The 144,179-nt window shown below is 37.0% G+C and overlaps 4 protein-coding genes across 8 annotated transcripts; 2 read left to right on the top strand and 2 right to left on the bottom strand.

Annotated features, from left to right (window-relative positions):
* Positions 1 to 15,892: 15,892 nt before the first annotated feature.
* Positions 15,893 to 17,463, bottom strand: LOC121997837 (CBL-interacting protein kinase 4-like). The gene has a single exon (XM_042552476.1). The coding sequence runs from the start codon at positions 17,387 to 17,389 to the stop codon at positions 16,067 to 16,069; it is 1,323 nt and encodes a 440-aa protein (XP_042408410.1). The 5' UTR covers positions 17,390 to 17,463; the 3' UTR covers positions 15,893 to 16,066.
* Positions 17,464 to 33,586: 16,123 nt separating this feature from the next.
* LOC121997836 (pentatricopeptide repeat-containing protein At3g13880-like) lies at positions 33,587 to 38,554 on the top strand. Of its 2 annotated transcripts, XM_042552474.1 has the most exons (4): positions 33,587 to 35,463; positions 36,189 to 37,409; positions 37,638 to 37,805; positions 37,915 to 38,554. In XM_042552474.1, the coding sequence occupies exons 1-2, from the start codon at positions 33,734 to 33,736 to the stop codon at positions 36,943 to 36,945; spliced, it is 2,487 nt and encodes an 828-aa protein (XP_042408408.1). In that variant the 5' UTR covers positions 33,587 to 33,733; the 3' UTR covers positions 36,946 to 37,409; positions 37,638 to 37,805; positions 37,915 to 38,554. The 2 variants fall into 2 exon arrangements, with proteins under 2 accessions (XP_042408408.1, XP_042408409.1); XM_042552475.1 differs by lacking the exon at positions 37,638 to 37,805.
* A 10,907-nt stretch (positions 38,555 to 49,461) lies between these two features.
* On the bottom strand, positions 49,462 to 81,940 carry LOC121995253 (protein MON2 homolog). The gene is made up of 32 exons (XM_042549037.1): positions 81,628 to 81,940; positions 80,945 to 81,130; positions 79,483 to 79,572; positions 76,750 to 76,823; positions 76,502 to 76,657; positions 76,233 to 76,350; positions 75,949 to 76,004; positions 73,915 to 73,969; positions 73,783 to 73,839; positions 73,602 to 73,703; positions 72,246 to 72,326; positions 72,096 to 72,148; positions 70,832 to 70,904; positions 69,566 to 69,629; positions 68,045 to 68,193; positions 67,840 to 67,967; positions 67,710 to 67,767; positions 67,407 to 67,504; positions 66,317 to 66,398; positions 66,137 to 66,202; positions 65,996 to 66,055; positions 64,212 to 64,298; positions 63,942 to 64,116; positions 62,967 to 63,010; positions 62,761 to 62,892; positions 62,554 to 62,682; positions 62,395 to 62,447; positions 62,276 to 62,324; positions 52,643 to 52,701; positions 51,180 to 51,289; positions 50,908 to 51,095; positions 49,462 to 49,506 (listed from the first exon to the last, which is right to left on the bottom strand). The coding sequence occupies exons 1-32, from the start codon at positions 81,730 to 81,732 to the stop codon at positions 49,462 to 49,464; spliced, it is 2,982 nt and encodes a 993-aa protein (XP_042404971.1). The 5' UTR covers positions 81,733 to 81,940.
* Positions 81,941 to 109,342: 27,402 nt separating this feature from the next.
* LOC121997835 lies at positions 109,343 to 120,573 on the top strand. 4 transcript variants are annotated; one of them, XR_006116379.1, is made up of 9 exons: positions 109,343 to 109,517; positions 111,586 to 111,835; positions 112,669 to 112,792; positions 113,138 to 113,484; positions 113,594 to 115,325; positions 116,917 to 117,173; positions 118,234 to 118,343; positions 119,274 to 119,365; positions 120,300 to 120,573. XR_006116379.1 is itself a non-coding variant. In XM_042552472.1 (8 exons), exons 1-7 carry the CDS (start codon positions 109,432 to 109,434, stop codon positions 119,343 to 119,345), a joined length of 2,868 nt encoding a protein of 955 aa, XP_042408406.1. In that variant the 5' UTR covers positions 109,344 to 109,431; the 3' UTR covers positions 119,346 to 119,365; positions 120,300 to 120,573. The 4 variants fall into 4 exon arrangements, 2 of the variants coding, with proteins under 2 accessions (XP_042408406.1, XP_042408407.1); XR_006116380.1 differs by having other exon boundaries at positions 120,290 to 120,573; XM_042552472.1 differs by lacking the exon at positions 118,234 to 118,343 and having other exon boundaries at positions 109,344 to 109,517.
* Positions 120,574 to 144,179: the final 23,606 nt, after the last annotated feature.

Here is a 144,179-nt window from a genome sequence, read left to right as displayed (position 1 = left end):
AGATAATTTTATTTTGTCATAAAGATTTATTGACAAGATAATTAATGGGTAAAACCTTCCTCTTACAAATGTTTAAATTTTGTATACGTCCACACTATCGTGGCATGTAAAATTCATGGTGTTTGAGGTGTTGGTGAATTTAAATAATATTGTTTGAGGAATCAATGTTATTTTAAATTCAAAAGTTTTGACCAAATATTTGATCAAAGACATATCAACTATTAATTTTATTCGTCATAAAGTAAAGTTGACGAGATAATAAAATTAATGGATAAAATCTCCTCTTTGATTTTGTATACGTCCACACTATCGTGGCATACAAAATTCATGGGAATTTTAAGGAGTTGATCTTGACCAAATATTTTTGTGACTCTTAGGATTTAAAATGTTTGTCAATCCCCTAGTTGTTATACTATAGAAAAGACTTAGTAGTCCCAATTGTAATGATTGAAAATAAGACTTGGACATTAAGGTAGACTGTCTTCTTAGAACTAAGAACAATATAGGTGTATTTAATTCATTAGTTGAAACATGTCTAGTGGTGTTATCTACCAGAACTTGGAGTGTAGATACAGATGTCATTAATCATGTCTGCAATTCATTGCAGGGTTCCAAGAAACCCGACAACTAAATGAAAATAAAAACACCGTCCACATGGGCACTATTACAAAAGTAGCAGCTGTTGCAGTGGGAGAGGTCTATTCTCTAATAGGAATAAAATATGGATTATTAGAAATTGTCTTTACATACTAAGTTTAGAAAGAACCTGATTTCAGTTTCTAAACTATTATAGAATAGATATTGTGTCTATTTTGATAACAAAGTTGTTATCAAGAAAAATAGGGAAGTTGTCTATTCTGGTATGTTGGTTGACAATTTATAATCCAATAACTCCCACGATGCAACAAATGAAAATTAGTAACACATCTTCTAACTTTAAGAGAAAGCAACCTTCAGAAATGAACCAATTATATCTTTGACATCTAAGGCTTGGTTATATTAACTTGAGTAGGATTCATTGGTAGCTGATGAACTTTTGGGTTCATTAGTAGTGGAAATCTTTCCAACCTGCGAGTCTTACTTGGAAGGAAAAATAACCAAGAAGCTTTTAAAGTCTAAGGGGTATGGAGTCAAAGATATGTTAGGATTGGTTCATTCTGATTTGTGTGATCCTATGACTATCCAGGCAAGAGGTAGTATCAAATATTTCGTCTATTTATAGACAACTATTCAAGATACAAATACATTTACTTAATGTGCCGCAAGACTAAGTACTTTGATTAGTTCAAAGAGTACAAGGCTGATGCGGAGAAACGTTAAAGTAAAAGTATCAAGTCACTATGGTAAGATCGTAGTGGCAAGTACCTCTTGGGACAATTTTGGAGTTACTTATCAAAAGTAGGGATTCGATCCCAACTAACTGCACCCGGTACACCCCAACAGAAAGGTGTAGTAGAAAGAAGATATAAGGCTCTTATGGAAATAATTAGATTGATAATGAGTTATTCAGAAAATTACCAAGTTCGTTTTAAGGATATACTCTGAAAAAGAAAGTGAACATAGTACCTTCCAAAGTCAGAACTCTCTACTCATATACAATTACTGAATAGGTGTAAGCCTATTTTGAAGTATATTCGGATTCGGGTAGTCCAACACATATGCTGAAGAGACAATGATAAGTTGGATAGGAATTCACTTGTTTATGGGTTATCCTAGAAAAATGAAAATAGGTTTATAGTCTTAAAAATCAGAAGGTCATTGCTAGCATCAATGACTGATTTTTAGAAGAGGACTATATAATGAACCACAAGCCCATAAGTAAATTTGTTCTTAATAAAAGACACGTCTAATCTAGTACCAACTGTACAAGATGAAATATCACAAGAGACTGCAACATGTATCACAATTGATACACAATTATAGACAGTGCATCATCGTAGTGGGAGGGTTGTCAAACAACCTAAAAGATTCATGTTTTGGAAAAATCTTTGGACTTGATCCTAAATGAATATGAGTCTGATCCCGGACATATGATGAAGCACTCCAAGACAAAGATACAGCATCTTGGCAAATAACAATGAATACAGAATTAGAATATATGTATTCTAATCAAATCTGGAAGCTTGTAGAACCACCAGATGGTGTAAAAGTCATTGGGTGAAAATAGGTCTACAATAGGAAAAGATGGATAGACAGGAAGGTGGAAACTTTCAAAGCAAGGCTTGATGAAAAAGGAAACTTTTTCACTGGTATCCATGCTTAAGTCTATCAGGATTCTTTTATCTATTTGGCAAGTGGATGTCAAGACAACATTACTTAATGAAAGTCTTGAAGAAAGCATTCATATAAAGCAACCAGAAGGGTTCATTGCAAAGGGCAAAGAGTATCTTGTGTGCAAGCTCAATCAGTCTATGGACTGAGGCAAAGCTTCAAGATCTTGGAGCATCCAGTTTATCAAAGGAATCCAGACCTATGGATTTATTTAGTAACCGGATAAGTCTTGTGTATACAAAAAGTGTGATGGAAACGTGGTGGTATTTCTTGTACTATACGTAGATAACATTTTTGATAGTTGGAAACAATATCAAAGTATTGTCAGAAGTAAGGGTATGGTTGTCCAAACAATTCGATATGAAGGACTTAGGAGAATGTATATATTCTTGAGATCAAAGTAATAAGGGATCACAAGAAAAGAATATTTTACTTATCCCAAGCTTCATATATCGAAAAAAAATCCTTGCTCGTTTTAAGCATGCAGAACTCCAAGAAAGGTTTCTTACCTTTTGGGCTTGGAGTAGCTTTATCTAAAGAGATGTCTCCAAAGACATCAAAGGAGATAGAGGAAATGAAGGCAGTTCTTTATGCTTCGGCTATCGGAAGCCTAATGTATGCTATGCACGAGATCAAAAATCTGTTTTGCCAAGGGTATAGTTAGTAGATATCAAAGTAACCCTGGACAAGGACATTGGACTGCAGTAAAGCATATATTGAAGTACCTTAGAGGCACTAGAGATTATATGCTAGCTTACAAAGCAGTTAATTTGGTCTCTGTGGGTTGCACGGATTTTGACTTCCAGTTGGATAGGGGCAATAGTAAGTCAACCTCGGGGTTTTGTGTTTACTTTAGGAGGTAAATTCATAACTATGGAAGAGTGATAAGCATAGGTGTTTTTCTGGACTCCACCATAGAAGCTGAGTATATGGCAAACCTCTGAGGTAATCATAAAAGCTGAATGACTTGATAACCTCAAGATAGACTTAGATATGATTTCTGGTTTGTCCAAAGATTATTACAATTGTAGTAATAGTGGTGCAGTAGCAAACTCGAAGAAACCATGAGTCTATAAGGTAAGTAAACACAATAGAGCGCAAGTACCACCCAATACGAGAAATCGTATAAACGAGGAGAAGTTGTTGTTGCCTAGATTGCATCAGATGATGACCTATAGATCTTTTCACTAAGGCCCTTAAGGCAAGAGCTTTTGATGGGCATGTTGAAGGGTTGGGAATCAGATGTATGGCAGCAGATATGACAGCTTAGTCTTTTAGTATAAGTGGGAGATTGTTAGGATGTATACTAAAAGCCTAGCTTTTGGTATAAACATTTATCTAGAAATAAGAATCACATTGGTCAAATGTCTACATTTATGATAGATGCAGTTGTTCAATTAATTTATATTGTAGATGACATGGTGTGTGGTGTCACACACAGAGGATCATGTTATCAGTACCTTATAAATTATAAACAGTAGCTCACGACCAAGATGGAAAGGAACAAACCATTGGAAGGTCGTAGTGTAATTGGGTATTAGTTTATCTTAACTATATAATTACACTAGTACACTTAGAGTGTATTGAGTAGGACCATTAGAGGTCGTTTCTTTTATACTGACTTTATAAAGGAACAAAGACCTCAGTTATTATGGAAGTGTGTGCTCTTAATCCTAATATAATAACAAGCACATATATTTGATATTTATTTCTTTAATTTATCAATGGGTGAGATTTAGTTCGATAAATCAATAAGCCCGATAAGTTGGAAAATGATATCACTTATAGTGTGTGTTGTTGATTATAGAAGGAAGCTGTGTCCTAGTAATCTAGGTTGATAATGTCCCCAAGAAGAGCTCATAAGGATTGTCATGTTAAACCCTGCAGATGGACTCAGTCCGACATGACGATAAGGTTGAGTGGTACTATTCTTGGATTAAGATATTAATTAAATGAGTTGTTAGTAACTCACTTAATTAGTGGACATTCGACATCTTAAACACAGGGAGACTAACACACTCATAATAAGAAGGAGCCCAAAAATGTAATTTGGGATTGGTGCGGTAGTTCAATAATAGTTCTCTAGTGGAATGAATTATTATTGATAAAATTAAGTTGTGTGTTCGGGGCGAACACGGGATGCTTAATTTTATCAGGAGACCAAAACTAATTCCTCCTCTCGGTCCCTATCGTAGCCTCTTATTTATAGAGTACTATACCCACCTTCATACCCATGATGTAGGGGCCGGCCAAGCTAGCTTGTGGATCAAGCTAGGGCCGACCAAGCCTTGGTTCATGGGTGGCCGGCCCTAGCTTGAACCCAAGCTTAGGTGGCCGGCCCCCATTAAATTAAAAAGAATTTTAATTTTAAAATTTTCTTATGTGAAAGATATAATTTATTGGAGAGATTAAAAATTAAAATATCTCTTTTAAAAGGATCTACAAAAGATTAAAAAAAGAGATTAGATCTCTTTCCTTATTTGTAGATTGGAAAAATATTTTATTTTTTTTCTTTGTAAATTATTCACATGTTGAAAAATTAAAATTATAAAAATTTCATTTTATCAACCATGAAGGGATTTTAAAGGGAAATTTATTTTTTAAAATTTCCGAAGACAAATAAGGAATTTTAATTGTTGATTGAAATTGCCTTGTTTGCTCTTAATGATGTGGCCGGCCATGACATGAAGGTTTAGGAAATTTTGTTTAATTTTTCTTAATTAATTCATGTCAAGGAAAGTTAAGGAAATTTTATTATAATTAAATTTCCTTATTTGCCAAAGCTAAGGATTATAAAAGAGGGGGTTTTGGGAGCCTTCAAGGTGAACAACTTATATTATCTTCTCCCTCTTTTTCTTCCTTCTTGTGGCCGGCCCTTCTCTTTTCTCTTCTCTCCATCCTTGTGGCCGAACCTCACATCTTCTTGGAGATCAAGTGGTGGCCGGATTCTAGCTTGGAGAAGAAGGAGAAAAAGCTTGTATCTCTTGGAGCATTGGTGGTGTTTTCTCTTCATCCTTGGAGAAGCTCTTGTTGTGGCCGAACCTTGCAAGGAGGAGAAGAAGGTGCTTTGGTGGTTTCTCATCTCGGAAGATCGTTGCCCACACAACGCCCGAGGTTAGAAGAGGAATACGGTAGAAGACCTAGAGGTTTTTGCTTGCAAAAGAAAAGGTATACTAGTATTTTATTTCCGCATCATACTAGTTTTATCTGTTAGGATCTCTTCGTACGGCTAGAGGGGGGGTGTGAATAGCCGACCCCAAATTTCTCGTTTCTTTCTACAAATCAAAGTTAGGGCAGCGGAAAATACAACAAAGAAACGAAAGAGAAGAAAACCAAACCTTAATACAAGGATGTAACAAGGTTCGGAGATTAGGGCTCCTACTCCTCGGCGTGTCCGTAAGGTGGACGAGTCCAGTCAATCCGTCGGTGGATGAGTCCCCGGAGAACCGGCTAATACAAACTCCTTCTGGGTGGAGAAACCTCGCCACAACACACTCTTGCAACAGCAAGTAAGGAGAGTACAGAAATACAAGGAAAGACAGCAAGAAATACAACAGTAAGAAAACTCTTGCTTGCCTTCTCTTCGACTGGAAGAAGCAGCAGCTCCAAGCGCCTACAACAGCAGGTGACCCAGCCAAAGGGAAGCTCACGCGAAGCTTCAACGCTTCAAGAACTCAGCAGAGCTCAGCAGCAGAAAGAAGAAGAAGGTTCGGAGAAGAAGTAGAAATCTGTAGAATCGTTCGAACCCTTATATAACCTGCGAACCTGCAAGCCAAAAAGCCAGAAACACATGAGCCAAAAATAGCCTAGCCGTTGTCTCTCAACGGCTAGGGCCAGACCGATCAGGCATCGTCCTGATCGGTCTGGACCTATCCTGATCGGTCCAAGGCCCCAGTCTGATCGGTCCCCGGACCGATCCCACCTTTCTTACAGAGAGGTGGCTGCGTCTCTGATCGGTCGTGGAGACCGATCAGGCTCCATGCTGATCTGTCTCCAGACCGATCCAGCTGTTCTACAGAAAAGCGCCCAACTTTCTGTGCGTACCCTGATCGGTCCCGGGGACCGATCAAGCTTCATGCTGATCGGTCCCCAGACCGATCAGTAAGCTCACAGAGGCACACTGATCGTTTTCTGATCGGTCTCCAGACCGATCAGATGACCTGGATCGATCCACTGATCGATTCAGCTCTTGGTTTTTGTCCAAACCAATTCCCACGCCTTCCACACCAATATCCGATCAACCTTGACCTATTGGTATCTCATGCTTAGCATCTGGTCACTCCCTTGACCTGCTAAGACTCCCTACCAAGTGTCCGGTCAATCCCTTTGACCCACTTGGTCTTTCCAACACCAGATGTCCGATCATCCTTGATCCATCTGGATTTTCCCTTGCCTGGCTTCACTCACTCGGACTTTCACCTGGCTTCACTCACCAGGATTTCCACACTGCCTAACATCCCAGTTAGGACTTTCTCACTGCCTGGCTTCACTCACCAGGACTTTCCAACTGCCTAACATCCCAGTTAGGACTTTCCCACTGCCTGGCTTTACTCACCAGGACTTTCCACACTGCCTAACATCCCAGTTAGGACTTTCCCACTGCCTGGCTCCACTTACCAGGACTTTCCAACTGCCTAACATCCCAGTTAGGACTTTCCCACTGCCTGGCTTCACTCACCAGGACTTTCCACACTGCCTAACATTCCAGTTAGGACTTTCCCACTGGTTTCACTCACCAGGACTTTCCACCTGCCTAACATCCCAGTTAGGACTTTCCCTCGTGCCAAGCTCCCTGCTTGGACTTCTCCGTGCCAAGTCTCCATACTTGGACTTTTCCAGTGCCAAGTCTCCATACTTGGACTCTTTCCCGAATCAGGTCAACCAGGTCAACCTTGACCTACGGTTGTACCAATAATCTCCCAAACATCTATTCTTGTCCCATATCAAGAATACAACTCTTCCACGAGTGTCAAACATCAAAATACAACTCAACTAGGTCAACCTTGACCTAAGGTTGCACCAACAATCTTCCTAAGTCAAACATCAAAATACAACTCGAGTCAAGTCAACTCGAGTCGGGTCAACCAGGTCAACCTTGACCTAAGGTTGCACCAACAATCTCCCCCTTTTTGATGTTTGACAAAACCATAATCAAGTTAGGTTAAACCGATAACCTAACTCAGGTTTTCCAATGTTCTTCCTTGAACATTCTTTCCAAACTCCAATATTCTCCCTTGAACGTTTCTCCCCCAAACTTAGGTTAACCCGATAACCTAACTTGGGTTCCCCAATAATTCTCCCCCTTTTTGACACACATCAAAAAGAGTGAATCAAGGTCAAGAGTTCCCTCCTAATGAAAGTCTCATACCTTTCATTGAAACTCTTAATTTTCCCCCTTGATACTAACTTCAACAATCAACTTAGTGATAATCCCATATCACTAATCCTCAAAAGTCTTAAGGAGTAAAAACTCTCCCTAAAAGTCAACTCCTCGTGACAATTAGGTAAAACTCTCCCTTGACCATTGCACCAACAATGTCTTTGAGAGTTCCAAGCTTTTAGAAATCCACAAAACCCAGCTTCTAGCTGAACTTTCAGACAACAGACTGAAATCAGCATTTGGCACGCCCTGATCGGTCACCAGACCGATCAGGGATTCCCTGGATCGGTCACAGTGACCGATCCAACATCCCCTGGACCGATCAGGCAACCTCCTGATCGGTCCACAAGTCTGATATCAGATTTCTGATTTCTTCTCCCGAAATTCAGAAACCTCTAGAAAATCACAGAAAATTTCAAAAATTATAAAATTTTGAGGATACATTCCTCATAACATACATTATCATGGAAAAATAGTTTTTTATGAAAATAGTTTCCATTTTTCAATCTTGATACAAAGTTCAAAAACTTTGAAGTAGTTCAAAGTTAAGTCAAATTTTGTATCACAATGTTCAATGATGAATGCTATCACTAGGAAAGCTTCATCAAGGTTTTTCAAATCAATTTTAAAATGATTTTAAACCTTTTAATTTAGGACCATAATCTTAGGGCTAAATGTACATGACTTGTACACAAGCTTTCCCTATGATCCCTAATTTCTTGAATTAGGCTCATCTAGGTACAAGAACTATGCACCTTGATCCTAACTCATGATCCTAATATCTCACACACATCTAAGGTGTATCAAACCACATTCAAGTCAATTTGATGTGAGATATGGGTTAAGGTCAACTTAGGCTAAGTTCTCATGCATTTTCTAAACACCAATTTGATCTCAATATCAAATTATATGTTTGTCCTCAAATCAATTTCATTGATTATAATGCAAGAGATGATGACATGGTATATAATGATATCATAAGTAAAAACATGTGTCAATGTCATGATGTCATGGCATAAAGTTTGAAAACTTAAATAAAGCATGACATATAAACTAGCCTAAGCATTATCATGACATTTCAAATGATAATAAAACTAAACATGATGTCATGACATGTGAGGGCAAACAATCATGGCAAGATTTAGCATAAATAAATATACCTAGATTACCTATCTAAGTATCCTTAACCACTTTGCTAACCTAAAATTTAACCCTTGATTGCCCTAAAATGCCAGAATCCTAATTTTGACACTTCTTGAACTCTAGATTAATTCATGCCACTTAAAGATCAAATTTATCCTCAAAACTTGGCATGTTTCATTTTTCCTCGAGAGTTCTCTAGATTTTCCCAAATTGTGCCAATTAAAATCATTCTTTTCCATAATGGCACATTTTACTCTTCCAAGGAGTAAATGATAATTCCATTTCATTTTCAAAGGTTCACAAAACCTTGAAAATGCTCCTTGAGTGTCAATTTCCTCAAAGTTGGGTTAACTATCCTTCTTATTGGAGTCGACACTCTCTAACCCATTTATGGGGTAGAGAAGATGCTCCTAGGAACCCAATACCTATTTGAGCTCATTGGGTTCACTAAATATTCACTAGGGATAACTTCCCTAGCAACCCTCCTAATGACCCTCTTAGGCTTTAAAGCCTTGGTCATTTGGGACTCATCAAGATCAACTCTAGGGGTGACTCCCCTTGTGACCTTGGTGGTGGTCTTCCTAGCCCTAGATTTTGTTCCATAATCGAATGGAACATTATGATAGGTGGGCTTGACCACTTGGGACTTAGGTTTGTGACCCAAACCTCTCTTGTCCTTTGACTTGGGTTTTTGACCCCTAGACCCTAGAATCAAATCCTTAAGAGCCTTTTCTAGAGAATCAAGTCTTGACCTCAAGACTTGGTTTTCTTTCTCTAATACCTCAAGTTTTGATTTATCATTTTTCTTTGAGGTATTCCTAGGCATGTGTCTAGATGATTTGGGATTTCTATCTAGATTTTCCTTAGCCTTAGATGAGTTAATTCTAGGGTTAGCATTTCTAGAATTGTTCTTATCTAGGCTAACATGCTTGGCTCCTAAGCACATGTATTGATTCCTAAGGTTATCATGCTTGTTATTATCGACAAGTGCAATAAAATTCCTAGCATGCATTTTATTAGAATTGCAAAAATGAACCTTAGAGGTTACCTTAGGGTTTGCCTTAGCTCCCCCTATCGATGTGCCCGGTCTCTTGCCCTTGTGAGGTTGCCTCCCCCTCGGACAATGGCTCCTATAGTGTCCCCTTTGCTTGCATTGGAAGCACACGATGTGCTCCTTGCCCTTGCGTTTCGGGACTCCGGCTTCCTTGACCTTTGGCGCCGGTGGAGTCTTTCTTACCCTCTTTGAACACTTACTCTTGTAATGTCCATGTTCCCTACACTCAAAGCACATAATGTGTAATTTAATTGAACTTAAATTGCTTGAGTTACCTAGGGTTGAGGGTGGATGCGAGCTCTCTTCTTCATCCCTTTCGGAGGTAGAAGCTTCTTCTTCTTGCTCCGAACTTGAAGAAGAACTCTCCTCCTCTTCGTCCTTAGATGTTGAGTAACCCTCAACTTCTAATTCCTCTCCTCCATGATGTGAGCTACTTGATGACTCACTTGTCTCCTCTTCATGATTTGAAGTGGAGCTCTCCTCATGGTACTTGGCCAAGTTATCCCATAATTCCTTGGCATTGTTGTAACCTATCTTACACAAGATGTTAGTAGGCAATGAAAATTCAATTATTCTCGTTACCTCTTCGTTGATTTCGGATTTGTGAATTTGTTCTCTGGTCCACTCCTTCTCAAGAGGTTTTCCTTCCTTATCCACCGGAGGAGTAAAACCTTCTTGTACACAAAACCAATTCATTATGTTAGTCATAAGAAAGTACTTCATCCTTACCTTCCAATATGTGAAGTCACCGCATTCGTAGAAGGGTGGAACGGTGACATCTTCTCCGAGTAGATCCATCCTCTAGCTCGTGCTCCCCAGGTGTTAATCCGATGAAGAGCAAACCTTTGCTCTGATACCACTTGTTAGGATCTCTTCGTACGGCTAGAGGGGGGGTGTGAATAGCCGACCCCAAATTTCTCGTTTCTTTCTACAAATCAAAGTTAGGGCAGCGGAAAATACAACAAAGAAACGAAAGAGAAGAAAACCAAACCTTAATACAAGGATGTAACGAGGTTCGGAGATTAGGGCTCCTACTCCTCGGCGTGTCCGTAAGGTGGACGAGTCCAGTCAATCCGTCGGTGGATGAGTCCCCGGAGAACCTGCTAATACAAACTCCTTCTGGGTGGAGAAACCTCGCCACAACACACTCTTGCAACAGCAAGTAAGGAGAGTACAGAAATACAAGGAAAGACAGCAAGAAATACAACAGTAAGAAAACTCTTGCTTGCCTTCTCTTCGACTGGAAGAAGCAGCAGCTCCAAGCGCCTACAACAGCAGGTGACCCAGCCAAAGGGAAGCTCACGCGAAGCTTCAACGCTTCAAGAACTCAGCAGAGCTCAGCAGCAGAAAGAAGAAGAAGGTTCGGAGAAGAAGTAGAAATCTGTAGAATCGTTCGAACCCTTATATAACCTGCGAACCTGCAAGCCAAAAAGCCAGAAACACATGAGCCAAAAATAGCCTAGCCGTTGTCTCTCAACGGCTAGGGCCAGACCGATCAGGCATCGTCCTGATCGGTCTGGAGCTATCCTGATCGGTCCGAGAGACCGATCAGGCCCCAGTCTGATCGGTCTCCGGACCGATCCCACCTCTCTTACAGAGAGGTTGCTGCGTCTCTGATCGGTCGTGGAGACCGATCAGGCTCCATGCTGATCGGTCTCCAGACCGATCCAGCTGTTCTACAGAAAAACGCCCAACTTTCAGTGCGTACCCTGATCGGTCCCGGGGACCGATCAGGCTTCATGCTGATCGGTCCCCAGACCGATCAGTAAGCTCACAGAGGCACACTGATCGCTTTCTGATCGGTCTCCAGACCGATCAGATGACCTGGATCGATCCACTGATCGATCCAGCTCTTGGTTTTTGTCCAAACCAATTCCCACACCTTCCACACCAATATCCGGTCAACCTTGACCTATTGGTATCTCATGCTTAGCATCTGGTCACTCCCTTGACCTGCTAAGACTCCCTACCAAGTGTCCGGTCAATCCCTTTGACCCACTTGGTCTTTCCAACACCAGATGTCCGATCATCCTTGATCCATCTGGATTTTCCCTTGCCTGGCTTCACTCACCCGGACTTTCACCTGGCTTCACTCACCAGGATTTCCACACTGCCTAACATCCCAGTTAGGACTTTCTCACTGCCTGGCTTCACTCACCAGGACTTTCCAACTGCCTAACATCCCAGTTAGGACTTTCCCACTGCCTGGCTTTACTCACCAGGACTTTCCACACTGCCTAACATCCCAGTTAGGACTTTCCCACTGCCTGGCTCCACTTACCAGGACTTTCCAACTGCCTAACATCCCAGTTAGGACTTTCCCACTGCCTGGCTTCACTCACCAGGACTTTCCACACTGCCTAACATTCCAGTTAGGACTTTCCCACTGCCTGGTTTCACTCACCAGGACTTTCCACCTGCCTAACATCCCAGTTAGGACTTTCCCTCGTGCCAAGCTCCCTGCTTGGACTTCTCCGTGCCAAGTCTCCATACTTGGACTTTTCCAGTGCCAAGTCTCCATACTTGGACTCTTTCCCGAATCAGGTCAACCAGGTCAACCTTGACCTACGGTTGTACCAATAATCTCCCAAACATCTATTCTTGTCCCATATCAAGAATACAACTCTTCCACGAGTGTCAAACATCAAAATACAACTCAACTAGGTCAACCTTGACCTAAGGTTGCACCAACAATCTTCCTAAGTCAAACATCAAAATACAACTCGAGTCAAGTCAACTCGAGTCGGGTCAACCAGGTCAACCTTGACCTAAGGTTGCACCAACATTATCTTCATGTAAAAATACCAAATACAAGAGGCATGCGATTCTAGTATTTCGAATTTATTTTCGATGTTGTGTTCTTTTATTTTTCTTTTCCTTGTGATTTGATTGTTCTTTTCGGTTGACCTAAAGTTATTTAAGGAAATTAAATATTAGCTTTCCTTAAAAGGCTTTGTCTAGGCGATGGTGGTTGTTCCCATATCCAAGAAGGTCATGTGTCTCGCTATGCAGTCCTGGAAGCCAATTTAGGAAATTAATATGTAATGGAATTAATAACCTAGGTGATTTGGATCGAACGTGTTAAGTTCCGCAGGAGATCCAAGTCTAAACCTAAAAGAACAAATAGATTAAACTTTGGATCAAACGTGTTAAGTTCTGCAGACGATCCAAGTTTAATTTAAAAGAACACATGGTAGCTAGGAAAAAGTTCAGATCTTTGTACAAAATTTTTGTACAGTGGAACCATTAGGTTTTCTGAGTAGCAACCAACAATTCTCAGTACAAATATGGTCGATCTAAGAGTCGATCGTGCTTAAGGGACTTAGTTCTCCATTTCTATTATCAGTCTCTCATCATACAATCAGTCGACTATTATGTCAGTTGGATTGCTTACAGAGGATAACATTGTCAAGGAATAGTAACAATCTATCAATGAATAACAACTACTTGTCAGAGAATATTCTGCTACTATAACATATACGTGCGATGGAACCTTCCTCGAATTTCCATCACCTGACATTCTGACGTCATATTCTCTTAAGTGTCTCATTGATGATAGAAGTTATAAGTGATTCATATACTAGTAATGGAAGATTTCTCGGAGGATGACTGCACATATTTTAGGTTATACATCTTTTATCACTAGACATATTCTGATACCAATTATTTCTTGTCGCCTTTTTATTGCGGAGGTTATGAAAGACAGCATAAAAGAAGTTTTTTTTAATTGGCTAGGTATGTAAAAAATATCCTCACGCTTTATATTACGTATACACTATTAGTGCAGCGGGCCAACAAGAGGGGAGAGGTGAATTGCCTGCAAATAAAAGAAAACCCTCCTCGTTCTTTCAACTCTAAAACAGTAACAATAATAAAATAAAATAACAGAAAAGAAGAGACAAGAAATTTAATTTGGTTACAACCTAGGCGGTTGTTAATCTAAGGCGGTTGAACAACTCCACTAGAAATGTCTTCTTCACTGTAGGCGGAGAAGTCTTTTACACACTAAGAAAGCTCTGAGAGTTGCTAGGAATTGAATACAGAGTTGATTGAATAATTCTTGGGTCCAGGGGCATTTATATAGCTCCTGGAAACTCTATCTTGAGTCTTGAGGGCGCCTCCAGCTAAGGCATTGGATAAAACTTTATCCAGATTTGAAACGGTCAAGTTGACCCAGTTGAAGGCACATCCAAGGGCATTGAGGGCGCCTCCAAGGTTGTTGAGGGCGCCCTCAATGCCATTGAGGGTGCCTTCATCGGCTTGATGTTGGAGGCGCCTCCAACGACAATTGAGGGTGCCTCCAGCTATCTTTCCAGCTTCTTTCTTCTTCTGTTTAGCTTTCAAAGTTCCGATTACTTGGGTGATTGCGGTCAACCGAAATAGGACTCACCCGAATCCAATTTTTGGCCTTCTCCTCAAGCAAGCTTCCATCTCAGCTTCTCGTCCCTCGAACGTCACGCACGTTCTTCTCGTTCACCGGAGTACTCTTCCATAGCTTTTTCGTCCTTCGGACGCATCGAGCCTGTCAGCTTCCTTCCCGTGTCGTACTTCTCGCTAGCTGCATCTTCCTCTCAACTTCCTGTGTTCCTAAGCTCCTGCATACTTAGACATAAGGATCAAAACTAAACAAGACCTAACCTAATTTGATTGACTACATCAAAATAATTACAGAATTTAATATATACATCTGCTATTTATTTTCTTCTATACTTTTTACTCAACCATTATACTGACTTAAATGTTAGAAGATTTATGCCAAAAACCTCCCCCTTAATTTTTACTGTAATATTCTCTTCACTCTTTGTCGTGTCTATAGAGAAAAACGAAGGAACTCTTTTTCTCTCTCAAATTTGAAGTTTTCTGCCAGTTAATAGTAAACTCACGTATCTAGCCCGTCATCTATGATGAGTCTCCTTAATTGTTTTTGTCTGCGTTCTTTTTAATATATAATTCACTGTTTTGTCAGCTAATTATTTGAAGCACCTGAGTGATAAGTTATTTTATTGTCCTCCGATGTCACTTCAAACACTGAAGATATGAAACGATTTTAGTTCTTGTCCCTTGGGTTAAAACAAGTAGTTCTAGATCAAGTTGGCAGTTTTTTAAGTTTATTGTCATTTGGACATCACTTTGGTTGTTTATTTCATTGTGTTTATTCTTGAGGAATTGATAAAAACATAAGAGGGTTGAAAGTAAAAAAAACCAAAGAAAGGAAAAGCTAAAAAAAATATATATACTAGTCTTGTTTACTTATCTTCTAATGAGTGAGAGGATTGTAAAAATAGTGTTTTTTTTGGTGAAGTTCCTCCTTGAATAAAAAAAAAAAAAAGTCAATAATTAGTTAAGTTAAAACCAATTATGGTCTCTTAATATTACTTAATATATTTTTACTTCATTTTTTTATTAATCAAGGTTAAGTGATCTTACTTAGATCGCCTTTGTTCCAACAAATTTTGGCCCATAATACGTCGACACATGTAAAATGATGATGCGAGAGAGGATTTTCAAGGATTTTTGAGGTCGACATCCACTATGTCTTGATGAATATTTTAGTAGTATTCTTATGATGAGCTATATAGTTTTTTGTCCTCTTTCTCTTATTATTTAGTTATTGATGCTCAATTGCTCATTAACTTTTGGAGTGGGCATATCTCCAATGAGAGATTAAGATATTAAACCAATGAAATTGTGTTAATTATTTAATGCATTTCACTTTCACCCAAATGTTCTTCAGATTGGATGGTGCGCATTAATCTCTATAGAACAACTTACATCGAAAGGTTAAATCTACTTTAGCCAGAAATCGACACAGAAGAATATGAGATGGGACAATTGATAAAGAACATAATATTCTTTAAATTTAATTCATAGATTATAATGATCTTTAATAACTATTTATATATTTGATTGGCAGTGAATTCATAAGCAATAATTTCATAAAAAAATTATTTATTTGACTCACCTTACATGATTTATTTGTCCTACAGATCTAATAAATCCAAACAACTCGGATCAATTTCAATAATCTGCGTGACTCGAATAGATTTTGAACAATTTTGATAGATTCGATCTACAATGCCACAAACATGAACACCAAGCACAACAAACAAGGTATGCTCGTTACACTAATCAATCTAAGTAAACATCAAATAAGGCAAGAAAATCTAGAACAGATCTTTGAAACACGATTTGCCACTATGATTTCTTCTCCAGGATTGCTAGAATACGATCTGCTCTGTTTCGTGCCAAGAGAAGACAATGTCTCCGAGCTCTGCTTTCGCGTGCTCCCAGCAGAATCCGGCATCGCCGCCGCTGCCGCCGTCGTGCTCTAGTCGCATCTCCACTAGCAGAAGCTGCGAAGCCACCTCCGACACCTCCACTGAGAGAGTAGGACCCCAGCCCCCTGCAAGCGCCGCCGCCGCCGCCTTCTTGGTCTCCACCACGAGGCCGAGTTTGCTTCCGGTGAGCTGGATCCTGTCCATGATCTTGTCGATGGAGTGCGTGGAGGTGAAGCGCCGCTCCTTCTTGGGCTTGGCGTCATCGAAGAGAGGCGAGAGGTCGAGGCCGGAGGAGAGGGAGATGATGTCGAAGGCGTTCATGGTGGGGGCGAGTTGGTGATCATGGGCGGCGGCGAGAGGGTGCATGTTCAGCTGGGAGTCCAAGCTGAGGGAGCGCTTGAGCCAAGGGTGGTCGATCAGGGCCGCCATGGTCATCCTGGTGTCGGGATTTGGGTCGAGGAGGCGGACGAGGAGGCGGCGCGCCGGGGTAGAGATCCCGGGAGGGATCTCGTAGTCGCGGCGGTGGATCCGACGGTACATGACGGCGAGGTTGGCGTCGTCGAAGGGGAGGGAGCCGGCGAGGAGGACGAAGAGGATGACGCCGCAGGACCAGGCGTCGGCGGCAGCTCCGTCGTAGCCCTTGCGGCGGACGACCTCGGGGGCTGTGTAGGCCGGGGTGCCGCACGCGGTGTGTAGTTGGCCGTCGCGGAGTCGATCGGGGAGGGCGGCGAGCCCGAAGTCGGAGACCTTGAGGTTGCCGTCGCGGTCGAGGAGCAGGTTCTGAGGCTTCACGTCGCGGTGGGTGACGCCGCGAGCGTGGCAGTAGTGTAGCGCGGAGACGAGCTGGTGGAAGTAGCGCCGGACGGCGTGCTCGGGGAGACGGCGGCGGGCGATTCGCGAGAGCAGGTCGCCGCCGGGCGCGTGCTCCATCACCAGGAAGATCTTCGACCGCGTCGCCAGCACCTCGTGGATCTTGAGGATGTTGGGGTGGGAGAGGCGGCGCATGGCGGCCACCTCGGTGAGCACGCTGCCGGCCATGCCCGTCGCCACCATCTCCGCCTTATCGAGGATCTTGACGGCCACTGTCGCGCCGTCGGAGACGGACCGAGCGAGGTAGACCTTGGCGAAGGTGCCGCGGCCGAGGAGGCATCCGAGCTCGTATTTACCAAGAAGGACTTCTTGGTGGCGCCGCTTGACTGCGGCGGCAGCGGCAGCGGCAGCGGCAGCGGCGGCGCAGTCAACGGAGCGTTTTTGGTGGTCCATCAAGTGAGTTGCTCTAATGCCTCCTCCCCCCACTTTAACTCGCCTCCATTGTGGTGGGTGAAGTGGGAGAGGCAGTTGCGGTGCGGTTTTATTTATGCACATCTCCCTTTGCTTCTTTGTTTAACTTTGTATTAAACTAATCATTATATTTTAATTAGCCGCCCAAAGTAGCTTAATCACTATTTTATTTGGTAATCATGCTCCATAAATATCACCTAAATCCACCGCATAGAGCACTCGTCCGCCAGATTTTCTATGTAAGCATCCTTTTCAACCGTCCGATCAAGCCGCAGTAGATCTAAGTCGTTGATCTTAATTGTATTAATAATATTATAAATTGTTTTTTGTATTATTTTGATATCTATTTGTTAATTACATGCTGAGAAGAATTCAGTCAATAATATGAATTTAAATTTTGTCCTTTAATTGAAGAAATTTAACGGTCCTTCTTAATTTGGACCTTTATTGTTGGGGTCAATATTTAATTATATCTAGAACTACCACCATTTGACAACGATAATTAAAAACATTAATAATGACTTGATTTGACAATTAATATAAATCATAGATGGACTTTGTAACTAACATCGTCGCTTAGGTTTCATTTGCTACCATAAAATGAAATGGCATAAAATAAAATGAACATAAAATTATGATTAGATTGATTGGAATAAAAAGGAAATAATTCGTTTTCCCATTACAACCCTTTCCTCAACGGTGGCATTGTTAATAAGAGAACAATAACAAACAATCAACTAGTTAATCGTTTTACTAGCTAGCAAGAAATTCTCTAATAATCATAATTTGCCTTGTGATATAAAAAACAAAGTTGAAAATTTGACAAGGCCGAAAGTGGAGGCCAAGATACGTCAAGAGGCACGTGAAAAAAAGTGAAGTTGATGGATTCACCATAAAGCTAAGTATCAAAACATGGCAAGGTCCAAGATTTATTCAATAATTCATGGCCCCCGATGAGTTTCCCCTTGTTCCTATTAATTTTAAAAAATGGAAAATTTGATAGTATCTATATTTTGGATCATAAATATGGGTAGATCAGATCTCATTTAAGCCACTAATATAAGAGAAACAGATTTACTCAATTAAGTGATGGTGATAATACAATAACAGAAAGCAGACGGAGCTGGGATTCAAAACTAACATGGGCTAACCGTCCATTATAATTAATACTATAAATTAATAAAAAAAAATATATGAATATTAATTTTCTAACCATATATATCATAAAAGTATTTAATATTTAATATATTCAAAGCATATAAAAAAATATCTTGAATTTGTACTCATTGATTTTTCTTAATTGATAATATTAAAATCAAACTCATTAATTATTATCTTATTATTAATATTTTTAACTAACTCTCTCGTTCCATAAAATTAAAAACTATTTAAATTTTAATAAATTTCATAGTTAAAAATATTCCTTCTTTTAGAAAGAGGAAGAGTTAAAATATGATATAGTTATTGATACAATGATGAAAAAGGGTCCCATAGAAGATGGGTCAAAGTAAGAGAGAGCAGCAGACGTGGAGGTCAAAGAAAAATAGTCAAAGCATAAGTCTCTCGGGCAAGTGTAGTGGGTCGAATAGGCTACATGGTCGGTCGGGCATGGTTGTTCAGACGGTCGGTCGCGGGGAACCTGTGACAGTGGCAAGAGACAAGGCATAAATCCCTCGGAACCTCGTCCCGGTTGAACTTCATGAGCGATTGAATGAAAGGCAGCCCTCCGACAATATAAACGCTGGATAAAGGAAGATAGCTTTGTTCAGTATAACTGAGTGGGGGCATCCTTGCCAAGCGGCCTAAGGTTGGCGGTCGAACGGCCTACAATGGGACCCACCGATGTATCTCATCATATCCTTTTGGAGGCTTATGCCACTGACAATAAAGTATGTCCAACAGTCAGACTGTCCTTTAGAAGCTTCTAGCCTATCACATCAAGAATTTGTATACTCGCTTAAGGAAATGTGTCAGAGATATTTTTGACTTATCTTTTCTAATAATTTTTTGGAAAATATGCATACGCTTTGAAATGCGTGTGAACACTACAGTGACACTATAAAAGGGGGAGTTCTCATCTACAGACGGAGTTATGCACAACTTTACTATTCAACACGTTATTTGCTACAGCATTCTTACTATTCTCCACTATATTGGAAACTAACTTAAGTGTCAGAAGATCAATGTAGGGAACTCCTTCCCAGTTCGGCACTAATGTCTTTTGTCTTGCAGGACCACTTGAAGTCTTCTTCCAGTCAACTACGAAGTCACATCCCCAACCAACTATCTTCTCGCTTTCGGACAAGATCAATTATAATTCTCAAAATTACAATCAATAGTTATTTTTTAAAAATTTACAACGATAATTTTTTAGGATAAAATTTTAAACTTAAAATTTATAAACATATCTCCAAAAATATCGCAATCAATAATTATTTTTTAAAAATTTATAACAATAATTTTTTAGGCTAAAAATCTAAATTTAAAATTTATAAACACGATCTGCAAATATTTTCATAACTCAAATGAACGCAACTAAATATTCGATATAATTTTAGGGTTGTTAAATTTTACCTAGAATTTAAGAATTTACAACAATAAATCAATCAATTAATAAACAATTGACCACATGAAAGAACTCAAACCAAGAATCTAGAATCAATTTGAAAACTTTTGAAAATGAAATAAAATTGATTCGGATTACCCGATGATTTTACTAAAATTGCTAACAAAAACTCAAAGAGAGGTGATGGTCATGATCAGATTTGATCAGGAATTTTCCTAAGTTTGAAACACACAATTCATGACCCAAATTTTAGAAAATCATAGACAAACTGATAGAAATTAAAAGAGAACAACTCGCATATGACTTACAAGAATTATAGTTCGCTTATCAACATTGTTTGCTAAATATTCTGATTCAAATTTTTTTCCCATAGTTTTTCAAGGTAATCTGTTGGAATTTGGAGGGGCAAGAGCTAACGGGAATAATTAATAAGTTAGTGGGATTGCGAGCAAAGTTTCAACACATGAATTATAAAAAAAGCATATTATTTAAATATTTTCATACATTTGTAAAGGGTAATTTCTAAAATACCTTTTAATATATTATTAATATAATTTAAAATAATAAAATAAGCATCTAGTATTCAAGAGATATTTTAATAATAAAATAGAAATATCAAAGGACATTCTGAAGCACTTAGAAGATATTTTTGTTAAACTTTGAAAGGTGATTTTGATAATTGCCTTTGTTTAATATATATTTGTTTTTTTTGGGGGGGGTTTTACCACAAAATGGGAGAGATTCTTATGGGTTTACATTATATAAAGGAACAATTGGAAAATGGCCAAAAAGTTGGTGAAGGACGAGAGATTAAAATTCGTATCAATCAATTGTCCATTGTGCATGAAAGTGATTATTTTCATACAATAACTAGTAGATATTTTTCTTGCCATTTAATTACATTTAAATAAATTTGTTAATGGTTGTTAATTTGTGGGTGTCCAAATCACTTTATTTGTTCCCTTCCTTAAACTATTTGTTTTGTTTTATACAAAATTTGTATGTTTGCTAGCTTACGCGAGGTTTCATGCGCTTCCCCAATTTTTTGTTTTAAAATACTAATTAGAAACCAATTTTCAAAGAATCATTGAAAAATAGTTTTTTTTTCTTCATTTATTTAGAGAATGATTTGATTGAGAAAAGTTGACAAAGACAGAGAGTGGAAATGTAGGGATTAAAAATAAAGGCACTCCAAAGGGAGCATCTAATTGCAATTTAGATAGTGACATAAATACAAAATGAGCTAGCTTTGGTTAGGGCATATTCTCTCATTAATATCTATCAAATTAGATTGGAGATCAAAAGATGGAAAATGACTAGATTTTATGGTGTTTTAGGCAACCAATGACTAGCTATTGCCTATTTTATCTTTTTGTGTATAAAGGTGGAAGTAGTGTTTTCGAAATTCAACTAGTCAAAGTCTAATCTAATCTAAACTATTAAGCCAAAGGACAACAGTCATTTGAGAGTGATTTACACCAAAATTTGACAATCCGGCCTAATCTAATCTAAACTATTAAGCCAAAGGACAACACTCATTTGAGAGTGATTTACACCAAAATTTGACAATCTTTCATCCCTTGTGCAATTTTGTAATCCAGGTCTGATTAATTAACTTGAGAATGACAATGGGAGAAATTCTATATCCTCCATCTTTATTTAGTATATTTATTTCCATTCTCATCCCATACATGTTTTAAAATACTAATTGGTATAGTTAGTATACTCTAAAAATAAAATAATATTTCTTTTTAATCTCTCTCCTTTCACTCAATCTTTTCAATCTCTCTCATTCCACTCAATCCATAAATATAATAATAAAAAATAAAAGAAAAAGAAAAAATAATAAAAAAATTAAGGATGATGAAAATTTTAGGATGGTTGATGTAGTGTATAGTAAAAAGTGATTGTCTAAATTTAATAAAGTGAGTCATTTATCTTAAATTTTAGATATAGTAATAAAGAAACTGATGTGGATGCTCTAATCCCAAATAATTCAAGTAAAAGTTAGTGCACAAATCGTTTAAGGTTATTTCTTTAATTTGCCTTCCTCTAATGAGTTTATAGTTTTCATGGTATGTTACCCACCAAATAAAAGGCTTGCTCAATAAGATTATCTAATTTTTCAAAAAGGATTAATTGAAACCCCCTAATTATTTCTGCAATACTGACATATTTTCCTAGAAAATCTAAAATTGGGTATTCATGTATGGATAATTTATCGAGGTTTTTGGGTCGGATATAGATAGATTTTATCAGACCGCTCCATAACCAAATTCAAAATTCTTGTACCTGATTATTTAATGAGGTTAAAAAAATCTCTCCATTCCCTCTCTGTTCAAGTCGAGTATTGGATATTCTCCATCGGATTTGGAGAAAATTATCATCCTGAATTGACGTGTCCTTTAGTGCAATGGTTAAAGGTAGGATGAGCTCCCATACAACAAGGGTTCGATTCTCACGCAAGGCATATCACATGCCCGCGGTGCTCAAACTATTTGTGATATTGGGTCATTCGTCAGGATCTATTTGTGCTTCTCAGATTTACCTTGATAACCCGTGGAAAACTTCCGATAGATCGAACCGGTCACCTCCAAAATTAATGGGTTCAAAAAATGAGATACTTGGATTAATAAAAAAAAAATCTTATTAATTAAGCACAAGCTATGGGTTAAAAGGTGATATCACTCATCTAAATCACGAAAGACATTTTACCATAGCACAACGACTCTTTGTATGAGAGAAATTAAACACCCAATGAAATATTTTATATCCGTTAGAAATTAACCTTAAAACTTATTAAAATAAATACTCATACAAGTATGTATCAACTCATGGAGATGTTAATTGTCCCAAGCGATAGCTTATGAGGTACAAATTGTACAAAAAAATAGTTTACGAAAGGGCGTAGTGAGATTTGTGAATTAACCAAAAGGGGCACTATGCTTTGATATTTATGGGCACACTCATTTTTCTACTTTTCCCATTCTACCCCTTCATCATTTCTTTCTTCTCTTTCCTCTTTTCCATGCATGTAATTTCTTTTCTTTTTTCTCTCTCATATCCACACAACCTCTTTTCTCTTCTCTCTCATCTCTTCTCTTTCCTCCCTCTCTCTAGGATGCATGCATACATACATGCAAGCATAACGCGGTTAGAGTTTAGCATATTTTTTTCAATATCATTTTAACACCTCTAGAGAAGTCAAAATATACAATGGACGACACCGTTGAACTCCTTGCAGCATCATGAATTCACAGGACCTGAAATGAATCCACTCTGAGTCTCTAGATTCATCAATGGGTTAGGTCAAAACCTAGTTTTAGACTTAGAGACCTCAAATTCGATCTATTTCAGGTCCTGTGGATTTCTCAGGCTACAAGAAGTTCAACAGTACTGTCTATTGCATATTTCAGTGTCTTCGAAGGTGTTGAAATATTATCAAAAAAATCATCTTAATCATAACTTCGTGAGCCTGATATGGAATCATATCAGGCCCACGTTGAACCTAATATGTGAGGCTGATATGGAATTATATCAGGCCCAACGTGAACTTGATACGAATGAGTTTATGTTTTAGCTGATTTTTCTGATAACATTTCAATACCTCCCTGTAGGTATCTCGAGGTAGTTTTGATATAGTTAACCGAATCAAGTTAGATCATGAGTGTATTTGATGCCTTGTGTCTGAATATACAGGAACTTAGGAGCACAAGAAGTCAATCGAAAGACGCAGCTAACAAGAAGGATAGCACGGGAGAGAGTCGACGGACTCGGTACATCCAAGGAATGAGATGCTGCGGAAGAGTACATTAGCAGACGAGAAGAAAGCAAGCGGTGTTTTCGAACGACGAGAAGTTGAAGCAGAAGGTTGCTCGAGAAGAAGGCTAAAAAATGAGCTCAAGTGAGCCCTATTTTAGATGACCGAAATCACCCAAGTGAACGGAGCCAAAAGAGAGGAGAAGCAAGCCACCAACAAGGTTGACTACTCTAGGCACCTGGAGCAATTCTAGGTGTCTGGAGGTGCTTTGGGCACCTAGACTCCGAGCGCCCTGAGGTGCTCTGGGAGCCCAGACCCCCTAGGACAGCCAAGGCACCTCCCTTGGCGAGCTTCGAACCAGCTGCGCCAACACGGTCCGAGCGCCCGGAGGTGCTCCGGGCATCCAGACCTGATAAGTTTTATCCTGATTGAGCCATTACGATGTGGATAAAGTTTTATCCATACACAGGAGCCCGAAGTCCTTCCAGGCGCCCAGAGCTACCACATCAACGAACGGTCAGATTCAACCAGTAGGTTATAAATAGAGCTCTAGTCTCAATAGTTCAAAAAATCACTTGTACACGAGTTCATTTTCTACTCTACTACTTTAAGTGTGAGTTGTCAACATTGTAAGAGGCAATTCCGCCTGAAGGAAAATTCTAAGTAAACTTTTCATAGTCTTGGATTAGCAATCTTCTGATTGTAAACTAAGGAAATTGCTATGCATCTTTCTTTTATTAATTAGTTTATTATTTTTTTATACAAGTGTTTTGTCTAAATTATTTCAAAAGATTGAGAAAAGTATATTTATTTTTTCAAGATAATTCACCCACTCTTACCAGCCAACTGAGGACCAATAATTGATATCAGAGCAAGACTCACTTCAAAAGGACTAGCCGTCATCCGAAGTAAAAGAAATGGCTGAATCTATCATCTAGCTAAAATTTAAGGGAGACTTCGCAACGTTAAAAAAGCGCATGGAGATATTCTTCAAAACCGACTTTAAAATCTTATGAATTATAAAATACTATTTTGTGGATCAATATGAAGCCGAGAAAGAAGAGTACACGTGGACGAAGAAGGAACAAACTGACTTCATGGCTAATGGATAAGCAAAGTTCCATCTGCTTAGTGTTCTTCCACCTAGGAGGTCAGCCGGATCGGAAGCTACAATTCCGCCAAATATCTCTAGGAAAAATTCCTGGAGCTTCACGAGGGTACTTCAGAAGCTAAACTAACAAAGCAGGACATCCTCTGAAGTCAATTGACAAACCTCCAGATGAACAAGGGAAAAAAGGTAACCCAACTCCATGCAAGGATCAAAGATTTGATCACCCAACTCAACTACCTTGAAGAAAAGGTAACAAATCATGACTCTTTAAGGTACGTATTTAACGTCTTTCCAAGAACTTAAGAGTGGTCAGCCTTAGTAGATGTTTACTATATCTCTAAGTACCTCGAGGCAAGTACTCTCGAAAGCTTATTTTCTACTTTTGAACTTCATGAGTCTCATTATGTAAATAATCAGGAAATAGAAAAATCAAATAATATTGCTCTAAAAACCAAGAAAGACGAATTAGACGCCAACACTTCTCTCAATGATGATGAATCAACATATATGGTAAGGAAATTTAAGAAATTTTTTAAATCTAATAAATTAAATCAAGTGTAGGTGAAGAAAAGAAGAGAAAGGAAGATAAGATGCTATAACTGCAATAATGAGGGGCACTTCAAGGAAGACTACCCAAAGATGAAAAAGAAGAACAACAAGAAAGGACCAAGCACAACAAAGCACAAGACCTTGAAGGCGACTTGGGACGAGTCATCATCAGAATTTGATTTGGAGGAGTAGGTTGGACTTGCACTGAAGGCAAGTCACCAGGAAGAGAGATAGACAATGGGGAAGGCTCCTCAAAAGAAAGCTACAGCAAGGAGGAAGAAACGAACTTCAGAGTGGATCTGGTAAGTGAGGTATGTTTATTACCTCCTGACCAATTATATACAGATATCAAATCTATGACTATATCACTATATAAACTTAAGTCAAAAAATAATAATTTGAAAAAGAAAATTTTAGAATTGAAAACAATCTTAACAAATACATGCCCTTTAGAAATATATGATAAATTAAAGGATGAAAATGAAAAATTGAAGGACTAAATTGAAAAATCAAAAAAATCTACATGTGTTAATCAAAATACCTAGAGAACTATAGAAGCCTAAATTGGTATCTTAAATATCATAAGAGCCAAATTAGAAAAATATTATAAAAATATATTCTAAAGAAATTTCTTATCAATTCTGTAGGTAAAAATTTTTTTTAATCTCAAAATCTTGATTAGTATAAATAATTGATTATGCATGTTTTATATTTAGAATATTAATTTTACATGCAAAGTTAAGTTTGTATGCTTACTATTAACATTTATTGCTGATTTTTTTTCCTATATTGCTTGTATGAAAATTCTCTTAGTATTAAAGTTTTTAGAATTCTTTTCTATTAAAAAAATTTCTTATGAATTTTTAATTGAAAAATTATAATATAAAATTTAAAATTCTTTGGATATGTATTTTGATTTTTTTAGAGAATTATCGTTATATTTTCAATAAGTGAAAAAAAAAACAACTTAATTTTTAGGTTAATAAAACTATTTTTAAAATATTTATTTTCGAAAAGAATTACGTCTGTTTAAAACATTTTGCGTATAATCTTTCTGTTTAAAATTTGAATCCAAATTTTTTATAGTAATAGAATAATTGAATATTTGTTTGTAAATTTTTAAAGATAATAAATTTTCTATGGATTATTTACTGAAAACCTTATTTTTAAAACTATAAAGTCTTGGAAACTTATTTTTGAAAAATTTATTTTTTCATTACTGCTACATTCTATTCTCAATACTTAAAAAAATTTGGGAGATTTATTTGAATAAAAATGAAATTTTAAGTTTTAAATTATAAAAATTATGTTATTGTGCAAAATAATTTATTTGTACTAAAATACTTATAAATTTTTCGTGAAATTTTATTTTTATATTCACATACTTCTGTTCAATTTTTTTTAAAAAAATCAAAATTTATCAAAATGTTAAACTTATTTTAAATAAAATTTGCAAATGTGATTATTAAATTGTGAAAATTCAGGATTTTAGGAAAAAAAAATTGTAAAAAAATTTCTACTTTGAATTTTGTTTCCTTAACCCTTAGAAAAAACTTTAAATTTTTTTCTAACTTTGTTTTTCCCTAACTTTATTTTTGCTGTAATCAAAGGGAGAGAATGAGAGATGAGACTCAATTTTGTAGTTTGTAAAATTCCAATTTTAAACTTCAGTTTTAATTGTCATTTTATTAATTCTATGTTTTTACCCTAACTCTAACTCGGGTTGATGCACATCAAAAAGGGAAAGATTGTAGATACCTCATGTAGGATCGGAAAGAACGCTAGAGAGGAGGGAGAGTGAATAGTGATCATCGAAAATTTTGAATTAAAACTAAGTTATGCAACGAAAAACGGAAGAAACAAACAACACTAACACAAGTTCATTTTACTTGGTTCGGAGTTTTCGACGACTCTTACTCCAAGACCCGCACTCGTCGAGTGCTTTCGTTAGGCATTCCACTAATAGTTCGCAAAAATGTATTACAAGATAAGTACAAGAACTTAAAAATAAGGTTATCGACAATAAGAAAAATATGAAAATTCGAGTCGTCGGTTGTCGGAGGAGCTTCACAGCGTCGCAGGAGCTTTTTCGGAGCACCGAGCAAGAAGGAAACTTGTCACAATTGTTGTTCTGAAACTCCGAGTCGAAGGCCTTTAAATAAGTCCATTATGGGCACCTGGAACCCCTCCGGGAGCCTGGACTATGTGGCTCAGGCTGCTTGGCTAATCCATGCACTCGACGTCAGCTTGTGGATGACTTTTTGGGTCTGGGCGCCCAGATTGCCTTGGCGCCTGCGGCCTGCCTGAGCCAGCCTACTCCAGCGTCCAGACCCTTTTCTTCAACATCTTCCACCTGCAAGAAAAGGTTAGCCTAGGTAATAAAAAAATATATTTTACCTTACATAACAGAGTTAGCACAACATGATAAAAATATGAGTATTAATTAGATCCTATCTCCACGAGACCATGACCTAGTCAGATCTCAACTTAGGTTTCCCAAATAAACCTAAGTTGGATCGACACCTATATATAGTTCCCTCAATGGGGAACGCGTCCTCACTAGATTTCTCTCCAGTTGCTTACCTTCACTTACCACTTGCAGTCACTTAACTTGCCTCTGACCCACCAGGTCTTCCCACCAGTTGTCAGGTCCGCAAATCTAACGGGACTTCGGTCGATTGTCAAGTCCTACGAACCCAACCGGACCCCCCACCAGATATCGGGTCCTGCGGACTTATCTTGACTTCGCATCAGCTATCGAGCCCCATGGATCTAGTTGAATTTCAGTATGGTGTCAGGTCCCTCAGACCAGTCAACTCCTGCACACTTGGTAAAGTAGTCAGACAAACAACACATCTAACTTTAACCTATTTGTCATACATCAAAATCAAATTATTAGTGCAACCTGTACCAACACCCTGAGCTAGTTTTGGTGTTGTCAACGGAGTTAAGCTAGGTCCTGTGTGTATTTGATGCCTTATGTCTAAGTGTGCAGGAACTTAGGAGCACAAGAAGTCGAGCGAAAGACGCAACTAGCGAAAAGGATGACACGGGAAAAAGTTGTGTACTTTGGTATCGGCAAACATCACTTGTAACAAGGTGGACAATAAAGTCGATCTCTGGGTATGCAATGAATTATGCGGAGGGATGTGAGTGATGTAGATGGGATCTATCTCTTCCATATGACGGAAGCGATATTTGTGGGCCCTTGATTAGTAGGACATAAAAAAGCATGACCATGCGCAAATGAGTCAATATGAAATATTGAGCTTATTTGATTAAGTGTGTCTACTTAGAGATCAAGAAACACAAAAGATTGATAAGAGGATGACACGGTCTATGCCTCATTGATCAATCTAGATATCAAGGATAGAGGGACCAAGTCATACTAGATAATAGCCACGGACAGGTTAGGTCGGATCTTGACTTTCTCATCACTTGAGTAGCAATGATGCCTTGCTAGATGTCACTCATTGCTTATGTATCTAAATATTGATTTGGATACATTGCCAAAGTTACGAGAACCTATTAGGTCACACATAAAAAATAAGTAGATTTGGAGATGGGTCCATATGATGAATCATTGGATTAAGTCTAATCCGAATTGGACTTATTAAGATAGACTCAATTGGATCTAATTATTAGATTGAGTCCAATTCAAACTAGACTCAAGGAGTCAATATGAATTAATGAAATAGTGATTCATTATATTTGAAATTGCATGAGATCAATTGAATAAGACTCGATTGAATTGGACTTGAGTTAGACTCAAGTGGATTAGACTTGAGTTAGACTTAAGTGGATTAGACTTGAGTTAGACTCAAGTGAATTCATTCACTATGAGGATTAATGGAGATTAATTTATTGAATTTCAAAATTCAATAAATCATTCAATTTTTGAAATTGAATTCAAAATGAAGAGGTTCAAATGTGGTCCTTAATGGAGTGTAAATATTCATTAATACTCATTAATTGAATTAGTGCTCATTAAGTATTTTCATTGGATGAAAATACTTAAGCATTTTTTCCTCTTATTTTGGTGTACTTCTTCATTTCTCCTTCCTCTTCTCTTCTCCTCTAGTCTGAGACCTCTTTGCAAGGTTGCTAGCACAACCTTAGGTGGTTGCCTTCTCCACTTTGCGAATTTATGAGACAAACGAACACTTGTTCGTATGGATACCATAGAGGTGCGAACGTGTGATCGTGCTGAGATCCAAGCTGTCTGGAGTTCGTGTGCACGCATCAAAGGTATACTATCATGATATAAACTTAGTATATATTGTAACATGTCTTTCCCTTCACATGGATCTTCTGAAGGAACTAGAAGTTTTCCGCTGCACTTAAGCATGTTTAATGCCTTAGTTCCTTACAGAGGCTACTCCGCCCAAAGGAGAATTCTAAGTAAACTTTTCATAGTCTTGGATTAGTAATCTTCTGATTGTCAATCAAGTAAATTTCTGTGTCTTTTTCTTTTATTAATTAGTTTATTATTTATTTTTATACAAGTGTTTTGTCTAAATTATTTTAAAAGATCGAGAAAGGTTTGTTTGCTTTTTCAGTGCAATTCACCCCGAGGACCAACACTCCCTAGATGTCGAAATATACAATGGACCGTTCCTTGTAATCTCATAAATCCATGGACCTGAAATGGATCCAATCTGAGGTCTCTAGGTCCATCAATGGATTTTGGTCAAAACTCACTGATGAACCTAGAGATCCCATATTGGATCTATTTCAGGTCCTATGGATTTCTGAGATTACAAGGAGTCTAATGGTACTATCCATTGCATGTTTCGGCATCTCCAAATGTGTAAAAATGTTATCGGAAAAACCAGCTAAAGCATAAACTAATTCATATTAAACCCATGTTAGACTTGATATGGAATCATATCAGGCCCAATGTGGGCTTGATATGAGTGATTTTATGTTTTAGCTAGTTGATATAAATGATGTTGAGAAAGTTCTTAAATGATTAGTGTGAGTTCCTAATATCAGGGATAAGACAGAAACCTTTCTCCCAATGAAAAATACTTAATCAATAAGGAAATCATTAAATTCATTTCTAGAAATGAAAGGGTAAGAATTGGAATTTCATGGAATCAGAAAACCCTCAGAAGCTGTCTGTTGAATCTGAATGTCTAGAATTGATTCCTGATTTCAGAACCAATTGCTCTTGATTCATATGTGTGCCAATTCGGATTATGTTCACAAGCTAGTGGAAGGCTTACTTGATAATGAAACAGGATGTTTGAATCTATTATAAAAGCATAGATTGGAGACATGATTCTGTAACTGAAAAACAAATTGTAGAGAATTGCAATACAGTAAGAAACTGGTCCTTATGCCAACTGTTAATGTTGTTCCTTATCAGAAACAGTTTGATTTTGACCTCTTGTTTATTAAGTACTAAATGCGATCTTTTAGTAAGCTGAGATCTCCATGATTCAAGCTGAAACTACCCTAAATTCCATATTTTGAAACTTAAGTATAAAAAAAACAAATGTTCAAAAATCAGTTTTATTTCTAAACCCCATGGCAGTTTCAACTCTTTGAGTTCTTTGTGAATTTGACTTCTGAATTTGCTTTTTAAATCTAGTTTCCAAGATGTTGAAGTGCAGGGATTAATTCCATCTCGGATGTTCCCTGGCTGATGTTGGCATCATAACTGAAATTGTGGGACTTAGTTCAATTGAGTTTTCAATTTTTAGATGTCATTTGGTGTTGTGTTCTTCTCAAGTCTTTAGTACTAAAAATCTGGAACTTTGGGGGATCATAATTCTAAAACTAATCCTTGGAATCTAGTTGCTGAGTGAGAGATTATGGATTGATAGAATTGAATTCCTAAATTGTTAGTGCTGCAGCTGTCAAGGGATTTATGGACAGTGAACTAATCTTGTTTGTCTTCCCATTTCATATACAAGAAATTGCTGGGTTTGAATCCTTAATTCCTGAATTGATGTTGCTCTATTTACAGAAATGATTTATGAAGCTCAGTCCAAGAAAGAGAAATCTATTGCTGTCGAAACTGAATTTCTAATACTTAAAAATTCAGAATTTAAGTTTCCAGATCCATGTGCCAATTATTTTTGAAGTTTCTCACCACCAACAACTTGAATTCGATCGCTTATCAATTCAGTGCTAGATGGAACCTTCTTCTAAACTAAATTCTGCAAGACTAGCTGAAAGTCCCTTGAAGTCAAAACGCTAGTCCATTGCATATTTCAACATATCTGGGGTATGAAAATATTATCCAAAAAATCAACTAAAATATAAAATCATTCATATCAAGTCCACGTTGGGTCTGATATGATTCCATATCAAGCCTAATATGGGTAGTCCACTGATGGACTTAGAGATCTTAAATTGGATTCATTTAAGGTCTTGTGGATTTCTAATTCTGACGTTGAAAGGAGTTTAAGGATGTTGTCTATTGTATATTTCGATTTTTCTGGAGGTGTTAAAATATTATTGAAAGAATCAGCATAATTATAAATGAATTAGTTTATGTTTTAGCTAATTTTTTCAATAACATCTCAACACATCTGGAGACGTCGAAATATGCAACAAACAACACTGTTGAACTCCTTGCAACTTTAGAAATCCACAGGAGTTGAAATGGATCCAATCTAAGGTTTCTAGGTCCATCAGTGGATTTTGGTCAAAATTCACCGGTGGACCTAGAGAACTCAGATTGGATCTATTTTCAGTCATGTGGATTTCTGAGGTTACAAGGAGTCCAATGATATTGTCCATTACATATTTCGACATTTAGGGAGGTATTGAAATATTATCGGAAAAATCAATTAAAACATAAACTCATTTATATCAAGTCTACATTGGGTCTAATATGAAATCATATCAGGTCCAACATGAACTTCATATGATTCCATATCATGTCAAAATCCACTGATAGATTTAAAGACTTCAGATTGGATCCATCCATTTCAGGTCTTATGAATTTCTAAGACTCAAGGAGTTCAATGGTATCGTCTATTGTATATTTTGACTTCTCCGAAGGTGTTCAAATGTTATCAAAAGAAATATACTAAACTCTAACCCTTTATGCTTGCATGCATATATGCATCTTCAAAAGAGAGGAGAGGAAAGAGAAGAGAGGTTGAGTGGATTTGACTTTTGAGAGAGGAAATAGAAAAAAAATTATATGCATGGGAGAGAGAAGAAAAAAAGAAAAATGATGAAGGGGTAAAATGTAAAAGTAGAAAAATAAGTGTATCTTTTAATAAATATTAAAGCATAGTGTATTTTTTTTTTTGGTCAATTCGTAAATATAAGTATGTCCTTTTCTTTGATAAATTGTCAAAAAAATATTGAGTTATCATATGATATCATGATAAAATAATAGTTACAAGAAGAGCAAATGAAAATGACTAATAAATTATGGTTATATTATGTCGTAAATGAAAAAAATATATTAATAATACTTTTTATTATTAAATTTATGTGACTATTATTTCTTACTACTTGGTCGCATTTGACTTAGTTGACTTGAAAGACTCAACAAACATGTATGATCCATTCAATGTGCTTAGCCAACTCCACCCAATTAAATTCTTAAACTTATAAGGACTGACTCGATTTCATCAATCCACTTTTGGCAGGATGATAATAAGCAAGATTCGAGTTAGATATTATATTCTTAAGATATTCATCGGGTATATAATATTTATGATATATTCCTATTTATTAAATGATTGAATATTTTTTATACTTATAATATTTTTTCCTATCTAATTATTATCAACCTATTAAAATTAACATATATATATATATATATATATATATATATATATATATATATATATATATATATTTATATACTTCCTAATATAACAAACATAATTAGTAGATTTTTATGAAAGAAAATTTTCTTTACTATATATATATAAAGTGATGTGTAAATAATATTTTATACATCTTTATCTTACATATTCATTCGGACGTCCAAATGCCTCATTTGGACATCTTGATTCACTTTTAAAAATCTAGATGTCCAGGTAAACATCCAAGCATCCGAATCTATGAGGATTCTCCAAAAATATACAAAGTAACTTTTTTCATATATATATATATATATATATATATATATATATATATATATAAAATTTAATCTCATATTCGGTTTACATATCGAGTATTTGTAGTCATTTCATATCCTTCTTATTTCTTATTTCAGGTCAGATATTAAATCCGACACCTAGCACGAAACTAACCTAGCTGAACCATTTAACTCATTCGACTGACTCGATCGACTAGAACTCTTCAGGCCTCTATCGTTCTTAACTCTTTGTTTTGAACATTTTCTCTGTTGTGGCTAAACGAATGCGTTGGGGGCCACCCGAGCGAGACTTGGGAGCCCGACGCCTCCCTCTGCCTGGCCAAACCCCGCGCCTCCGCGCGCCAAACCACTCTCCTCCCCGTCTCAGCCTCCCCTTGCGCCACCCGTCCGCCTACCGACACCTTCTCCAACTCGCCGCCGGAACCCAGTCTTTGATCCTCTGCAGGCTCCTCCACTCTCACATGGTCCGCGCCGGCTACAAGCCCGGCCTTTTCACGCACAACATCCTCCTCAATGCCTATTGCCGTTGCTGCGACATGGCAACCGCTCACCAGTTGTTCGACAGAATGCCCCTTAGGGACGCCGTATCCTGGAACATACTGTCTGCTGGATTTTCTCGAGCCGGGTACAGCGGCGCAGCTTTGGGTGTGTTTAGAGAAGCAAGAAGCGCGGTCGCTTTGCTTGATCGGTTCAGTTATGTAGGTGCTCTTAGTGCCTGTGCTGACCTTGGATATGTCAAGGTAGGGAGGGCTGTCCACGGCATGGTTGTTGTTAATGGATTGGCTCGTCGTGCTTTTATAACCAATTCTCTTATAGATTTCTACTCCAATTTCGGCGTGATCAACAAAGTGAGGCTGGTCTTTGATGGAGCGGAGGAACTGGACGAGGTTTCATGGAATTCCTTGCTCACGGCATACGTCCGCATTGGCTGGCCCGAGGTTGCTGCCAACATTCTTGTTTGGATGCACCGTTCTGGAGTAAAGCTCAATAGCTTTGCTCTCAGTGCTATTCTCAAAGCTTGTACCGATATGAAGGATTCACAGGATTCAGAAGATGTTCGAAGGATGCTGCATGGGTGTGTAACTAAGGTTGGATTGGACTTGGATCTCTTTGTTGGCAGTGCAATGCTTGATGTGTATGCGAAAAATGGTGGATTGGAAGAAGCAATCAAGGTCTTTGAATGCATACCGAATCCTAGTGTTGTAGTGTTCAATGCCATGATTGCTGGATTCTCCCGCTTGGGAACTGAATCCTGTGGCAAATACAGAGTTGAAGCTCTAAGGCTTTTCCGTAAAATGCTAAGGAGACATATAAAGCCCTCAAAGTTCACATTCAAGAGTGTACTCGAAGCTTGTATCTCACTTGGTGCATTGAAATGTGGGAGGCAAATCCATGCCCATGTCATTATGAATAATCTCCAAAATGATGATTTTATCGGGAGTGCACTGGTAACTCTGTACTCGACCTCACATTTGATGATAGAAAGCTTCAGATGCTTTGAAATGACTTCTAAGCAAGAAATTTTCACTTGGGACTGCATGATCTCAGCTTATACTTATAATGACCATTTTGAAAAAGCCCTGAGCTTATTTAAAGAATTGTTGTACCTCAGTAAAGAACCGCACCAGTTCACTCTTTCATGTGTGATAAATGCTTGTTCAAATTCAGGCATGCTACGGGTTGGTGAGCAAATTCATGGCTGTTCTATGAAATTGGGATATGATAAGTTCACTGTTTGTGGTAATTCAATTGTTGAGATGTATACCAAATTAGGAGAGCTAGATGCTTCAATTAAGACATTTCAAGATCTTGGAAGTCTTGATAGTTTTTCTTGGTCTGCAATGATTTCAAGCTATGGAATACACGGAAATGCAGGAGATGCTTTGATGCTATTTGAGAAGATGAAGGAATGCAGGGTGATGCCCAATGCTTCCTCTTTTCTTGCTGTTCTTACTGCTTGCTGCCATGGTGGCTTGCTGGATGAAGGTTTTAGGTGGGCTATTGAAGTTAAATGCTCACACTTTCAAGTATTTCCTATCATATTTGCATTGTCTAACTCCTTTTCATTTTAAAAAGTCAATGAAGCTAGATCCTTGATAAATGCTAATTATGAATATTGGAGAAGGTGGCTTCTTGGTTTAAGTTAATTTTTCAAGCAGCAATTGGACAAATGTTAGAGAAACTAATCAAGCTAAACATTTAGTATTTTCTTATTTTCCAAAGTAAGTTAACAAGCGCATTAAGTACAACATGTTGGTTTCTGGTTAGTTGATAACTAAACAGACATAAGAATTGCCTGTGTGCTACTGCATTTATTGTGACCCTTCTATATTTATTGGATTTACTTATGTTGTCTGCTTATTGATTGACTCTTCTAGGCTATAAGCTATAGACCCGTCGCTTAAGGTTCTTAGTTACACAGAGAAAAATCATTTTATGTTATGATCATAATATTGTAGACTAAGTAATGCTGCCAATGTCGGTGCCAAGCTAGGATGGAAGATGAAAGGTTTTTTGGTAGACAATTATCAGAAATGGAAGACGCATAATGTTTAAAATACTGAAAGATATCTCAGAATTTGGTTCAAAAAGTTTTAGTCATTGCTAAGTGTACTTACAAAATCCTAAAAGACATCCACACTTGGCAACATGTTAAATCTTAACCAGCTTTTCAGTAACCATACATCCATAAACATTCCTAATTGCTTTGTACTACAGGTACTATGAAAGCATGAGCATGGAATATGGATTATCTCCAAACTCAAGACATTGCGCTTGCCTAGTTGACCTTCTGGGTCGGGCTGGTAGAATAGTTGATGCAGAGGACTTCATTTCAAAATCTGGATACGCCACTGACCCATTACTTTGGCGTGTAATTATGCGGGCATGCTTGTTCTATGGTGAAACTGAACAGGGTATACGTGTAGGTGAAAGATTGATGATGATGGAACCTTTTTCTTCTTCATCATATATATTGCTGTATAATATGTATCTGGATGCGGGAAAAGTTTCACTGGCAATGAGAACTAGAGGTTTAATGAGAGAAAGAGGGGTGAACAAAGAAACTGGTATGAGTTGGATTGAAATTGGAGCATCCGTTTATTCTTTCATGTCTAACAATAGTCAGCAGCCACACATGGACATCATTTATGGAAAGCTAGAAGAGATAATGATTCATATAAGACAAAAGATGGGAGATGCTGGCCTCAAGATTTTAAAGTTAGAGTACCAAAGTGAGATGTGGAAGAAGAGTCTAGTTAACAGTCATGGTGAGTTGCTGGCCTTGGCATTTGGTTTGTGCAAACTGCCAAAATCAGTTCCAATACGAGTCATGAAGAACCAAAGAGTCTGTGGGGATTGTCATACTACAATGAAGTTATTTTCCGAGCTTGAAAGGCGGGATATTGTCGTTAGAGATCCAGTTCGATTTCATCATTTTAGTTGGGGTTCCTGTACTTGTGGGGACTATTGGTAAAGGAAACATATCTACCACCTTGTGTGCAATTTCATATGCATTTGGTATCCACTGGCGTTGCTTTGGTCATTTGGAGATAGAATATGACAGTTTTTCATCGTTCAAAGTTGAGAAATGAAGAAGCCTGTTGAAGCTGATGGCAGCAGCATGTTTAGGCAGCCAGAAGCAGGAGCTCTAGAAGCAGATTCTCATTCTTTCTTGAATAATCTCACATTATACATGGACCACAACATGTAAAGAGCAAGCTGATATTTGGGCAGATTCCTTTGTCCAACGAAGGTGTTTTTCGTTGGCTGACAAGGGCTTAACTGTTTTGGTCTTTCAATAATTACCATCAATCGATTGAATGGATTTAATCACTCAAACAAGTTGACACCAGCGCTCCTGCAATTGCCATGACACTGGAAGGACTATAGGGTGCATTATTCATCAACCAAGTATAAACATCTGAGTCATTCAATGAGGTTTCCCATCTTTTTTCTTATAATTTGATTTAATGAAGTATTCACTAGTAGATATCAGCATGATTTAATTATTTCCCTTTATCTAGATAAGTTATTATACATTCTCTTTAGTCTCTAGTATACACAACCAAACTAATTACCAATTGATGAAAAGTGTCACCTCCCTTTTATTTCCTTCCAGTCAAAGCCATTATGTTCTTTAACTGATCCAGATCCCTTTGATTTCAGGATGAAGAAAATGATGTTTCCTTCATGTTAAAACTAACAAGTCACAAAATACAAGATGAAATTATTATTTATTTTTCTTGATTCCTTGTATTCTGTTCATATTCATGAAGCATTGTGGAGAACTTATTTATAGGCTTCAAATCTCGAGAGCTAATTAATTTTTTCGAGGTTGGTTAGGTGTGTTTTGACTGTTTAAATAATAAAAAAAAGTTTGATTTTTTTGTTTGTTTGTTTGTTTGTTTGTTTCATTATCTGACAATTATTTGTGAATGGTCAGGCAATTCATGGATTTCCTCAGATCAAGGATGGTTACAATCCTGCTACACGGATTGCTTGAAGTGACTAGTCCTTTGATGGAAGATCGCCTTGGCATTCATTTTGCTGATTATTATCATAAATCTAAATTATTTCGGTACCAGTTGATGACCTGATAAACTGGGGATAAGAAATCCACATATTATTTGATTATTGTAATGGTTACTGGCACTTAATTTGCAAGGAAATAAGTAGACTGCCTTTGCAAACTTTAGTAGGTAACATTGAGACACTGCTTTGTCTTCTTTAATTGTTGCTTGGGATCTTCACACCAGCAAAGGAGGGATTCCTTCATTTATTCTGATATTGTCACTGAAGCTCCTAACAGTTGGTCTCCTTTCATTATTCTTTCGGTGGTATTTTTTTCAGACGCAATGATGAATTGGTAGAGAACTTGAGAAGACCGAGCAGTGAGTCTAAAGCGCCTAGCTTTGCCACCAAGTATTCTCAGCCATTTGTCAACATACAATCTTCCTTTTTTTTTTACTATACTGTGATCATTTCCTTGATGTTTGGAACTATCAGTTGTGGATTTCAAAGTCCACAAGATATTTCATTGTTATAGATTCTAACTTGGAGATTCTTATACTTAACATGTAAATCTATGCAGCTTCAATTTATAATTTGCGTGGGAGTGTTGTGCACATAATTCTGATGAAACTTCTCATACTTTCCCCGTTATATTTCTCGGAATTAATGTTTTTTTTTACCCTACAACTATTCTGCACTCTTGTTTTTAGGAATTACAAATGCTGGCATCTTCGTCAGCCCGCACAGACCATCATAAGGGAGTAGTCATAATTCCATCAATTGTAGAGGCATTTAAGATAATATTATCACATCTTTAGTCATTAAATAAGTATCTTAGTTAGACGAGGTGGAATAAATATGTACATTAATCAAGAAAGAGGGAAGAATAATAATAAAATAAAATTTATTTAAAAATAAATTCAGATATAGTAAAAAGACAAATCTAAGTTTAATTTTCAATTATTGTTTTATTATAATACATTTTGCTAATTATGTTTTGATACAAACAACATGGGGTTCTTGTTGGACTTTGTTAGACAATAATACGAGGCAATCTTTTGCTCGATTACTCTAAATGTGTAATAATTGAATCTTGTTATAAGAGCATCTCTAATGTGGTGTTAAATGAATATTAAACATGTAACAATTGAATCTTGGTATAAGAGCATCTGCAACGAGATGTTAATGTCGCGTTATAACGCGATTGTTCATTTAACGTCGCGTTGTAGATGTCAACGCGACGTTAAAGCGCTTGAACACGTTTAGGGATGTAAACGAGCCGAACCGAGCCGAACAATATCAGGCTCGAGCTCGGCTCGTTTAAGTTATATTCGGGCTCGAGCTCGGCTCGAGCTCGAATCGAGCTTTTATCACAAGGCTCGAGCTCGGCTCATTTTAGAATTATCAGGCTCGCGAACAGTTCGAGCTCGACTCGTTATTAGCTCGATTATCAAAGTTAACGAGCCTAACTCGTTAAGCGAGCTCGGACTCGTTTTCGGGCTCGTTTAGAGCTCGTTTTTGACTCATTTTAGAGCTCGTTTTTGGCTCATTTTAAGGCTCGTTTTAGAGCTCGTTTTTTTGGCTCATTTTAGAGCTCGTTTTTTTGGCTCGTTTAAGGCTCGTTTTAAGGCTCGATTTATGGCTCGTTTTTTTGGCTTGCGAGCCTATAAACGAACATGTTCGCGAGCTCACGAACCAAATATCCTTAAGCTCGAGCTCGGCTCGATAAAAATGTCGAGCTCGAAATCGAGCTCGAGCTCGGCTCGATAAGATAAACGAACGAACTCGAACGAGCTTTTTACCGAATCGAGCTCCGAATAGCTCGCGAACCGTTTGGTTCATTTACATCCCTAAACACGTTCAAGCATTCATGGGGTGGGCTAGGGCGGGCCCATTCCATGTGTAAACTTCCTTTTTTTTTTGTTTAATAACGGCTTTTTTTTTAAATAACGGCTAGTTATTTAAATAAATGCGTTCAAGCGTTCAGTGAAGCGTTCATGGCGTTTAAGCTTTTTTAAATGTAAATTTTTAAATTAAAAATTAAATAATGGCTAGTTATTTAATGGTTATTTTTTAACGGCTAGTTCGAAATTTTATCTATAAATAACCATCAATATGCAAAATTTTCATACCAACTAAATAATTGAAATTCCATCTTATTTTTTATCCGAAATGGATGAAAATAATAGGGCATTTTTTACAAATTTCTTGAATTCTACAAACAACTCGCAAGAATATTCATCTTCCCAAAATCCACAAATTCTACCAAATTATCAATACCCACATCAATTTCCTAATATGTCATTTCCTCCACAAAATCTTCAAAATTTTCAAGATTTTGGAAATTCTATTAATCATCTGAATTATGCCCCTTGAGGTCTATATCAACCGCTTCCAATTGGATATTAGCAAAAACATGAGACATCCGTATTTCACGCCGTCGGTTGTTCATGGATATGGTACCCCACACACAACTGGTATATCTTTCACTCCTTCGATGTCGAATGAACCTGCAACTCCGACTTTTATCCCGGAGACTCAACTTTCCGACCGTGAATCCCCAATTGAGGTGGTCAATTTAGAAAAGGTGGTTTCAAATGCTGAGGGTACAAGAAAGCGTTCAAGTTGGACAAAGGTTGAAGACGAGGTCTTAGCGAGAAGTTTTGTCACTATCAGTGATGATCCAATAATCGACAATGATCAAAAGGCGGATGTTTTTTGGGGATGGGTTGCAAGCTACTACAATGAGAATCTTCCCCTAGGTTCAAACACCAAAAGTGCAAATGTTATACGGTCACATTGGCACAATACAATCTAAAAGAAGGTATATCGATTCAACGCAAATTACAATAGTATTTATAGTTCATATCGAAGTGGTCACAGTGATGAAGATATATTGAGGTTTGCGTACGAAAAATATCTATCCGAAATAATGGTGTTGCATTCAATCTCAAATATGTGTGGAGAATTGTCAAAGATCGTCCAATGTTTACTCCACAATCTGCTGATCACTTTGTGGCCACAAAGAAGACGAGGACCTCAAAGTCGGGAGCAAGCAACACCTCCTCCAACCAAGATGTGAGTATAAACCTGGATTATGAAGATACTCACCCAATAGGGTGAAAGATCGCTAAAAGAAAGGGAAAAGACAAAGTAAAATCAACCATGGAGGATCTGACAGTAAACTACAACAATATTATCACAAAGTTCACTAAGTACACAAGCATGAAGAAGTCCGAAGTCGATTTGAAACAAAAACAATTCGAAGTAGAGGAGATTAAGGCAAAAGCTGCATTGTCCAAATCTGAAGCTAAGAATCGTCGCTTGAAGTTGAAGGAGTACGAAATATTGAACAAAGACACCTCGCAGATGACAAAGGAGCAACTTATCATACATGAATGCATATGCAAGGATATTAGGTCGAGATGGAATATCTAAATTGTTTACTTAACGTTCATTTTCTAGTATTATTATATTTTCGAGTGATTGTAATTTTTAATTATTGTATTTCTCATTTCAATTAATGTGATTTTTAATTATTATAATTTTGTAAAATAGTCATTATAAACAAGTCGTTGGAAACTAGCTGTTACAACTAGCTGTTGGAAACTAGCTGTTACATCTAGCCGTTGGAAACTAGTCGTTGCAAACTAGGCGTTACAAACTTACCGTTGCAAATTAGCCGTTGCAACGCGACGTTGCATACTAGTCATTGCAAACTAGCCGTTGCATGAGAAAAACAATATATATAGACCATCATACCATTTCTCAAACACAGACTAAAACGTGTTTCCTCCAAAAATGTCTCATTCTACAGGCAGCTCTAGCTCAAGTTCCAGCTCGACAAGCAAAGACGAAGTCCATGTTGAAATCGATGAGCAAGCTTATGATCCAGGTGAAGAAATGATGTTATTGGTTCTTCAACAACACCAACAACTTATGGAAGTATATCAGAGGAGCTAGGGGCACGCGCAGAAGAAGGTTCGTCCAAAGAAATCGTGAAGCCGGGCATGAGAGACTCATCAATGATTATTTATCTATAGCCCCAGTGTATCATGATGAAATATTTCGAAGATGATTTCGAATGCGAAGAGAGTTATTCCTCCGCATAGTGAATGCATTAGAGAATCATTCAGCATTTTTTCAACAAAGGGACGATGCTGTACGAAGAAAAAGGTTGTCACCCCACTACAAAAATGCACCGCTGCGATTCGTCAACTGGCTTACGGAATCCCCGCCGATCATCTTGACGAGTACCTACGTATGAGTGAATCAACTGCCATCAGGTGCCTTTTCAAGTTCTGCGAATACGTTGTTGAAATATTTGGTGATAGGTAAGACCAAATGTTGATGATGCTCAACGTCTTCTTCAAATGCATAATGAGAGACATGGCTTTCCTGGCATGTTAGGTAGCCTTGATTGTATGCACTGGAAATAGAAAAATTGTCCAGTTGCTTGGAAAGGTCAATTTACAAGGAGACATGGGTCACCAACAATCGTACTTGAAGCAGTCACGTCTCATGATGGCATGCATTTTTTTGGGTCGCCGGTTCACATAACGATATTAATGTGTTATATGAATCTCCCATATTCAACAACGTCTTGCAAGGAAATATGTCGGAGATTAATTTCACAGTGAACGACATTGCATATACGAAGGGCTATTATCTAACAGATGGAATATATCCCAAGTGGGCTACTTTGTTAAGGCTTTTCCTTGCCCGGAGGATCCCAAGAGGAAGTTGTTTAAGGAAAGACAGGAGTCTGCAAGAAAATATGTTGAACGGACATTTGGGGTGCTCCAATCTTGATGGGCGATTGTCAGAGGTCCAGCTCGGTATTGGTATAGGAAAAAGTTAAAACCAATCGTGTTAGCATGCATTATTTTGCATAATATGATTGTTGAGGATGAGAGAGGGCACGTGACAAATTGGTACAACGAAGAAGGCGACAAACCCGCACAACCTATCCATGGCTCAAACCGAGGATTTCAGGATTATCTTCGAACAAATTCTGAGCTACGTGACACTCAAGTTCATCACCAACTTCGCGCCGACTTAGTTGAGCATATCTGGGGCAATACAACAACAATCCGTGAATTAATATTTCATATATTATTTTTAATGACATAATAGTATGGTTTATTTAAGTTATTGTTGCATTTCAATTTCATAATTACATGGTAATTTAAAATAAATTTTGTTTTCCCAACTTTGTAATTTTAGCCGCTAAGTTGTAATTTCGTTTTCCCAACTTTATAATTTTAAGTGTTTAGTTGTAATTTTATTTTCCCAACTTTATAATTTTGTTTTCTTAACATTGTAATTTCGCTTTCTCACAAACATCTATTTTATTTAATAAATATATTTAAAAAATTAATATTATTTTTGAAAAATAATAAAATTATATTTTTAAACATAAGATTATTATTAAAAATAATAATAACAATTTAAATATTTTAAAACATATTTAAATATATTTATTTAATATGATATAATTTTAAGATGATTGAGTGGACGGTGGGGCCTATGAATAATGAGTATTAACGTTAAAAGAGATGTGGGTAAAAGAAGAATGTTGTTATAACTGAGTATGTGGCAGTGGGCCCCATGCTTTTTGATGAGATAGTGGGTGTTATAACATTAGAGCATTGTGGATGCTCTAAGAGCATCCCAATGGAGTGTTAAATGGGCATTATAATGCTCATTTAACACCCCCTCTCCATTGTGAGTGGGCACAAGAGAGAGGAGAGAAGGTGTTCAAAGGTTTGAACACCCTCTCTTTCAATTTTTTTTTATTTTCTTTTTTTTTAATTGTAAATTTTTTAATATTATTTAAAAAAATAGTAAAATTATTTTTTTACAAGTAAGATTATAATTAAAAATAACAATAATTTAAATATTTTAAAATATATTTAAAATATATTTATTTAATATGATATAATTTTAAGATAAGTGAGTGGACGATGGAACCCATAAATAATGAGTGTTAATGTTAAAATGGATATGAGTAATGAGATATGTTGTTATAATGAGTATGTGACAGTGAACCCCATACTTTTTACTGAGGTGGTGAGTATTATAATAACGATGCATATATCGTCAGGTTTTCTGGCATGGTACAGAAAGTTAAGAGCAACTATCCATCCATGCTCCTGGGCGACAATCAATGCTATAGTAAGAAGTGAGACGTAGTCTTTGGATAATAAAAGTTTAAATCTCATTCGAAATATAATACATTTTAAAAATTTTAAAAATTTATGACGTTGGACCATTCATCAAGATCGTGATTTACCTTGCTAAATAGTCATAATCTAGCCAACTAAAATACATTTATGCATGCATATACATGGGGATTTTAGTAATATCATATGTATATATTAATTATATGCATGTATATTATAATTGACAGATAAAAATTTTTAATTGATCAAATTCTAACCATCAAGATTTATTATTTATCTAATAGTCGAGGAGTAAATGCTCGCCTCATTAGGCACACAACCCATTGAATTTAAAAAGCAAACAGCCCTTCTGATATTTAGAAAAGCCAAAATAAAACCTTTACGTTCCAAAATGTCCAAAAAACTAATTTCTTGGACCATTAATTAGAATTGACACAAAAGTAGAAAGGCCTACAAATTTGATACGCAAATCAGACAAAAAAAAAATCATCAAAACAAATATTTTTAGATAAAAACAAATTCTAATATATTTCTCTAGCACCGATCACAAGCTCAGCGTGACTATTTTTTTTAAAACTTTATATATATATATATATATATATATATATATATATACCAAACTGTTTACGTCATAAAATAACCCAATGACTGACAGAAACCGATATCTCCCCTCTAGTTGTTGACAGGAAAGGTACAGTTTGGCCACGGCTTCATAGTAAAAGCTAAGTGCAGCAGGGCTTTTCAATAAAAAATTACCACGAGTAAAATAAAATTTCATCAACGTAATTATTAGATTAACATTTACCTCTCATAAATAAGGCAAAACTCTTTTATTCATTAAAATCGCTCACCAAATGCATAATAAAAATCACACCACCGGAAATAACTCTAACTCAATTGATTATCAACCTTAATGCTAAAACTGATCTCTCTTCGATGGTAATTAATTAAAATTAACTCTGGGATTTTGATTTTTAACTCGTGCGAAAAATACAAAATCCAGGACGACTCTGCGTACAACATTAATTAATTCATGAGCCAAGTTTCTGAAAAGTTTCACAGGAAACATTTCCAATTCACTGGCCACGTATCAAAACAGCGAGCATCCCTATGCCTTCATTTAATGTCCCAGTACTCCTCCAGCGTACTTGATTAATCCACTCAGAATAATTATTATTTCTTTCCCATTTTTAATTTACACGCGATCGATATTATAATAAATATTTGCATTGCATGAGATACGATCAAGTTAATTCAGCACTCCTGCAACGTGCCTCCCTATCATCTATATATGCATCACTGCAACCCTACGTAAATCCCTATCGATACTTAACACTGTAACACTGGCACCCTAACCCTAACCCTAAACCCTACGCTCCTACTTACTTACATCTTCTCTCCACTTTACGCTGCTCAACCACCTCCAGCTTCGGCTTTAATCCATGCATGTGTTTGGCTAAGTAATTGTATGCAGACAACACATGCATGGCATGCATGCATGATGCACCATCTCCTTTGGGCTCTATAAATTCTCACCTACGATATATGTTTGCATGGATATGTGTAGGGTTTCATCATCCCTTGCCCTCCCCTTTCCTCATCCTCTTCTTCCTATTCCATTCCCTTTGGCTTTGTATACGTGTGTCCGAGGGAAAGAGTGAAGCTGCCAGCATGATCTAGCTTTGAGTAACTGTAATCTCGAGTTTGCTTACATACTGTTGGTTGGTGGTTTGAGGAGGTTAATTATTGTTAGGTCATGCTGTGACAGCCTCACTTCTTCCTGTTCATGGACATAAGAACTTGACGACATGGGGGAAAACATGATCATGAAGAACGCTACAACAGTATTAAAGTAGCAGGACAGGTGAGTTGAGTTCGTCTGTGTGTGCATCATTTCATCTGTTTATGTATATATATTTCAGTCTTGCAGGAGTTGTGAACTTGTTCATCAATCATCACTGTCAGTCAGCTCAAACAGCTCGAGGCTTCGTGCACCGACACAGATTGATACTGCATGGTGTTTCTAGAGTTAATAGAAAGTGTTTTTTTTTTTGGTTATAATATTGATTTTAATATCTGACAAGTACGTTCAAAAGAGGATCGATTGATCTTTTAATTGCTAGACATCTTCCGAAGCCAGAGAGTCAATTCATGGGGAAGTGTGACAAACATGAGACACAGCTGCCTGCAGTATTGTCTTTATAGTCGATTATGATTACTCCTTCCTTATTCCTGCAAAATCACGTACCACAATTTTCGAAGATTATTTATTTTAATAAATTTCCACGTGGTTAATGCTATTAAAATTGAATTGCTTATGTTTGCAGTTCTATTTTTTCTATAACAAAAAAAATATAGATCCTGATAACATTATATATATATATAAAAATATCTAAAATTAAGTTACTGGAGTGATGAAGAAAACTACTGTGCATATTGCTATATATGATTTAGTTTAAGTTGATTCTTGAGCTCGAACATGCATTTGGAAAAAAAAAAAAAGTTGATGCATTTGTGCTTATAAAGTGAAAAAAGATGAAAAAACAAATCATTTAGAGAAAAAGATGTACATGTGGTTGTAGTGTGATAGCCACATAAACTATACGCATGACAACTATGTGATACCAATATATATATTCGCCTCTTGAGTTCAGATGCTTATTTCATGAAATTGTTTACAAATAAGAAACTTCTGCTATAGATAAGCACACCCTCCTCTCTGTTCCACTGTTTTAAGACGTTGAGGGTTTATTGATTCGTGAACTTTAAAGTATTTAATTTGAAAGACAAAAATTGTGTATCTATTGAAAAAAAAATCAAGTTAAACAATTCAAGATTCTTCCATGCATCCTTATCGTCGTATCATGCATGCAGGGAGGCCATACAAAGTAATATTTCATCTCACCCATCAAACGAGTATCCCAAACGACTTATATACTGTAAATTCATTGAATATTTATCAATGGAGAAAAGGTGGAAGAGGATGGATGGATTTTAATTTTATATTGGAAGTTTGTATATTAATTAGTTTATATTGATTCGCATGCATTAAGGATGTGAATAAATATATGAGAAGAGACTCTCTTTCACACGTGAGTACATAGATGGTGTAAATACAGGACTTGGATTGTACTGAATTATGTTGACTCGTGTGCGGATAGAATCAAAATGATCGAGTAATGGTGATTAATCGATCATTAACGTTGTCGTTGACCTGAGCTCTTATATATGCAATCTAGATCTACCAAACTTATAGCTCAATCGATCTGCCCGTTCAGCAATGCATACTTGCTACTTGGCCGATTAGCTCGCTCAATTACCAAGTCCGTTATTCGACATGTATCAGAAACTCTGCTGGCAGTATGAAATTATCTGTTCAGATTATTAAGTTGAATTTAATTCTAGTATTTAAATTTAGTTAAGTCCCTAAAAATTTTCGACAACAGATTATCTATTGTCTAATAATATCAATCGAGACTTAAAATATTCAATTTTTATTGATCGGGATTCAGTGGCGAAATCAGCCGGGATGATTTACTTGGGCTGTACTTCTTGAGCGCTGATGCCGATGTTGTTATTCTATACTCCTTTTTCAGTTGAAGCCAACGTCGTCATCCGAGTTAACCTTTTCCTTCTATCGATACTCCCTCCTCCCATGTAAATTTCTTTCTCATCCTTCTTGAGCCCCGCGCTACAATCTAGTAGCCAAAAACGTAGTTCCCTCGTTGACTAAAAGGCAAGGGAGTCACAACTAATTATGAAATTAGAAATTTTAAATTCTTGATTTCGATTTAGGCACAACCGAATTTAGATTTTTTTTTTTTGATTGAGATCAAACTAGAATTACAAAATAAATAAAAAGAATTATCACTCTCAGTTTAGTATAAATATATATATAGAGATTATTACTATTCGCTCATTGAGTTTTTCTCTTTGGTATCATCGCCACCGATTAAAGGATGTCGTCATCGCATTGCGGTAAAGACGATGATTCGAATATGATAGTAGAGATACTGAGATAGTGGAGATCAAGTTGTTAATGGAGATAGTAAGATTAGTGGAGATAGTAGATTGGTAGAGATCAAAACTTCACCCCTATAAATAATCATGTAAAAGTTACGGAAAATCTTGATCGGAAGAAAAGACATATCCCCTGCAGAATCATTTTAGTAAAGAAGGAGAAGTGTATTTCAAGAATCTCATCTTTCCCATCGACATATCTAACTTCTAAGGATTTCTATAAGTGGATTTATTATGCAAGTTATGAGTTTTGAAATTGATAATTTTATTTTCTAAAAATTATTTTGTTACACTACTATTATTATCAATTACTAAAAATTATTATTACTGTATTTTAGGACACTAAATTAATTATAAACTAAATGATAAAGATATATATTCTGAACGTTTTTGATTTCTGAACTACTTCCAATTTTCGACCTCTCCTCTAGGAGGGATAATTCTTGAGGGTTGATATTAACTTAAACCATGAGGAATATGATTTAATTTTAGTGTTTATATATGTATATTTTCGTTTTGAGTTAACTGTTATTTCTACTACTGAAAAATTGCTGCTTCTCAAGAACTGATGTATTTGTATTTTATCCCTCGTTTACTGAGTGACTCAAAGTCATTCAGCCCTTACAGCTCATTTCAGTTAGAGATAAAATTGGAATTGAAAATGAAATCGAGGATAAGGAACAAGTCGAGTACTCTGGGGATCAGGGGCGGATCCAGAATTTTAAATTTGGGGGGGCCGCATGATAAGTGACAAAAATAATTATCGTCAGAAATTTGTACACCCTTGAACAACCTCCGAATTCTCAATTTACGACTGAAATCGAAATCAAAATTTACCTAGAAATCACCGTCCTAGGTTACCGTGGTTGACAAGATAACAATAGCGAACAAGCTCAAATGTAGTTCTGACACGAAACAAGGGCCAACGACTCTTCTCAAGTTGCGATATTACTTCAAGATTTTGATATCAAACTACCAATAGAAAATTTAGATTGCGGACTTTCTAAATATGTAATCAATTTTGAATTCTGACGATCAACGATGCTACAATTGACAATGAAAGCAACAACAATGATTTTGGAGTGAATTGGAAAAGATCGAGATGTCTAGCCATAGGAGAGAAAATGCCTATATCATAAATTAGAAAAGATTTCTATAGCCATGTCTTATGTGATTTTAGTGAGTAGATTATTTATTTACCAAGTTTTTAGGGGATAAGTTATTCATGTCCAAGATTGCAAATCCCTCACCAAATTCCGTACACCAAATTATTGCTACTTTTCTTTGCCCTCTTTATCTAACCTATGTGCCTCCATCTCCTGCAGAAGATAACAACATCAATCAAAATTTCATCTTGTTGACCTTCACCACTGAGACAATCATCTACGAGGACTAGAGAGTCCTTTCTTGCCTCACATGGCACATGATAAAACAAGCATGTGTGTCTCCCTTTGGCATGACTCATGGTAACAACAATGGCCGGCCCATCATCTATGAGGCCCAGAAAGATTGGACATCAAATATACTACAACCCAAGCATGCTTAGAGATGTCAACAAGTTGTACCTTGCTGGGTCTAGCATGGGCCTGATGGACTCATTTATTTTCATGTTAAGCCTGACTTAATATAAGAAGCAATAGGGCATGCTAAACACTGCCTGTTAATCCATTTACCATTGCCCAACCTGAGTTTGGGTTTGTGCAACTCAAGCTCATGTCATTCCAAGCCCATAGTTATTGAAGGCGTGAGGTGCCCAAAAGTACATAGGTGCTATGGGGCCTGATGAGCATGACTCAAGGTGAGGCACACGCCTTACCGAAGTAAGGCGCTCTAGGTATAATTTTTACAATTCAAACATATATAAGGAATTTCTGTCAAAATATTTCACTAACAAATTGTAGTCCATAAAATATTAAATAATAATATAAATATAAAATTTACTAGCAAATAAATACGTTTTATAATTCAAATTGAAAAAAAAAAAAATCAAATATCATCATTATCATCATCGGATGTTTCAGATTGGTATAGCTGAAAGATGAATTTCTTCCTTCTGTCACAAGGCGCATGCTTAAGGCACATAGGCGCAAGAGGCTCGCCTAGCTGCGCATAGGCGCTGCCAAGCGAGCATCTTTAATAACGTCCAAGCCCATAGCTGCTTTAATTTAAAATAATAACAATATGCATCTTTAAATTTTCAAAAAAAAAAAGACAAAAAATCGAAAAAAAAAAAAATATTACTAAGAGGATTGGGCGAGTCTCGACCACCACCACAGACTATGTCAGGCCAAGCATGGCTTAGTTTGGACCCAGGCCTAAGGGTGGCTACCTCTGTGCCAGGCCTCTGGATCAGCAGGTATGCCTAGATGGGTGTGGCAAGGCCCAAGTCAACCTGGGCAGGGCCATGCTAAGTCGTGCCCTGAGCATGGTTGTGCCCAGAGCCACACTGCCCAATTTACACCTCTAAGCATGCCAAGAGAGAGCTACTAATGTTGTGTACATATTCACTAAAAGTAAACTGATATTTACTGTAAATGTATATCAAACTTCTTCATATAAACCATTTGCAGTTTACAGAAAGCTCAAATTTGATTAGTAGCACTGAACAACATGTATGGATTGTACTGGAAAGCGCACAGATCAACCAGTGAAGGTAGTCATTGTACAAACAAATAATCCAAAAAGTATAAGCAAACTCATTTGTAAGGAAAGCAATATACCTCAGGCCGCTCATCTGCTGCAAGATTCCGAAGAATGGTGAAAACTGAAAAGAGCAACATTTTATAATCAATCAACTTTTTCATATGAACTGGTTCATTAACTTCTGTAGTACGAATGTCTTGAACATCTTCACAAATTCCAGAAGAATAGTTCTGCTCCGCAATTGAATCAATATCAGAAATCTCTCCTGTCAGTTTTTCACTAAGTTAAGGCATTGTCATGTAAATGCAAGAGGAACTATAATCATGAGCTTCATGGACAAGATTCTGACCCAATCCTTTGGCAATGAAGTCTGTTGCAGTCCACAGCAGACCAATTGCTGTCAAACTTATATTTATCTCCTTGCTCTGAGCACTGTATGCGCCAGTGACTTCTATGCAGCTGGATTAATACAAGAAAATATATTGAATAAAGATGTATCTCAGATATAATATATAGGTAATAAAAAAAACCAGAATCTTCTTCTTTGGGAATTGAATATCTGACGGATCAGAAAAAACAAGCACATTGCTATGGAGCAAATACTGAAAATGGTAGCATTGACTCATCGATATGACTATCAAATGCTCCATATTTGTAAAAGACAGATATGAATAGCTGCACCTGATCAATTATAGGGGAAAAGAACATCAACAAGAGCAACCTGTGAGTCTCAATTAGTTGGGGTTAGATTAAGAAAATAAAAAAGTAACTTCCAATTTATGCCTTCTACAGATTGCAGGAAGAAAATCTGAAAATTTTAGAAGCTTTATTTCCTTTTTAGCTATGGTTAATGATGGCCACGTTGTGAACCATCATTAGGAATTTTGAACAGCACAGAGGGATTCATAGGCAGACAACCTAATTTTAGGTGGTACGAGCAAAAAAAAATCTATAATACTAAATGGACAAGTGCCAACAATTTTGACCAGGCTTCAAAAGCCGAGACACAACTTATCCAGTTTTTCTCTGGCTTTCTATGTTACGTTTGGATGTTTTTGAAGTGCACCCCACCTCCTGATTTCTCATTCAGTCAATAGTGAAAAAAATTTCAAGCTGAAAGTTTTCTTCACTCTCAAATTTTACAAATATCATCAATGCAAGGCTAGCTTTTATATCTCAGTCTTTGTCGTTCGAAGCTAGTGGTGCATGCCAATCAGATCACATGTCAAGACTAAAATGGTGAAGTCCTGGCTCCTAGACTAAGACGAGGGAAAAATGGAGAAGACTGCCTGACCAGTGATGCCGTTGGGGAGCAACAAGGTTCAGTGTGCAAGCTCATGGTACGAAGGGCAAGTGAGTAGTCTTCTTCAGTAAAGAACCTTAATTTATGAAGGCAATAAACAAGAATAGTTAGGCCTCATTCCTCATCCTCTTCATCTTCCTCCCCAATCTCACACTCGTTGTCAATCAGCACCATTCTGTACCAACACATGACTAGCCAACACTAGAATGATTTGTATCTAACATGGCACCGAGATTAGCACTAAACCAAGATTTTAAACCATTTCTGAAACAACTGAGTTCTCAAGTATTTTTGAAGGCATGCAATATATTATTGACTAACATAAAAGATGAATTTTAACATACAGAATTTTAAATATTTTCTATCCTGATCAACAGAAATAGAAGATCTACATTTTTTAACTACGGCAGCATATTTTGTATCATGGTATTTAACTCCATGCGAGTTTTTGGATGAATTTGCCTCATTTCCACATTGCAGGCATGACTGATGTTAGAGAAGTAACTTACTCATCAAGGCAGTGTGGAGGAATAGTTGAAAGTCCATCATTCATTATTATGCGCATGCTCTGCAAGAAGAAAAAGATGGTGGGAGTGGGTTATAAGTAGTTCAACCTTTAGAAAAAGCATGCTAGAACAAACATAAAAGTTTGACTTTCACTTGAAAAATTCTAAAACAAGATTGTAACCACATCACCAACCAATTACTTCACTCGCACAGACAAAAAAAAAAAAAAAAAGGGAAAGAAGGGGAAAAAAATCAGACATTAGCTACATTGCAATGTGGCATCACACCTAAAATGCAATGGGGCAAAGTAATGGTTGACCACAGTGTTTTTTGGTGTATAAAAATATAAATTCAAAAATAAGAGGCTAAGCATAGAAACTTGGGTACATAAGGAAAACAAACAGATTGGAAGTTTTAAAACAAACTACTATTAATTGCAGAAAAACAAGGTGTACAAGTATAAAAGGGTATTTAATCAGATAAAAAGTTCCAACAGAAGACCACTAGTTTAGATACATGATGGGACTGGACTGTTGTGGTGGACAGCTTACAGAAGCTATAAAAGGTAGTAAAATTGAGCTAATATCTACACAAACTACTCCTTTGCCGGTGGTAAATACAAATTGATAAAGGTTCTAGGCTTAGTATTTTGAATAATATTATGGAAAGGAAGATTAGTATAGCATGCACACATGAATTATCTAGGTCTGATATTGCAGAAATTGTAAAATATCAGTGTCATGATACATCTTATGCCTCCTAGACAATTATGTGGAAATTATAAGATAATCCATTAAAGTCCATCTTGTGGTTTAAGTTCAGGATGTCATCTCAATACATGATTTTAGTCAAACCATGACGTGCAAAAGAGGAAGATATGTGTATAATATACTATTTACGGGAAAACGTATACTTAAATTACTGATCGCTTTGTTGAAATGAAATATTTTAATCAATAGAAGATAAAGGAAATCTATCAGGATTAACGATCCTGTATGACAAGTCATAAATAGGTAGTATTACATCCAATGTAGCTTGGGGTTGAATATTCTGGGGACACGGAGAATCAAAAGAATTATTTGGGGTTAAATATTTTGAGCTAATCCTCTAGTGAAGTTATGTACAACTATGTTGCCAGTAATGTTAAAAAAAAGGCAGCCCGGTGCACGAAGCTCCCGCTATGCGGGGTCTCGGGGAAGGATCCATTGTACGCAGCCTTACCCTGCTTTTTGCAAGAGGTTGTTTCCAAGATTTGAACCCGTGACCTTTTGGCAAAGCAACAACTTTACCGTTGCGCCAAGGCTCCCCTTCAACCAAAAGGTCAAAATTTTAAATCACTTTATATTATAGTAAATGAATCTTTTGATCAACCGAAGGGGAGCCATGGCGCAACGGTAAAGTTGTTGCTTTGTGACTAAAAGGTCACGGGTTCGAATCCTGGAAACAGCCTCTTACAAAAAAAGTAGGGTAAGGTTGCATACAATGGATCCTTCCCCGGGATCTTGCATAGCGGAAGCTTTGTGCCCCGGGCTGCCCTTGTAATCTTTTGATCAACCATCACCCCTTACACCTTCAAATCTAAGTGATTCAACTTATCTAATATGAAATTTATTTGTAATCTCTGGACATGTGCATACCATCATAACATATTTTCTTGCTTTATCACCAATTGGGGTTACATCTAATTGCTCCTGTATAGTAGTTTCTTTTATCGTTTCTAGCAATCCAATAAATTCCGCCCATTCTTAATATCTAAATTAATACGGCACTAATCTTTGTACATATTAAGTAGTATCAACTGCCTAATACTCATCTAATAAATATGATTAAATCATACCACAGTCTTATAAGATTTTCGTTTAGGAATGTATACTTTCATCCACCATCATTCTTTTACCCCATTTAAACCTCACTTGTTATAATGCTTTAGCAATCTGGTAAATATCTTTCTCCTCGTGTTGTATTTCCGAGATTCTAATAAAAATTATCACATGCTTAAACTGCATATAGTTCACTTTTTTTAACTAGCAAATGTATACCTATTAAGCTTTCATTTCTACAATTCATCAAGGTTTAAAATACACCTTTAAACTAATTGATTTGTGTATTTTAGAACACCACTACTAACTCAAGAATTGACTTCATCGCATTCATATTCTTGTCTGTCGTAAACGTCCACACAACACCAATATTATCAATCTTGTCCATTCAAACTTCTTTCTTCATACTACAATTGACAGATAATACAGCATCATCTTTACAATTCCTATCAACAATATTTAGCATCATTAGTTAATGGTAAGCTACGTTTTCCAAAAAAATATGAATTAATCATTCAATCCACTCGAGGGACACAAGCACTTAAAATGATTAACATGCTGTTTCCTAAAACCAACTTTAATAGTATAAACATATTTAAGTTTGACAACAATATCCTCATATTCCTTATCCACTAAGATAGCTACTACATTTTCACGTGTAACTTTTGGTATACTAAATTTTAAAACTTGTATAACTTATTTCTCTCTACCATATCACATGGATGGAAACACCTAATAAACTAAAAATATAAAAAAGCAGCAGTGTTTGACATAAATAAAGTAACTGGAGTGAGGAAGCCAAAAAACCAACTATCATGAAAATGATAAGCCAATGCAGGCATCAATATAGGCTGTCAATTTCAAAAGAAAATTAATAGTAGTAGATAATTGATGATGAATACCACACATTTGCTATTATACACAATTTTGGTGTAAGGAGCAATACATTACACAATTCCTTAATACAAGGACAGGAGATGAACATAACAGTCAAAAGTGGTATAAATCATTGTACCATCAGTGACTCACCAATGAGCTATTCCTACTACAACCAAATTTTATCTCAGTAGGTGGGGTCGGTTATATGGATCCTTCTACGACATTGGACTCTTTCCTAATATATCAGTATTTACATTTAAATAAATTGTATCTTATTTTATTGTTACTAACCAAGTCTTTTTGGTCTTCCTATTCCTCGTTTGATATGGACATTTATCATAGTTTCACATCGTCTAACTAGAGCATTTATTGGTCGTTTAAGTGCATGTCTACATGTCTGTATTATCTTAAACGTGTTGCCTGGAGTTTTCCTTCAATAGGTGCAACCCCGACTTTCTCTCTAATATTTTTGACTTTCTAATATTTTCATTTCTTATCATGTCAATCCTTGTGTAATGTCCGCATATCCACCTTAACATCCTCATCTACTCTTATCTTCTGCTCATGTGCTAGAGTCCCAACATTCAACTCCATATAACATAGCAGGTATAACCGCCGTTTTATAAAAATTTTATTTTAAATCTTAGGGTGGTTGCAATGCTACCCAATAGCATTGTAGGTTTTGTAAACCTAAGAACCCAGCATCCAAAATTGGATGCTAGGTTCAAAATAGCGGCTGTCAGCCACTTTTTTTTTAATTTTTTTTCATTTTTTTGTTTTAAAAAATAAATAAATATTATAAATAAAGATACAACAACAACAACAACAACAACAACATCCAAGCCTTTTCCAACTAGGTGGGGTCGGCTGTATGAATCCTTTTACGCCATTGAGCTCTATCTCCTATTATATCATCATCTATATTTAAATAAATTTTATCTTGTTTTATTGTTGCTAACCAAGTCTTTTTTGGTCTTCCTCTTCCTCGTTTGATATGCATATTTATCATAGTTTCACATCGCCTAACTGGAGCATTTATTGGTCGTCTAAGTACATGTCCGTACCATCTTAAACGTGTCTCTCGGAGTTTTCCCTCAATAGATGCAACTCCGACTTTCTCTCTAATGCTCTCATTTCTCATATGTCCACACATCCACCTTAACATCCTCATCTCTGCAACTCTCATCTTCGCTCGTGTGCTCGAGTCATAGCCCAACATTCAACTCCATATAACATAGCAGTCTAATCACGGTTTTATAGAACTTACCTTTAAGTTTAAGAGGTACTTTACGGTCACATAAAACACTCGACGCTCTCCTTTATTTCACCCATCCCGCTTGTATTCTATGTAACATCTCTCAATCCCTCCATCATTTTGTAAACATGATCCTAAATACTTAAATCTCTCGGTTCCGTGCAACTCGTCCTCTCCTACTTAACAATTGTTTCATTACTTCTAATATTGCTAAACTTAAATTCCATATATTCTGTTTTTAATCTACTAAGCTTAAAACCTTTCCCTTCTAGTGTTTCCTACCAAGATTCTAGTTTAGCATTTACTCCTTCACGTGTCTCATCTACCAAAATAATATCTGCAAACAACATGCACCACGGATCTGTGTCTTGAATGTGTACAGTGAGTTCATCCATAATTAGTGTAAAAAGATAGGACTTAGAGCTGATCCTCGATGTAACCCTATCTTTATTGGAAATGCTTCAGTTACTCCGTCTGAAGTCTTTACTCTGATCATTACATCCTCGTACATATCCTTAATTAGTTCAATATACGTTACGCTAACACCTCTCTTTTCTAAAATTCGCCATATAATTTCTATCGGGACTATTTTATACGCTTTTTCATGATATATATCTTGTTTTTGCTCCCGATATTTTTCAATTAATTGTCTAAGAAGATGTATAGCTTTTATCGTCGACCTTCCAGGCATAAACCCAAATTGATTTTCGATCACCCTGTTCTCCTTCCTTAATCTTTTTCATATTACTCTTTCCCAAAGTTTCATAATATGACTCATTAGTTTAATACCCCTATAGTTTGCACAATTTTGTATGTCTCCCTTATTCTTATATAAGGGAACTAGAGTCTTTATCCTCATTGATCGGGCAAATTTTTTCGTTTTCAATATCATGTTAAATAATTTTGTAAGCCATTCAATACCTTGTTTCCCTAAGCACTTCCATACCTCTATCGGAATATCATCTGGTCCAACGGCTTTTCCATTGTGCATCTCATTTAAAGTTTATTTTACTTCTGAAGTTTGAATTCTACGATAAAAATTAAAATTTCGATGCTCATTTGACCTAATTAAATTACCCAATTTAAGTTGGTCTCCTAAACCTTCATTAAAAAGTTGATGAAAATACCTCTTCCACCGCTCTTTTATTTCTCCATTGTTTACTAATACCCTATTACATTCATCTTTAATACATTTTATTTGACTAAGATCTCTTGTTTTTTTTTCTCTCACTTTAGCTATTCTATAAATGTCTCTTTCCCCTTCTTTTGTATCCAATTTTTGATATAACCGTTCAAAAGTTTCATTTTTTGCTTCACTCACTACTTTCTTAGCTTCTTTCTTGGCTATTGTATATTTTTTTAAGTTTTCCTCGTTCTTACAAATATATAATTCCTTATAAGCTATTCGTTTTTCCTTCACTTTCTCTTGTACTTTCTCATTCCACCACCAAGATTCTTTACTTAGCGGTGCATGCCCCTTTGACTCACCGAGGACACTCTTAGCTACTATTTTTAACTTTGATACCATCTTATCCCATGTTGTATTAGAGTCATCATATATTTCACCTAATGCTTGTACTTCTACCTTCTCCTTAAATATATGTTGCTTCCCATCCTTTAACTTCCACCACTTAAATCTAGGAATTGTATATATTTTCTTTCTATCAATGTTTAAGAATATCCACCCTTACCCTATGTTGGGTAGTTAAGCTTTCTCCAGGGATGACTTTGCAATCTTTACAAATATTTCTATCCTTCTTCCTAACCATAAGAAAGTCAATTTGCGATTTATTATTCCCACTTTTGAATGTGACTAAGTGTTCTTCTCTTTTCTTAAAAAACGTATTAGCTAATATAAGGTCATATGCTATCGCAAAATCTAATATAGTTTTCCCTTCCTCATTCCTCGTTCCAAACCCATAGCTCCCATGTACTCTCTCATATTCCTCATTTTTCACTCCGACATGCCCATTTAGATCACCTCCTATTAAAATCCTTTCATTTGGTGAAATATTTTGTAGTATTTCATCTAAGTCCTCCCAAAACCTTAATTTGGTAGCTTCATCTAATCCTACTTGTGGTGCATATACGCTAATTATGTTCATAGTTTCTTTCGCCACTATTATCTTAAGGCTATAATTCTATCCCTTTTCTAACTATTCCTACAACTTTATCCTTTAACAAACTATCTACAATAATACCCACTCCATTTCTCGTTTTACTCTTTCCAGTATACCATAACTTAAAACCCGAGTTCTCTATCATCTTTGCCTTCTCACCTGTCCATTTTGTCTCTTGTACACATAAAATATTAATTTTTCTCCTAATCATCATATCTACTACCTCCATTGATTTACCAGTGAGAGTTCCTATGTTCCATGTTCCAAATCTTAGATTATTAGTTTTCCTATCATATTTGTTCTTATCTAACCTATGGTGTGAGAACTCTTGCCTATTTAACACTACACCCAAGTTCTCATGGAGATGTAGCGGTCCTTGCTGAGACGTTATAGTACACACGAGTTCTGGAGATGTAGCGGTCCTTGCCGAGACGTTACAGTCGGACCCTGCAACGCGTTCCTTCCGGGGAACAACCTAGCATTAGCACAATAGTTTAATGGATTCATTCATGAAATATTTGTCATAGTTTGACGCTGGCTGGCAACCTAACGCAACCCTCCTCCTTTATCCGGGCTTGGGACCGGCCATGACCGGTCATCATGGGCGGAGTTATTATAAATAAAGATAGTAAATAAAAAATATAAATAATGATGTGTGAATTAGTGGGACCCAATATAAAGTTATTTTTTGGGTTTATAACAGTAGGGAGAGGTTTATAAACGTTATGGGTTTTTTTACTTTTGATGTGGCGATAATGTGGTACGGTAGGTCCCATAATAAAGTTGAGTTTATATATTCAGGATTGCGATTACCAATAGAGATATTTTACAATCACAAAGAACACTTGACGCCCTCCTCCATTTCAATCATCTTGCTTGTATTCTATAATCCCTCCATCTCATATCTTAACAATTGTTTGATTATGTCTAATATTGCTAAACTTAAATTTCATATATTCTATATTTACTCTATTAAGCATAAAACATTTCACTTCTAGTGTTTTTCGCCAAAATTCAAGTTTAGTATTTACTCCTTCACGTGTCTCATCTATCAATGTATTATCATTTGCAAACAATATGCATTGTGATATTGTATCTTGGATGTATCCAATAAGTTCATCCATGATTAATGTAAAAGGATAAGAACTTGATTTGATTTTTGATGTAACATGATATTTACGGGACCGCTTCAATTAATCCATCACTCTTATCGTTACATCCACATACATATCCTTAATTAATTCAATATACGTTATGCTAACACCTCTCTTTTATGGAGTTCTCCATATAATTTCCCTTGGGACTCTCTATCATAAGCTTTTTCTAGCTAATATCATGTGTAAGTCTTGCTTCTGTCCCAATACTCTTCAATGAGTTGTCTGAAAAGATATATAGCTTCTATTGTCGACCTTCTAAGCATAAATCCAAATTGATTTTCCGTCACCATGGTCTCCTTCCTTAATCTTTTTTCTATTACTCTTTCCCAAAGTTTCATGCTATGACTCATTAGTTTAGTTTAATACCCCTATAGTTTTTTATTTTCAATATCAGTTTGAATAACTTTGTGAGTCATTAAATACTTTGTTTCCATAGGCACTTTCATACCTCTATCGAAATATCAACTAGTCCCATTGTTTTTTCATTTTGCATCCTATTTAAAGCTTGTTATGGTTTTGAAGTTTGAATTCTATGATAAAAATTTAAATTTCTATTCTCATTTGACCTACTTAAATTACCTAAATTAAGTTGGTCATCTAGACATTTGTTAAAAAGTAGATTAAAATACCTCTTCCATCCCTCTTTTAGTTCCTCATCATTTACTAGTACCATATTGTATTCATCTTTAATATATCTTATTTAGATAAAAATTCTTGTCTTACTCTCTCTTGCTTTAGTTATTCTGGAAATGTCTTTTTCTCCTACTTTTGTATCTATCAATATAAGCGTTTAACAGTTTCATTTTTAGCTTCATTCACTGCTTTCTTGCCTCTTTCTTGACTACTGTATATTTTTTTAAAGTTTTCCTCATTCTTACAAGTATATAACGGTTCGTTTTTCCTTCACTTTTTCCTATACTTTCTCATTCTACCACCAAGATTCTTTACTTGTGGTGCACGTCCCTTTGACTCATTGAGTACACTCTTGGCTACTATTTTTAATTTTGATATCATCTTATTTCATGTCATATTCGAATCGCCGTATATTTCTCCTAATACTTGAACTCCTATATTCTCCTTAAATATGTTTTATTTTCTATCCTTTAACTTCCACCATGCAATTCTAGGAGTTATTCATATTTTCTTTCTATTGATACTATGATTAAAGCGTATATCCAAGATTACTAACTTATGTTGGATAGTTATATTTTCTCCCGGAATCTTTACAAATCTTCTTATTATTCTTCATAATGATAAGAAAGTCAATTTACGATTTATTATTCTCACTTTTAAACATGACCAAGAATTCCCCTCTTTTGTTAAAAAAACGTATTAGCTAATATAAAGTCATATGCTGTCGCAAAATTTAATATAATTTTCCCTTCTTCATTTCTTGTTCCAAACTCATAACCTCTATATACCCTACCAAATTCCTCATTTTTCACTCTGCATGTTCATTTAGATTTCCTCCTATTAAAGTCATTTCAGTTGGCGGAATGTAATACCTCATCTAGATCGTCCCAAAATCTAGATTTGGTATGTTCATCTAATCCTACTTGAGATGTATATATGCTAATTACATTAATAGTTTCTTTCGTCGCTACTATTTTCAGAGTTGTAATCTTATTCCCCTTTCTCACTACTCATACTACTTTGTCCTTTAGCAAACTATCAACGTCAATACCTTTACTAAATTTCTTATTTTACTCCTCCCTCCTTTATCATAACTTAAAATCCGAATTCTCTATCATCTTTGTCTTCTCTCCTGCCCATTTTTCTCTTATATACATAAAATATTAATTCTTCTCCTAATCATCATATCTACTGCCTCTATTGTTTTTACCGGTGAGTGTTCTTATATTTCATGTTCCAAATCTTAACCCATTAATTTTCCTATAATATTTGTTCTTATACAACTTATGGTGTGAGAACTCTTGCATATTTAATACTACACTCAAGTTCTCATGGAAATATAGCGATCCTTGCTGATATATTCGTGTTGAACCCTGCAACACGAACTCTTGCATATTTAGCATTATTACCCGAGTTTTCATGAAGATGTAGCAATCTTTGCCGCAACGTTACAATCGAACCTCGCAACGTGTTCCTTCCAGAGAAAATCCTAGCATTAACACAATAGTTTTAACACAATAGTTTGATGGATTCATTCATTGAACATTTGCCTGAAAGTCCATGCTAGTTGGCAATCTAACGCGCAATGTTCATCCTTTTTCAACCGGGCTTGGGACTGGCTTTGGTGGGGTTACCAATGAGCTATTCTAGTTCTCAAAATTGATATTGGACTGATACTGGTTTAGATTACACTTAAACAAGTAGATTGACAAAGGAAGAAGGTACACTAAAGTTTATTAATGCAATTTCTCATGCAAAGACATTTCGTTACCTGGAAACCTAAAGGGACAAGATCCTTCTCTGATGCATCAGCCACAGCCCTAGTAGCACATTCATAGGTATTAGATAAAGAAGAATGTCTCTTATAAGACATCAGAAACAGAAACTAACCTCAACAATTTGAGAATGCAGGGCCAACTGTAATATAACTTCTCCCCATGCCTCTGAGAGTAATGAATGAAATGCATAAGCAGATGTAATTAAGAAAAAAAAACTGAACTAACAATCCAGCAAAAAAAGTCTCGTATCACTAACTTCTAACAGAAATACCTCTAAAACATGCAGTAAGATTTTCAGTGATGACACACGGACATCAAAGTTTTGATTGGACATATAAAGAAATGAAAGTGGAGATACAACAGTACATTCAAATGATCCCACTTCAGTCTCTTCTGCTCCCTAGAAATAAGACAACCAACCAATTAAATATGCTTAAATACAACTGGAAATATAAAAGACTAAAACAGCCATACTCACATGGGAATCAGACAACTGCTTTTGAGATTCTTTGGTTGCCAGAAACTGATCAGAGCCCAAAATGGTGCAAATTGACTGATCTAGTGCATCTAATGCCAAATTCCTTACTTTTTGGCTAGAACTATCAGCTAGCTGAAAGATCATGACCATGTCACTTTGAGATAGATGATGCCATCATGAAAACTAATATGAATACTCGAAATTACCTCAAGTATATGAGAAACAACTTGATCCCACAGGGGCTCAATCCCTGCAAGGTAGAAGATCAGCTTAAAAAATGGAATAGCATGGTGGAGAAGAAAAAAAGAATCATAAGTTGCAGCCTAAAGTAGGATTGTCAGTAAAAAAAAATTCAAAAAGCTCTTCATTATACTTAATATCACATGCTCTTATCAACTTCACACCCAATGATATTGAGCCATTCAAATACCTAGCCAAGTAACAGAGCTTTAATTTTATTGATAATAAAATTTTATTTGCAGATGTTGATTAAGGTCTTCTTAAAGGTCTCAACCATCTTGCATAAGCTTATGACAACAAACTTGCTTCTACATCCTCTAGGCTGGTTTTGACATAAAGTGCAATTATGTGCCTTCATCAAATCATAGTATACGGACCAAAATTTAATTTTGTCAAATCATCACAGAAACATATAAACACCAACTCTGCATATCTGTTTAACAAAGTAAATTTATGACATTGGCTAACACTGGTTCTAATTTGAAAGGTCTAAAAATCAAGTTAAACTGGATGCTTAAAACTTTATCTGATATCATTTGGCTCCAGATGACAATGACAACAGATAGTTGTTGGGTACAGATATTTAGCTATAAATGAGACTTCCTAAGTAATAAATTGAAGGGTATAGGATGTTTGTATTATTACTTGGAAGGCACCATGTCAATTGAAGATTTCATCTATCTTCCTTATCAAATATAAGCTATTTGGGGGTATTTGGTTAACAAAGAAGTTAGATGTATCCACAGCAATTATTGCCAATAGTCAGACAAATGGATGAGTCATATGACTTTTTCAAAAAAAAAATCAAAAAAAGCTTGCACTCATTTCATTGAGAATTTAATTGAGCTGTTTGGAGAATCTTCCTTTAAGCTACGAAAGAGAGCACCACAGAATTATCTTTTCTAAGAATAGAAAACTGAAAAAAAAAAATGATAACTTACTGTGGAGATTATTTAAAAGTATAGATATCATGTGCTCCACTGAGAATGCAACTCCACCAATTTGCTGACTTAGTGTTTGAGAATATCCAGAGCTACATTGACTTGACAACTGACGTAATGCAGAAAGAAGCGACTTTACTGCAGAAACATGCATAAGAGCTGAACTTTCGAACAGCTATGCGTCAGAGAAGAGTTGTTATCAGGCACTAGAGAGAGTACAGAGGGAATGAATGGAGCAATTTATTGAGAAAATGCAATATTTTTTCCAACCTGAGAATTCAAGGAAGAGAGAATGTGGAAATCACTGTACTGCCCAGACGCTTCTCTTGCAAGCCTTGACACAGAAGTTGAAACTTCCTGCACACAAACAAGGTAGTTGTGAGTGCCCAATGGAAGCACTCATACCACTTTATTTTGATTTTTTTTTTTGTGATAAACCCCAAGGATGCAACTAAAAACTGGGTATTTTCATTCAATCAAAATCAACTTGTAGATAAGTTTAGCAGTTATGGCAAAGTAAGTAATTTAGAAGGGAAAGTTTATATTCTTCAACCAAATTAACACTGACATAATACTCCAAGTGAGAATAATTTTGAAACATAATACTCTCAACACTTCCTTTTAATCTGGGACAGTGATGTTAATGGATGTATCTTATTACAAAAAACTAGGAAGCACTCACAAGAAAACTTAAATCAATAGACCACTCAAGAAGATGAAGATGAAATACTAGTGTAGAAGTTTAAAGATATGCTACTGCTGCTTTAGGTTAATGTTGGTGAAAATCTTTAAGGATCAACAAAATAATTAATATATTTTTTTAGTATAATTTTCTTACTTAACTACTAGCCGACCCCACCTAGTGGGATAAGGCTGGGTTGTTATTGTTTTCTTGCTTAACTACTCAAATTAGAGATACCACAAGATTTTGAAGTTTATTATGCAATGATAAACAGTTGACTGTCAAAAATAAAGAGACAAATTAGGGATTTAGTCAACATTTTAAATTCTGATAAGTAGTTGGTTTTAGTACCATGGTATTATCCCAAACAAAAAAAAACATCCGAGTGATGAGCCATGATGATATTCAGCACTCGGCAAGCTTGATTTACACATAGGTCAAGCTTGATTGTGCAACTGTACAAATTTGATTGGAGTTATAGTTAATTATAGAGGATTCTTTATAGCATAATCCACAATGCCAATGTTAGTGTTGTTCTATGCGTCATTCAAGGTAGAATTGCTAGGGATTGTGTGATATCACTTGTGAAGAAGCTAGTAAAGAACTACATTGTTTATCTCCATTATGTATTTTGTATCCAACAACTTGTGTATGAGTATGTGATTCACTCAAATATCTATAGAACAGAGCCAAGAAAGAGGATGAACAGCTGAACAGCATTAAGATGTTGCTAAACGAAAGAACAAAAATATCTTTCTAGGTGACAATTGTTGTTATTGAGGTTGATGGGTGAGAGATGAGGAGTTAAACCGTGGAGGTGAGGTGAGGTGAGGTCAGGTGAGCAAACATGAAGGTAGGTTGGGAGGAGGAAATCACATCTCATTAAACTCATCAACCTGAATGGATAGAAAAGAAAACCCTTACACTAATCTTGCTTATTCTAATACCAAGTTAACATAAAATTATATTGCACAAATAAAAAAAGAACCACTACACTTGCACAGATTACACTCTAACATGACACATGCTATAATACCCCATGTGGAGCTAGACCTATTAAACCCCACAGAAATAACTATTAACTCATGGTTGTTGGGTTTATCATTTCTCCCAATCATTCACAAGTTCAAGGAGTGAAGCAAACTGTCAACCAATATGCTTCCTGTTTCATATCAATGCAAAATAAAACAAGGACAAACCAAGTACTCGAATTGTTCGATTGACTTTTCAGATAGATCATATATATGAACAAGGAACTAAAATGATAAAACATATACATAGTGAAGTGTCTCAATTCAAGAATTTTAATTAAAGAGGACCTTTTATCAGTACATGTGCAAGCAAAAAATGGAATTTCAAATTCATAGTTCACCTGGGTAGAAGCGTGAGGGGAATGGATGGCTCGATCGAGAGATAACAGGGTCTCCAAGACCTAAAAAATGCAAGCAATATTTGATATTTAGTAATTACAAAAATTATTCTGATGTGAAAGGAAGACAGCACATGAACATACCAAAACCCAGGATGGACCCAAGACATTATGTAAGCGGTGTGCCACATTGAAAAGTGTTCTCAATGCCTGAGGTGGCAAAAAATAACAAGCATTAAACTCAAGAATATAATACTAGGAACTAACAGTGGAACAGAACTTGGTGGGACTTATTAAACATAAAAAGAGAATACAAATCACAACCTGCACATTCTTTGGAGTTAAAACAACACTATCTCGCAGATCAGGTGGAGGTTCTGACTTCTTTGGTCCAGGAGATAGAATGCTGGTAGAAATTATAAGATAAGATTACAATAGTGGAAAAAGAGATTACCAACATGACAACATGTAACTGCAACATAAACTGAAAATTAGGAATTCCTGTGTAGCAAGGAGCACATATATACGGAGCAAAACTATTTTACCTTCCATGAAGACTTTGTACATTTAGTACAAGTATATATTAGGTAAAGGATGTCTTCATGTACACTTCTGTTTGCAATTACAAAAGAATTTAAAAGGTTGAAATCCAGCATGAATAGCTGAAATTAACTTTTATACATAAAATAGTAAGTTGAACTGCCTTTTTTTCCTTCTTTTTTTTTTTTTGCAGGTACTCTTGTTTATGTGTTGCAAGCAAACTGGATTAGACTGGCTAGGACCTTTTCTAAAGGCAACAATTAATTCTCATGAACTCTACCCATGATTTGGCAAATTATACAAAACAAACATGCAAATTGACCTATCAAGTAGACACATTTCAATAAGAAAGAAAGATTGAATTATGATAGATAAAATACTGAGTGATCTAATGCACTTTTGATCATTTAAAACTAAAGGAAAATAAAGGTGAATTCACCAAAAAATACCCTAGGAGATGGCTTCATCTCATAAGAGACTTCTTCAATTTAGATACCGGACCAGCTCCATGTGTATCTCTTGATATCTAGCAACTAAAGTGCGATTAAGTTCAACGGAAGCAATTTTACCTCCAAGTAACTAAGTTTGATGGGAGGAATAAACAAATTTAGTTTAAAAGGAATAATGATCAGAATTCATCATTTAGTTTCTTCAAACCAAGCATATGATAGGCTATCAGGATTAATCAGGAATGGAGTAGCTAATCATGTGAGTCAATCATGTTGTAACTTTCTATAGTCCACTTTTTGTTGTGGTTCTTATGCAGCAAAGTAGCAAACCATAAGAACAATTCTATTGTAAGCCCCAGCTTGGAGTACCAATAAATACTACTCAAAAAATACAAGATGGAAGTGGATATAAGCAGGAAAACTACCTCTTCTTCTCTCCCTCATTTGGAATATTGATAGTAAATTTGCATAAGGATGCCAAGAAAGAATTTAAAGGTTCTACTGCCCGAAGAACACCACATGCCTGAAATTAAAATGAAGAATTGAAATTGCACTTTCTGTTGCAGATGAATGGTTGTATTTCTTTATTACTGAATAAACAGAAATAATAAGTATAAATAGTGTAGCTTCGAAAGTTAAATAGCTATCCAATCAGTAGTTGAAACTAAAGATATGCAATTATTTAAACAAAAATGTACTATGATAAATGCTCGTCATAGATGACGTACTTGTGTAAATGCTTGATATCCTTTTAGAATCTCCAATATAATTGCTTCACCTTGTGATCTAGATATAGTTCCATTATCTTTTATTAGAATACAAGAAAAATAACAAAGGATTTAACTACTAATTGTCTACCTCATTAAAATAAGAGATAAAGCATCAAGGATGGTCAGCCACGTGGAGTTGACCATAGAAATGCATAAAACAGCTGTTTTGCCAGTGTACTCTGTGAAGAGATCAGCATCACATCTAGGAGAATCAAGCTGGCAATATAGAAAAATAGGAAGTCAAAACTTATTCAGTACATTGACTACTATTTTCATGAGAATGTTAATCTCACTTCCCCCACTTCCACAGCTTCATCTGTCAAAGCAGCAACTGTATAAACAACGCCCAAAAGTCCTTCGATGGCCAAGGTGATAGAATGAGCCTCACTGGCAACCAGAACAGCAGCATTAGGTGCATCAATGTCCATGCTCCATTCTATTCCTGCTTATAGAAGATATATCATAAACAGAATACCTTCCTAAAATACACAAGCCAACAAGGTTGGTAAACAAGAAATAACTCAAGAAAACAAGACAAACAGAAAACAGAAAACTATTTCCTTGGTTTCAGACTCAAAACTATGCCAGCACAAGTCAGTGAGTGTCAACATGATTCGACATCAAAACACTATCATTTTGAGTTGATCGTGCTTAAATTAATACGCAAATGAAATTCTAAACCTTGTGCTTAAGCTTATCAGAAATCCCCAATTACATGGCGATATTGCATTGGCAATGCAATCAACAAAGTGACACAGGTACAATTATATGTCTGCAATACTCTGCATTGATATGATACATGAGTCAAGCCACATCTTGTCTATGATCATTTGGTTTGGCAGAAAAAAATTAAAGGTTTTACAAGAAATTAGTGTCCTGTTATTCTCAATCATTTCCCTTCTTTTCAATTGCAATCATCTCATATAGTGTCGTCTAACTTCCATACTAACTAGTCTCACGCATTGGATTTTACCTACTTTTACAGCCACTGGAACACTCTGGCTTTCTTTTAGTGCCATCTTTGCGATAGTCTAAGCAAAGAGTGTATTTGTAAGCATTTGCGTAATCACTCATAGCCATAGGATTTGATATTCTTACTGCCAAGTATGGGGTGAGAGCTTACCCTCACTACCTTTTTTATTTGATTGACAACTATAATTAATGTTCAATTGCAATCATCTCATGTTGAGTCATCTAACTTTCATACTGAACCAACCTTATGCCTTGGATCTTACCTATTTTGACAACCACTAGAACACTTTGGCTTTCTTTTAGTGGTATCAGTCTAAGCAAAGAGTGCATCATAAGCATCTGCTATGCTCGTTGCAGTAGGTCTTGATATTCTTACAACAAAGAAGGCCAATGTGCTTGATCTTACCTATTTGACAACCACTGGAACACTTTGGCTTTCTTTTAGTGGTATCTATGAGATAGTCAAAGCAAAGAGTGTATCATAAGCATCTGCTATGCTCATTGCAATAGGTCTTGAAATTCTTACAACAAAGGAGGCTAATGTGCTCGTGTAAGCAAAATTACTGTTCATTGGAAAGTTAATAGTAAGAGGCTGATAGCAAATGACAAACAATAACTAACTTCCTATATAAAAACAGCCACACATGTACTCCACGCAACTGCAATAGTGAAACAGTTGAACAAAAATATTATATATATTAGCCATAATATTAGCAACACTAGAGCATAATGGTTCTTCATACTGCAAGTATTAGTACACAACTCTATATTTCTATGTAGACAAACCAACAATTGTAAGTGATTTGACTGAACTCCGCAAATCTTTAATAGTTGAGTTGTACCTTTGGCTTTACTGCTAAACATTCCCGCAACAGCAGCAAGGCTATCTTCACTAGATTCTGGTACCTATTATAGAACAGTTGTCAAAAGAAAGTCAATTATACAAGCTATAATCTGCATGTGTCAAACTACCATCAAAATGGCAAAACACAAAGTGAATCACATAAACTACAACAACTTGCAGAAGACATTAGCTCAGTTTCAACAAGTAAACCAGTGTTGTACCATTACTAATGCACTTAACTAAAATTCCATTAAATTAACTATTTCCATGGCACAAAGAACGAACAGACTAGTAAATGTTGAAAATAATATGGATGTAGTTTATTGTATGATACCCAATGAGTAGTATACACTATGCCTTGACATGACATAAAGTAATAAATATTAAACTTAAGTCAATTAAACCAGGTACAAATTGCGAAGCATATACATTGGGTTATCTACAACAAGTATAGAAGTAGTGTGTTGTTACTTATGCCTCTATGATCCCATTAAGGAAGCATTTCCATAGCACATAGAGGGAACAAGATAAACAGTATATTTTGAAAATAATATCTATGTAAACCATATTATATGAGAGCCATTCACATGACTTTGCGAGATTTTAGGATTTTCTCAAATTCTTTCTATCCTAGTTTGCTTATTTAGTTGAAGCTATATATTCCTTTTGGCATTCATGTTTCACTTGTGCATTGTCCATATCAGAATTTGATAGTAGATAACTAGATATTTCTATGTTGTCTGAATTTTTATTTAACAGACTTTTTGGAGTATGATTTACAATTCATTTGTTTCATGGAAAATATTTTGTAGAAAAATATTGTGATAGAAAATATGGTCAATGGAAAATTGTCAAATGAATATTGCTCTTCACACTTCATAATTCTAAATCTTAAATTTAATTATTTTAATCAAATATAGCTTCTAGGTTATTATTGTATATTGCTCAAAAATGTATATTGCTCGAAAAAAAAATGCAAAATTACACACAACGAGAATCATGTCATGTTCAAATCTGAGTTCTTTAAAACTTTTTTAAATGTTAAATTGTAGTATGAAAATGAAATATAGTAATTAAGTTATCGATGCATGTTGCTCAGAAATTTATATGGCTAGGGAAAAAATGTAAAATTATATATGTCGGATACTATATCATGTTAAAACTTGATTCCTTATACAAAAGTCAAATTAGATTGACTAAAAAATGTGTAATAATTGGGAATAAAAACATTTAACAAAAGGAATAAAAGAAGTGAAATAAATACCATTTGGATTGTAGATACTACTCTGGCAAGAGACTTAACCATGTTCTCCACGACATTCGTGTTCTTTGGATTCCTGAGTAATTGAGGTCAGATAAAACTCTTAGGTAGCACAGAAGTGTCGAATTTAGTAAAAATAAAGATTGGACTTATAATAATGCATTTGTCTACTTAATTCTAATTTAAATTGACCACAAGAGAAGTCGCAACATAAGATAACAGAGTATAGACTGAAAATGCCACTTCAGAAAAAGCAATGCTATTTTTAATGTCTTAACAATCGTTGTGGAAAGTTCATCATGAGTAGGACAATTTTAAGTCAGAATTAGAACAAAAGATCTTGATTTTCAAAAAGAAATAAAATATTTTTTCTGCTCCCTTCATCAGCAGTTATTTTTTTTATCATGGAAATGAGAGGTGTCAAATGTGTCAAGAAACCAGAACACTGAATGAGAAATGGAAAGCAAGACCCATTTGTAAATATGTGATGCTAAACCAGTGCCAGACATGGCACTAGAAGGAGACCATAAATTTGACAAGTTATTGTGACATGGCCTAACTACATAACGTCCAAAGTTGTGTCATGCATGGCACAATGCAACATTGGATTCAAGTGTCCCCCTTTCTGAATTCAAATGGTGCCATATTAAACCTCTACACCTAAAATTGTTCAGGGATTCAAAAAATGGACAAACAGTTAAAAACTATGAAATCCTTTAATACAAACAATCTTCATTTCCCTAGAAATAACTCAATCCTACCCTAGAATCTTTGTGATTAGGTTTATGCATTCTATTAGATGGCTGCTATTACAGACAGCTGTGAAACTTTGTTTTCCTTCAAGCTATAGTGTGGCTTATGCACTGCATCTGTACGCTGTTAGTGAAGGCTGAACATAAATCTATTAGAAGTGTTACAATTAAGAAGGAAACTATTTCATCTAAAAAGCTAGATAGCCCCTCTTTATAGAGAGAGAGAGAGACAGTAAGTAGTCACAAATTCTAATAGCAAGATTTTAGTCTCATGCTCAGGTATGAGTATCCAACCTGAATGTGGGTCCAAGTGCCCTATTTCTAAAAAAAAAAATCCATGTGATAACAGGAGTTTTAGGTGTGACTTGAATTGGTAGACTACTGGTGTTTGAGTGCCAGCATCCGACACAGGGACAGAGGTGGTAGATAAAGAGCCAAAGAATATAAGACCAAATTAGCAAAAGAGTACACAAGACCAAACTAGCAATGATCAAATAAAAAGGAAGATAACTTACATGTCAAAATTCCAAAAAAGTAGACCCAATGTCCTTGCTTCTACACAAAAACCCTTAAAGAAGGAAAAAAATCACTAGCATTTAGTAACTCAGAAAGGAAAAGACAAGTCCCAGATAGTGCTTCGTTTTTGGGAAAAGTAGTCAGATTACCCTTAAAACTTCAAGCACAAGTATCCGATGCCATAGCGGCAAATCAAGATGTGTAACTTTCACTAACATATTTAGAAAAACCTGCAACAAGGGAATTCTAAGTGAATTCAAGAAAAATACAAATATAGCAACTTCTTAACAAAGAAATCAGGTGAAAAATTAGAGATACGATAACTGACAACATAATGGAAAATCATAATTGAAAAAGGGTGACATTGGGTTCACGAAAGTACAAGTTTCTGCAAACAAATTATAAGCATACAACAAGGAAACCAAAGTCAACCGCAAGCAATTAGTGCAATAGTATATAGGAGTATTTTTCAAATAGGTGGGACATCGAAAGATTGAATCAAGTGAAATTGTCAATAAACATTTTTGCATTTCCTCCACCAGATAATGTTTGAGTGAACTAACAATTTTCAAATAGTAAGAAACTAAGAAAAGGACCAGTAAGCAAACTCGATGAGTTAAACTACAAAGTAATATATATATTTTTTAACATAAACAACTATTACATACAACAGTAATAGATTTTCTCAAGTTGTTCTTCAAATGCTACCGACCCCACCTGGTGGGATAAGACTTGGTTGTCATTGTTGTTCCTCAAATGCTACAATTTGATGCAGGCAACATTAGGTCATACATGTGGGTAACTCCGACTAAGGGTAATCTGTGTAAGAACCACAAAATTTAGCAGCGTGTCAGGTAGGACGCATAGTTGTAAGGTGTTCATGGGTAGATTAAGCCAGGCTTATGTGGAAAACTTAACCAAAATTGAAATATTCAGGTAATGTGTTCCCCATACCTAACCCCAGCTACAAGCAAAGTTGTGGAACAGAAATACACCAACATGAATGGGTTAGCAGAATTTTTTAGTGAAATGTTTCCCACTAGGTCAGAGAGAAGAAACAGATCCTAACAGAGACCTAAATTTCAATATGAGAAAATGAGCTCAGCCTAAAGAGTTGAAAATTCAACAGAATCTGAAATATTCCAGTAACATTTTCCTCCAGGCCTAAACCCAGGTATAAAAAAAGTTGTGAAACAGAAATCCACCAATATGAATGGATCAGCAGGAGTTTTACTATAGTACCATGTTTTCTAGTAGGTCAGAGAGAAGAAACAGATCCTAACAGAGACCTAAATTTCAATTTGCTAGGAAAACGAGCTCAGCCTGAGAGTTGAAAAAAAAAAAGGATTTTCGAACTGGTTCAGTTTGATTTTTCCATCAGCATACGTTGATTAGCACTGCATAATTAGGTCTGCCTGACATACAAGATCCTATCTGAAAAGTCATAAATTTTTGCATATAACTAAGCATGGCACATTGTTAAAAAGAAGTAATAAAACATGTACCTCAGTTTCTGTTGTAAGCAAAGAAGAATACATCTTAATAACATTTGCAACTGCTCTTAAAACCAACCGGCGAAACATAGGCTCCCCGGCTTCACCTTCAAGCTTGGATTGAGTAATCATGTAAAATAAGTCAAAGATCAGATTGATGTCCACAATAGTTAGCTGAAGCCCAAGTACCTACCTCAACGTTTGTTCGTAGCGATGTCATAAGAAGTGAACATATTTGGTGGCGTAAGACCTGGTATGTCAAGTGCATATAAAGACTGGAAAACCAAAAAAGGCATAAAGATTGTAATTTCACACAGGATAGAACCTGTTCATAAGGTACCAAGTTTTGAAACATTGCTACATAGTTGGACAAAATGAACCTGAGATAGACAACACAAACCAGGAATAAGTAAAAAAGGATGTGACAGAAGAGAACATAGTTTATCATGTAAAAGAGTTCATCAAGTGATTAATACCACTTAACTCTCTATCTGACATATGAAGAAAACTCCCATGGAAATGAAAAAAAAAAAAATTAAGTGACATAAATGAATGAGCAGTTAAAAACAAACTTGAATAGAAACTTATTTTACCAGTTACAACCTCCCATGTGGCACACCAAGACCCAAGAACCTTTTTTCCTTCATACCAAGTAGATTCACTACATTCTGATGCTCACTATGCACCCAAATAGGTGATCTATCATACTTGGAACCTATCTTTCTCTGTTTATCATTTACCCTACTCTATTTCTAGCCAAGCATAAACTTGCATTAAAGTTTCCCGTCAAAAGAACACAACTTCTCCAATTGTCATTACCCTATATTTCAGCAGCATAACCAAAGACAAGAACCCTTCAGTAAGTAGTAATTCCACTTTCGTAGTATAGAGATTCTGAAATTCAATTGCTTATATGCTCATAAAAAAACACTTTTTCATTTGGCTTGCTCCCTCCTTTGCTTCCAATCTCTAACTAAAATTTTCAACTCTTGATCACAGGGTACCATAAAAAGATCAGAGGGATAACTATTTTCCGTGCTACACACTTTTTGCTGTTTAAAGAAACAGTTGAGACACAGAGGATGCTAAATTGAAAATTGGAAATAGCAAAAGGATTGGTCACCAAGCAGTATGCAAGTACTTAATCACAACTTTTCGTCAGAGATTACAAGGATCATTTTCTATGTTTCTTAGCAGTCTCTCCATGAGACCAGATTCAATAGCTTTTCTCAGTTTGAAGTCAATGCCCTGCTTCTATAGCAATGATTGGAAACAAAGAGACTTCGGTCACTCAAGATTCATTTAATACTAAGCTCTTCTATGGATTCTACTTCGAAACTCAGAAAGGTTCTTGGGAATTGGACAATCTTTCCATTAGAGATAACTGTGCCCATTATATATAATTACAATTCAATATACGAACTTCCCAATCTCCGTAGGATACCAAAAGGAATTATTCATGTTGTAAGAGTAAATTTGTAGGATGCCATTTATATATATTCTAATATCCACTGAAGTATCACCCAATGCCAGAATTTTGATCTCTAGCCAGAATTGTACATTTAGTACTAAATTATACCGACAATTAACTTTCTTTGGAATGCATTGGACCACTAGAAGGTAAATTTAGATGGTTTTGCTCCTTTAATACTCCTTCACTAGCTTATTCCTTTTAAAAATAAAATTATAGCAATTATATATCATTAAACTAAAAGAAGTATATACTATACAATACCAATGCTCAACACGCAACACGCAACACGCCTTAAAAGACTATCAAGATAAATTGAGATAGGTTTTACTCATTTAGTCCTTTTTCACTTAAATTTTCTACTTTATTAAATTGTTGGATTAAAAATATTTTTAAATTGTATGTGCTTCAAAGCTACCAATGTAAATTCATATTACTCCATAATCTTCTTTCACTTGTTCACTTTTACAAATAAAATTATAGCAATTAGATAATTAAATAAATTAAAATTTTGAAGAAATAAGCTTTTAAAAAAATACAAACATTACTTAACTCATCTAAATGAGTGTCAAAGCGTGCCAAACAATATCAAGTGTCAACACAACACAACACTCATTGGCATAATTGGGCACAGGAAAGATTACCCACTATTGAGTTTCAGTGAACAACAATATTGTGTATGGATGTGCCATCCAGCTCGGCACAAAATTTTAAAACCAAGGACTACACTATCTAGTTATAGCATCAAGTGAATATAAAAAAGGATATCCATGTTAGCAATCAGATATATATATATATATATATATATATATATGAGAGTGCTTCAGAAAGAGTATACATAAACATGTTTTCACAAAATAACTACAAAATAGTAGATAAAAGGATTACTCAAGTATATCGAGAGCAAATGTCCGTTGAAGTGAAAGAACTCGCAACCAGATTGCCTGAGAAAGAGATAAAGTGAATGCTACTCAGCAACATTAAATGATTATTTCTGTTTTGCCAAAGATTATGAAAAGCATAGATAAAACAACTCAAGGAAACAGCATAGAAAAAAGTAAAATGACCCGAGAGCAAAACAAAATATATTCAATCCTTGTGGAGCACATATGACAAAGTTATATAAAAAGACTGATAACATCAAATTGATTCATTAATAATTCAACACATACAGATCCACCTGCAGCAAGTGCTGTCAGGTCCTCTAGCAGACGAAGTCCAAGATTACCAACTTTACTGAGAACTTCTCGCTTCAATGAACCTCCAGAAACAAGATTGCCACAGAGTGACCTGTAAAAGTTCGAGTTGCAAATTTGCAAAAAAAACTCAAAGTATGTTAATATGAATTTCAGTGAAAGTGAATATAATATATTTAAAATTCATGTTATGCTATACACATGGTAAAACTAATATCAGAGGTCAAAAAGAGAGAATCATATACAGTGATGTACTGAAACTGCAGCTTATCTCATCTGTAATTGTTGTAGTTCGAGAAACATAAGAGCTGCAATCAATTCTTCCTGAAGGAAGTGACTCAACATAAGCAACACTATCAAAAACTAGAGCAACAGCCTGTCTGAAAGTTGCTGCAGCAGTACTGACCCACAACATAGGCAAACAAAAAAAAAAAGAGATAAAGTTAAAAAATGAAATCAAATCAGTTTCTCGGATATCTTCAAAAACATGTACCTGTGTACACTGTCAGTTGATCTACTATTCTCAAGGAGGCGTAGACATATACCAAGAGCTTGAGCCATGTTCTCCTACAATGAAAGTTCAGGTACCAAACTGATCATAATGGATGATATAAAATAAGATGTTTGAGGGGGGAAAAAGGAAAAACAAAAGATAGCATTATTTTTATAAAGAGCATATGCATATCCTATCCGCCTACTGAACTTCAAGGAAGAAAATATTGAAAAAAAAAACAATTGCAGATAATTTGTAAACTATACACGGAAACACATGAACAATTTTACCAATTCAACAGTCTTCTAAAGAATCCAGACAAGTCGATAGAGAACATAGTTCATGAACAGAAGCTTCTTAACCCAGCAAGTCCAGTTAGGATTCCTAATTCTCACCTTAACTTTAATCACTTCCTCCGAACAACAAAATTTTCCCTCTTGATATCCATGGTAGGAGAACAGAGTTTCTCTCAGGATACGGATTTGAAGTTTAAAGAAATTGTAGTACCATTATTAGATGGAGAAAATCCAATTCCGCTAACATTTTAAAATTTTAAATCATTTTGCTGAAAAGAATCAAAGACTGAAACCCACTATCACATTTTTTCACTTAAATTTCTTATTGATTAGAAGAAAGGCATTTTACAGTTGAAAAAGGAGAATAACAGAAAGTTAAGTGAGTCTTTCGAGTGATAATGATGCTAACCTAACAAATTATGTAAAAGAGAGAGCTCAGCGAGCAACGAGGAAGATAGCCAAATCTAGCAGCAACATAAGGTTTAGGTATGTGTAGCCACCTCTTCTTCATTTTCATATTCCTTTTTTCCACTTATTCTCCTCCCTCTATCATTTCCTCATCTTCTTTTTCCTCCTCTCCATCTCACTCTTCCTCCACTCCTCTAAATCAGTAAAAATTTGATCAATTAAATCACAGTTTCAAATGTTGTTTGGTGTCAGTCAGCACAAGCTAAGTTTTTTGCTATGCCCACCAACCATCACGTGAGAGCACTCAACATAACTTCAAGAAGCACTCCACCAACCTCTTTGAGGTACGCAACCAACTCCTCTTCCTCTGCATCATCTACCTCTTCTTCCACTTTGTTCGTGTCCTCCTACTCTTCCACCACCTCGTCCACCTCTTCGTCCTCTTCCCTTGTCACCTCTTCTACCTCATAAGCATCTTCCTTTGCCACCTCCTCCTCCTCCTTGGAGCGATTGGCACTTGACCAACACGAAACAATATTGCTCTGAAACATTATTGATTCTGTATCTGGCCAAACCCCAGAATCAGATCAAGACTTAAAGCTTTGAATTAAATAAATTTTCTTATCGTATTAACAGGAGGTTTATGTAGTCGCCTTTAGCTCTTGATTTCAACTTTAAACAATTTGACATTTCAACTATCTAAATATAGAATCTTTCCTACCCAGTACTTTGACAAATAAAGAATGGCGAGGTTGTACTAAAATATTATAACCTTTCTTCTTTTAGCTTAAGGAGCACATGATAATATCACAAGCTTCCACAAACTCCTCCTTATTTCAACCACTTACTATATTTCATATAAATAATGTATTCATCAATATCTAGATCCAAAATAACTAAACAATTTTAGGTATTTTGAGTCCAACCAAATTAACAATTCCTCCAATTCTTTTGCAGATATTGAAACTTCATTTCCTATTTACTTCTAGAGTTCTAGTTCTATTTAACTTAAACCTAATTAAAGCTTCAAGTTTAATCTAACTATCATCAATTAGCATGATATCATCTGCATATAACATACACTAAAATACACTAAAGTAGTTTATCTTGAATATGATTTAACAGTTTTATCCATGGTTAAATACCGTGTCATGCCGGTCGACATAGGTAGAATTTTCCATTCTAATCACCAACTAACACCGGCACAACCTTGCAAGGTCGTGAAGGCAGCTATAGCCTCACAACTTCCTTCATTTGCTTTTATTATTATTATATTTTTTTTATCTATTTTTCATTTCTATTTTTTATTTTTAAGACATTTAATTCAAATTCCTTTCTCTCTCTCTTAATCTTTTTCTTCTTTGTTTTCTCCTTCATCGTTAATTCTTTTTCCTCCTTCATGGTTAATTCTAAGTAACTCTAATACTAGTTAAAGCATTCAATTTAAACACTCGACAATTTACACTAATTAGGCAGGTCGTTGTGTGCCAAAAAATCACAAGTGTTAATGTGACATTGTATAAGGTATATAGACATGGGCATGTATACATCAACCAAATCAAAATGGGCCAGTGATGTTAAACCATAAGTTGCGGCATGTATATTCTACAAAATATTTTATATTTAAAGGGATCAAAGACACAATTTTGACCTTTCACAACATCCTTCAAACAAACGCCAAAAACATCATGCAAGTATCATCATATAATTAAAAAAATTATTGTTAAAAAAATTAAAAAGGTGTTTTGATCTTTACCCATCAGCAACATATCATCAGATATACTTGACAAGAAACAAGCCAAGTAACATATGATGTATCTTAAAACCTAGTTGCATGTTATTGTCTTGTCTTCGAACCATCCCAGAAAAGCCAAACCAAATAAGCAGCATAAAGATTGTTTCCAATCAAAAAGTAAGCCAATAGGCCTATGCTATTATCTAATATGCCAATTAAATATGTACATTCAAATTACATTCTTTTTTAATCTAAGAATGAAAAACTATGGATGCGTGAGATGTGTTTGTTTACCTCTTCTAAAGGATGTAAATGTGACTGGAATACAACTAGTATTGTCTGCAAGGTTTTGTGTTGAACACTCTCATCTGTCATTTCGGCATGCTGAAAAATATATTTAAAACACCAAAATAACATATTTGCCCATAACTTGAATAACAATAGTAGAAAATTATCTAGTAACCATGAGTTCATAATGCCAATAACAATATCAAGCACTCCTGGATAGCTATATTAAGGAAAAGAAAAAGAAAGTAGCAAGTTTCTTAAAACAGTATTAAATGATATCATCATAATTAAATAACAAATATTGATAGTAAAAGGCAGTCCGATGCACAAAGCTCCTGCACATACGGGTCTCGGGGAAGGGTCGGACCACATTGGATCTATTATAGGCAATCTTACCTTGCATTGCAAGAGCTTGCAAGGTTGTTTCTACGACTTAAACCCATGATCACAACTCACAAGGTCACATGGCAACAACTTAATTATAGTCAAACAAGTCAATAATAACTAAATTCTAGATTATCTATATTAAAATTTATTATATTAATAATTTGATTTAATTGTTCGATTAATTATATTACTATTCTGAAATGATATATGGAAAATTAATATGGGGTGGTGGGTAATTCATTTAATAATGATAACAATAATTTTCTAATTATTAAATATAGTTTGCTTCTGTAATTAATAAATAGCAAATAATTAACATCCATAATTTCATATATTGACACATATTATATAATATAATCGTTAACTAATAAGTATGTTGACAATAAATGATATTATAGTAACACTATTTATTGACTACATAGTTGTTAATTCTATTAATTAGAATTTTAATAATCTATTCCATACAGTTACTGTAAATATTTTAATAATAATTGATTGCAAACCAACTCCCTGTGATATTCACCATCTAAGCTTCAGGGTATCAGTCATCTCATTTTAACTTAACACTAACTATTTGTTATTTTCTAATATGGGGTATGGCTGCTCAGAATAATTTGACACTAAGTTGGTCAAAACAACATAATAGAGAACGCAAACAATCTTAGCATTGCCTCAATTCAACTATACATACAGATTAAAGTTATAACTTACTAAATTATTGTGTTTCCAAGTCAAACAAGCACTACCATCTGAGGAGAACCTCAAGTAAACATACAACACTAGACTAATCGGTGGCAATGCCTATTAACATGTATCATTTGTTAATAAAATACAATTCCAGCACCATATAAGTTGTACAAGCATTAGTACAAAATAAAAGATCAAAATTTTAAACCTTGTCATGAAAACATTTGCAAAATTGAGAGTTTTGGTCCCCAACTATCTTAAGCATGCAGCAATCCCGGGACTTGGAAAAAGGCATGCAAATAATACATGTTTTTTAACAAATCCATGTACTTCGTGGACGCTATATACATCTAATCAGATGAAGGTTAAATGCAAATTCTAGTGGAGCTTTTACCTCTTTCAAAGTCGAAAGTATATCTTTCACGGCTGATGGTGCAACAGCATTATGTGCTATGAGTTTTTGCAAACAAGAGAGTCCAATGACACTTAGTTTTGTTGACTTCACGTCACAAGCCATCAAAAATATGTGCAAGATGTCTTCGTTGTGAGCAATTTCAGTTGGACATGACAAAGAACGGAGCTGGAAACAAACCAAGACCATTTTGACATCAGAACTTAAATAAGTGTAGCAGCAGAAACAAAGATAAAAAAACAAGAACAAATTTTTCTAGGCTGATTGGAAATAATCTGGAGTTTCATAGTAAATGAGACATTGTTGAATGTGATTCCAAGCCGTATTATATGCCGCTATACCATTCCATGCATGGTTCCGGAATCAAAATATAATCCAAACTTCAGGACATTTAGTCCTAACTGTGCATCAGAATACACATAGAGAAACACAGATGTGTGTCTCGAAACATCAGAGCAGCTTGTTATTTCCACATCACAAGTAGAAGTCACGGAGTTTAAAAAACACTCAGTTTCCTTCACATCAACAAGATTGCAGCTGGAATATAATCGAAGAACGTTACTGAAAATGCAAACTAAGCTTTCACGGATCCAAGTGTGACGGAATCAGCCAGGTAAGTAAGAATTGCGGATCAAATTAAAGATCCCAACGAAATCAATGGGTACCTTCAAGATAGCGTGCTCTGCAGCGTCTTTCACTGCCGGATACCTTCGGCGGGCTTCGGCTGACAGAGCACGCAGATCGGATTCCAGAACTGCCATGAGTGCCATCTCTGAAATCCTCCGCTAGGGAGCTCGATCCACGAAATGTAATGGGATAGGGTTTGGGAAGTGAGGAGGGGAGGAGAGGAAGCTTACGAGACAAGAGAAGGACGACGCATTGCGAGACAGAAAGCGGCGGAGGAAGGTTCACCCAAAAGAAAGGGGCGGAGGAAGGAAAAATTATCAAGAGAAAGCACGGCTTCCTCCCTATTTGGATTCGGTTGCATTTCTTCGACGATGGATCGGATCACGGGTATTACATCAGACTTGGCCCGTCTGATTGTCGTGAGGGTGTTTTCTTCTTATCGGACGAGCACGAACCAGGCTTAAGTGCTTAACGGATAGGAGCGGAGGAGGATCCAACATATAGCGATCCAGCAACAACTAACTGCATTTATACTAATTGCAATTCTAGTATCTCCATGAATGTTTACAACTAATGCAAGTTCGCTGAGGAAGTGAGGATTCCATGAATACAACAAAAATAGTTTGTGTTCCAGCCAAAATGTCACGACAGCAAAAGACGGACTCAAAAATTGTAGGTGGACTGGACTGATCTTGATTGAGTCCACTAAGAACACTGTAAAAGAGGTCCGGGTTTATTTTGCAGGAGTACATTCTCATCTGACCTTTTCTTATATTTTATAGTATTTTAAAATTTTATTGAATAGATTTTTTTTATTATTTATGAAATTATTAAATTAATTTACTAGTAAATATCTAATTCTTAGAAGTTAAACATTTTGGGGCACTATAGTTGCTGACATCGATGTCGACGGTAGGTGGAGGTAGTCGGCAACGATAGGTGGAGGTAGTCGATCCATGAGTATGGCATGCCTCAATCCAAAGTTGCTCTCTTCTGGTATCGATGTAGGGGTACATCGTGCATAGGGACACGTCTATCCGATCGTGGCAATCGACGCTGAGAGTTGCTCTGTTGACAACTACACCGCTCCGAGAGCGAGAGTCTGGCCACGAAGAGAGTGGTAGTAGTTGTGAGCGGCGATAGGGACAAGGCATGAGATGAATAAGTGAGGCGAAAGATAGAGGTGAAATCGTTACGGATGACGGATAGAGGACGACGATCATGATTAATTAATTAATTAGAAAGGTCATCTAATTTATGATTTTTTTTATTCATGTGAAAAACTTAGTGTATAAATTTAGACCATTTAGACGAATATTTAAGGAATGGTTTAAAAGGGTATTTAGTGTTGAATGCTTAGTGTACAAATAATGTTATACACGGTGACAAAAAGTGATATACGCTCGTCCCCAGCGCCTCCTTCAACCCGTCCCAGGGCTAATACGGAGAAGGTAAATCACGGAGGGATACTAACCTTTGGAATAGTGATTACAAATAATGTTATACACGGTATTACAAATAATCTCCTTAAAATGTTACCAACTATACTTTAATAAATTTCTGGCTATATCAAGATCTATCTTATCTGAATCTCTAGAGCATCCAGATGCATCACTCACCTCGATCCTAATCAATTTCTTCTGACCCTGACCCTCTTCACACTCTCGCGGAAGAGAGGAAGGAGTGAGGGAAATGGCTCTAGATTGAACATAAGATCCCCGTTGGAGGCAGCTAATCGAGAAAATGTCAGTAATCAATTCTGACGATACCAAGGTGGACGAAATAAAGGAAAGAACGCACTCAATCTTCATCTCTTTCGAAGAGTTTAGAGTGATCATTATATAATCAAGAGAATCAATAGTAGCAAAATCAGTGCATTTATGTAAGTATGTCTCTCTTTATTGTCTTTTTGATAGTGTTTTTCCAACTCTCTCTTCTGCCCGAGTCTAAGATCGGTTCCACTGCCCGAGTCTAAGATCGATTCCACTTCCCTTATCTAACTTGCCAGTCTGAATGCTTCAAATCGTATGTGATTACCCTTCACACCCCTTGAACCCCTCCCTTACCTTGTACCCCAGATTCTCTCTCCTCACCTTCTAAATCACTTGTTCATATTGTTAGCTGTTATTAGCTTCCAAATCATTTGCTCATATTGTTAGTTATTATTAGCGAACACAATTTATTGTCGAAGATTTATGAGTATTAATTGAATTTAAATTCATCGAATTAAATTTACTTATCTATTTAAATAACCTAAGCTGATAATCTCAGACTGTTAGCAGAGGTTGATTTTTATCAAGTGCTGCCCACGATGTAGCTGAGCGAGCAAAGCGTCCACGCAGCAAAGTCCGAGCAGCCGAGTCCAAGCGTCCCAAACCGAGTGTCCGAATGTCGACCGGGCAAAGCAGTCGAGCAAGCTGAGCGACTGGACAATTAGGTTGACCGAGCAGTTAGGTCGGTCGGGTAGAGTAGCTGATCAAGTGATCGTCGGGGCGAGTAGACGAGCGAGCGAGTAAATGATCGGGTGATCGAGCAAGTGAACTAGCTGTCGAGCAAGCTAGAGGTTGTCCGGACAGAGAGGCCGAGTGAGCGAGCGAGCTGAAGGTCGTTTGGGCAGAGAGACCAAGCGAGCGAGCTAGCTGCCAAGTGAGCTAGAGGTCGTCCGGGCAAAAAGGCTGGACAAGCGAGCTAGAGGCCAAGCGAGTGAAGCGAGCGGCGGGGCGAGTGATGCGAGCGGTCGGGCGAGCAAAAAGACTGAGCAATCGAGTGAGTGACGCGAGCGACCAAGCGAGCAGAGAGACCGAGCGGTCGAGCGGGTGTCGCGATCGGGCGAGTGATACGTCATGTGAACCAAGGCCTGCAATACGCAGTTTCCTTGAAACAGATTCATCTCATCTCCGACTGTGTTTCGCAACTTTCTTGGGTCATCTATTTCTCAAGATACAACGGGCAACCATGATCCCCACTAAGCACTGGTGGTCACGATAAACTGAGAAGTACCGACTGCAACAGATGCTTGATAGAGAGAGGAACGTAGGTGGAGAGCTTCTGCTGCTTTTCTATATGTGCAACCTTTTTCCCTATGATCACAGCCTCCTTATATAGGAGCTCATATCAACGACAACGTTAATAATCATTACTCAATGAACTATGAAACGTTAATGTTTTGCTCGGTCATTTTGATTCTACATTAATCTTATTTTAATGCATCCGTTACACAAGCAATAAAAAGATTTACGTAGCAAAAAGTTGATTGTTCCACTTTGATAAATTTTGCCCCGACCGGTTCGACATTCAGCACGCGCAAGTTGTGCCCACACATGAGTCAATAGGGTTCAATGCCATCCAGGCCCAAGATTTGCACCTCCTTGCTCACTCACGCATGAGAAAGAGCCTCTCCTCATGTATTTGTTCACATTATCAATGCATGTGAATCAATATAAATCAAGCAGCATGCCATGAAACTCCCAATGTGAGACTAAAGTCTCATTCACAATGGAGTCTCTTTCCTCTTCCACCTCTTCTCCATTCACATCATTTATATCCAACACATTTAAGATTCTTTCATTTTTTTTCCTATTTTTTTTTTTTCATGTCACTGTCGAATGTCACTTTTGTCTTCTGATAACTTCATCATCAGTACTCGAAATTTAGATTTGAGAGTATATTTAGAAAAGTCTTCATAGGAGCTATCTAGTACTACCCATTTTGTAAAATTTTCTTTTGATCTGGTTCGAATCAGTCAACCTTTGCTCCTTCATATTTTCTATTGTTTGTGTATTTAGGGTTTAGAGTTTAAAATTTATAAGTCAAGAAAAAAAAAGTTTGAAGAAAAATATATTAAATTTTAAAAATAATAATATTTGAAGTTTGAATATTAAATTATTTTCTAGTTGAAAATAATCTTAAATTAGAATAAATAAAAAATCCTTAAATAATAAAAAGAAAAAACATAAATAATAATATTTTCCTAAAATTATTTTTAAAATAAATCAAACAATCATAGATAAAAATATTTAATAAATAAAATAATTTTATAATTTAATCATCGTGTGTACACATGTAATAAGCATGATCTAGAATGTGTCTTTGTTTTCTTATTTTATGTTATTTAATCGAGCAGCTACCGTATAAAGAAATGAATCATCGCCATTTCAATCTCCATGCATGAACCTTGATGAGTCCTTATATAGATCCCAAAGTCATCCAAAATGGTAAGTGATGATATACTTGTCACATAAGATCGTGAAATCAAACCGTAGAGCTGTCGGAGCGTAAATCCCTAAACCCTGTGTAACTCACTCCGCCACCACTTATCCTCTCGACTACCATGATTTACCTCTCTCGTGATGACCTAGGGTCGGGTGCGGCGGGGGGCGGTGGAGGTGAATGATTTCGCCTTTTGCCACATGATGAATCCTTACATAAATTCATCTCTGGTCATCGATCAACAAATGAGTTAATATGCGCGCCCTTTAGAGAACATCAGTGTAGGAAATGTAAGAACCTGGGATACACTCAAATGGAGGATTAAACTGACTGTGGGACAAATCTCAGGCCATTTAATGCTTAAATTAGAATTTTTCTTAAGATGATGCATAGAAAAATGAGGAAAAAGGAGATCGATAAAAATTGGTGGAGTTAGCGAAAAGATTGAATCCTTTATCTTTCCCTCCACGAGTCATATGATTATCTGAAAAGCATCTTCACATCGACTGAAAATATCATTATCGTAGGGACTAAAGAGAGGACCAGATCCAACGGGTGATGATTGTCTTCCCACTCATCTAGCAGCACATGTCAATAGGAGGGATATCCAGGAGATTGGGTCTAACAACCTTATAGCTGCCTCATCATTCTTGGGAGGTCACACGTCCTAGAATATTCACAGTTACTACTAGCGAGCCTGTATAAGAATATAGAAAATGACATCAATATTGAGTGGCTTTGAAGAAGACGTTGTTGGGATTCACTTTTGAAGGAGAATGTCGTCGACTACAATTGAGGCGAAAATATCAACCGGGATGGTGGGGAAGATTGAGATGGAGTCTAAGACTGAGATGAAATCTGAAAATAAGATAGAGTCCAAGACTGATATGGAGCATGCTTCTGAGATTAAGAGGGAGCCTGCCACTAAGATAGAGAGGAAATCTGAGACTTAGACTGAGTGGAAGTATGAGACAGAATCTGTTGGTGAGATTGAGAAGAAGTCTGAGATTGAGATTGAATATGAGATCGAGTGGAGTTTAATTTATTATTGAGACTGAGAGAAAGTCTAAAATCTAGATAAAGTTTGCTGTTGGGACGAAGTACGAGATTGAGATAACAAAAGTGAGGGCACAGAACATATTCGATCAAATATGAGTCCCACCTAAATGACCTTTGGATTAAGTTTGATTTGTTGCGACTTTGACTGATACATCAATAGGACTCTTGACCTTCCTCGCACGTAAGAGCTTAAGAAAAGTACCGCATCAGTTCCCTTTCTCTCTTTTTTTTAAATATTAAAAAAAATGACTTCAAAACAACAAGAATAAATGAAATCTAACAAAAACGTCAACATATTCAAACAACGCTTAGGAGTCTATTAAAACCAGCACTGGAAGTACTTTGTAATCCTTTTTTCACCCAAGCCAGCATTACCCTCTTGCGTCATTGCTACAAATTCTTTATAATCTATTCGGCCATCCAGCAAAATTAAGTTTAGGCTAATGAATGGAACCTTTTTCCACGACGATGATATGCGAGATTTGTTAATGATAGTTCTTGTAAAATCTAAGACGCATGAATTCTAAACAGTCGAAATAAAAATTTAAATAGGAAAAATAAAAACATATAAACATGAATCTTTATTTCATCAAGAACATAGCATAAAAAAATAAATACATAAATACTGTAATTACAAAGAATCTGAACGTAGTGGAATTATTATTGTTCTTCGTGTAGAGCCCATTGATCCGACAATCCTGCGAAAATGACAAGATCATCCTTTCAACATATTGAAAGAAATAACGAACCACTTGACCTAATCCACACTGATATGTGTGACCTAAAAGGTACGCCAACACGTGGTGGTAATAAATACTTCATCACTTTTGTAGATGGTAACACAAAATACTGTTATGTGTATCTTCTCAAAAGTAAGTATGAAGCTATAGAGAAATTTGCTCTCTATAAGACTGAGATTGAAAACCAACTTAATAGGACGGTTGATGAAGATGATGATGATGAGGAGGAACCTATGGAGGTTGAGCCTAGACGGAGCAAAAGAATTCAGGTAGAAAAATCTTATGGATAAGATTTTATCACTTTCGTGTTGGAGAGTGAGCCCCGAAGTTACTCAAAAGCTGTAGGCTCTTCTGATGAACCTCACTTGAGAGAGACAATTACATCTGGGATAAAATCTATCTTGCAAAATCACACTTGGGAACTTGTGGATCTTCCTCCGGGAAGTAAACCACAAGGTTGCAAGTGGATTTTCAAGAAGAAAATGAAGTCAGATGACACGATTGATAAGTATAAGGTCAGACAGGTAATTAAAGGATACCGACAATGAGAAGGTCTTGATTACTTTGATATGTATTCTCTGGTGTCGAGAATAACTTCCATTAGAGTATTGTTGGTTATTGCTGCTCTATAAAATCTAGAAATACATCAAATGGATGTAAAGATTATCTTTCTAAATGGAGATTTATAAGAGGAGATCTACATGGAGCAACCTGAGGGGTTTTCTATGCCAGGACATGAAAACAAGGTTTGTAGATTGGCGAAATCATTATATGGCTTGAAACAAGTATCAAAGCAGTGACATGAAAAATTTGATAATATCATGAAGGAATATGGATTCAAGATCAATGAATATGATAAATGTGTCTACGTGAAAGCCATAGAGAGTGACTATATCAGCTTGTGTCTCTATGTAAATGACATACTTATTATTGGAAGTAATGATAAGATAATAAAATCCACAAAAGGTACGTTGAGCTAAAGATTTGATATGAAAGATATAAGCTTAGCTGATGTGATTCTAGGAATCAAAATTCTTAAAACAACAGAAGAACTTGTCTTAATCAGTCTCGTTACGTGGACAAAATTCTTGAGAAATTCACCAAGGATGATACTACGTTGGCACGAACGCCGATAAATACGAGTCAACATCTATAAAAAATCGAGGTAAAAGTATCTCTCAGATGGAGTACTCTCGAGTAATTGGAAATCTGATGAACTTGATGAGTTGTATATGACCAGACTTGGCCTACGCAGTAAGCAAATTGAGTAGATACACAAGTAATCCTGGTATTGAGCACTGGAAAGGGATAACAAAAAGTACTGAGGTACTTGAGATATACTTGTGAATATGGACTGCACTATACAAGATATCCTGCTGTGATCGAAGGATACAACGATGCAAGTTGGATATCTGATATAAAAGACTCTGAGTCTATGAGTGAATATGTCTTCACTCTAGCAGGTGCAACCATTTCCTAGAAATCTCTAAAGCAAACCGTAATAACCAGATCCACAATGAAATCTGAGTTTGTAGCTCTTGACAAATGTGGTGAAAAGGCTAAATGACTACGACAATTCTTAGAAGATATTCCACGATGGCCGAAACTTGTGTCGGTGATTTGCATATATTACGATAGTCAATTAGTAATCGGTCGGGCATAGGGCTATCTATATAATGGTAAGTCTAAACATATACGTCATAGACATAATACCATTAGACAACTACTCTCAACGGGAGTTATCACTGTTGACTATGTAAAATCAAAGGATAACATAGCAGATCCACTAATCGAAGGGTTAAATCGAGAGTTAGTTGCAAGCTCCTCACGAGGAATGGGCTTGATGTCGTTGTCAGCGATCAGTGCAGAGGACACCCAACCTATGCTGACTGGAGATCTCAAGAACTAGGTTCAAAGGGACAACTAATCTGCACTGACTAGACATACTGTGGGGAATAACCCAATGAAATAGTGACTAAACAAGGGTAACCCGATGGACTTTTAATGATCAAGAAGAGTATATGACAACTCTTGAGGGATCACCTATGTGAGAAAGAAGTGGGGTCGCTTCGAAGAGAATTGGAGACACAATTCTTAGAGATTCTCATAGAACCAGACGTGTTCATAGCCAAAGACAAACACACTCATGAGAACTGAGTTGTATCAGGGATAGTCTTAGGTGAGATTTGTCACTGCTTACACAAATGACAGTATAGGTCAAGGACATCGTGTCTACTATCAGCCAGTAAGTAACCAGATCTTTACAAGGGAAGGTTCAAAGGGTAAAATTTACCTATCTTATACTTGACTCAACTGTTGAATGTTATCACATACCCTTTCTCTATTCATGTGGGGGATTGTTAAATAAAAGTGAATGGAGAAGAGGAAAGAGACTCTATTGTGAAGGGACTTTAGTCCTACATTAGGAGTTTCATGGCATGATGGTTGGTTTATATTGATTCACATGCATTGAGAATGTGAACAAATACATGGGGAGAGACTCTCACGCATGGGTGCGTAGGGTGGGGTACAAATCCAGGGTCTGGATTGCACCGAACCATGTTGACTCGTGTGCGGGTACGACCTGCGCTCGCCGAATGTCGGACCGGTCGGGACAAAATTTGCCTAAGGGGAGCAACCAACATTATCCTGGGAAACAGACAACCCGAGTAAACTACGTTAGTCGCAAGCCTCAGTCAGTTTTCCCGATTAGTCTACTTCACCTGGTCGGCTGCACTGAACCATGTTGACTCGTGTGCGGGCACGACCTGCACTCACTGAATGCCGGACCGGTCGGGGCAAAATTTGCCCAACGGGAACAACCAACATTATCCTGGGAAACCGACGACTCGAGTAAACTGTGTTAATCGCAAGCCTCAGTTAGTTTTCCCGATCAGTCTGTTCACTCGACCCGTCTACTTCACCTGGTCGGCTTGACTGCTTCGCTCGACCTGTCGCTACGCCCGGCCAGTCTACTTTGCCCGATAGACCAATCTGCGCTCGACTTGCCGCTACGCTCGGCTTGTCTGCTTCGCTCATTCGACCTGACAGCTTCGACCGACTTGACTGACGCCCGACCTATTTGCTTAGATCGGTCTGTCCGCGCTCAGCCTGACTGTTTCGCCCGACCGACTTGTTTGCCTGTCAGCTCACCCAACTTGCCTCTCTCTAGGCCTTTCTGCCCGCCCAACTGTACTGTTCGGTCACTCTGGTTGAACTGTTGATCTGTCCGATCGGCCTGCCTGTCTATTGACTGCTCAGATCGGAAATACAGACCTGCTGCTCAACAGATATGCTCGCTCGGCGACTGAGTCCGATCAGCCTCTCTTCAGCACGTAGCAGAAACTAGTCTCTGCTAGCAACCTGAGATTATCTGCTCAGGTCATCTCGATTGTAAGTTGAATTTAGATTCTGTAATTTTTAAATTCAGCTAAGTCTCCAAAAATCTCCGGCAACAGATTGTTTTGTCCAATATATTTCACCCTCTTCCACTTGCTGCTCAGTTATCATAATTTATCTTTTTCATATTTATCTTAGAACGAATTGACGAAGATACTGAGAATGAACATAATCACTTTTTATGATTATAACAGGAAACTATCTCGACAATGTTAAGTTGTCTCCTTCTGGAACTTTATCTCATATAAGAATGTTGTTGTCCCTTCAAGAATTTTATCTCACCAAAGGATGCTATTATTACATTGAATGATTTTAATATAATATGGATGGGGACAAAGAGACATTTTTCACCTTTCCGTCTATATATATTTGCTTTCCCTATACAAAATTCTCCGTTATATATCTCCTTTCAAAGTTAAAAGTCACTTTAGCTCGCTAAAGTGACAATTTTACTTTTATTATTAATAATTATTACTTTGTGAAAAAAACTTCTCCCCCTATATATATTGACACAATTAGTAATTATATAAAAAAAAATAATTAATCAATCTGGGTAACGTCGAGTCTGAGATGACTGATCCAATCCTACGAAAATTTCTGACCAGCCACCAGGGTAAATCGGGAAGCGCTCGCAGTGGACAGCCCATGAGTCCAACGTCCTTTAGTTGCGTGCCTCATTTGAAGGAAAAATTCCTATAAATTCGTCATAGCTGGGGCTCGAACCGCAGATACCTAAATGATAATCTAGATACCCTACAACAACACCATAGTCCCGGGGGCCAATTAGTAATTATATAGATGATTGCTTCAGGTGATATTGGGTCAATTAATTCCCAATGGAGGTAAAATGACTCACTGAATGTCTGACCTCCTGATATAAAGGATCATTATGCTAGGTCAAAATGTCCCCTATAATTTACTAGTATGTATCTAGCTAAGAGCCCAACGATACTAGATCGCCTGGGATGAGCTTTATTACCTTTTGCTCCCTTAGTTATTGCTCCGTAGGTTGATGGAGCTTGTACCTATATGAGTGTTTGTTTAAATATGATTTGAGGTCAATTTCGAGCGGATGTAAAATGTCACATTAGGTGTCTTACCTTCTCATGCAAAAAACCGCTGTACTTGGTAAAATGTCTTCCGTGATTTACTTGTTTGTATCTTACTATAAGACAAAGGATATTGAACCGTTTGGGATGAACAATATACTTTTGCTCCAATAATTATTACTATAAAGCCCTAGGATAATGGTGCAATAGCATAACTTCTTTTTAGTTTTCAGGAGTTATTTATAGATAAAATTCTCTTAATATATGGTTGACTTAAAAATAGCATTTCTTAATTTAATTTGATAGCTTATGGGAAACGAATTAATCAACTGCTTGATACAAATACCAACCAAAAATAATTATTACTATATATAAAACTTCCCGCTTGCATCCTTGAAACAATTTCAGATTTAGTAAGATTGGCACCGACTCTTTAATTTGTGATCTAACCTTAGTTCTTCAAAAGTTATTTATCCACTATTATCTGTGTCTAGCATCATTTTAAATATCTCCTTAGTCCAGCAATTTCGTCCTTAGAGTGGTTCGAAGCAATAACCTGAGTAATAAAAAGAAAGACAAGGGAAATTGCAGGGAGTACATTAGTAGAGATGTTTATTGGATACCTTACCTTTTCTATATAAAGGTTGTTATGTTATAGTAAAATATTTTTAATGATCTATCTATTAATATTGTTGTTTAATAATGAGGGTGCGTTTGGTTCAAGTTATCATGTATAACTTTGGTTATGTGATTACCAGGTAATCACATAACCAAGGTTATGAGGAATAAAACATAACCAAATGTTGTTTGGTTCAATTTAGGTAATGCAACAACAACATGTTTGTTTAAAAGTTTTAATGAATAACCTAATTTAGTATTTTACTAGATTACCCTTAGTTACAAAATCAACTATACATAATAATAAAAATAATAATAATATTACTATTATTATTATTATTATTATTATTATTATTATTATTTAAACTCTATTATATTTTACTATATTTTCATTTTTTATTTATATATATATATATTTTAATTTTATTTATTTTATGTTTTTTAATTTTTAATTTGTAAAGTTTTTTCTTATTTTTTTACTTTTTTATTTTTTAGGTTTTTTAAATTTTTAGGGTTTTTTACATTTTTCAATTTTCTAATTTTTTTAATGTTTTTAACATTTTTTATTATTTTTATTTTTTAAAATTTTTTACGTTTTTTCTATTTTTTTATATTTTTAATGGTTTTTCTATTTTTTTAATGTTTTTTTGTATTTTTTTAAATTTTTTTTTTATGATTTTCTATTTTTAATTTTTTTTTTACAGTTTTTTACCATTTTTTATTTTTCAAATTATTTTTAATGATTTTTTAAAATAATTTTTTTTATATTTTTCATTTTTTTCTTTACATTTTATTTTTTTTCAATTTTTCTTTTATCCGAGGGTATTTTGGGTAAAACAAATTCGATAACCCCGAAATCAAGAAAAACCTAAATTTTCCAAGGTTTTCCGATTCCTGATTGCATGCTTCTTTTGCTGACGTATCGGGCATAGAGCATTACTCGGGAATCATTGATTATCTAAACCAAATAGGAGTTTTGTTGATAACCTTGGATGGATAACCAAGGTTATCAAGGATAACCCCCAACCAAACGCACCCTGAGAGTTTGAGATGAACGACATTATCTTTTACTCTAACGCTAAAAATCAATAGTAAATATGCATTTAATGAGTGCGATGTTTGTAACAACAAACTCCTAATGACCATGTCTGCATTGATGTTGAAAGGTTTTCAGCCACTTCTAAGATTGCACATGCATTTTATTTGTTTCATTAAGCTACACAACGGAAGGATTGCAAATTTTCAGTCACTTTGTTTCCATGGGAAGTACTTGCATGTCTTCGAAATTACATCATGTATAAAAAGAAGCCTTGAACGTAAATTACAAATTTGTCATAGAACAAACTTAATATTTCAAATACTTCAGCCAAGATAAATTAAGCATTTATATCAACTTAATTCAAATATTTCTTTGATTTGCCTATTATTGAGATCAGTTCTTTATTTGACTTACCTATCTATCCTCGGATTGGACATAACTGTAGTGTCAAGAATTGTTTCTTTCCATTTGCATCAAATCTTATGAAAGATCAATGATTTATTGACAGAACGGCAACAATTTGTTTATCTATTTGAGAGTAAAACCTTTTACCATGCTGCCGATTAAAGAATTCTGAACATAATTTTTTATCTTAAATTTTATATTTTAAATAATTTTTTATCAGTTATTCTATAATAATAATTCTCTAAATTTAAAAATAAAATCTATTTTTAAAATATCATTTAATTTATAAGAGAAAAATATAAAGGACATTGATTGGGTATGAAGATTAGATATAATATAGGTAGAAAGAAAAAATAATTTAAAAGTGAAAAAAGAAAAAAATAATAAAAAAATAAAGATTATAGAAATTTTATGATAACTAATAAATATAATGTATAGTAAAAAATAATTATTTAAATTTAATAAAGTTAATGTTTATTTTAAATTTTAAAAATATTATAGAAAAATTGATATGTATATTTTTAATCCATGTAACTAACCCAAAATGATTGGAAGTTAAGAGATTTGATGATTTAAAATTGTACTTATTCACCCCGCCTAATTATGATAGGATGGTAAGAGGTTTGATATTTATCTTGAGTGACGAGGGTTGAATTCTTATGTAAAGTATAGCGATCAAATTTTCGATGATGTATGAGTGTCACGTCAAAAGTTATAGTGCTTATTGAATATTTTGATAAGCAAAATATGTGTAAATAGAGTTGATGTCGAACTGATTGGCCAACAAATTATATTGTAAAAAATTAATTACATTATAAATATATTTTCCATATTAATCTGTTTAAAGTTCGAGTATTCTTTGGATTAAAATTCTTGAAATTTTATGCATCAATTTCTCAAAATATGTCTACTGAAATTAAAAAAAAGAAGATAAAGTATCCAAAAATCATTTGTTCAAATAAAAAACAACTAATTTTTTCTACAGCACGTTATCGAATCTAAACTTACCTGTCAACCTAATAAATAGATTTTTATGTGTCTCGTGTCGAAGTTATGTAATTTTTAAAAATTTTAGAATTTATGAATAGTAATTACAAACTATAAAAAGTGAATGGTAATACTAAACAGTAAAAAAATAAATAATATAATAATTAAGAATAATAATGGGCAGAATGCCACGGCCAATGTATCAATATATAATGTAATTTAATAACACTCTTGTACCAGACCCAACCCTGGGTGATAAGTGAAGCTGATGCACGTGCCCCACCTCTAGTGTGGGGCCCGATTTGTTTTCGTAATTATTGTTTTTCCGTAATCGCTAACAAAATAATTCTTGTGTTGATTGAAAAAATAATTAAAAAGACTTAATTATCATTTCTAAAACATTATAATTTTTTTAAAGAGAAAAACGTATAGAGCAAATTTATCTTCCTCCTTTACTGGACTTTTCTATTTATATTTTCTTAAACTTTAATCTTTTGGAACTATTTTTTGCTCATCTTTAAATTTTTAGTCCGCATCGATAGTCTCACTCCTTAGTTTTCACATTAGGATATCCAACGCCATCAATGCCACATCATCACATTGCTACATCATCGCTTGTCCTATTTCTATAACATCAATTTTATTATTTTTATATAAATATAAAAGATCCATTTTTTTTTTTTACATTAGACCCTTCAAGGATCGACCCTGACTTGTACTGTAATATATAGCATTTAATTGTCTCCTATGAAATAGTATAGCAATATATAATTTTACAATTTCTCATGTATTTAAAAATTTAGTGTTTTGATGAATTAATGGATATATCAGTGATTGAACTAAGACGTCAGGATGATAAATTATTCACTGTGAGAATTTTTCAATTTATTTTAATGATCAATGAAAAATTTATAAGATTAAACTGATCACTCTCATAATTAATTGGTATAAATGGGATATAGGGTGTCAACTAAAAAAAAATATAAAAAAAACATCTAATAAATTTGTCTCACTAAAGATAAATTTTAATAATATTTAAAATTAATAATTTATCCCATGAAAATTGTTTAATCAACGTGCTGTCTCGATATCAATTTTCAACTCGACGCCGTGTATAATAAGAACTAGGAATGACCTTAACTTACAATTAGAGAAAGAAAGAAGTAATAAGAATGACCACGTTTTGTCCAACTTAATAGTCTTCAATTTTGTCCTTATGTAGACTCTTTCCTGAGATCTGTCCTTAGGGCGTGTATCTTGCTTGAGGCAAGCAATACGATATGCGAGAAAATCAAACACATTTAGGTAAATCAAGTTGTCCTTTAGTTCAGTGATTAAGATGACGTTCAAGCAACGAACTGTCGTGAAAGCAACAGGAGTGTAATTAATAATTGAGTAGATATTTATTGAATTTTAATTCAACTGCCAGCTCATCGTTGCCGCATTGGCGGTCGCGAGTTCTACCATTTTTAGTATAATTCCTTGCGTTGGCCAAGTATTGAAAGACACGCCTCAAAGTGAGAACAGTGAGATTTAATTGACCACGTGGAACTTGGAATTATCATCGCATTTACACGTGCCGATGGTAAAATTAATGATGCATATATTTATGTTACGCACAAGCAATAAAGTTTAAATTAGTCCGGGGCGATACAGCGACGTTATCTCAATTTCTTAAAATTAATCAGTTATCTAATGCCGACTTACGAAAATGAAATTAATTGGAAATTTGACGTGCATGCATGGCTCTATAAATACTGCACCTCTGCCCACCCCTTCATTGCATCCCTACGCATAGCCACGTCTTGTTTCTGCTAGTTAGTGATCGAGATGAAGTCATCCGTCGTGCTTATGCTCTTGGTCGCTGTCCTAGTGCTGCTCGCCGGAGCTCCGGCCGCAGTGGAGTCCGCGACATGCGACGTGTCGCAGTTGTCTTCCTGTGCCAGCGCGATCTTGATCTCGACGCCGCCCACCAGCGAGTGCTGCTCCGCGCTCAAGTCGCAGAGTTCTTGCTTCTGCCAGCTCATGCAGAACCCCAGCTTTGCAGGATTCATCAGCCGAGGGCGCGAGGTGGCCGCTACCTGCGGCGTCTCCATTCCCGCCTGCAATTAATTAGTACCGCAAAAAGAGTCGTCATTTAATTTATATATAGCTAGTTACTGAACACAAATAATAATGAATAAGAATGGCACTGCGCTGGTCATCAACGCGTGGCTGGCTAATCTGGAATGTGTTTGCTGGTTCAACTTATTATCAGAAATCTCTAGCTTGAACTAATTCATCTTCGTCAGGAAAATAAAGATTTATGGGCTTCGCTATAATTGATATTCCTTTTGTTATCGTTCTTGCGATTTCACGCACGTTCTTTAAATAAACTTAACCAGATCACGAAGGAAAGTCTTATTTTGTCCTGTGAAATTTACCTTTCTTAAAACGCTTCTGGAATTTTAAAATGATCAAAATAGATAGCTCCGAGAGTTTTGGGACAAATTTATTTGAGTCATAATTGGATGTAATATGTTGTCTTATCGAAGTACAAAACGATAACATCTGAGTAAAGAATTATGTTTCACTTAAATCACAAAATCTGATAACATCTCTTTATAACAGTTACGAAGTATTTAAATCGTAATGATAAATGACGTCACATGTCTGTTGCGTGATACTTTAAGTAGTTGGGGGTGGTCTTACTTTACTGAAATTTGAAAATTACTATCCGTTTGACCGTTTTGACAAATTAATAGACAAACGGAAAAAAGTAGAGATTATTGGGGTGGAATGAAATTTTCCAAAATGAAAGGCAAAAGCAGTAAAAGTAGAACGTGTGGTTGGCTGGTAGTGGTGGTTAGCGACTGTATGCTTTCGCTTACTTAGGGGGTGCTTGGTTGGATGGTATGAGAAATGGGGAATGGGAAAGGAATGAAATATTGGTGCTTGGTTTGGGTAATTAGTGGTGGGTCCCATGGATTCATTCCTCCAAACATGGGAATGAGCCATTACATAGCATTTTGGGGGGTATGAAAACCTTTTCATTCCCATTCTTGACTTCTATCGTACTCTTTCACATTCCCATTCCCCTCTCGGGACCAAGCACCCCCTTAGTTGCTCGCTCGCGGAGGAGAAATAAATGGGGGACCAAATCGAGATATTGATTGGCGTTGGAGCCTTCCCTGTCCCCCGCCTGCTGCTCCCCCGCGCATTTCGCTTCTCCGTGTCAATCCGAATCACTTTTGGGAAAACTCCGGCCTACCAGAGCTTGATCCGTGATGGAGCACGGGTTGCTCCGGTGGCCAAAGGCATTGATCTTGAGGTGGCCCCGGCAGGGTCATCTCAAAGTTTCATGAGACCCTAGGCCAAAAAATTATGTCTTTAATAATTTTTTTTTTAAAAAAATAATTTCCTCTCATCCTTTTTCATTCGGATTTGGGACCAATAATAATGGGTTTATTTTTTTAAAAAAAAAATAAATATTAATTTAAAAGTAAATTTTTATATAAAATTTAGTTTTCTAACTTTTTTTTTAGATACAAAATTATTAATTAAATTTTTATATTCAAATTTTGATAATAATTTTTTTCAATTAATAAAATTACTAGATTATTTAATCTTTCTTTAGACATTGTTGAACGTAAATAAACTTTTATTACTTTTAATTTTGAAAAACTTCTTCCTGCCAAACTACACTAACTTGTATAGTTAATAATATTCTATAAGCTATCCATGCATTAGGAAAAGAATTTAATTTTTTTATAAGGTTCAATACCTCAAGTGCTGTTTTTAATTCTGGATTTATTATTTCTTTTAAAACTTTTAATTCTAAAAATAAATCTAAACCATCAAAATCAGATAACATGTCATGTGTTAAAAAATTTTCAAGATTTAAACATTGTATTTTTAAAAAATTATCATCAAGCAATTTTAAATTTTCTATGTTATATAAAAAATTAAAATTATCTTCATATATTTTAAATTGTTCAAATCTACTTTGAAGTGAAGAAATAGCATGGTCAATAATATAATTAAAATAATTAATTTTAAAAGATTCTTCAGGTGAAAGCTTCACCTCATTAATTTTATTCTCATCAAATCGTTTATTTCTTCTAATTACACGTTTTTCACGAAATTTTGGTTCTATATTCATTTCATTTGCAATCTCTTTAGCAGAAATCACAGCAGATATGAATCCATTTTCTCTATAATCATTAAAAAAAAAAACAAGACCTTTTAACTGATCTAATGCAATAACAATATTCATATCTTTATACTGTAAAGATTTACTGACAGTATTAACTACAAATAATATATCATACCAAATAACCATATCTAACAAAAATTCAAAATTTTCAAACTCATATGTTGCTAAAGAATTTGCTTTACTTTTTGTTTTAGGACCATCACTAGTTTCTGCAAGTTTATATAAAGCTTCTCTTATCTGTGGAGCTTGATATTTTATTGCTTTAACACTTTCAAAATGACTTTCCCAACGTGTTTGTGATAATGGTTTAAGAGTTAAATTAGAAACATGGTATTGTAAAATTTTTTATCTTTTTGTAGAAGAAGAAAATAATGAGTAAATACGTTGTATCACACCAAAAAATGTTATCACACTAGGACAAGAATTAGTCATAACACATAGTACTAAATTAAGACTATGACAACCACATGGTGTATAAAAAGTCTAGAATTTATATCTAGCAATCTCTTTTGTACGCCTTGTTGTTTACCTTTCATATTAGCTCCATTATGATATCCTTGTCCTCTTATGTCATTTACATCTAGTTCAATTTTCTTTATTATATTAATAAGAGTATCAAAAAGACCTTTTCTGGTTCAGGTCAGGTAAATTCCTGATTTTTCCTCTCTATTAGACCTTAATTTTCATGCCTTCTCCTTCCGCGATTGCAATTGGTCAGAATATGTGTGTAAAATTGGGGATTTTTTATAAAAGTCGTGCTTATTCTTTCTTGTAGATATACCCATTGGGAAGATGCTTTTCTTTTGTCGATAGAGTTAGACAAGTTAGCCTTTATCCCTTCAAAGCCTGGATATTAGGTCCTACATTTGAGTAGGGCTTAATAGTCAGTTAAAATTATTGGGTCCTTTATTACTGATGCAAACTGAGTGCAAGCAGAATGATGGTATACTATTATTTTTGGCTAACTCGAAGCTAGAGTTAAACACTATCTCTTTAACAAGAATTTGTCCCGCACACGGTGCTCACGGAATACGACAATCGTCTCCAAGATACAACGACTTTTATCTTGCGATAGCAGCACTGTAAATCGCAAGACCTCCGAACCGATGAAGCTTCTTGAACTCTCCAATGCAAGAATGCAATGCTTGCTTTGCTTAGAAGGAAGTGAGTGAATGAATGAGTATGCGAGGGACTTTATTTATACATATGAAAGGGTATAAGAATCTCTTAGTTCAATTAGATCTCATCCATCCATTTCAAAATGGGTGATGTAGATTGCATCATTTCCCAAGAGGTATACTACCTCTTCATCACCCTTTATTCATCCAAAAGACATTTAAACCCTTTTGATTATTTTTCCATTTATAATTTCTAACAATCCCCCACATAAATAGAAAATAATGCATGCATGTTATCACCTAAGGTGAGTTTAATCGATAAGTCAATGCATCGGGAGAGGTAGCTTGTGGCTTTGAACCTTCAGTAGTGGAATGCTATCGAGTATACTAGGCTGCGCAGTGAACGTGATGTCTTGAACTGCTCAACTATTTGTGTATACTAAGACAATAACACCACACAAAGATTTATCTCACTTACTTTGGGTTCTCATAGTTGGTTTCATTTTGGCCATGGATACCATCTTGGATATGATGAGTGTTTCATTGAAACAGTCAGTTTTCGCACTCACATAGGTGACACTTCTATCAAGAGTATCCTACCATACTCCACCATATAAAGGTATAGAAGTCATTAAAAGCATAAGCTTGACCTCACTACATGTGGTAGGACAACACAAGTTCATCCTAAGATTGGGATAGAGATAATGATAATATATCTTGTGTGTTGTAACACAATTTCTGTAACTTCGTTGTCCCATTGAACCAAGATCTTGGGATCTCCAGTCAACAAGGTTGGGTTATCGCTATAGTCGTTTTTAGTTGTAGATTTTTAATCTCATTTTTCTCGATGAACAATATACTTGATCTCAACTTAGCCCCTTCGTAAGAGTAGGGCTGTAAACAAGCCGAGTCGAGCCGAGCTTTGGGGTGTTCAAGCTTGTTTGATAAGGTAACCGAGCCGAGCCGAGCCGAGCTTAAAATGAACCAAACTTTTGAAATGAGTGTTCAAGCTTGGCTTGGTTTATTTTTGATGAGCTTGAGCTTGGTTCGTTTAGATGTTATCGAGCTCTCAATTCAAGCTTGGCTTGAGCTTGGTTCGAGTTTGGTTTGTTTAGATGTTATCGAGCTCTCAATTCAAGCTTGTTTGATTGTTTAAAACTTTCAGTTGTTTGATTGGTTATTGAGCTTGATAATTTAAATTTATTTATTTTATTTTATTATTTATTTAGTATATTAAAAAGAATTTTATTACTGAATATGGTTCATGAACATTGTTCACGAACGTTGTTCACGAACGTAAACGAGCTGAACACATATGTGTTCAAGCTTGTTTGTTTAGCTTAACGAGCTGTTCAAGCTTGTTTGTTTAGTTAATCTTGTGCATATTGAACGAACATAAACAAGCTTTTACCAAGCCGAACACCAAGCTTGTTCACGAACGCTTGGTTCATTTACAGCCCTACGTAAGAGGATCTGTCAAATTATCTTTGGACTTGATATAGTTGATTGCAATCACTCCATTCGAGATCAACTGTCTAATGGTATTGTGTATACGACGTATATGTCGAGACTTACCATTATACATACTACTCTGTGCCCTTCCAATCGCCGATTGACTATCACAATGTATAAGTATGGCGAACACATGTTTCGTTCAGTCCGGAATATCTTCCAAGAAATTTCACAGCCTTTTAGCTTCTTCAGCTGCTTTGTCTAATGCTATAAACTCGGATTCCATAGTTGACCGAGCTATGCATGTCTGCTTTGTGGATTTTCAAGATACTGCTCCTCCACCGATTGTGAATACATACCTACTAGTGGATTTGGAATCTTTTGTATCTGATATCCAATTAGCATCACAATATCCCTCTAAGACAGCAGAATACTTTTCGTAATGTAATCCATAGTTCATAGTATATTTCAAATATCTAAGAACTCGCATCAATACTTTTCAATGAGTGTCGTTTGGATTACTCGTAAAACGACTCAGCTTGTTGACCGTACAGGCAATATCCAGACGTGTGCAGTTTGTGAGATACATCAAGCTGCCTATTATCCGAGAATATTCCAATTGCGATATGGGCTCACCATGGTTTTCCGCTAAGTGTTGACTTAGATTCATAGGTGTTTTCACTGTAGAGAGATTGTTCACATTGAATTTTTTCAATACTAACTCTACATAATGGGATTGTGTCAAAACTATCCCATCGGATGTCCTGAGAATTTTAATTCCCAATATAACATCTGCTAGATCCATGTCTTTCATATCGAAATTCTTGGTCAACATTTTATTTGTACTCATGATTACTGCCCATTATAAGCATGTCGTTTACGTATAGACAAATCATTACATGACCTTCAGGTGTGTTTTTGATATAAATGCATTTGTCACATTCATTTATTTTGAATTCGTTTGACAGCATTATTTTGTCAAATTTTTCGTGCCATTGTTTAGACGCTTGTTTAAGTCCGTACAATGAGTTGACAAGTCGACACATCTTTTTCTCTTTTCCTGGAGTTACGAATCCCTTGAGTTGCTCCATATAGATTTCTTCTTCCAACTCACCATTTAAGAACGCAGTCTTAACATCCATTTGGTGTATTTTAAGGTCATACAGTGTTGTGATGACTATCAGCACTCGTATGGATGTAATCCTTGTCACCGGTGAGTAGATATCAAAGTAGTCAAGACCTTCCTTTTGCTTGTACCCATTGGCTACAAGTATGACCTTATACTTGTCAATTGATCCATCAGCTTTATACTTGCGATTTAGTATCCACTTATAACCTAATGGCTTGGTACCAGAAGGAAGGTCTACTAGTTCCCAAGTATGGTTATTAATGATGGACTCGATTTCACTATTGACGACTTCTTTCCACATTGGGACGTCGAGACTAGAGAGAGCTTCGCTTAATGTTCTTGGGTTCATTTTCAACATAAAAGTTATGAAGTTTGGCCCGAACGATTTCTCAACTCTAGCTCGTTTGCTCCGACGTGACTCTTCGCTTTGATTGTCAATAGTCCTTTTACGACAACTAAGTTCAGAAACGTCATTTTCGTTAGAACTTCCATTGTTATCACTTTAAACGTTTCCCTTCTTATTTAGGAATATGTTTTCAAAGAATATCGCATTCCGAGATTCTATGGTTGTTCTCACATAAATATCAGGAATGTCGGACTTGTGAACTATGAATCGATATGCACTACTGTTATGGACATATCCGACAAATATCGCATCGAACATTTTAGGTATGATCTTTACTTACTTTGGCTTAGGTACTTCAACATTTGCTAAGCACCCCCATACCCTTAGGTATTTGTACAATGACTTGCGGCCTTTTCATAGTTCATATGGTGTTTTATCATTTTTCTTGTCAGAGATTTTGTTGAGAATGTGATTTGCTGATAGTATATCTTCCCCCCCACAAGTTCTGGGATAAGCCTGAATTTATCAACAAGACATTCATCATTTCTTTTAGTGTTTGATTTTTACGTTCGACAACACCATTTGATTGAGGAGAGTAAGGCGCCATTATTTGATGGATATATAATGACAGATTCTGAACAAAACTCATCAAACGGTGCACCATATTCTCCTCTATCGTTATGAATTGTTTTAATTCATTTATCAAGTTGATTTTCAACTTCTGCTTTCTAGGTTTTGAAAGCTTCTAAGACTTTATCTTTACTTTTTAAAAGAAAGACATAACAGAACCTCGTGCAATCATCGATCAAAGTAATAAAATAATTTTTACCTCCTCTAGTATGCACGAATTTTAAGTCACATAGATCACTATGTATTAACTCTAGAGGAGTCGTTGATCTTTCCACCGAATAAAAAGGTAATCTCGTCATTTTTTGCTTCCACGCACACTTCACATTTGTGTGTTTCGTCAACATTGACATTTGGTAATAAATTTAACTTGACGAGACATTTCGGAGTATTATTATTGACATGGCCAAGTCGATCATGCCACAAATTAAAACACTCAACAACATAGCTAGAAGTTTTTTATTTTATTACTATCAAATTCACGGTGTACAGTCATTACAACCATTTTGAACAGACTTTGTTCTAAGTACCCTTTACCTACGAATACACCATTTTTCCTAAGTACAAAGTTGTTTGACTGGAACACTAGCCTGAAATCGGCCTTAAGAAGTGCTGATCCAGAAACTAGGTTTTTCCTGATGTCGGGAACATAGAGCACATCAATAATCGTTAACTCTTTCCCAGACGTTATTTTCAGAACAACTTTTCCGAGTCCAACAATGGGGGATGTCATGGAATTGCCCATATAGAGCTTTCTTCCACTTATCGGAGTATACTTGGAGGACATCACTTTATCATAACAGATATGACGGGTTGCTCCAGTATCGATCCACCACTGCTTCGGGTATTCACCACCGTGTTGACTTCAAACATGACCGCAGTGAGATCCAATTTCATGTCGTCAGAAGTTACAACTTGGTTTGTAGTATCCTTCTGACTCTTGGTTGGTTTCTTCGGGCGTCTGCAATACTTGGACATGTGTCCTGGCTTTCCGTAATTGTAGCATGTGCCCTTGAATTTCTTGCCTTGAGCATTCTTTTTGGATTGCTTCGGCTTTTTAGCTTTTGGCTCAGTCAGGTTGGATATCTCGTCGATTGCCCACTTCGTTCCTCTGGAGTCGGATATCTTTCGATTATCTTCCTCTATTTGTAGCCTCAGGATTAAGTCTTCAAGTCTCATCTCTTTTTGCTTGTGCTTTAGGTAATTTTTGAAATCCTTCCACGACGGAGGGAGTTTCTTGATTACCGCGGCTACTTTAAATGACTCGTTTTGCTTCATGCCTTCGGCATACAGATCATGCATTATCAGTAGCATGTCTTGGACTTGAGATGTTACGGTCTTGGAATCCATCATTTTGAAATCTAGAAATCGATCGACGATGAATTTCTTCGACCTGACACTTTCAGTTTTGTATTTCTTTTCAAGTGACTCCCATGGAGATTTTGCAGTTTCTATTGAACAATACACGTTATACAATGCGTTGTCCAATGCATTGAGAACGTAGTTATGGCACAGGAAATCTCCGTGCGCCCATGCATCGCATGCAACCTTACTATCGGAATTACCTTCCGTAGTGGCTGGCGGGTCTTCATGCAAAAATCGTATGAGGTTTAATGTTGTCAAGTAGAACATCATCTTTTGTTGCCATCTTTTGAAGTCGACTTCGTTGAACTTTTCCGATTTCTCTCCGGTTGGAACGACGATTGAAACGTCGTTGATTCTAGCCATCAGTTTGCACGAAGAAAATTCGTCTTAAAAATGTTGGGTCCTTTATTGCTGATGCAATCTGAGTACAGGCAGAATGATGGTATACCACCATTTTCGGCTAAGTCGAGGCTAGAGTTAGACTCTATCTCTTTAAGACGAATTTGCCCCGTACACGGTGCTCACGGAATACGACAATCGTCTCCCAAGATACAACGACTTTTATCTTGCGATAGCAGCACTGTACATCGCAAGACCTCCGAACCGAGGAAGTTTCTTGAACTCTCCAATGCAAGAATGCAATGCTTGCTTTGCTCGAAAGGAAGTGAGTGAATGAATATGTGAGAGACTTTATTTATACATATGAAAGGGTATAAGAACCTCTTGGTTCAATTAGATCTCATCCATCCATTTCAAAATGGGTGATGTAGATAGCATTCTTTCCCAAGAGGCATACTACCTCTTCATTAGATGCACCCTTTAATCATCCAAAAGGTATTTAAACTTTTTTGATTATTTTTTCATTTATAATTTATAACAAAAACCAAACCAAATTAATTGAAACTGATAAATTGATTTTTTTCAAATTAACTCGATGAATTTTTCAATAAAAATTGAACAGATAAACTATTGATTAATTCAGTCGAAAATTTAATTAACCAAATCAATTAACTAAATTTTTTAACAGCAATAAGAGATCATAGGAGTGGGAAAAATAATAGTGATGTTGATTGTTAAAATCTAACAAATCATAGGAGTGAGAAAAATAATAGCGGTGTTGATTTTTAAAATTTAACATTGCTGTCATTATTGATGATTTTTTTACCAATTCATTTTTTTATTTTGATTTATTCAATTTAACGGAATGAAAGATTTTAAAATCAAACCCAAACCAAATTAATCAATATAACCTTTTTTTATAAAAAAATTGAAATTATAAAATAATCAAATCAAAATTTTAAATTTGATCGATTTAACTGAAGTTTTGCTTATCCCTAATTTGAAATATTGGTTACTGCATATTTGATCATAGTTGGTGGACCAAATCACCAAACTTCCATTTAGTGGTTGGTTAGCTAAGTAACAATTGGTATCATCATATTCTTTTTAAACCATAGAGTTTACAGAATTTGTTGTAGGACTTTTTTTTTTCTAAAATATATTGGTTGGTAAAGGTTTAGAGTACGTAGTAGATATTATTAGGGTTTCAGTATAATTGATGAATCTCTTGCTTTCTTATACACTTCAATTTCAGCGGGCATACAATTTCAGAGAGAACAAATTTACAACATGATTATTCCCATCCAAATTAGTTGAGTTTGCATTATTAGGAAGTGATTTAGAGTAACGTTATGTTATCATGAGAATGCATGAAAAATTAAGTCACATTGATCATTTCCTATTAGATAATTGCTGTGTAAATAGTTCCATTAGGTCCATATTAAATGATAGATGCTTCGTGTTGGCCTTGAGATGGGTTGGTCGGGACGCTGGGGGCGAACGTATTCGTCTTTTGTCATCATATTAAATGATGGGTGATTCAATCGTCGATGCATGCCGATAGACAACTAGATAATGACTTTTTTCTTAATGAAGGCGTACCATTTGTGAAGAGTTTCACATACAAGGAGATCAACAAGGCATTTGACCAATCGATAAGGTCTTTGTGTACTGAAAATTGCTCATCGTACTGGATTACATGCTGTATCTTTCTAATTAGGTTTCTTGTCTTTGACTATATGGAAAATGGAAGGCTGAAGGATTATCTCCATGCATGGTGAGATTATGTTTTGATTATCCTCATGGTAAATATGCTCTCTAGGCATTGCTTGTTATTTCTCTCATGATTTTTCTCACTTCTAACAGACCCACTGAAAACACCCTTGAATTGGAGAACCTGAATGATGCCTTCTTTGATGAAATGGCATGCTTTATAACCATATTTACGAGCGAAGATTTCAATCACTAGTTTACTTTCACTCTTAACAGAATTTTACCTTCTGCTAATTATGCAGGAGTACCTTCAGTATTTTTGTGAGCCACCTATATACAATGTGTCCATCAGCTCAAACAATATATTCTTGGATGAGAACTTTGTTGCCAAGGTAAAAAAACTTTTGCACATTTGATAATTTCTTATGTGAGTCAATGTTTTTTTTGGCTAAACATAATCATGTAGTAGCTACTATTGAACCTTTTCTTTAGTTATCTGATGCGGGCTTTGCCGATTGTGAATTAATCTGCAAAAGTGAATCAAACATCACTTCTTAAGGTCAAGCTCTTAGACTTATATCTTGGCTGCGCTTCCATGCAATTGCTAGTACTAATATAGGAATTGAAGTTTCTGACAGATACTTCTGAGCAAAGAAATAGGAGACTTGTTTTTCAGTTTGGGATGCTACTACTTGAGCTCATCACTGGGCAATCATTGCTTTATGAAGCCGAAATTGTCCATCAGATCCAAGAATCTGAATTTGCCTATTCAATCCACAAGATTGTGGACACTGACCCTGGTGACCATTATGATTCCAAAGAACTTGGAAGTTTACTTGTTATGGCAAGATTGTGCACCAAGGCTGAAAATGATACATCAATCTCCATTCGCCAAATTCTTCGGTTTCTGCAGGGACAAACAGAACATTCTGCATTGTAAGTGCGGTAAGACCAAGATAATTTGACTTACAATTTGTATGCCTCAAAGAAGCTAAAATTAGCTAATAAAGATGAGCAGTTTAGTGATTTTTTTGTTTGTTTGTTTAAATGTGTGTTTCTTTAAATTGGGCCAATTTGGTTTCTGTTACATCAATAGTTTGAAAAAGTTTAATATGGTAGTCCAACGAGAAGGGGAAGTTATTAGATTGTTGTTGCCCCCATAAACAATTCTAGTTATAGATGTGAGAAGATGGTTTATGCCATTAATTATTTTATGTTATATTATTGTAAAGGAAGTAATTGTGATTCCTAGACATTAGAGTACGGTGGGAATGGCTGGTGCTGCTTCAACAGTTGCATATTTTCATGGCAATTCAAAAAACATAGAAGTATTTCAATTTTAAGAAACAAGGACAATGTAAACTGAAAACATCTAAAACTAACAAACAGATAAATTAATTCAGCTTCGACAAAGAAAGAAAAAAATGAAAAATGGAAAGAAAGAAAATAAAAAAAAAGGAAGAGACGAAGAAGTAAACATAAACAAAAAAAATGAAAGGAATGAAGTCGACAAAATAAGAAGAAAAATAAAATGGAAGAAATAAAGTAATCAAAAAAAGGAAAATAAAAAGAATGAAATAAAGTAAACAACCAGAACAAAGAAGAAGGTAGAGATAAAGTAAACAAATAAGAGGAAAAGGTACATAAGGGGGAAAAAAGAAACAAAAAAGAATAAAAAAATGGTTCATGAAAATAATTCATGTGAAAAAAGATAACCGAGCGGATGGAAAATTAATCCGATGGGAATGTAAAAGGATGGACACTAGGAAGGAGGGAAAATCGAACGGGCAAACAAATTGAGCGGACGAAAAAAATGGGCCGACGGGAATTGATCGGATCCCATCTCGGCGCCCATCGCTTCGTTCATCCCTACCGTTCATCTATTCATCCGAAGGCGAGGAATAACCGTGGCTCCGTGATCCGATCCCATCTCGGTTTCGTTCGCTATATAAGGCCGCTTGAATGGAGCGAGCTGATGCGACTTTTTTATTTTATTTTCCGTTTTCTTTTTCTAACATAGAGAGAGAGAGAGAGAGAGAGAGAGAGAGGCGGGATGCGGGAGGAGGTGATTAGCTCTGGGACGGCGGACGTTGTTGCGCTCGCTAGGTCTTCTTCTCCACCTCCGACACCAGCCGCGAGGTGATCTCCTCCTCCCTCACCTTTCTCGTTCTCTCTCTTTATCTAGGGTTTCACAGATTGATCTTCGGTCTTGTCTTCTTTTTTTGTTTTCTTCTGCAATTACTCTCCGATTTGAACCACTAGGACGCTTCCCATGGCTGAAACCCCAAATTTTGGCTTCTTCTTCGAGCCAAAGCTCCAAATTGAAACTGATTAGGTCAATGTTGGCTCATTTAGATTGCTAATTTTCCTTCTACAATCAAAGAGAATGCATAGGTTTGTTGTTCTCTTTGCATTGCTTTGTTGTTCGTGCTGTTGAAGTTTAAGAATCCCAAATCAGTAATGTTGACGTATACTTTGCTAGGCGGTCATGTTGCAAAGTTTGACTAAAACAGCCGCTTGGTATACTGCTAATATATTTTGGTTTAAGGAGACAATGATTCTGTGGTATGGAAAATAGTAAGGGTGCAACTGCAAGTAAAAAATCAATAAGGTCTTTTAACTGGTAAAGTGCTATTTTCACTCTGTTGCTATTTAAGGAAGAAAAAATATCTAAATCAGAAAATAAAATGTCAACTCACATCACTTCTATAATTTCAGAAGAGGAGACCTCTGTAGATTTGTCAAACTATGCTAAGTTGAAGCTGATGACAAATTGAAATGCTATTTCCTAAGCATTCTTCTTATCAAGAGATGAATTTGTTCCTTAGTGGCTTTCATTCAAAGATGCAATTTGAAGTTCAAATCAACCATGAGATCTTAATGACACATGGATTCCACAAGGTTAACTTAGAGGCTTCTCCAGGGTGAAATGGCAAAGCAAAAAAGAAATGTTTATGTTTTAACATTTTTGATATGTTTCCACTCCTACGAAGTAGCCTTCAATCTCATTTCTAGTGAACTCTTGGGATTATCATTTCTCCAATTTTTAAAACATGAATTATGTTTTCATTAATGTACTAATAATTGTGAAATCATGTAAGATGCTGATCATTCTACACGGACGTAGTTTATTCAAACTCAATTGGTACTCATTTTGATATGTGTGCAGTCCATCAATTAGTTTGATTGATTATATCTTTTTGTATGAACATTGTGCTAATCAGTCCATTACTAATCTTGTGCAGTATACAAACTATCCCGAAAGTAATTGTAGATTCTTTGGACTTTCTGGAATTTAGCCGCACCATTTAATAGGACAAAACTGTTTATATATTATTTTTTCTGCCAAACCTTGAGGGATTGATTACCAGTAGCTAAGTTTGTATTCATTCTTTAGCAGTTTAGCTACTTGTTTAGTTTGGTCATTCTGCATCTTGTGCTGAGTTTGATTCTTGGATTCTTCCTTGTACAAATAATTTGTCTTAGGAATTTAGGCAATTTATGTTTTGTCAATCTTTACTGAGTTGAGATAAGGATTTCTCTTATATCAAGGTTGTGGAGACAACATTCACAAGTATTACAACAGCTATCATTAACAATTGCTGACAATAGATGTTCTGTACAAGAAGATGTCCTGTAGCAACATCACATGCTTTGTGGAAATAATTATATTTTTTATAGTTGTCATAAACTAGTGTTATATATGAAAGGGAAAGGGAATTTTGATAAACATAAAACATCCTCTGAAGAGCCTTGGCATATTCTAACTTATTCAAAACTTGCTTGTGGGAACAATTATGTCTTGGTTAGGAAGGAGTATGCAGATTATTTTGAGCTTGAAGAACCTGTTGCTTAGGTTTGGGAGAGATTCAAATGGTGCATTGCTCACCCAATGTGATTATAAGTTTAAAGACTATTCCTTGTTCCTTTAAAGTGGCCATTTGCAGAACCATTCTTAATTTATTTGTTGTGCCTTTAAAGCAGCCATTTGTAGGCTGACTCTCTGTTTTCATAGGATTGTTAATCCTATTTTTCTTTTCCCAGTATAAATCAGTTCTTCAAAATCGTCATTTCTATTTTAATCAATAATGTTGTTTGAATAGACTTAGTTTAACATGGATATTGAACAACTTTCAATTTATATCTCAAGCATTCCATAAGTGAAATGTAGCTATCTTCTTCTCAAGCATATTGCCACTTCTTATAGTTCTGTTGGGGCATCCTCTCCTGCTGCTCCAACAAATGCAACCAGCATTGATTGGCTTGGTAGCATTCAGGGTTCTAAGGTTGGATCTTTATCTTGTATTGGTCCTCAACCACCTCGGACTTCATTGAGCACAAATGCTTGTGGCTCTGCCTTGGGAACCTCAGAACCTTCATGCCGACCCTGGGAACGGGGAGATCTACTTCGTCGTCTTGCCACATTCAAGCCTTCAAATTGGTCTGCAAAACCAAAGGCTAGTAATCAAGTCTCTTTTATTCTTTTGTGTGGGGTTTTCTTCTAGTTGTTGAGTCTGTGCAAACTTCTTGTGTTAGTCTGTCTTTTTGTGTTCTTCCTTGCAACCTCAACATGGTTTCCTGCTTGGCATTTATTGCAGAAATTAGCTTCTTTCTTATTACATTCACATGTCAGTTGTTTATGTACCAAATAAATTAGCTTCTTTTGCTCATGTAAGTTATTTGGAACTCGATGCTTCAACAAATTAGCTAGCAGTTAAGTAAAATAAGCACGATTATGAGAAAATGCACTCCAAATGCTAGAAACAAACTGTTGAGTTCATGTGGACATGTCCATCCACATTCACCTGTCATATGCAAAAAAATAAATCTACTTTTAACTTGACCTGATTTTGAAATGGATAGTTGATTTCTTTCTCTTTAGTGCTAAATTATATGTTTACAACTGATATTAAATTTGAACTATTCAAATCAGTTTCATCTCTGTTAATTTCTTATCCTTTTATCTCTATCCCTGCAGTGAATTTTGTGATTTCTATTTAGGGTACTTAATATGATTGTCTATGCATATTGTAAGCATTCAATTTTCAAACATGTATAAAATATTTTTGTGAACTGCAGATGAAGGAATATGCATTACTTTCACGTGTCAGTTGTTTATATACAAAGAGTTTTTTGCAGTCTTTTTCTACCCTAAAATTCATCTAGTTCTCCTAGCAGGTTGCCTTGCTAAGATATTAATCATTATTATTATTATTTTATATTCTGATAGAAGAACAAACATTGATATTCTTTTACTCAGTATAAAGCATGTTTCATGCTAAATCTGTAGGGTGCAAGTTCACTATTCTGTGCACGTAGAGGATGGATTAATGTTGATGCAGACGTGATTGAATGTGAATCTTGTGGTGCTCAACTCACTTTTACTCTGTCAGCATCTTGGACTTCCTCAGAAGGTAATTATCAGAGAGATGTATTTATTAATTTTCATAATATCTACTCATATTGGCTGCTATTTCTTTTACCATCTTTTTACATTGCTAATTTGATTTGTCTTTTGTAATTACTGAATGATTTTCATTTAATTTGGTTTATTTCATTACAGAATGATTCACACTGGATTCGAGCATCTAGCTATATATTGCTGATATTAGCATTTTGGTTTTGACTTGTATTGATGTCTTTAACTATTGCTTAAAATGAACAGCAACATGTAGTTTCTATCAGTTTTCCAGGTTGAGCCTACATTTACTATATACTACATGATCCTTTCAACGTCATGTATCTTTTGTTTGTCCTAGTTGACCGGGCTGTGGAAGCATTTACTGAGCAACTGGATGCGGGTCACAAAGATTCTTGTTCTTGGAGAGGAAATTGCTGTGCTGACAGTTTAGTGCAATTCCCTCCCACCACTCCATCAGTGATTATTGGTGGTTATAAAGATCGTTGTGATGGCCTTTTGCAGTTTCCTTCTCTTCCAGTGGTAGCTTCATCTGCTATTGAGACTATGAGGCTTACAAGGAGCACACAGATTGATCAGTTTTTAGCTCAGCCAAGTGGTTTTTTTTCTGGGGAATTAGGTTGTAAAGCTGATAGCAATGCAGCGAGAAAAATATCTCGAGACTATCACACTTGTGGTCATTTGCATGTAAGTTGTTCAATGTTCAAACATTTCTTATTGCATAACTCAAACTTAATGTATTCTTATGCACTTTCTATCTCTATTTACTTTACTTTCTTCCTGTTAATTTTGATAGGCACAAAAACTTATAAGTCTCTGTGGATGGGAGCCTAGATGGATCCCAAATATTCAAGATTGTGAGGAAAACTCTGCTGAATCTGCTAAGAATGCACACTCAGTCCATCATGCTGAAGATGAATACAATCATTCTGATTTTCGTGTACTTAGCAAGAATGCATTCACTGCTTCCAAAAAGAAAGACAAAGGAAAGGGGAAAGCCTCTATCGAAGAACCAAAATACAACACAAGGTCCCCTTTACTTGATTGCAGCTTATGTGGTGCAACTGTCAGAATCTGGGATTTTTGTACAGTGCCTCGTCCTGCTCGATTTGGTGCCAATAATACTGATACTCCTGATGCTGGCAAAAAGTTAACATTGACACGAGGTACAAGTGCTGCTAGTGGTGTCAATGGATCGGCTACTGCAAATGTTATGGAAAAAGAGCATATTGAGGAACGTGATGAAGCTGCAATAGCAGATGATGGTAAATCACAGTCAGTTGGTGTAGATTTGAATCTTACTATGGCAGGAGGACTGCCATCCCATAATTCTGGATTGCCAATAATGCCTGAACGTTTTGATGACGGAACTATGGGAAGGGATTTGATGATTGGCCAGCCTACTGGAAGTGAAGTTGGAGATCGGGCTGCTTCTTATGAATCACGTGGTCCAAGTTCTAGGAAGCGTAGCTTGGAGGATGGTGGGAGCACTGTTGATAGGCCACAAGATAGAGTTATGCATGCCGACAGTATAGAAGGAACTGTTATTGACCGAGATGGAGATGAAGTTGATGATGACTCACAATACTCAGGGGGGCCTAACAAACGGGCTCGTGCATTTGATATTTTTGATGCATATCATCCTTTGTCCAGGATGGGTTCATCTGGTGCCGGTCCCAGTCGAAATTTATGCTTTGATATTGATGTTGATGCAAATAGAGTTGACGCCTTTAAAGAAGAGAGTGACATGGGTGCTGGACTCCCATCTCACAGAGATTCTGCTCGTGCTTCCTCTGTAATTGCTATGGACATGGTTTATAGTGGTGAAGAAGATTCCATGGAAAGTGTTGAAAATTACCCTGGAGATGTTGCAGATGTCCAATTTCCTTCTCCTAGCATGCATAGGCATCTCGATATGAATGATGCTTTGGATTCTAGTAATCAAATTCAGCAAAATGCATACATCCAACATGCTGCTGCAAGTGTTGCTAGGGAAGTTGGGGGTAGCAGTACTGTCGAAGGGGAAGAAATTGTAAATGCTGAAACTGTGACTGCTTATGCTCGGGATAGGATAAGCCTAGGAATTAGTGGTGGAAGTGTTGGTATGGGTGCAAGTCATGAGGCCGAAATTCATGGAAATGATATCTCTGTACATAGGGCAGATAGTATTGTAGGTGATCCTGAACCCATTGCTGAAGTCACTGAGAATTTGGGACAAACTGGTGAGTCTGTCCCAGGACCTGCATTAGTGGATGAGTCTCTTCCAGGACCAGTCATTAGAGAAGATCCTCATGGCGATAGCCAGGAGATGATGTCTCAATCAGTTGGAAGAGCTGATAGTGGCTCAAAGGTTTATGGTTCCCACACAATATGTCCTGAGAACAGTGCACATCCTTCACTTTCTTGCAATGCTATGATATACTCAGCTTATGAAGTATCCAAAGAAGAGGTAACACAGATGGGCAATGTGTCAATTACTGATGATTATGGACTCATGATATCTGACAATATTCCTGGAAATGGGATAGGTATCTTATGTTGGTTTTTTTTGCTCTCATTAATCTTTTTTCACCTTTTACCTTAGAGTTGTACTTGATATTTTTTTCAACCAGGATTAATAAAGCTGGTTGCAGTTGCATCTATACTTGCAGTGCTACAAATCTTGAAGTTTCTAAACTTAGTCTATCTGTACCTTACGTGCTTTATTTTACTTGTCTTTTAGCTTTTAAACTGTGTATCTTAAGAATTTTGTTGAGTCTTTGCCTCAGTAAACACAATATCAATTTTAGTTAAACCCCATTCCAATATTCAACTCACCTCAGAAAATTAATACTAGTCTTAGATTGAAACCCCTAATTATATAACATATGAAATTCAAACTACGAGTTTACATAACAATGTTCTTTCCTTCCATGTGAATCTTGTTTTAAAAAAATATCTACTGATGTCTATAACTTCCTTGCTAACTTTTGGCAGCTGATCTTTATAAGCTTGTGGTGTTTACAATCAAAATAAACAATAGAAGCTAAACTTACTGATACTTGATATGATGATGACACAAATTTTGAGGGAAAAACTCAACCTCCACAATTTGTAGTCTTATGCTCTCTTTATTTCAGAAGATGGATAGAGGAGGAAAAGTTCAGTAGTGGGAAGGGAAAGGCGAAGAGTGGAAAGGAAGGAGAATCTCGCCAAGCTGTGAGCTTGCAGCTTGGCTAGTCGCTGTAAGCTTGTGAGCTCATGGCCAGACCTGACAATCGCTAGGTTGCTGCCAGCTTGTGGCCAAGTCTGATCTCTATGAGACTGCCATGAGCTCGCTGCTAGCCCCAGTGGCTGCGAGCTTGTGACTAGGTCTAGCCTTTGTGAGGCCACAGCTAGCGGTTTCGCCTGGCCGCAATGAGATCACAGCTTGGTCTAGCCACCACAAGCCGATGATCTTGCCTGGACACTGCGAGTCAGACTGTTGGTTCACCAAAGGCGAGCTGACTTGTCTGAGTTTTTGGGTCTGGGAACATGGAAATGAAACTGGGACAGAAGCTGGGGTAGTTAGAATCGGCAAGAGGAAGGAAAGTTCATTTTTCCTTTTGCTTGATTTTGGGTGGATGAAAAATGAGATAAAATTTGATCTGTAGATGAATTTGGAATTTATCCTTTCTTTAGTTTTGCATTAAGTAAACGAGGGAAAGTGTCTTGACTCTCATGCAATCCCTCCTTTTCTTCATCCATTCTTCAGAATAAACAAGACATTAGTTACTTGATCTCATGTAGTCTCACTAATGATTATACTGATCCAAACTTCGATTTCACACCTACCTATTATTATTGGGAAATTTTAGATTTTTATAGGTGCCCTTCAGTTTTATTTCACTTATTAAAGAAATGTTTGGCTCGTGCTGAATTAGAGAGCTGTATTAAAAATATTGCTCAGTTTTTTCTAGCATTCATAAAAGATCGGGCAAGTACACTTAATTGTGAGTCTTTCAGGCAATCTCATAACCTCCACAATTTATTTGGAATATTATGCTTATGGTAACTTTTGGTGATCTGATGGCTGCATCACTTTTCATTGGGCTATCTTATTGCAGTGCATCAAGCTCTGTTGTATTTTTGTTGCTTCAGGAACAACAAATGGAGAAAATGGATATTATGTTGAAAATGGAGAGTTTGATCCTCTTAAGCATCACAACTGCCATTGCCCATGGGTTAATGGAAATGTAGCTGTAGCTGGTTGTAGCAGTGACATTGGATCCACTTTGAGCAATTCAGAAGTTGCCTGTGGTTGGGAATGGACATTGGATGCCCTAGATACTCTCCAGTCTCTTGGTCATCTACCAAACCAAATGATGCCATCTGAATCTGCTGCTTCTCTGTATAAGGTGAGTTCACCAATTTGGATAAATTGCTAGTTGTGCTTTCTAAACCCTTGTATTTCTTTTTCTTGTTACCCATCCCTTTCTTACAGTTTGTGCCCAGTTCTGTCCTTTTGAATACTCATGTAGCATGATGGATTTCTGACTATATACATCATCTCATGGTACCCCAAAACTTATAGAGTTGGGATGATAATATAGTGCTGCACAAATTTAGTGAGACAAAGTTTAGTATTTTGATTTTGAAGTGGGCTTCTGGTTGTGAAAAAAGATGGTTAAACATAACAATTAATCGTTTAGAGGGAGAGTTATTCTGTTCACAATATTGCATTTTGGATTCATAACATCACAGCTTGTCTATATGCGGAATAACCTTAGGAGATTTCCCTTTCCATTTGGCCTTAAGATATGAGCTCAAACTTTGTCAAAATGTCTAACACTTCATTCATAGTGACTTTTTGAAGAGTTTATATGTATGGATGTATAATAGGAGTCTCCACGTTATATATTCTTATGCAAGCTCTTAAAATATTGAAGAGATCTTAGATTCTCATGTAATAAATATACAAGTCATAGGTGCATACGTAGATACCTAGAACCTAGAAGAAGAATCTCTTAAAATCTGTTGTGGTAATTTATAAAATGCTCAAATCAGGAAAGATGATGTAAGCTTTTTAGTTCTACACGCTCAACTTTCATAGACAATAGCAACCAAAGCTTATTTTTATTGTTGTCACTTGATCGCACTTTCATGTATGGCCCTTGGACAAGCTAAGTTTCTTTCCCATAAATCTCTTCGAGGTAATTTCATTCTTGTTGCTCTATCACAACTTTACATAACTAAATAAAAGAAAATCAGAAGATAAATATTCTTTGATGATATGTAACTAGTTGTATCTATGAAGAAAAGCTACTAAACAATATATTCATGTCTCTTCCTATGAAATGTTTAAGCACATAAATACATAGTCTAAAGTTATCTTATTTTGAGCATCTTCAAATAAAAACCAACTACAAGTATCCTTCTTTGTCACTCCTCAAGCAATAACTTATGGAAATTATGCAGCTTATAAAGAAAAGTGGATGCTTTGGAACTTAGCCAATTGCCTAAGATTTTGCCAGATGTTAGCCATTTGTAAGCAGTTCAACAAATGAGCAGCTCACCATTTGGTGCAGGTGGTTGTCTGAGATAGTAGCTCCTGCTCTGTGTAGAAGGCTACTATATTCCAGCTATTTTGTGTTACCCTAAATTTGTTTTTCCTTCAGTGCGTTCACCATCAACTGCCTGGAGATAATTCACTACTATTATGTTGACTAGATTTATCATCTTACATATCATTTATGACATCTACATTAAACTATTCGGATTTTGAGAAATTTACCAAAATCTCATTGTTAGGTATCAACATCTTCAGGAAAATTATAGTTGCTCAAGTTAATGTTCAATCTCCATGCTATTGCTTGACTAATCGATGTTTGCTCATATTATTAGTTTAGAATAAATGGCACATCATATTTCCTTTTCCTCCCATTTCTCTGCCCTCTTATTCATTCCTTCACCATGCAAGAAGCTGCTATTGTCCATATGTGTGGCAATATAGTAACTGCATGTGTAATAAGCTGGAGTTATTTTGCTCTATTTCATTGGAGTTGCTGTTAGGATATTAGGTTAATTCTTGATAGTGTTATCCTGATGTAGTGCAGCATTCATTTACATTTGGCAGGTTTACACGCAATTGAACTGGTTTTCATTCAGACATAGTTTTTGTTTTCAGTATTGATTTTATTGTTACTTGCAAATTGCAATGAGGTTCCTTCTATTTTTGGTATATACCTTAGTGAAAGGGAAATATTACCTGTGAATAACATTCATCAACAAAATTCCTTCCATAGTAGTAGGCTATTCGGTCAAATGAATCTTGAAGCTCAGTGGTTGAGCTTGTAATTCAATTTTTGACATTAGCTCTTTTGAAATTGTTTATGGGTATTCTTCTGTGTCATTGCCTACTTGGTCTTTTCATTTTGTTGTTTAAATTGGCTTTTAAGATGCTAGTCAAAATGTGCCCGTATAGTGCCAAGTTCTCATATTCTTTATACTCTTCATAGGCTGATCATGTTACTCCTAGTCAGAAACTTTTGGTACACCGCTCTGTAAATAAAAGGCAAGGAAAACGTTGATCATTCATCCCCCTGGACTGGTATGCTAATGTTTTTCAAATATCTTTTCACGCTATCTGTATATGAATGTTTGATTTAATTGCTTTATCTCATAGTCAAACCATAGATGTTGATATATTGTAATGAAATTGTACAAAAAAATTTTCATGCATCTCCCTCAACATGATGTAAAGGCCAAATTCCTATTTTCAAGTAGTGCTGTCATTTTACATTTTCCATTCCAGTGCCCTAAAGTAAATTTGGCAGTTGAAATGCTCCTCTTGGTTATTATTGACTGTCATGATAAACTTTTTAATCATTGTTTTTTTGCTTTTGAGCCTTGTTTTAGAACACATTAGATGTAGTGGTTAGTTGTTTACTATGATATACAGTTGGAACTTGGATGTTTTAAACAAGTGCATTCAACAACAATAATTATAATAATTCACATTAACTTTAAAAAGAAAATTTGTAGCAATCTGTCAGCTGCTTGTCCAAAGTCCATGTTAATTTATACACAGTTTTGCCACTCCATTTATTTTTTCAGAATCATAGGCTATATATGTTCCATTAATTATTAAAATATCTATACTTTGTTTTTTTTTATTTGCATTTTTTTAACAAGTAATCTAGTGGGCCATTATATTTTTTGAAATACAATACATGACATTGCTAAGCATTAATTGTCATTTGGTCAATGAGCTAATCAATGTGAATAATTTTTATTGTAAAAGGGTGCACATATTTGGTTACATTTCATTTTGAATAATATTGTTATAATCTCAAATTTTAAGATATTTATTCTTTATCAGTAACCCTAGAACAACCAACAATCATTTTATGTCCAAGAATCTCCTACACTTTTATTTTTATTATGAAGAATTAAACTAATGGACATTTATCATATTGTCTTCTTTTGAAGTTACTTCCTTTGTTAGTCTTTCATTCATTTACAACTAGTGTAGTTATTTACAGGCCTGCATGGCTGGTTTTTCGGTTGGCGTTGGCAGGCATGACTGAATGGATTGTTGCGGAGACCTGAACTTTTTAATATGATCTTTAGCTTCCTTTAAAACATTGGACTTTTTCTGATACAGTGGCAGTCATAATTGTTAAGTTATATTTTTCAAGAGTTTGGCAATTGGCATTGAAGTTAAAGTGTTTGTGGTGTATTCTTAGATTGCCTGGTATATTCTTAGATTGCTTCTTTAATAATCAAAATTTGGTATGTGATGAATTTTTGGCTTCATGAGCTGTTTCATACTTGTTCCAACTTTATATTGGCACTTGTTTATGATGAATTTGTTGCTTCAAAAGCTTGTTTTGGAGTGCAAATTAGACCTACCCGCAGATTATATCTCTATTATCTATTGAGGATGTTCTTGTGCAACTTATTTTTTTTTTCTGGTTAATTCTTTTATATCATCTGTCTGCAGTTCCTTAAATTGTGTAACTAATCTTTTAATGAAATTTGCTCATGAACTAAGGGTATAAGATGCATCATACTACACAGAGTATAGATCATTATGCAAAGGAACTTTTATAAGATTGACATCATCTGCGTTGATCATTTTGTTTGAACACCTTCCCTGTCGTGTTGACCGCCTTCCGCAACGGTTTGTTGACGTCGTTGACCCACTCTAGTCCGCCGCCAGCTGTCTACGCCGGCGGTCACGTTCGGAAGCACACCACCTCGAACCGTTCGTCATCCGCCACCAACCTCGAACGCTTCCGCCAATCCGACGTGGCGCCTCATGAAGTCCCTGAGCTTGGCCACGCCGTAGCTCCGCATCACCGTCCATAGCTTCGGAGTCCGGAAATGGCGGCTCAACGCGATCTGCCAGTCTTTGACTCTTTGTAGCCCTCCACACCTTCTTCGATTCAGTTGCGGCGTTGCGCAGGTACTCGGCGTCGTCGGTGGAGAGCGACTCCACCAGCCGTCGTGGCTCCTTAACCCACAGCCCATAGGCAGCAGTAGTCGAGCGCCGCCAGCATCGCCTTGTGCGGGCTGAAGGTGAAGGAGCTCGCACTCTTCACGCCGTTGATGCACCTCCGGAATTCTGGGCAGATGAACAAGCTCCAGACGTTGCGCGGCGTCCACGTGCACCTAGTCCACCTACACGCCGTGCTCTGCCGCCACCTCGGCACCTCCCACAGCTTCTGCAGAGTGTCCACCGCCGTGATGATATAAGCATTCTTCGACGTTAATAATGTTTTAAGAACCAATTGAACCAACAAATAAATGGTCCATGGAACTGTCAAATTTCAGTGTTTAGGTTTTGGTTGAACTAGGCTTCCTCAATTGATTGAACTAAATCATTTTTTTTTTTCAAATTATTATTACGAAACTTCCTCCTCTTAAAAGATGAAATGGATTATATGAAAAACCACTAGTTATTGTATGCTCTGTACTGTATTTTAAATCATGTAGTGTTGGTTCATAGCATTTTTATTTTATCATCACGTAGCGTAAATAGCGAAGCGAATAGCGTAAACTTTTCGTGCACGTCAATATTTAAATTTAAAAACTAAAATATATTTATCTAAGTAAAATAAAAATAATATAACCTAAAATTAATCATAATAATTCATTACATGTCAAAATATCCCAATTTAAAAAGTCTTATAATTAAAACAACATAACCTAAAAATAATTAGTATCATCCAACTCTATATCATTATCATCATTAATAGTGTCTATGGTTAGAAAATTTTCGTTATCAAAAGTTGTTGGAATTACTCCATAATTTTCAGCATCAAGATGATCATCTTCCACATCAACAAGACTCAACCTTACTTGTTTGTCTTTGCTTCCACCTATTATATAAGAGATACGATATTTAAGAATCAATTATAGGTAAAGTAGATATAAGTAAATAATTTGCATATGCTTATATAGTGCTTACTTGAATTTTCAACAACTTTTTTTTTTGAATTTGTAGGCGGAACTTCAACTATATCCTCAACATCTTCGACTCGCTTATCTGAGTCGAAAAGACTTTCAAAGGTAGAAGACGACACACTCACAATAGGATCACTTTCGAATAATTCATCATCTTCAAGCCATTTAGTAGTTACGGGGAGGACGAGACCTTCTTTTTCAGTTATCCATTCATCATCCGAATTAATTTCATCAATTACAATGGAATCAATCTTGTCCCTCCTCCTAATGCTTCTCTCCCTAAGCTTGAAGTTATATTTCACAAACACCAACGCATTCAACTTTGCATGTTCAAGCATATTTCTCCTTTTTATATGAATCTAATATTGCAAAGAAGAAAACATATATAAAAAAAATTAAACAATGATATGAAAATTATAAAAAAATTAAAATTCAAGTAGAGTTAAAAACTTATAATATTCACTGATTCAAAAGTGTTCCAATTTCTTTCACATCCCGAAGCACTACAAGTGAGACCAAGTACTCGAATAGCAAATGTAGTAAACTCGGGTGTCTTACTTCGAAAACGTTTCCACCATGAGACTAATAAGTAATAACATAAAAAAAATTACAAGAATGTATATAATTTTAAAATACGAATCCTAGTATAATTTTACAAGAACGGTTACAAGAAGAAAATTTTACCCAGAATTTGCAATATTCTTGTTTGTTTTGCTATTGGAGTTCCAAATTCTCCTTCAGCTTTGTTATACAAGTCCAATTGGATGCCCGCTTTAAGACGATCATCAGAAGACAACATCCTATTCATGTAAGTATACAATCCATCTCTAACTTTATCGCAATCAGAAAATCTTTCTTCATAATGCAATTGTAGGTTCAAATAGTACCCGATCGTGTGTAGAGGATGATGAAGTTGTGGAGTCTATCGTGAATCAATTTTTTTTTCAAATGGGCTTGTATTTTCTGTCAACTCTTCGACAATTAAATTTTATTGTCTCTTTTGCCTTGTCCATAAGTTCATAAATATATTCCATGGCCGATCTCTCCTCCGAATCAACTTCCCTTAACACACTTACTTACAAGAGGAAGAACACTCTTAACACAAAATGCAATATGTGGCCAAAAGTTGAGATCATTAACAACAATTCTCTTCACGACCTTCCCCTGAGTTGTTTGAGATAGTGGTGAACTAACCTAATCTTCGGAAGCAAACATTTGTTCAAGTGGCCTTTTAACCTTATACATACTCTGAAGAGTGAGAAATAAAGTAGCAAGCGAGCAACAACGGGACGGAACATTTCTTTACCGTTTGACCACTTTCTCATCAAAGAAAGTATAGTCCCATGACCATAAAGGAACTTTATAGCCATCTTAACATGCTCAATTATGTCAGAAAAAATCTTCAACTTTGCAACATCCTCCAATATTAGATTAACGCAATGCGCCGCACAAGGTGCCCACCAAATTTCGTGTTTAGTCTCCACAATTTTTTCCCCGCCTTAATGCAATTCGAAGCATTATCCATGACAATTTGAATCATATTTTCCGCTCCCACCTCATCAACAACATCATCAAGATATTTAAAGATCAATTCCCCATTTTTAATAGAACCTGATGCATCAATAGATTTCAAAAAGAAAGTGTCAGCGGGACTATTTACCAAAAAATTGATCAAACTTCTATTCTTTCCATCCGTCCAACCATCGGACACAATAGTGCATCCATATTTTTTCCATGCCTTTCTATGCTCCTCATATATTAGGTTGATGCCATCAACCTCAGTTTTAAGTATCCAAGTTCTTAACTCATGCATTGAAGGAGGCTTGAACCCTCTTTTATATTCCGCAATACCCTCAACCATAGGCAACCAATAAGGATCATTCATAACATTAAACAGAAGTACGACAAAGTATATAAAATGACCAACACTACGCTTCACATCAACTAGCAAATCTTTTTTGTATGCTGAATTTAGGGTTGTTTATCGAGGTTCAGAATTAACAAATTTATGAAGAGTACCTTTACCTTTTGATTCACCACTACCAGAACATCCAATTGAATTTCCCCCTACATTTCCAACTTTTGATGATTGCATACTCATACTCTAGGGGCCCTGACCAATCTCTCGTAACAATTCAGTTTGTTTGCTTTTAGATGCTCTAATTTTGTCAAGTGATTCTCTAATTTCTTTCTTAATATCATCTGGAACACTAATATAAGATGCAACCCCTTTATGAGTTTGAACTAAATGTTTCTTCAAGCGAGTAATCCCTTCATTAGATATATGATGACAAAATTTACACCGAACATATTTTTCCCCTTCATTTTGATAACAATACTTCTAACCAATATCTTTATTATTTTTTTTTTGAAAAATTCGTAGACATTGCAAATTCTAACTAGACAATTAAAATCTTAGAAAAACAAAAGAAAAAAAAAACAGAACAAATAATTAATTAATTACAAATAAATCAGCAAAAAAAATGGGAATCAATCCAGGACATTTGGATCGATCATTGGATCAATCCAAGGAATCTGGATCGATCGAGTGATCGATCCAGATGCCCTGGATCAATCGAGTGATCTATCCAGATCCTTTCTATTAGAACAGAAAGGATCTCAATCGATCACTCTATCGATCCAGATGCCCGACTTCTAGAAATCGCGAAATCGCTTTTGCTCCTTCGAGAAACAAAAAATGAAAAAGAAAAACTAAACGAAGAAAATGAAAAGAAGGAGAAAAGCTGACCTCCAATCGCTGTCCCTTACTGCCGTTCACAGGTCATCGCTCGTCGCTCGTTGATCGCCCGTCATCTCTAGTCGGCTGTCGCCTCTGCCCTACATTCTCAACGGTCACGATTTCACTTGCCTTTATCTCCTCGCTTTTGCCCTAGCTATTTTGTAAGCAATTTACAATTATAGCGCCTGCTATGGGCCGCTAGGTCACGATAGCGCACGCTATGTGCGCTATCGACGCTTTTATCCCGAATAACGTGGGCTATTTGGGACAATCGCTAATCAGCGAACGCTCTGCAGCATTCGCTGATCGTAGCGTGCGATAGCGGGCTATTCGCCGCTATTGAAAACCTTGGCTCTAAAGCTTAGGTGAGAAATGTGGAGTGAAAAATTAGAAAAACCAACTACAGCACCAGAAATACAGCATCGATAGATGATCAATTATCTGTTCTAACCGTTGTGCTATTCTGGTAGCCTGTCACTTCTTCTTCGCTTCAGCAATTGCTTGTTTCTGATGTACCTGTCGATGAGTTAGTGCCAGCTTCTCAACCATCTTGTCTCATTCGTTCAGCTTGGGCCTGAAAAAAAAAGATATAGGCATATAGAAAAAAGATGGATGAAGAATTTTACTTCTATTATCCAAACAAACTCACTGTTTAATCTTCAAAAGGCAACGCCATTATTAAACTTTTGAAGGCACAAAAGTTTAAGATATAGACTAGTTTATGTACAAAGAATTAGAAATTTTTAAGTTTCTAAGTTTTCTAACAATATGTTGGCCTTTGGATTGCAACCTCTCATTAGAGAAAGATGCTCATCCTTAAAGAGAAAATGGAGAATTCTCAAGTTAAATTTTTTTTTTTACATTCTATGGAATCATAATTTTGAAGTTGTAATGTAAAACTTTGCTAAAGAGGAGGCTGAAATTTAGTAGAAATATTTATTTTGCATGGATAACTGAAATTTCTATGCTTAACGCCGACACATAAATTTCTTCGGCATGGTCTACACCAACATGTGCCAGTAAGAAAATTATTTAGTCAAGTTCATGGTAAATATTTACAGAATGCATGAAGTAGTAAATCATCCTTTTTTTCTTGATGATGGAGATGGAATTTCTCCTTGATGGAACATTCTAGAATTGAGGAGATCCCTTAGGGATTGTGTAGATGTTGAGAGAGAATAAGAGGCCTGTAAAGAAGAGATTCGTTTAGGAACAAAGTTTTTGGTGGTTGGGCATATAATTACTCAAGGGATTTTTGTATTTAGACATTGATTAAGATATTCCAGAGTCAAATAACTTCTTGCTTGTTTACTTTATTTCTTTTCTCAGCTCAAGTTTTTTCTTCTCTTCAAATTTCATCGGTGTATCTAAGTGAAATAATTTACTTTCCTTTCAAATAAAGTAAAATAGAAGCCTTTAAGTTTTGGAGTAGAATTATGTCTCAATTCTCTTAATTTTAGTTTAATCATTTGCTTCCCGATGAGTCTACTATTTTAGCTTCTTCAGGTTTATACCTGAAATAAGTTATTGTAATGATTCAATCTCTCAACCATAACACTCACAAAGTTTAATTGATAAAAATTCTAGTATTACATCTTTGAAACATTTTATTCTAATCATCGTCGTGTCATCATCATTGCAATTAAACAATTTATGCACACACCAAGTATCTATGGCTTAAAATGGTCATTACCCTATGACCGATAATTGACATGTGATATTTTTGATATAATGGTCAGGGATCGAATCTCGTAGGAACATAAATAGTTAATTTATATCCCTTCATACCTATGAGATTGGCTCTTAGGGCTATTGAAATGGCGGATTCACCTTTTTTTTAAATGGTCATTACCAATAAGTAATTTATGTACACATACCATAATTATTTAAGACTCTAACCATGCAAATTGCCTACTATACAATGGTTCTATTTATTTCTTATTTGTAAATCTAAAAAATATCTATAACAAGAATGGATTGCTAAACCCTAAATTCACTAAGTTTTGCTTTTATGTTGTTTCAATTATATTCAGTGCTACATATTTCTCAATCTAATAGAAAACTTGATAAACAACATAAAAAAACTAAAACTTACAGACACCGTGTCTAAAAAAAATAAAATATTGGAGCTTAATGGGGTCTGAAAATTATTACATGTTTATCAAAACAACAAAATCTGTAAGATTTGTTAAAAGAATTAAAAAAAATCATAGAGAAGTTTTGTTTATATATATTAAAATTTTGGTATACTATATTTATCATATTGAAATATAATAAACAATGATAATTTAAGGATATACTAAAATTTTAATATGATATTATTATTGTACCATATTTGTCGATATTGATATCATTATGAGATTTATATCAAAATTTTTCATATACTATACCAATATCAAAATTTTACTATAATTGATATAAAATTTATATCATATTAAAAATTTGGCATATTAAAAATTTAGAATACAAAATTTAAGTATAAATCATTTTTTTTATACCAAATTTTTAATACGATGTATGATATTCAGTTTCGATTCAATATACTATATCCAATCACCCCTAGTCAGCTACTAATATTTCACGTCAATCTCGATACCAAAAGAGCAAAAATAAACTGTGGATGAAACCGCTTAATCTCTGTGGCAGAGGGTTCAAAATTGTCGGATTTGGGGACCTCAGCGGCGTAGGATTTGATTTTAATCAACAACCGGGTATCCATGTTGGTGTCCTCAGCGGCAAGCTCAGCATCAAAAGGTTCTGCTGCAACAGCCTTAGTGGCGGAGGGTTTCGTTGCAGTTTCAGAGATCTCCATGCTGAGGACCTTGGTGATGGAGGGTTAGCTGTAGCTTTAGCCGATTTGGCTGTAGCTTTAGCCGATTTGGCTGTAGCTTCAATCGATTTGGCTGCAATTTTAGTCGATCTCACTATAGCTCTAGCCAATATCATTGCAGTTTTAACTACTGTAACTACTAGTGTTCTCTACAACCCCATCCAAATAGATGGACGTGGAAGCCACTAGATCGGGCCATAACGTTGGCCATCATTGAATGGAGGGTGTAGCTACGATAGCGGTAGCTCACTAAAGAGCGGGTCATGCTGCATTAGAGGAGGTGATGATGAAACATGAAGCTCAGCGAAGGGCAGGGAGCCATCATGGGAGAGAGAGAGAGGAGGAACGCCGATATGGAGAGAGGAAAGTTGGAGTGGGTTATATAGAAGATATTCCTGATTCCCCATTCTCAATCTGTGATCTCTTGTCCAATACTTTTATTCCCATACTCCTCATTCCTAATTGAGTAGACTAATGAAGTAGAAAAATTGATATTGCTCATCTCAAATGGTTCAGTATTGTTGATCCCATGATAAGATATAGAATGATTTATTTGTGGGGACTAATCGAACACGTCAGTGTTGCGATGCTCATCGAATAGTTATAAATGGCCTTTGGAGCCTTCTCCTTTCTCCCTAATATTGACGGTTAATCCTAGCAAGATGTGAATGACATTTAAAATTACTATTGTTTTACCCAACTAGTCGGCCCTTTAGATTGATCCCTCACTTTACTTTTAGTTATCACAATTTGGTTGTCCCACCAAACAAAAAAAACACACACACATTCTCTCTCTCAGTAACAAGTGGTGAATGGATAGAGATTCAAAACTATGAAAGATTTTACTTTTACGGTCAAGCCAAGCAACAAGTCGTGAATGACTATGGGAATTTCCATTCAAAACTACGAAAGTCGAAGATCTTTCTAACAATACAAGACACTCCGTCTTCCTAGTACCAAGAGTTATGGTATTTTCCAAAGCTATTAACGTATTAAGTTAGTGTGAATGGACGTAATGATTCAAAATGTAGAAAGATCTACAACACCAAGTCAATATCTAAATGGTACGCAACAACAGGTCAAATATCTAAATGGCATAAATAATTCTGCCTAATATATTTTACTTTTACATAACGATGATTCGCTAAAATTAAAGCATGCAACTTCTCAAGAAGATGAAGCATTCTGGATGCAATCTTGACATCATTGGTGTCTTCCTTTTCTCGGTATAATCTCTTCGATGAGGCAATGGAGGTTTTTCAGGAATTAGTGAATGTGCGGTTGAAGCTAGATGTTGTAGCTATTCCAAGTGTATTGCCGGCGATTTCAGGTTTGCAGCTCTCTTCTTGCTGTGAGGAAATTCATGCTTTTTTTTAAGACATTGGTTGGAGTTGGATCGCCAAATCCGAAATACTTACTCTTCTGAGCGGTTAGATTTCTAAGCCCTCTTACTGTGGTTCTTATCGTAGCCCTATCGGCTCTCGGCCTTCTCTACTTGGATTTCCCACCGTAAGTATTTTCCATTTGCTGTCCTTTTGCTTGAGTTTGTGTTTTATGTATCATAGTACTTTGCTTATGCTTGTCTTTTCCTTTCTGTTCTATTAGGTTGTCAATTGCATTGAAAATGAGCTTCCAACAATTATTCTCCTAGTGTTCTTCGTGCGGGCAATTTCACATATATATAACTGAATTTTCAGTGCAGTATCGTGTATGCTCTTCCCCAAACTGAATTAGATCATGTATTTTCATCGCGCTAGTTATTGTGGTTGTTATAGTTTGGTTGTATGCATATATTCTCACGGTGGCCGGTGCCTACAAGAATCGACCTCTACAAACTCAACTTAGTTGCCGAGCAGATCGCTCTAGGCTTATGGATGGTTCTCGCTGGTACTACAACTCTAACATGAAAATTTACCAAATATCCATTTTATTTCTTGCTTCTTCAGTTGCCAGAGCTTGTGTGTCTGATTCATTTATATTGACATTGGATTATTTGTCTAATATGCTACTAGAATTTTGTCATTTCTATCCAGATCGTTCTTGTATTGTATTAGAATGTTATGAAGTGATGATAATATATTATCATTATGAATGTTTCTTGTGTTTGCCGCTCGGGTAAAGAGATTGTCTAACAGTACATTGAATTATTTATGTTAATGTATTAATTATACTTTCTTACTATCCTTAAATTGACATTTATATGTGCATATCCTTTGAACCGGTACTAGAAAATATGGATATTGTAGTTTCAAAGTTAGCCCATAGGATTTTTTTTTTTCTCACTCCAGTAATTGTTGGGTCAATAGTAGGAGTAGATAGTAATTGATTTGGTCATCAATATTTAAGTAACCATTGACAATTTGAATAATCAGTGGATTATCCATTTGCAAAATTTAACTAATTATTCTCTTATTTAGTTCATTTAATTTTATCAATTTTTCTGTGTTCTTTTATTTATATAATTAATTTTTGATTAAATAATTTTATATGATTTTAATATTTCATTTATGCAGAGAAGTTCAAGGCTAACTAAGATGAGTCATCTCTATATGCTGCCATGCTTGCAGCACAGTATGAGTCATCTCTATGAGACCGCCATGAGCTCGCCGCTAGGACCAGTGGCTGCGAGCTTGTGACTAGGGATAGCCTTTGTGAGGCCACAGCTAGCGGCTTCGCCTGGCCTCAATGAGATCACAGATTTGTCTAGCCACCACAAGCCGATGATCTTGCCTGGACACTGCGAGAGTCAGACTGTTGGTTCACCAAAGGCGAGCTGACTTGTTGTCGGGAGTTTTGTTTTCAGTATTAATTTTATTGTTACTTGCAAATTGCAATGAGGTTCCTTCTATTTTTGGTATATACCTTAGTGAAGGGGAAATATTACCTGTGAATAGCATTCATCAACAAAAGTCCTTCCATAGTAGTAGGCTATTCGGCCAAACGAATCTTGAACCTCAGTGTCTGAGCTTGTAATTCAATCTTTGACATTAGCTCTTTTGAAATTGTTTATGGGTATTCTTCTGTGTCATTGCCCACTTGATCTTTTCATTTTGTTATTTAAATTGGCTTTTAAGATGCTAAGTCAAAATCTGCTCTTATAGTGCCAAGTTCTCATATTCTTTATACTCTTCATAGGATGATCATGTTACTTACTCCTAGTCATTTGTTAACAGATGAAACTTTATTAATAATTGAGGGGTAATTTATCATACAGTTAGATATGTATTTATATAATTATCTCTAGACATTATGACTATGAAAGGAAAGATATCTTAAAATATGGATCTAAATTATAATATTGTAGAAAAAAAAAAGAGATCTTTTCATAAAATGAAATGTAATTAAAATTTACAAATAAGAATGTTGATATAGATAAATTATGACCTATAAATACTATAAATATCAAACTTATCCTAAATGTTATAAAAATAAAAATTATTAAAACTGACAAAGATGCTCTAACAAGGGCATAAAGGGTGAAATTTAGACTTAAAATTTGGCGGTTACAAATCTCCTATAACAAATATAGATTTTGAAAAATTATGACCCTTTGGGAGTCTGATTTTGAGTCTGAATCAAAAATTACTATCCCTTCAAATTTGATTTGAGTTCATCTACATCAATCTCCCTCGTGCTTATGTAAAGGCCAAATTCCTATTTTCAAGTAGTGCTGTCATTCCAGTGTCCTAAAGTAAATATGGTTGTTGAAATGCTCCTCTTGGTTATAATCCTACTCTTGCGTCTGTCGTGATAAACTTTTAATCATTGAGTTTTTAGCTTTTGAGCCTTGTTTTGAAACACATTAGATGTTGTGCTTAGTTGTCTACTGTGATATACAGTTGGATGTCTTTAACAAGTACATTCGACACCAATAATTATAATAATTTACATTAACTTAAAAAAAAAATTAATAGTTGTAGCAATCTGTCAGCTGCTTGTCCAAAGTACTTGTTAATTTATACACAGTTTTGCCATGCCATTTATTTTTTCAGAATCATATGCTACATAGCCTCACATTAATTATTAAAATATCTAAACTTTGTTTTCTTAATTTGCATTTTATTTTTAACAATTAATGGGAGTTTTGAAATACAATAGGTGACACATCCCAGCATTAAGCATACAGTACTGGATGACCCAGTGTCGGGCACGGTCAAGAGTACAGAATGTGACAGCTACTGTCGGAGAGCATGTGTCCTAGCGGGGATTAGTCTCCCGCGTAGGGCCAGTTAGTCATTTTTTATGGGGAGGAATTTTAGTGTACATCTGATCAACCTCAGCGACTATCGGACCACCAGTTCTTGGTTCCTCATTTCCAAAAGATAAAACTCTCAGTCTATTCCTGTTAAATTTAAGTGTTGGTCGGATTCAGATTTCAGTTCTTTATTTTTTTTATGACTAAGAATCTACTCCTGATTGATTCTAGGAACGGTTAGCCCCCAATCCTAAATCTCTCATTTCTCATGGGGATAATTCTCAATCTATTCTTGACTGACCCCAGGACTCAATCCCTTATTTCTCATGGGCATGACTTTCAATTTTTTCCCGGTGGGCCGTAGTGTCAGCCGAACCCCCAAGATTCAGTCTCTCATTTCTCAGGAGCATGACTTCCAGTTTACTCCCGATCGATCCCCGCGCCGATTGGACCCTAGGACTCAGTTCCTCATTTTTCATAGGCATGACTCTCAGTCTACTCCTGGTCAGTCTTCGCGTTGATCAGACCACCAAGGCTCAATCTTTCATTTCTCTTGGGCATAACTCCAGTCTACTTCTGGTCAGTCTCAGTGTCGGTCGGACCTCCAGGACTCAGTCCCTCATTTCTCATGGGCATGACTCTCAGTCTACTCCCGGTCGACTCAATCGACGGTCGGACCATTGCCTGGAGACAACATTGCCAGGGAATCGCAACGAAATCACAGCCACCTATTAGGAAATCGCAACGATCTGTCAAGGAATAATGATTATTTGGCAAGGAATATTCTGATGCTCTGCCACATGCATACATGAAACATTCCTCTACTCGATGGGAAGTTTGTCGTATGTTCTCTACCGCTTGACAGACTTTGACACCAGACATTCTTTAACACCTCATTATTATGGAAGTTATGAAAGACAATATAAAAGGGGGGGTAATCTCCATTGGTAAGGTACACGCATCTATTACTATTTTACTTTTCATCTTCTTCTTTCTGCACTTTTCGCTTTGCTTCGGTTCTGATTTGAGTGTCGGAGGGCTGCGCCAAGGATCTCTTCACTAGTTCTTTCACTAACGCTCCCGTGTGCTTTCTCTGTGTTGTGTGCAAAACCGTTAGTACCTTCCCTTTTGCATGCTTTCCCTGCTAGTCTAGTATAATCAGGCCCTTGGCCCCGAGCTCCTCAACCCAATCTCCCGCAAGCAGGCTAATGTTCACACGTAAAAATAAGTAAAGGAAAAATAAGCGAATAAAAGCGGAAGTAGCGAAAGGAATTGTTTACACTCGATCCCGGTTTAGAATACAAGATAAATAAGAATCTACTTAAAGGTAGGGAAGACTTCGTCAGGGAGTTTACCAAGTAGCCTCTCGCAATCCAGAAAGTTCTCGGGCAGATATGATGCTAGCAGACCAGCCTCCTGCTGTTGTATGATGGCTCCTTTGGTGCCATAAAGGATCATCTAGTTAATAGAAGCGCTGACTCATGAGCCGAATTCACTGGAAGTAAAATAGGCGATTTTCCTGGTTTCAAAGCAGTCATCCTCCCCTACCAGGTAATTTGCCAGCTCGTCTTAGGACTGTATTAACTCAGATTTCACCCTAGCTAGCTCCAACTTAGAAGCTGCCGCCTCAGACTTAATAGCCTTCAACTTGGTGCGTAGGGACTTCAGGGTGATCTTCTGAGCATCCATTTGCAATTGCTGGTCGGATACCCACAGAATGTTGGCAGTCAACTGAGCATCCTTCATCACCAGTGTAGAGGCGTGGGAGGCCTCCAACTCCTTTAATTTATTAGAAAGGCCCTAGGCTCCTCGCACTTTACCATTGGTGACTATTGTCGCTAGTCTTTAGGGTGACCTCTAGTTTTTGTGCCTTTTCCACCTCAACAGCAGCCAACTTCCGAGCTTCTTGGGCATTCTTTTCCATTGCGCTTAGCAGGGCGATTGGTGTCTGAGCCTCCAGTAGTACGGTTAGGTCAAAAATTACTCCAGTTCAAGTGTGGGCCACCGCAAGGTTGCATTCTCCCGTTGTAGCCTTGGAACAACTTGTGACACGCTCAACCCAGTCACCTAAAGCTGCGGAAGAGCAAGGTTAACAACATCTATATACATGGGCAGGACAACCAAAATTCACCATAGTTAGCTGTTGGGAGAAGTCATCCGCTAACTTCATCAGTGGACAACCCACAACTTTGTTTGCCACATCTTTCTAGGCCGCTAGCAAGCCCCTCAGTTGTACCTACCCGTAGGCAAGCGAGGGGGTCTGAAGATGAAGCTGGGGCCAACACTTGGAGGGAGGGCACGCTGAAAGCATATGTGAATTAGAAGCGGCCGTTGGGTGGGCAAGGCGACTCAGAAAGAGCCTCCAAAGGTAGAACGGTCGGTGAAGAGGAAGGCGCCTGGGCATGGAGGTGATGGGGGGCCCGCTCGCCACATAGGTCACTTCCCTTTATGTTGGGATACAAGGACATGAGAATGAAGCAACCTTGCCAGAAGAGGTCGGAGTACTTTCCCAGGCTGGGGTAGATCCCTGAGTGGATAAACTGACTGAGGGCGGCCACTCAGGGGATGACTGCACCAATGGGGTAACATGATGCCTCTTGCATTGGAGTTGTAGGGGTGGTTCAGCGTCCAAGATGGGAGCTTTCTCAGAGATGGCGAGGGCCTCGATGACTACCACTTTCTTACGAATGACAACAACGCTGCTACTCGCTTGGCCACGGGATGCCTCATTGGAAGATCCGGTAACGCTGTCAATAGGGCATGACCTCGTTGTTTCTTCTAACCTTTGCTTAGCCATATAGACTCAAGGGCATATGCACTAAACATGATATCCTCTGTGCAAAAAAAAAAAAAAAAAGAAGAAGAAGAAGAGACCTCAGTTAGTGAGGATGTAATGACTAAGTTACCTATGCTTACCAAAGGAGGAATGCAACGTTGTTCGAATGAGGTTCAATCTGAACAAATAGAGAAGGCTTTCTCACAGTAATAAGGGGATATGGAATTGCACGCCCGCTAGTTTCTTTGAGGCCATAAGGCACGCAGGCTTATGGTGATGATCTCCTAACTCAGAAGAAGAAGAAGGGAGATCTACTCGTCATTCGGTTGACCAAAGTATGGGGTTGGGTAATTGGATATAAAAGAAATGAGATTTCTATTCCTTATTCAAGGAAGACATTTTTTTGAAAGAAAACTGACTTGGGTTGAGACTGGACCATAAAGACCTCAGGCTCATATTTCTTAAGATAATAAAAATGATGGAAAGTTCGAGGAGATAAGGAGATATTGTACAGACGGAATAAGATTGTCATTCCACACATTGCGTGGAAGACATTGGGAGCAAATTGAGAAAGCAGAATGTGGAGATACCAGCTTATCTTAGAGAAGAACGGGGGAATGAGAAATCGCAGACCCACATGAAGCTGATCTTTGAAAAAGGTGACAAAGCCGAGAGGAGGAGGATGGGGACGTTCATGGGGGCCAGTGATGCGAATATAAAAGGTCTTATGAATCTCTAGGTTCAACCAGGCCGATTGACAGTCACATCTATCAAAATTAGAATGAAAGGTGGCATACCAGGGGGTGAAAATTTCCTGAGCCATCGAGGAGCAAAAGAAAAGGGAGTAAGGGTAAGGAAAGAATACTTACTAGGGAGGTCACAGAGAAAAAATTACAGATAGTAAGAATCGTTAGAGCTGAGGGTTACAGAAGATGAAGCACGAATGGATTATTTCCTGCGGCACTTAGGGTTTTTAACGAGGGCCTTGAGAGTGCTTAGAAGCTTAAGTCGTTCGATCAAAATAATCCTATGGACGATAGCCGTTAGATCTAGGGAGAGGAATCACCGTTCAAAATTCGTACGAAAAGTCAAGCGCCAACCATCGCATCAAAATGAAGTTAGTAAGACATGTGGCAATTGCCCATAAAACAACATTTATGATGGATGGAACAATCGAATCATTGCATTGATACACTATTGTTAGCGCCTTACCTTGCATTTAAAATGACTGACAAGCGTTTTTAAAAAAATGTAATGTTTCTAGTAACGTTGAGGAAAGGCTATTAGGAGCTGTCGTTCGGTCAAACGGCGAAACAACGTTAGGATTTGAGTCTAGTCAGTTGGTCATAGAACTCCTTCGACTAGACTTGAAGGAAGGCTTTTGATATGACATATATATAATGGATGGCCCCAGGGTTGGGGTTAGGATGATATGGCCGTTAAGAGTCAAGAGGAGGTGGCGGTCAAGGTAGGTGAGTGTGTGTCCTAGCGGACTAGTCTCCCAACTAGGGCCCAGTCCCTCATATTTCTCTTGTGCATGACTCTCAATCTACTTCTGGTCAGCCTCAGTGTCGATCGAACCCCAATGCTTAGTCCCTCATTTCTCAGGGGTAGGGCTTCCAGTCTACTCCCAGTCAACCTAACAGTCGGTCGGAGCCCAAGCCTTAGTCCGTCATTTCTCATTGGCATGACTCCTAATCTACTCCCGGTCGGTCTCAGCACCGGTCGGACCCCCATGACTCAGTCTCTTATTTCTCATAGGCATGACTCCCAATCTACTCCCAGTCGACCCTAGCACCGATAGGACCCCCAGGACTCAACCCCTCATTTCTCAGGGAAATAACTTCCAGTATACTCCCAATCGTCCCCTGTGTCGGTCGGATCCTGGGGCTCAATCTCTCATTTTTCATAGACATAGCTCCCAGTCTACTCCTAATCGACCTTTGCGCCAGTCGAACCCCCAGGGCTGAGTCCCTCATTTCTCATGGGCATAACTCTCAGTTTACTCTCGGTCAGCCTCAGTGTTGGTCGGACCCCCAGGGCTTAATCTCTCATTTCTCATGGGCATGATTCCCAGTTTACTACTGGTTGGGCCAATTGCTAGTTGGACCATCGCTTGGAAACAACACCGTCAAGGAATCACAACCATCTGTCAGGGAATAACGGCTATTCTTCAGGGAATATTCTAATATTTTACCATATGCATACCATGGAACCTTCATCTACTTAATGGAAAATTCATCGTACGTCCTCTATCGTTCGACAGACTTTGACACCAGACGTTCTTTGACACTCATCATTGTGGAAATTATGAAAGACAATATAAAAGGGGTGGTGGTGGTGGTGGTTATCTCCATTGGCGAGGTACGCGCACACACACACACATCTACTATTGTTTTACTGTTCATCTTCCTCTTTTTGTAGTTTTTGCTCTGTTTCGGTTCTAACTTGAGCGTCAGAGGCCTGCACTAGGGACCTTTTCCCTAGTTCTTATACTAACGCTCCCATGTGCTTTCTCTGTAGTGTGCGCAGAACCGTTAGTACCTTCCCTTTTGCCTACTTTCCCTGTGGCTGACGGAGGTCTGAGGTTTCCAACTCACAATCGAGTCTTCACCCCAAGTCGCTGTTCCGTCAACAAACCTCCCATCTCTACCTTCATCATCCGTCTCTCTATTCAACTTAGCTTTCGAATGAGATTATTATAAAAAGACACACATATTTAGTTACATTTCATTTTGAATAATATTGTTATAATCTCAAATTGTAAGTTATATTTATTCTTTAGCAGTCAACCATAGAATAACTAACAGTCACTTTATGATCAAGGAAGGATCTCCTACAATTTTTTTTATATTATGAAGAATTAAGATAATGAACATATATTCATCTTTTGAAGGTAAGTTTTTTTGTTAGTCTTTCCTTCATTTACTACTAGTGCAGTTATTTACAGGCCTGCATGGCAGGTTTTTCCAGTTGGTGTTGGCAGGCATGACTGTTAATGGATTGTTGCGGAGACTCAAACTTTTTAACATGATCCTTAGCTTCCTTTAAAACATTGGACTTCTTGTGATACAGTGGTAGTCATAATTGTTAATTTATATTTTTCAAGAGTTTGACGCAAGCGCTTGTGGTGTATTCTTAGATTGCCTCTTTAATAATCAAAATTTTATCAGATTAATTTTTGGTTTCATTATAGCAAAAGATGAATACGTTCGCTCTCAACGTCTTCGTCAACCCGTCTCAAGATCAATCGGAGGAAGTTGAATATTTGGCTTCATGAGTTCACTCATACTTGTTCCAACTTAATATTATGCAATATGAAAGGTTGGCCAGCGTAGAACATTTGTTTAAATATTGGTATGGTATTGCAAAGGATTATTTTGTCAGAGTGATAGAAGTAATTTTGTCGATAGCAGAGACCAGAGGTGCCAAAAAGTTTCGCCCCGGATGTGTCTGGAACCACTACGTACTCTGCATCGCCCATCGCATGCGTTGCTAATTCTAACCTCAAATATAAATAGGAAGGTGATAGAGGATGTCTAATGACAGATTCAGGAATTTAAGTATGGAAGGATGATCATGATAAATAAAAGACAGTATCCTTCATCTCTATCGATGGAACCCCATAATATTAGGGGTTTCACCGCCGACAAAGGGGGCGATCGTCGATGTCACCCCTTCACTGGATCCGCGCCTGAGGATATCCTTACCTGTGTATTAAATATGAATCTGATGACATATTTTTCTCAAGTGTCAAATACTAAATATTAATAAAACAAAAAGTAACATTAAGATCCATCAGCATAATCTCATTAGGAGTAGTGTGGGAAGGTAAAGGATGGCGGGTGAGAAGATTGATTCCGAGGTCTTCACTGTTAACATAGCTACATTTGTGATTACAATCTAAATGAACTATTGTTGATTTGTTGATTTGAGTAGCCTTGCAAGCATGATATGCAAAAGTGACTATCATACAATTACTTCTACCATTATTGATCCGGTGGTAAGGACATGGAACTCTCGTTGGCGGAAGGTCAACGACACGTGGAGGTTAAAGGTCAAGCGATTCAACCCTGAGACCCGACAGACCGGACTGAGATGGTCGACCGGCCACCCGATCGACCGGAATGAGACGGCCGATCGGTCGGGAATCCCCCGAGCCGAATAAAAGACAGCCCGACTAGGGGTCGGGTTTCCGATGCTCAAGGTAAAAAGGTTTCAGGGCCGAGCGGGCTGTCCGTTCGGCCGGGGCACAAGGCAACAAAGACAGGCAGGAGCAATCTCATCCGAGCATACGACCGAGGCAGAAGTGATATGCCCGCCGAGCTGTCGAACCGCTCGGCCCCGGAACAGACAAGAAGCGCAAGAGGACAAAGGAGACAGGGGATAACATCATCCTCGAGACGTCTGCCGCCGATAGACAGCAGGGTTGGCGGCCAAGCCGTACACAGGATCATACGGTGGAAGCTTCCACCATCACATCCGAGATATGCTCGGACGATTGCGGAATGACGCCAGAGGTACTTTTCTGACAGGGGCTCGTTAAGGTATGTTTGGGGAAGTGTGCACGCATAAAGAAGCGTGCCCGCACCTCCCCGGGGTCCTATATAAGGACCCCAGACGTCGACGAAGGTATGCACGATCCCTTACTATAGCCACAGTTACGCTGCCTCTCTCATTTCTTGTTACCTGACTTGAGAGTCGGAGGGCCATCGCCGGGAAACCCCTCCCGGCTCGGCTTCTTTGCAGGTTCGCCGGAGATCTACACCACCAGTCGGAGATAGCGGAGCGTGCCACGTCCCCAGCGTCCATCGACTCAGTGCTCGGACAGGATCAAATTGGCGCCGTCTGTGGGAACGCACCTGAATCCGAGCCTAGAAGATGGAAGAAGCTGGACGTCAACTTCTGGTAACGCTCTCTCCTGAGGAGCTCGAAGCACTCATCCAAGCGCGAGTAGCAAAAATTGTAGAGCAGCAGCAGAAAGCTCTGGCCGAGCAGGCAGCGCAGCAGGCGACATCAGCATCGGGGGGCCAAGCGCCACCCGAAGAGCGGCCGGAGCAGCTCTCCATATGGGGGCAAAATAAGGGACCGACCGGCACCCAGATGGGGGCGCCGCCCGCCCCGATACCTTTTCATCCGGCTCTGTTCCAGACGCCCTTAGAGGTAGCGCAAGCTAATCAGGACAAGGGATCTTCATCAGACGAAGTACCCGTCCGGGACGTCAGAAAAGGAAAAGCGCCCCGAACGGACGCGTCACCCGAGCGGATCAACCGGTAGTTCTCAGATGCCATCCTGCATGATCCACTGTCGAGGCATTATGTGCCCCCTGTGATCGGGGAGTACAACGGGACAACCGACCCAGACGACCATCTGGGTAAGTTCGACAGCACTGCCACTCTGCATCAATACACAGATAGTGTGAAATGGCGAGTGTTCCTCACCACGCTTTCGGGATCGGCACATCGGTGGTTTCGGAGACTGCCGGACGGATCCATCACAAATTTCAAAGAATTTCGAACGGCGTTCCTCCATCATTTTGCGAGTAGCAGGCGCCATCAGAAAACCAACGTCAATCTGTTCGCCATCAAGCAAGGCACGAGGGATTCGCTCCGAGCCTACATCCAGCGCTTCAACCAGGTGGCCATGAACATTCCAACGGTCACCTCGGAAACAATGATGAATGCGTTCACACAAGGGCTCGTGGACGGTGATTTCTTCCGCTCGCTTATCCGGAAGCCACCCTGGGACTACGACCACATGTTGCATAAGGCCAACGAATACATCAATGTGGAGGAACCCCAGACGGCGAGAAGAAAGGAAACCCTGAATGACCAACCAGCTTCCGCCGAGTGGAAGTAGCCCGTCAGTCACCAACCCCCCAGAGGACTGAGAACCGAAGCCGCCCGTCCTCATCAGCACACTCGGCCGCACGCCGTACATCAAGTTGCGGCTGATCGGCCCAAGCCCAAGGGGAAGGTATGGACCCCCGATGTTTTGTTCACTCCATCAGTCAGCTACTCACAACACCCGCGACTGTCGGAGCCTCCCCCCCATTGCTCATCCTGCGCCAAGGAGCTACCGCCGCCGATCGCCTTCACCAGACCGGCGACATCGACAATGGAGCCCCGTTCAAAGGATAGAAAGGAGATCCCCCGAGCGGCAGCATCGTCAGCAGCCCGGAGCCCACCATCGAGCGTCGCATGAACGACCTCGACCATCCGCTCAAGAGGAGGAAAATAGAAGCAACACATCTCGAGGTGAAATCAACATCATCGCCGGAGGCCCAACCGGAGGAGACTCCAATAGAGCCAGGAAGGCGCACGCAAGGCAGCTAAGGATACATGCAGTCGACTGCAGCCAGGAGAGGGCAAGCAGACCCGAGATCAGCTTCGAGCCCAGGGACCTCGAGGGAGTCGAAGTCCCACACGATGACGCCCTGATCATTCGAGCGGTAATAGCTAACTATACTATTCACCGCATTTTCATTGACACAGGCAGCTCGGTCAACATAATATTCAAGAAGACCTTCGACCAACTGCAAATAGACCGAGCTGAACTCCTGCAAATGATGACCCCACTCTACGGGTTCACTGGGAACGAAGTCTTGCCGGTCGGCCAAGTCCGGTTGGCTATCTCCTTGGGAGAAGAGTCGCTCAGAAGGATAAGGACCACCAGCTTCATCGTGGTTGATGCTCCTTCTGCGTACAACGTTATCTTGGGGCGACCGACTCTCAACGAGTTCCGGGTGGTCATCTCTACCTTATGCCAGAAGATCAAGTTCTCGGTGGAAGATCAAGTAGGGGAGGTGCGGGGAGACCAACTTGCAGCTCGAAGATGCTATGTGGAGATGGTCCGAGCCGAAGCCAAGTCCGTTCGGAAAGTGCCGCGAGTCGAGGTAAATACTATAACCGAAAAACTACTTTCTTTGGTTTACGAAGAAAAGGAGGAGGTGCAGATTGACTCTTCCCGACCGGAGGCCACCACCTTCATAGCATCCGATCTGGAGTTGAAGCAGAAGGAAAAGTTGATCAAATGCCTATGGCGAAACTGCGACGTCTTCGCTTGGTCGACCCATGAGCTGCCAGGGGTCTCGCCAAGCGTAGCGCAGCACGAACTTCACGTCCTACCGGACGCTCGGCCAATGAAGCAAAGGAAGAGGGACTTCAGCGCTAAGCAGAATGTAATTATCCGGGCGGAGGTAGAGAAGCTTCTGGAGGCCGGCCACATAAGGGAAGTGCAATTCCCGAGTTGGCTCGTAAATGTGGTTCTGGTCTCCAAGCCGGGCAACAAGTGGAGAGTCTGCATCGATTTTCGGGACTTGAACAAGGCATGCCCGAAGGACTTCTACCCCCTGACCTGGATCGATCAACTGGTGGACTCCACGGCCGGGTGCGAGCTGATATGCATGCTGGATGCATACCAAGGCTACCATTAAGTGCCACTCTTCCGAGAAGACCAAGAGAAGGTCAGCTTCGTCATGGCGGACGGCACCTACTGCTACAATGTAATGCCGTTTGGGCTGAAGAATGCAGGAGCCACCTACCAGCGTCTGATGAAAAAGGTATTCAGGGAGCAGATCGGACGCAACTTGGAAGTGTATGTGGATTACATACTTATCAAGTCCTTCCGGGCGGCCGATCTCTATGCAGATATGGAGGAGACCTTCCAAATATTAAGAAGATACGGAGTCAAGCTTAATCCTCAGAAGTGCACGGGCGCTTCCTGGGTTACATCGTGACCGAGCGGGGCGTAGAGGCAAACCCCAGCAAGATAAAGGCATTGCAAGACATGCCGCTTCCCAGAAATCTTTGAGAGGTACAACGTCTCACCGGTCGGATAATGGTGCTGTCAAGGTTTATCTCTAAGACCGCCGACCGGAGCCTGCCGTTCTTCAAGATTCTGCGTAAAGCTACCAAGTTTCAATGGGACGAGGAGTGCGATCGAGCATTCGAGGAACTGAAGACTTACCTGAATTCCTTACCCGTGTTGGCAAAACCGGCCGTAGGTGAGCCACTCCACATTTATTTATCTTCAACTGAGCATGCTGTGGGCTCAGCATTAGTAAGGCCGAGCGGCGAAGAACAGGCAGTGTACTTTTTAAGCCATATCTTAAAGGATGCTGAGTCTCGCTACATCGGTCTCGAGAAGTTGGCCTTTGCCTTGGTCCTTGTCGCTCGGAGGTTGCGCCCTTACTTTTTGGCACACACCATTATTGTGATGACAAACAACCCGTTGGGAAGGGTACTCCTGAACCCTGAAGTATCCGGATGGCTCATCAAGTGGACGACGGAGCTTAGCAAATTCAACATCCAATATCAACCCCACTCGGCGATCAAGGCACAGTCCTTGGCGGATTTCGTGACTGAGGTATAAAAGCCCGAGCCCGAAGCTACATGGAAAGTATATGTGGACGGATCATCCACTCGGCTCGGAAGCGGAATTGGGATCCTGCTACTTTCGCCTCAGGGAGAGCGGATGCATTTGTCCGTCCGGCTGGACTATCGAGTAACAAATAATGAGGCAGAGTACGAAACCCTCATAGCCGGACTGCAGGCCGCACGACATGTTGGAGCCAGCCGGGTGGTGATCCACTCGGATTCCTAACTAGCCGCTCAACAACTCATGGGCACCTTTGAGATAAACAATGCAAGACTCAGGCTGTACGCGAAGGCCTTTGAAAAACTCAAGACCAGCTTCATCGAGGTGGTGGTCCAGAAGATACCCCGAACAGAGAATCAGGCGGCAGACGAATTAGCCAAGCTAGCGAGCTCAATATCGCCGGTCGTCATCCAGCAACCAATCGAGCAAGTATCCTTGGTAGTGCACTTGGATCAGATGGAAGCCCTCACATTCCTGAGCGATTGGAGAACAACCATCATGGAGTTTTTGCGCTCAGGGGCCACGCCGTCCGATCGGGAGGAAGCTCAGCTACTGAGGAGGAGAGCCGGCCGGCTCACGCTCATAAGAGATCAACTTTACAAAAAGGCGTTCTCCCGACCTCTGCTGAAGTGTGTCAGTTCGGAAGACGCTGAGTACATTCTCCAGGAGGTACACCAAGGATCTTGCAGAGGTCATCTGGGCGGCCGGTCTTTGGCTAGGAAGATCCTGCTGGCTGGGTACTTCTGGCCAACTCTACATGAGGACGCCGCTCGGACCGTCGCAACATGCCTTTCTTGTCAGAAGTACCATAGTTGTTCTCATAGGCCGACGGAGGAAATGAAAGCGTCCACAGTGTCTTGCCCGTTCGACCAGTGGGGCATGGACATCGTAGGACCCTTCCCTATGGCGACCGGACAACGGAAGTTTCTATTGATGCCAGTCGATTACTTCTCCAAGTGGGTGGAAGCCGAGCCATTGGCCAAGATAACTGAGCAGATGGTCAAGAAATTCATCTGACAATACATCATCTGTC

Source organism: Zingiber officinale, chromosome 6A (genome assembly GCF_018446385.1).
Source record: "Zingiber officinale cultivar Zhangliang chromosome 6A, Zo_v1.1, whole genome shotgun sequence".
Classification (NCBI taxonomy): domain Eukaryota; kingdom Viridiplantae; phylum Streptophyta; class Magnoliopsida; order Zingiberales; family Zingiberaceae; genus Zingiber; species Zingiber officinale.
The sequence above is the reverse complement of the archived record's forward strand: the minus strand, read 5'-3'. Positions and strand labels throughout refer to the sequence as shown.

Coding starts and splice junctions, on each gene's coding strand:
- LOC121997837 (XM_042552476.1), bottom strand. CDS start 17,389: ATGGACCACCAAAAACGCTCCGTTGACTGCGCCGCCGCTGCCGCTGCC.
- LOC121997835 (XM_042552472.1), top strand. CDS start 109,432: ATGCGGGAGGAGGTGATTAGCTCTGGGACGGCGGACGTTGTTGCGCTC. Junction 109,518..111,585: donor CCTCCGACACCAGCCGCGAG/GTGATCTCCTCC, acceptor CACTTCTTATAG/TTCTGTTGGGGCATCCTCTC. Junction 112,793..113,137: donor ATCTTGGACTTCCTCAGAAG/GTAATTATCAGA, acceptor TGTTTGTCCTAG/TTGACCGGGCTGTGGAAGCA.
- LOC121997836 (XM_042552475.1), top strand. CDS start 33,734: ATGCGTTGGGGGCCACCCGAGCGAGACTTGGGAGCCCGACGCCTCCCT. Junction 35,464..36,188: donor TTGCTGGATGAAGGTTTTAG/GTGGGCTATTGA, acceptor TTTGTACTACAG/GTACTATGAAAGCATGAGCA.
- LOC121995253 (XM_042549037.1), bottom strand. CDS start 81,732: ATGGCACTCATGGCAGTTCTGGAATCCGATCTGCGTGCTCTGTCAGCC. Junction 76,351..76,501: donor TGCAGTTTCAGTACATCACT/GTATATGATTCT, acceptor GAACTTTTACAG/GTCACTCTGTGGCAATCTTG. Junction 49,507..50,907: donor CAGCAGATGAGCGGCCTGAG/GTATATTGCTTT, acceptor TATCTTCTGCAG/GAGATGGAGGCACATAGGTT.